We start from the raw sequence: 120,968 nt of genomic DNA on the forward strand, positions 1-120,968 counted from the left end.
CCGCCCGCTCCCACAAACATCATTCACAAACATTAATTCACTCATTCATATACTCATTTATTCCTTCATTCAGATACTCATTCATTCCCTCAATCATGCATACTCGTTCATACAAACTCCCCCACCCTCTTACCTGAACTGCAGATTTCCCGTGCACTACTGCAAAGCTGCCTTCTCGTTGCTCGCACACAGCGTCCCTTCTCTTGTCCCTCCCAGGGGAAGCAGGAACGGAGCAGAGTCATGTGATGTGACGTAAATTCACCTGACTCCGCTGGGCGGAACAAAAGAAGAGACGCTGTGCGCAAAGGTAGCCTTGCAGGAGTGCGCGGGATTACTGGGACCCACAGGTACATTGTCTGACCAAAATCATATCGCAGAACCCACATTTTAATTAGTCCTTACTGTCGCTTTAAAGTCATTCTGCAAAGCTAAATACAATTACTCTTACAAAACTATACCAAGTTATCTATTATTGGATAACCCATTTAGCTTTCAGTGTCTAAGCCCTGCCAAGGCTGGACAAAGAGCTGTTAGACTGCAAATCCCATGACCTTCAGCTGGCCCATAGTTCCAGGTCATCAACAGTTTGGTGAGAAGAGCAGGAGTGATTGCCCACCCTGGGGCAGCTGTGAACAGTAGGGATGGCCCCTGTTTTAGAGACGGGTGCACGTGAGCACAGCTGTAATACTGTAGTTCAGTTCAGGTTACTCAGCACATTCATCTTAAGGTCAAGTGAGGTCTATGCATGGAAAAACATATTTAAAGAATAAGACGTGTGTTTCACAATCACCATGGTTAGTGCAGCACTGCTAATACAATCTAAACTACATGATTCTCATATAGTATAACTCATAGATAGAAGTAGAAGGTTATATAGAGAAAGCAAACTAACATTTTATACATTAAAAAACATTAAAATATACAGCTGTCTGAAAACGTTATTATTCAAACATTAAGACCTTTTTTAAAAAAACAGCACAATATTTTTGAAAACATTTTTAATCTGATACTACTAATAAGAAAATAATAGAAGATACACTTGCCATTTTCTTCTATTCTTTGCTAACTGTAGCTTTCATTTTCAACCTGCTTTGTCAAAGTGTTACTTTGTTTTTTAAGACTATTATAATACTTTCTGGAAATTCTTATTTTTTTCGACCAGCGTACCACTTCCTTTAGTTTATTTCTCTGAAGGTATGACGTGTGCAAATGTAAGTTCCTGTTGGACTTCAGCCTTGCAATAGGATGATCTTGTGTTAGTTTTTATCAGGGGAAATCTAGCTTCTGCTTTCATACATTTTTTAAAAAGCTTACACTAGAACATTAGACCTGCTAGAATGGAAGTTCCCGGTCAAAGAATACTAAAACAGTCCCTGCAAGTTAATTTTAACAGTGATTTATACATCAAAAATTTCCATAAATACAATAATGTGTATCTAAACACACGGTTTGTTGAAATAAATTCTATCAGGGTCAACTCATATATATTTATACATATATCAAGATGTAGTTTAATGAAAAACTCTCATCGGCAATGTTCTTGCCTGGGGGTTACCAAAGCTACATGGATATAGGGGCTTCTCTGTATGACAATGTTTCTTCAAAGTTTTCAGTGACAATGTAGAAAACACAGTAGACTGCAGAATCATTTGTTTAGCTAAACGGTTGTCTAAATACCCTTCACTTTACTGTCATTAACCATTCTGGAACTAGAGATAATACACAAAAACTGTATTGGCCACACACAGAGAAACCATTATTGTTGCCCATCAGATGCCAATGTCTTGTATCACTTGCACTTATTATATCAGATTATCTCATATGGGTATTTCCAGGGAAGGGAACTGTATTCTCTATTAAGAGCACAAGGGTATTTCCACTGATGGTCATGATTTAATCTTACATTTATTCGTGTCTATTCATTTTCAAATTTGGGGTACAGAACAGGGCACGAACAGCTCTGCGGCTGTTTTGGAACTAAACATGATGTTCCTCCAGCATGCTGATGGGGAAGATCCAATATACTTTCAATGGTTGAAAAAAAAATGGTTAAAGGTGCTAGAAGTTTTAGTAAATTTTACAAATATATCCTCATCCACAAGCCACGTGGATTACCGAGAGAACTGAAGAAACAGGAACCATTCTCCACAGAATTGGATGATGCACATGGTCGTGGAGACTAAAACCCACTGCGCAAAACATCTAAGAATGAAACCACTGTGTCTCTCATTTTGATTACCCCAATCCTTCCTTTGGGTTACCTTGCCTTTCCTTGTGATTTTACAAAACTTGCCATTTTTGGACCTTTGGTGTGTCTTATCTTCACAAAATATGTTGCCACCTATACCTAGAATTTTAGGAACGTGGGAGATTATCAGCCCTCATGTTTTATTCACGCAAAGTGTACTAGAATACCTGGGAGACTCTGAGTGAAGCACCACTTTTCCGAGTCACTGAGGGGAAACTCCTGGTTGCGGCATTGCGGCTCGCCCTACTACCAGTCTCCATCCCCTCTAAATGGCGTGTACCCGCGACGTCAGCGCGACTGCCCACAAACATCCAATCTTCACTGAGTGTACCACTCAGCGGCAGACACCATGCTCATGATGGACATTTACTGGACATTTACTGTGCTTTGTGGTGGACAATTTAATGATGTTTTATGGACCTTAAAAAACCTTGCCACAAACCTTTTGCCTATCCCTGGTACCACTGTACCCTATATACTGTATATATATACCATAATGCACTAGGGTACGCATGTAATCCAAACCAAATCAAAATAGTGTTACTAGTAAGGCTAACATGATTCAGCCTTGCTTTTAAAGGTTACGAAGTAAAACATAGCCGTTATGTAAAAAATAATAGTACAGTTTGTTATAGTTTCTGCAAGTGCCAGATTTGAGAGATGATAAAAAAACCACCTGAGGGGAAACCATTTCATGTTGTATTTTAATATCTAATAATACATATATAGTAAATAAACCATTGCATTTTATTACCTAACTGACCACAATTCACAGTGTGAAGACACACTTCCTATTTTTACTTCTGCTATAGTGCTGTCCATTTAAGCAGAATATTATCAGACAAAGTATAGAAGTTCAATTCCTGTAACTAGTTGTATTATTAACACAGAGGGAGCCCACATCATGTTCCATATCACTAATGTTATGCAAGATTTTTTGACTAATCCCCCAGAAGACATACGGTTTTGTACAAAAGTTTTAGGCAGGTGTGAAAAAAATACTGTAAAGTAACAAAGCTTTTAAAAAATAGACATGTTAATAGTTTATTTTTATCATTTAACAAAATGCAAAGTGAGCGATCAGAAGAAAAATTTAAATCAAATCAATATTTGATGAAACCATCCTTGCCTTCGCGACCACATGAATTCTTCTAGGTAGACTTCTAGGCAGGGGTTTTGTAGGTATATACTTAGATGCATGGTTAAACCAAACAGGTGCTAATGATCATCAATGTAATATGCAGGTTGAAACACAATCATTAACTGAAACAGAAACTGCTGTATAGGAGGAATAAAACTGGGTGAGGAACAGCCACACTTACTAACAAGGTGAGGTTGCCGAAGACAGTTTAATGTCAAAAGTCATTCACCACGGCAAAGCTGAGCACAGCAACAACCCACAAGGTAGTTATACTGCATCAGCAACGTCTCTCACAAGTAGAAATTGCAAGGCAGACAGGGGATGTTCAGGCAGATATTCTATCCAAGCTCCTTTGAAGAAGCACAAAGAAATGGGCAATTTTGAGGGCGCAGTAGTCAGCCAAAGAAACTTAGTGCAGCAGATAAAAGACACATAATTCTTACATCCCTTTGCCATTGGAAGATGTCCAGCAGTGCTATCAGCTCAGCTTTAGCAGAAAACAGTGGGACCCTGGTACACCCATCTACTGTCCAGAGGCATCTGGTCAGAAGTGGTCTTCATGGAAAAAAAAATTGAAATATTTGACTGTAGAAGAAGGTAGTTTGTTCGCCGAAGAGCTGGAGAGCGATGCAACAATGAGTGTTTGCAGGCAGCAGTGAAGCATGGTGGAGGCTGCATTTCTGAAGATGATCTGGTCAGAATGAATGGTCTCCTCAATGCTGAGAAGTAAAGGCAGATACTTATCCATCATGCAGAACCACCAGGGAGCCATCTGGCACCATAACAGCGAACCCAAACATACAGCCAAAGTCATTATCTTCAGCTCAAAGAAGAACACGAAGTCTTGGAAGTGATGGTATGACCCCACAGAGCCCTGATATCAACATCATAAAGTCTGTCTGGGATGCAATGATGAGAGAGAAGCAACTGAGGCTGCCTTATTTCACAGAAGAACTGCGGTTGGTTCTCCACATTGTTTGGAACAACCTACCTGCCGAGTTCCTTAAACTGTGTTCAAGAAGAATTGATGCTGCTTTGAAGGCAGAGGGGGTGGTCAGACCAAATATTGATTTGATTTAGACTTTCTTCTGTTCACTCACTTTTCATTTTGTTAAATGATAAAAGTAAGCTATTTTTGAAAGTGTTTTTACTTTACAGCACTTTTTCTAACCTTTTGCACAGTACTATACATATTGCATTCTATAGAAAAGGCAGCAATTCATACAGTAAGTGTCAGCGATGCCGGGATATGCACACATTTTTATAAAACTGAGCACACTGAAAAAAGGTGATAAATGGGTACGATTTACAAGATGGGACAGTTCTGCCTAAATTATTTTTTGAAAGAGATGAAAAACTATTGAGAATTATAGAGAAACAGAGCAGACAATATGCTAATAACTGGGGGAAGAGGGTTAATGACAAAGTAACGTTGGCAACAGCAGATCAATCAGGCAACCTGAAGTACTAGACACATAACAAATATCATAATCGGGATACAAGCCAGTGTCAAGTAACAAATAATTAAAGCCAATTTGCAGTACCAAACGAGATGACATGATCTGGGCAATTGACTCGGAAGTGACCACATAAAAAACTAGGAGGATTCACGCGAGGATGTTATTGTTCAGAAGGAGAAGACCTGACCAGTGTGGGGTGTGATGTAGGTCAGGCCAGAGTAGCTGTGCCACAACCCCTATAGGAGGTAAGTGTGACGACGAAATGCACGACTGATTAATAAAATGCTGTCTCCTTCTTAGAAACATTTTTTTGGGAATTCATCAATAACTCTATATAGTTCTGGATTATTTCATATTAGACATAAATTATGGGTCCTTACAGTGTCAGAACCTCTCATTTACCATGTGTTGTTGGCAGACCTGCAGATAATGCCATGTGCCCTAAACAGTCACTCGAGACACAGCCCCTGAAAAACTATTATTTACACTACCTATTAGCCCTGTTTGAAACAAGAACGCCAATTTATGGGGCAAGAGTCTCAAAAGCAACAATAAGAAGCGATAGACGCTCTACAAAAAAAGAGGACAAACAGGGAAATGGTTGCAGATGTCATGCTAAACCTTGCAACATACTTAAGAGATATACATCATAGACAGGAGTCGGACAAGTAAGCCACAAAGCTAACAAGTATAGATACTGTTTCCAAAAATGTACAAAGATAGTACTAAAGTTATGTGTAAGAAGGTTTTGAGGTGAGGACTTTTTTTTATTGTAAATTCGAAACTTTTACATATTCATAGTTCCTTGCAATTTTAGTAGGCCAGTATTCTGCTACATGACATCATGCTACATGACATCTTGCTTCATGACATCATGGTACATGACATCATGACAATGCTGCTACATGACAGAATAATTATACTTTCATTTACAATTTAAAACTTTTCACAATTACTGTTTATTTTAAAAAGAAGACTTTAACTTTACAAGGATCAACAAAGAGCTGTGCAAATTTAAGGCGTATACTTTAACGTAATATGGCATTGGATGGGGTAAAATTGCCAGTATTTGCTGGACGTTTGGTTCATTTTTCTATGGCACATTAAAATTATTTAGATATAGGTAACCATTATACAATTAAGCTGTTTTTATGGTCTGGTATGTTAATGTAAAAATTTATTGTTTTCACATTGGAATTCTTTTTCTTTATATTTCAGATTTTTGTTGTTTTGGTTATATATGATATGTTATCTTGATCTGGTTTCTATTATACAATAAGTTGGCAAGTCAGAGTACACTCTGGTTAGGTATATGGAAGGATGTGGAGTGAATATTAGGCCATGTGGATCATGTCACTCTCTGAAACACCCCGCACCGCCGGTGTTTAATAACGCTGTAGTGGGGAAAATGTTAAGCATAGAAGAGCAGCGGGGTAAACCTGTAAGGGGTTGACGGGATGGAATCATTTATTGGAGTAACCAAGATGCACGCAGATTGTTTAGGAGTATACTGTACAATATACTTGGATACTTCCATGTGTAACAATCTATAATCTCCTTTAATTCGCTGGCTAGATGGTTTCTATTGCATTCAGTGTGGCAATTGTAAAGGGGTAAAATCCACAAATCAGTTGAATCATAAAGCATACATTTTCTACCAGTGTTACCGCCGCGGGCATGACTATTTATGTGGGATGTATTAGCAAATCAATGACATGAAAATCATGGCTGGCCATTTGTAGGAATTAGCATTTGATTTTTTTATAGCTCTAGGCACTAAAAACAATTACCGTATTTGCTCGATTATAAGACGAGGTTTTTTTCAGAGCAAATGCTCTGAAAAATACCCCTCGTCTTCTAATCGGGGTCGTCTTCTAATCAGACCTCAAATAGAGTCTGATTAGGAGACTAAGATCCAGATCCCCCGCACCGCTGCAGGGGACCTGGATCCTCCTGTCTCACCCCCCCCCCATCATACACACTTACCGGTGCTTCCTGCTGTATTGCCGGGGCAGCGGGTTGACGTCTACGCGATCCGCGTAGACAACGTCCGCTGCAGCCGGAAGGAGGTGTGGCTAGCAGCGGGGGTTGTCTGCGTCCGTCGCGCAAACCTTCCCCGACTGTCAGAGATCAGAGTTCCCCGCACCGGTGCGGGGAACTCTGATCTCTGACAGCCGGGGAAAGTATACGCGACGGACGGATACAAACCCCCGCTGCCAACTCCACCTCCTTCCGGCTGCAGCAGAAGGCGACGTCAACCCGCTGCCCCGGCTGGAAGCACCGGTAAGAGAGGGCTGAGAGGGGAGGGGAGGGGAGGGGAGAGTGTGTGTGTGTGTGTGTGTTAGTTAAATGGGGGTATAGGGTGTGTGTGTGTGTGTGTGTTAAATGGGGGCATAGGGCATTTCTGGAGTGGCGTTAAGGGGGCATTTAATAGAGCACTCTGCCTCCTGAAATGCCTTATACACCTATATGCCACTCTGCCCCATAATATGCATTTTAACCCCCTAAATGCCAGAGTGGCATATAGGGGTATAAGGCATTTCTGGAGGCAGAGTGCTCTATACAATGCCTTTTAACTCCCTTAATGCCACTCTGCCTCCTGAAATGCCTTATACCTCCCTATATGCCACTCTGCCCCATAATATGCATTTTAACCCCCTAAATGCCAGAATGGGATATAGGGGTATAAGGCATTTCTGGAGGCAGAGTGGCATATAGGGGTATAAGGCATTTCTGGAGGCAGAGTGGCACATAGGGGGTCAAAAGGCATACCATGGGGCACAGTGGCATATAGAGGGTTAAAAGGCATATCATGGGCCACAGTGCCATATTGGAGTGGCAAGCCTGGGGGCAGATGTGCGTAACTGGGGGACAGGTTGGAAAATACAAGAAATAAAAACAAAAAAAATATTTTTCTCAATCATAGCTTTTATTAAAAAAAATAGTTTACATGAATTAACATTTACTGGTAAAACTTTTTTCCTTTAGGGTCGTCTTATATTCAGGCTTTTTCTTTTTTTCCTAAGTTAATATTCAGATTTTGGGGGGTCGTCTTATAATCAGGGTCGTCTTATAATCAAATACGGTACTTTATTGTTATCCAAACCGCAAAAGCACGTTGATTGTTGTGTAGCTCCAACAAACATGCAGGGAATTCTTGTGCCAAGTTCACCTGACTCAAGCACATGGCGAGAGTCACTTAAACCACCTGATTAGTAGATTAAGCTCGGAGGCACCACTCAGGATGATCTAAAACTAGTTACGTTTTAACACTTTGGAATCTCGTTGTTGAAAACGATATTTACAAGAATCACTAACCTGTGCTGCTTGAGTAAGCCTCTTCACACGCTTTAAGTTCCTCTCAAATGATTCAAGACGCTCGTTTCCTGTAAAAGTTGCAAATTACAGCAAACTTCCTCTTCTTTGTGCATTTTTTTCTGCTGCTCTGATCATACTACAATATGGAGGGATGATTTAACCCTATTAATGACACCGACAGAGGACAACCCTATCGCACTCGGGAAACCAAAAGCAGCTAAAGAAATCCAATCAACAATGTTTTTTTTAAAGAAACAAAAGAAACTTAAAAAAAAACTTCACATGCCACAACAATATTAGGTAAAGTACGACTTATAGACAAATCCAGAAAAGGAACAACAGGACGCACCAGCAAAATATATTTTGTTCATAACCATGCCTCCCAGTGTTGAGCTGGACTTCGAGAATGTAAAGTTGCGAGCGGGCCCTCTTTACCTATTATATCAGTCTTATGCTGTCAATTCTACATTGTCAGACCTTTTGAATGTATGTAAGAAGCGCTGCATACATTGTTGGCACTATATAAATACAAGAGGGTGATGAGGGCTGGACTGGAGATAATGGAGTGGCGGTGGCCCTTTAAGGCACACTGCAGCAAGCGATCGAGTGTGTGGTGTTGAATGATTACGGGCATGTTGATAATAATAATAATAACAATGATACACACACAAACACCATATTCACTCAGCTTTTACCGCTAGGTGAATCATCAGATGTACCCTCAATAATAATAAGCACCCACTAACATTCTAGGTTAACCATCATCAATTAGCTCATTAATAAAATGATTATTGGCAACGGTGCCTTTTAAAATTGGGGTCATCTTTCCCGGGCTGCCTCTCTCTCGTATTCCACTTACATGAGACAACTGTCTAAATTAAATCAAGATCTCCATGAGAATCTCCACCAAATGGATTGCTTGCCCAGGGGTCGGCAGGAAAAAAATATGAGCATAAAATATGACCATATTGATAACAAATTCAAAAAGGGTGATTAAAAATAACCATTGAATCTATAAAAGAAGCAAATGTTGTTATAAGAGATTTGCGGTTCGTTAATGAGACATACTGTAAGCTTATATGAGCATTTCCCTCGCTCCAGCAGCCGGCGAGGCTTCCCACAGCTGCAGCGTGGTGCTACCCGGAGATTTATTTTAATCACATACTCCCCATTGACACTCTGTCCTCCAACAAGGCTGTGGCTTCTGAAAACTATATATAAACTTAAGAACGACCCGAAAAAGCTTATTGGGGGTACATAATGCATATAAGGTACAGTTAATGTAATATAAGGTACAGTTATTGTTATTTAAAGCAAGACATCAACAAATTCTACAGCCTGTGCATGTACCCCAGCATTATGGAGATTGTAAGATCATTTCAACAGAGCGCTCCTCACCTGTTGTTTCTGTAAGTTAAATTGTTATTTTATATATGTCTACCCATTGTACAGCGGTGCGGAATATGATAGCCCTATATAAAACAATAAATCATAATAATAATAATAATTACACAGAAAAGCTCTTTAGGGAGCCCGAGTATTATGCTTTCAATTTGATGAAAGTTTAGTCTTTGGAGAAGGCCTCTGTACCAATGTGCCAAACTGATGCCAGCAGGACACAATCATGAGCACTACAATGGATTGTAAGCTCTTGAACATGAACTTCCAATACCTTTGCATGTCTGCACACAAGTCCTAGTGCTGGTGTCCACCAGCAAATAAATAGGTGTTCAGCCAGTGGCGTGTATGCTCAAATGCACTCAAATGTACGGTTTCCGATGAAATAGATAAAGCGCATGGCCAAGCCATTAGCAGAATTAGACAGCCAGCTATCCAACATGAAATGTAACAGCACCGCTCAAAATACTGTAAGAAAAATGGTAATAAGTTATAGCTACCACGTAAGTACCTTTTCTAGCGTTCCCCACCCTATAAACCGATGCAGAAGGCTTTTCTCAGCTTTGGTACAGAGTTATCAACCCAAAGCAAGTTTCTGGAAGGTCATCAAGCAACTACTGGTGGCTCTTTCACCAGAAAAGACTGAGAACATCTACATTGTGAAGAAACCCAGCAACAACTTCCTAAAAGCATTAACCGGAAATGTGTACCATACACTGAGCAAGCACATCATATTTCATACCTCATTAGCCGAAGGTACTGATGGTGTAACATATACCTTCCTGTTTCGGATTCAAATAACCACAATGCACCATTTAGCAGCACCACAAAACAATGACACCCATCTACGTTTCAACAAATTCATTGCTATAGTTAGAATTGATTATACAGTAGAAACAAAGGAAAAGCTGTTGAGAGATGATGTATTTTTTGCAGTTTAGTTCTTCAAAGAAATACTTCACTTTTATGTGGCAAGTCTCTTAAAAATATCATCATATTCTAGTGTAACAAGAAAGTACACCCTCTTTGAAATCTATATGTTTACATACAGGACATCATAACAATCATCTGTTCCTTAGCAGGTCTAAAACTAAGGTAAATAGAATCACCGATGAACAATAACACATGACCTACTACACCGTGTCATGATTTATTCAACAAAAATAAAGCCAAAATGGAGAAGTCATGTGTGAAAAATTAAGTACACCCTTGCTGCTTCCATAGAAATTAAGATGATGAGAAGCAAACAGGTGCTGCTAATCAAATGCCCTTGATTAATTGATCATCAGCAGGTGTGACTACTTTTATAAAAGCCAAAGTTTTAGCAGTTTGCTTGTCTGAAGCATTCAGGTACACAATGCCAAGGAGGAAAGACATCAGCAATGGTCTTAGAGAAGCTATTGTTGCTCCCCATCAATCTGGGAAGGGTCATAAGGCGGTTTCCAAACATTTTAAAGTCCACCATTCTACAGTGAGAAAAATTCACCCCAAGTCAGACCGTGCAATGCTCCGAAAAATTGTATAAAAAAATAAGAATTACTTCTCAGGACTCAGTTAGCATGTGATATGTTGAAGTTCAAGACAGTACAAGCAGAATAAGACTAAATTAGCATGGTTTATTTGGAAGCGTTGCCAGAAGAAAGCCTCATGGCAGCTTGGCTTAGGTTTGCAAAGTTGCATCTGAACAAACCCCATGACTTCTGGAACAATGTCCTTTGGACAGACAAGACCAAAGTGGAGATGTCTGGCCATAATGCACAGCACCATGTTTAGAGAAAACCAAGCACAACAATTTCAGCACAAACACCTCATACCAGCTGTCAAGCATGGTGGTGGAGGGGTGATGTTTTGCAGGCACAAGACCTGGGAACTTTGCAGTTATTGAGTCTACCATGAACTTCTCTGTATACCAAAGTATTCTAGAGTCAAATGTGAGGCCATCTGTCCAACAGCTAAAGCTTGGCCGAAATTGGGTCATGCAACCGGACAGTGATCCCAAGCAGATTGAAATGCTGTGGTGGGACCTTAAGAGAGCTGTCCGTAAACAAATGCCTGCAAACCTAAATCAACTGCAGCAACGTTGTAAAGAAGAGTGGGCCAACATTCCTCCACAACGATGTGAGAGACTGACTGATAAAGTCATACAGAATACGATTACTTCAAGTTATTGCTGCTAAAGGTGGTTCTACAAGCTATTGAATCATAAGGTGTATTTAGTCTTTCACACATGGCTTCTCCATTTTGGCTTTGTTTTTGTTGAATAAATCATGACACAGTGTAATATCTCATTTGTTGTTGTTCATCTGAGGTTGTATTTACCTAATCTTCAAACCTGCTAAGAGATTATTGTTATTATGTCCTGATAAAGAGGATGTACTTTATTTTACACACAACTATATATATATATATATATATATATATATATATACCGTATTTTTCGCTCCATAAGACGCAGTTTTTTTCCTCCCAAAGTAGGATGAAAAATCAGCCGCGTCTTATGGAGCGAAGATGCAGGGAGGGAGGGGGGGGGGGGGCAACGATATACCGTATTTATCGGCGTATAACACGCACTTTTTTAACTAAAATCCGGAGCTTAAACCCTACCTGCGTGTTATACGCCGATAAATCCGGGGTCGCAACTGAGGCAGGCGGCGGCGGCGGCGGCCGCCAGCAGAGGAGTCCTGGATTTCTGCCAGTCAGGGGGGCCCAAGGGGTGCCGAGCGGTTGCTGAAGACAACCGCTCGGCAACTCTCGGGCCCCCCTGCCTGACAGATATACAGGAATCCTTTGCTGGCGGCGGCCGCCGCCACTGCCGCCTGCCTCAGCGCTTCAACTCCTGTGTTGGAAGCGTTTGTCTCGGGTGCCGGCGCTTTACGCTGGGCGCCGGCATATGACGTCAGACGCCGGCGCTCAGCAGTGAAGCGCCGGCACCCGAGACAAACGCCTCACGCTTCCAACACAGGAGTTTAAGGTAAGTGACCGGGGCGGGGGGGGGGAGATCCTGAGAAGGGGGGGTTAGGGAGTTAGAGGGGAGATCCTGAGAAGGGGGGGTTAGGGAGTTAGAGGGGAGATACTGAGAAGGGGGGTTAGGGAGGGAGGTCTTACTGTGTGTGTCTTACTGTGTGTGTGTGTGTGTCTTACTGTGTGTGTGTGTGTGTGTCTCACTGTGTCTGTGTGTGTCTTACTGTGTCTGTGTGTGTCTTACTGTGTGTGTCTTACTGTGTTCATAGCTTATTCAGTTATTGTAATAAATATTTTAGCCCATTTTTTAGCTCAAAATATTTTTTCCTTTTTTTTCTCCTCTAAAATCTAGGTGCGTCTTATCAGCAGGTGCGTCTTATAGAGCGAAAAATACGGTATATATATATATATATATATATATATATAATGCAAAAACACATCATGCACCAGGCAGTAATGCACCATGCCAACATTTTTCAAAATCTTTCTTATCTATATATGCTTACAAATCTGTATCAAATTTCTCTCTCTTTCACACAGTAAACATTGCTTTTCTAGCGCACCCCTTTAGAGAGCACTAGTGGGCAATAATTAAAAAATAAATAAAAAGGGCAACGGACAATGCTTATCTTGCCACTGGTTGTCTAAGCATAATGAGAGTCATCTGTAGTTGGGCTTTTTTCTGTAGACTAAATGCTTGCTACATTTGTTTCCCTTACATTTTAAAAATAGTAAATTACACGATAATCCAGACACCTCTGGCCTATTTTTCCTTTCGTATGGCGACATGCAGGCAGTTATTTGGAAATAATCTTGCAGGCCAATATTTGGACTTCATTTCACTTTGCACGGAACAATTTCTGTCTGGGGACAGGATAGTTAAAAAGAAGAGAAGAAACAGAAACAAAAAAGGACAATAGGTCAATCATTTATATTTTAAAGCAAACTACAAAGTTTAATTTGTAAGGTTCAGTTCTATTGCTTCTTTGTTTTTCAGCTCACTCATTTGTTCCAGAGATGACTCGCTACCAGAAAACAGTTTTTTTTATAATATGTGGTCATAAATACCAAACTGCATATCTAACAGATGTTTGGGACGTTAACATCTTAGCTTCCAAACGTCTGGCCGTTTCGATGAGAGTCTAATGCAATGGTCTTATTAACTTATAGAACTTTAGCAAAAGCGTAGAATGCCCAGGGGATATTACTAATTTACTCCTAAATTCATAACAAGAGCAAGAGGTCAGTTTCTGAAACTAGAGGGTCAGAGACTCCTACAGCATATTAATACTGTAAGGGAATGTAAACATGCATGGGGATACGTTTAAAACTGTCCTGAATCTAAGACCAGACCAAGGACTGATGAAGACAAGATGGGCCAGATGGATCTTATTTGCAGTCAAATTAGGAAATATTTAAGAGAGGGGTTAAAATGGCACTTAGGAAAAGAGGAGGGAGATGCCACATAGGAAGGTGAGGATCTGTGGTTTAAGATGTTTGAGGGAGATTGATGGTTAACCAGTTTGTGTAAGAAAGAAAAATAAAGGGGTTAAATAGTTAGATTAGAAAGCTATAGAAGGAAGGAAGAAAGAAATAAAGAAATAAATGGTGGAAAAAATTAAATAAAAAAATATGAGAATATGGTTTTTCTAACCATGACCACCACAAAAAGACAGGGCTGCCCAACCCAAGAGCACTCCCCATCTCTCCTGTGTTGTTGAGTTACCAGTTGCCGGATCAGACAGCTTTTCTTAGGATGGGCTAGAAGAAGGGAGAAAACTTCCGGACAGGTAATGAATCAGATAACACAGACCCTGCCACAGATTGACACCGAGACAGCTTCCATGAGGATATTTTCTTATCTACAGATAATTACGGTGATAAACACACACAGTACTTTTTCATTGTCACGGTATCCAGCCGGCGGTCACACGCTGCAGCACCTGATCTGCCACTGGAGCGGCAGGTCGGGGGTTAATGGAGCCATGGCGGCCAGCAGCATTTGCCTGGTGTGCCAGATGGCCAGTCCGGACCTGATACGTGATCTATGCTTTTGTGCTCTGAGCTCGTTCCAAACACGTTTTATGCAACAGACCACCTGGAAAGGTGCATCTTATTCTCCTATGATACTATGATACCGACACAACTATGACACTGACACAACTGTAATACAGACACAACTGTGACACTGACACTACTGTGACAACGACACAACTGTGACAACGACACAACTGTGACACCGACACAACTGTGATAACGACACAACTGTGATACCGACACAACCGTGATACTGACAACTATGTTCAATGATTATACGCATAGCTTTGAATGTCACCTATGAGTCCCGTACTGTATTTTCACACCGCTGACCTGTTGTCAGAAGGCACAGCTTATGCATGCGGCCCGTTAACCGCAGTAATTGGCCACTGGCTATAAAACAGAGTTCCCGGCTGTGACTTTATAAAACTCTTTGTCATTTGGAATTTAACAAAACAAGTCCTAAGTTAGAAGACTGTATTCTCCTCAACGAGAAACTTCAATCCAACAAGGAGTTAATATGAAAACAGCAGACTGGGCCTTATAATTACGGCAGAATTTATCTAAAAAAGACCTTTCGGTACACGTGCATTTTATTGCTCTATAAAAGCCGTCTAGCATCATCTTTAATTTACCCGCAAAGCTCTTTCCACATTCTGCTTTTTCCTGTTCTAATGATACTGAAAATAGAATAAATAAAAAAAACCCTTCGACATGCTCCAGGCGTTTTATGATATGAGACCGCACATTTCACCTGTTCTCATGCAGAGATATAGTTATTATAAAGTATGGCAAGTTAAAGGGAACCTGTCGCCTACAGAGGCTTTGCATATGAACGATAACCGTGCGTTGTGATGCCCTATCGTATATTGAAATATACTTTGGTTATACGCATGGAACACCTAATGCCAAAAGAGGAACCCTTTGGTTTTAGGAGGTGTTTCTATGTGACTTTGTGATCTGCTCAGAAATAAGGGGCTTAGAGGCGATATGTTACATTGTAATGGACATGAGTATTTATTTACTGCGTTACCAAGATGATGCCATCACCAAAACAAAGCATAGCTAATCCTACGCCTAGGTGTATAAAGACATTTACCTAAAATACTATCATTCAGGAGGGGCACTGTCCTTCATAAGCCGTTCCCTCTAGATTGTCAGCTTTTTGCCTTAGTCTAGTTTAGGCAGATGCTTTGAATGTATGGACTGTTACAATCTCTGTATACATTGTGGCCACCATATAAATAAAAGATAATAATAATAATAATAATAATAACCGGCCCTATGCTGTAAGACTGGTGCCTGTGGGTTCTTAATGATGCCGCTCTTGACGGTTATACAGAGGCCTTAGAGGGTCAAAAGACACAAACAGAATGAAATCATCTTGCGCAACTGCAGGGTACTCTAAGGGTTAACGCGGAATTAGTGCAGACCCTCTATAATTTACTAACATGATACATCAGCGCACCTAAACATCTTTAACGCACTGTGACCTGTATTATATATTATATACATTTATATACGGAATGGATCTGTCGCCGCATTGACACAGCTGGACCCAATATAGACATCCGAAGTGACCCGGTCTCGGAGCGCTGTGGAAGAATGTTACTTACTTCCTACTAAAATGCTGATGGCTACACTTCAGGATAACAAATACGAATTTATGCTGACACGTCACTTATTCCTACACTCATACAGGCAAGAAATACACAGCCAGCTATACAGAGAAAAAAAGTTATTCCTCCCCAATCAGTAACTGCTGCAGAACATCTTTACATGCAGATCTGGCATGCAGTGTATGGTATCACAGAAGAAAGAGTGAAAGCTCTTCTGCCAAAGAATGCCCCCTTCTACAGCATGCACACCACATTACTTCTAAGAACTTCTAAGGAGCCTCCAAGCCTTTCCCGGCAGATCAGCCAAGGGCTTCCAGCAAAGCGGCAGATCTTCTAAAAGTACAGAGAGCCGTCACCATCCCAACCGGATGAACAGTCAGAGTAAGTACTACAGCCATAAAGTTAGACGGATTAACCCATGCCATTCTCCTTATTAGCCACTAGATACCTGTACGGGTTAAGCGGTCCTTCCCGGTCCGTGTGCTTGATATGCACCGACTGCTGCTTTGCGTTAGATGATACGGCAGAGACATTCAACAGCGGGGATAACGCCGAGGAGATGACAACCTCTCCTGTCTATCATCAGCCCGGCCCCACCCATCCAGTGGTGCCGTCCCGGGAGCCGCAGCGAGTCCCTGCCCTGCCTGCTGTCACTTACTGGCCGCTCGCCGGCGGTGCTTTGTGCCCCTCGCTGTCCCGCCACCCGGCGGCTTTGCCTTGTTTTTCAGACTCTCCCAGAGAGTTGTGCAAAAAAATTCAGACTTCCCCTCAGCCCGGAAATCAGTGATGTAACAGTCCCCACATGCGGCCTTCCAGCTCCGGGAGAGCCTGCCGGCCGCTATATAACGGCACTATATACATATATATACATATATAACTATATATACACATGGTGTACACAGTGCGGTACATGAATAAATAACAGCGTCACAAAACGTGTCACAAGCGCCAAGTTCTCTCATCACCGTAAGCTTCACTTTCTTTCCATTCTTCACCCTTTTGAGGACAAGCTGGACCTTAGAAATCCCACGTCAATCACATGTCAAGCACATGTCAATCAAATGTCTATCCCCATTTTTGATATGCAGGAGTCTGAGCACACATTAGTTTAACATTTAGGGCCGCAGAATACACGATGGGATCCTAGAAAAGAGGGATTTTGATGGAGGAAAGAGGGGCAGCGGTATCCGGGTCCTGAGCGGGGCTGGACGTTGGGATATATGTGGCCCACGTCTTTGTAACTGCGTGCGCAGGACTCTCAGTTACGCAGCAATGTATCACAGTACAGCTTATCGTCTGATTTTTTGAATTTTTGTATGGAAAATTATCATGTTTTTGTATTAATAAAACTAATTTAAATGCAGACTCGCAGGCCTCACATTAGGCCTGTCGGCTGGTTCCTTCCTGTGTGCCAGGTGGCCTGTCTGAACCCGGTTCTGAATATATAATGTCCTTCCTAAACTACGCATAGCACCCAATTCCATGACAGGCCTAGCTTTTCATTTCCTGAAGAGAATAATTATTAAAACAAGCCGTATGTTTAATTATCCAGAGAAAACCAAAAGCAATACGCATCACGATGATTTGCGTTAGAAGCCACGCTTGGCCCGTAAGCTTGCCCTCGCTATATTTTCTACCTCATCAACATATCTCCTTGTGATAATCCTATTTTCATTCTTTTACTTTATATTTCTCTTCTGGTTTTGTTTGCTGTGAATAATTTGCTGCGAATAATCTCGCCCGATCTAAATTTTCTAAAGAGGGTTTATGTCTAGGTACAGACGAGAAGAACTGTTCTATTTAATTATTAAAATGCTTCTCGCACCTTCCCTACAACAATAATGAAGACATGTGGCGTAGAGGTAAATAATAAAGTGAAAAGAAATCTCACCTTAATATTTTATGATGTGTTTCAGTTACTTTTGATGCTTCGTGAGGGCAGATGTTCCTGGCTATGGACAAGCCCACTGCCCCAGAGGCTATGAAATTGGAGAATGTTTGTACATTGCTGAAGAAGCAGTCCCAGAAAGACAATGATTTGCTTGTAATTTGGTGTCATTTTCTGCAGGCTACGTCTGCTGTAGTATGGTGCAATTACGTGTACGAGTGGTAAACTTGGATCCCCATGCCCAGCCTTTCTGGACCTTCTGTGACACAAGAGGTGTTATGGTATTATGGGAATCTATACTTACATTGGCATATAGATTTGTCTTCTCAAATCATAGCAAGTGTGTACCAGCCGGAAGTAGAAGACAAATCTGTGCCAAATACCAGAGGCGTATCTAGGGTATGGCACCTATGGCTCCTGCCATATGCGTCATTTGAAGGGGGCGCCAGTGAGCGGCTTTCAAACGCCGTCTTTTTTTTGATGCGGAGGAGAGAGAGAGGGGCACCTAGCAACCGCTCGGCGCCCCTCATTCTCCTCCACGAGGCCTCTACCTCCGTCCATGCTGGCACCATGCTGAGCGCCGTAATATGACGTCATATTTCGGCGCTCAGCAGTGAAGCAGCGGGCACCAGCGAGTGGCTTTTAAACGCTGTCTTTTTTTTGATGCGGAGGAGAGAGAGAGGGGCGCCTAGCAACCGCTTGGCGCCCCTCGTTCTCCCCCGCATCAAAAAAAAAGACAGTGTTTAAAAGCCGCTCGCTGGTGCCTTACGGCGCTCAGCAGCAGTGAAGCAGCGGGCAGTGCAGGAAGACAAAAGCCTCGTGCTCCCGTCGCTGGACCTCAAGGTGAGAGAACTACAAAGGGGGAGAGGGGTTAGACAGTGATAAGGGATGGAGAGGGGTTAGACAGTGATAAGGGATGGAGAGGGGTTAAACAGTGATAAGGGAGGGAGAGGGGTTAGACAGTGATAAGGGAGGGAGAGGGGTTAGAAAGGGATAAGGGAGGGAGAGAGGTTAGAAAGTGATAAGGGAGGGAGAGGGGTTAGAAAGTGATAAGGGAAGGAGAGGGGTTAGAAAGTGATAAGAGAAGGAGAGGGGGTAGATATAAGTAAAGAGTGTGAAATAATGTGTGGATGCATTGAGTGAATGAAGGAGAGCATGAGTTAATATGTGAATGTATTGTCTGAATGAGGGAGAGCATTAGTTGTCTGAATGAGGGAGAGCATGAGTTAATATGTGGATGAATTGTCTGAATGAGGGAGAGCATGAGTTAATGTGTGGATGAGTGACTGTAAAAGTGTTTGTGTATTATAGATGTATAATAGTGGAAGGGCAAAGATGGCACTAGCAGGAGGTTTAAGCCTTGGGGACCAAGATGGCACAGGAAGGGTGTATATGGGACAAAGATGGCACAGGCCGGACTGTTTGGGGACAAAGTTGAATTGTGCTGGGCTATATAGGGACAAAGATTGCAAATCTTATGTGTGTTATCTGGGTGCTGGCCAGGTTCTATGTGGGCAGTGTGGACGCCAGGGCTGACTTTGGAGTGTGCAACCTGTGATCTATGCCTGTAATTTAGGGGGTTTTAAATATACCTTTAATGCCGTGTTTTTATGGGAATTCCAGTTGATCTTTACCTACAAAGCTGGGTTTTTGTGTTATTCTGTAGATCCATATGTGCTATGCTATGTTTCCATACATTATTTATGTGTACCTCCAAATACAGGGTTAATATGTCTTATTCAGTTGATTAATACCTGCAATGCAGTTTCCATGTATGTATTTGATCTATACCTGCGATGCTACGTTTCATATATTATTGTATACCTGCAAATACAGGATTTGTATGTCTGATTCTGTTTATTTGATATATACCTTCAGTGCTGAGATCACAAGTGAATTTCAACTTATCTGCGTTTGTGTGTTGATCTATACCTGGTATCGGCAGCAGGGACTAATATTTATATATATATATGGGCAGCAGGGGCTAGTAAATGGGTTTTAGATATTTGGACGGGGGGCGCAATTTCAGTGCTTGCCATAGGTGCTATTTTCAGTAGATATGCCTCTGCCAAATACCCAAAGAAGTGCAAAGACCCCCTATTTTCTTGTGTTCATATATTTAGCATATTGGGTTCCTCACCATACCATTAATCAGGAACCGGTTAAGTGCATCCAGGCCCACAATGTTTTAATGCACGTGTACAATATCTATTTTTCCACAAATGTTTTTTTACTGTATCACATAGTTATAGCCCTTAAAGATCAATCTTAATTTCATAATTTCAGTTTGTTATCGTGTGTGACTTTAACTCATCCCACTGATTGTAACAATGCTATGGAATCTGCTGATTATATAAATAAATGTAATGGAAATCTTAGATTTCAAATATATCTATAGAACTTCATCAATGAAAAATGATTCACCGGTACCAGGATACAATACATAATTTAGAGCATAATACCATTTAATATGTTGTAGGGAGCTCTGCACAATGGAGATTATTCAGGTGTTTTGTTGTATCATTTAATCTCACTGTCTTTTCTTTGCACTACGAATGGCCAACACTGGTAAGTATCTCCTAATGAGACGGTGAGTGAAAATGAGCCATTTGGTTTCTATTCACATCTTCATTTAAATTAGTAGATTTAATAGTTTGTTGTAAACTCTTCCACATTTAACCCTATTATGATGATCTGAGACTCCAAATTGGTGCAATTCATATGATGTCATAAGTGAGATATATACTTGACCCCACCGCAGGAGAGGTAAGGGGATACAGGCATTAGTGGGAGGAGGTGTGTATGTTTGCGAGCATGGATGTCTATGTAAAAGTGTATGTGAGCATGGATGTAAATGTGTATTTGAGCATTAATGAGTATATACACACACACACAGTATGGAAAATATGACAGTGAACTTAACGGTAAAAATGCATCTAAAAGATTTCCCTGATTTAATCTAAACGTTGTTGCTCTGCTTTTCTAATACAGAAATAAAGGAAGAAGCTGGGCCCAGACTCTGTTAAATATTTATTTATAAAACACAATTTAATCTGTGGGTTTGTGGAGGGAGCCCTAGAGCTTTACACAGCTATAAAGAGCTGAACCCACCATGTTGGTTATTAACTGGGCAACAATAGGTTAAAACAACAGCACATGCATATTATTTTTTTGCGTTGAAGCCACGCCCACTTTAACTCATAAAGCTCAGTGTATCATAATAGGCTGGAGTTATATAAGCAAGTTTTCCATAGCAGGCTTGTTAGAGCCACACCCACTTTACATCATTAAGCTTGGCCGTGTCATAATAGGCTGGAGCTGTAAAAGCAGGAGCCGGCAGCGTGTGAGCTCAGTTAGGGCAAAAGAGTCCTGAGTTATTTAGACAACCGACGACTGCAGTTAGGGTTTGGGGGATCCGTCCGTCTCGCTCTCGGGCAGCACAGCTCATTATCTGCTCTTGATGAATGTTTGTGAGGATCTGCGTTCCCTCTTCAATCCGGGGACATTTACTTTTTTGGTTAGCGGTTTTATTCTGTTCTTTAGTGTGAAACGTGCTGATCGCCTATTCAAGGGGTCAGGAAGGAATTTTTTACTTGGAACAGAGACAACAAGTTTTTCCGCCTTCCTCTGGATCACTAGTCTCTTTAGGACTGTTTGCCCTAAAGTTTTCTTTTTCCCTTCATTGTCAATATGCTGTCTTCTGTAAACTTAAATAATTTTTTTTTTTTGAAATGTAAACTCTTGTGCATTTTTATTTGAATCTGTTGTTAACACAATAAAAAATGAGTGTAAATGGAACACAGGTCTAGCCCCCTTATGATGTCATAGTACTTCAGCATCAAAAAAAAAGATTTTCCATATACGGTATTTTCACAGCTATGGGAAGGTAATACAAAAAAAGTGTGAAGAGCCATTCAACTGGTTGGATTTAAACAGCTCAGAAGAAAGAAGAAAAACAAAAATGCCAAGGAAGCTGGATGCGGGGGTTAATGGGGAAGGTACTCCTGGCAGATACTGAACCAGCAAAGTGAGATAACTGCTGTGATGCAATCGGTACTCTCATCAACGGAAGGGGTTAAGTCAACCCAGCTAAAATCTGATAGCTATCTATAGTATTTTGTGTAGATTGTAAACTCGTTTGAGCAGGGCCCTCCTCACCTGCGGTTTCTTTAAGTCAATTTGTTATGTTACATTCTACTTGTTATGTCCTGCCTACCCATTGTACAGCGCTACGGAATTTGAAGGCACTATATAAAACAATAAATAATAATAATCAAAAATGATGTTCATTTAATCCATTTAACCAAATTACATTACATTTAAATTCTTAAATGTATTTAAATTACCCAAAACCAAGAAAAAGTGTTGTAGGCGGGGCCTAAGCCACTATCCAATGAGATCAAAGCGGACACCTTTTATCAATATCCTTAAACTAATGGCTGGGCTTGATCCAGGAATGCAACATAGTGTCCCAGGTGAATCGTATGTTTATTTCCAGTCATCCAAATGGACGATGTGGCCTAAAATCAAGGGTAGCATGTTCAGTAAAGCAAAAAAGGGATAACATACCTCCCACGTGTCCCAGTTTCAACAGGATAGTCCTGGTTTTCAAGCACTGTCCTGTTGTACAGTGTAGGAGAAACGTCAGAACAAGAGATCATAATCTAACATTAGGGGGTCAGAGACTGACGTAATGATATGAAGGTTTCATTTACTAAGAGGGTGGTAGAGATGTGGAACAGCCTCCCAGCAGAAGTGGTAGATGTTAATACAGTAAGTAAATCTCAACATGCATTGGATAGGCATGTGGCTCCTGAATCTATCATAGTATACTCTTCATTATTAATGTTCAACGTGTAACATCTGATTGCTGATTTCTTTTTATAAACGTCTGCATGCCGTTTTTGGAATTATTATTTTAAAAGTATTTCACACTCCACAGCATCCGAGCAACACGAAGATAACAGGAAACCAAACAGCAAACAAGGAAGTGGTTTTACAAATTCTGTAAGGATCAAAATTAGAAAATCGCAGCTCGTAGGTCAATCCATTTTTTGAAAACACATCTCGTAAATGACTACTGTTGATGGTATGTTGCCAACAATAATTGACCGGTAGCATTTCCTGTTAATCTAGCTCGTATGTATTATATTATCATGTGGCCGTGGGATAAAGAAAAAACATTTTGCTCATTCAGCTTCTGATTGTAATTAATGTTGAGTACACACCATACCCACATTTAATACATCGTGTATTGTTATATACACTCGCTTATGCTCTATACTCCAAAATCGCCATCATCACTAGTTACCTCTATATCAGGGGCGTCCAACATGCGGCCCGCGGGCCAAATGCGGCACACGAGACCTCGAGGTGCGGCCCGCGTAAGATCGGCAGCCAGGGCAACCGATTTTACGCGAGCAGCACCTCAAGCCCTGCTACTTACTTGTGGGAGGGTCTTCTGGACAGCACAGAGGAAGTGGAGTTCCCGTGACATCCTACTTCCTCTGTGCTTTAGCAGAGAAGGCAGAGGGAGGCCGCGCCCCCTGCTGAAGTCTGTGAGCGGCATCGAGGAGCTGCAGTGCAGGTAAGGGGGTGGGGAGGGTGTTTGAATGAGTGTGTGTGATTGAGGGAATGAATCTGTGAATGAATGATTATATGAATAGATGAGTGTGTGTGTGTGTGTGATAGCATGGATGTGTAAGTGCTGGAACCTAGGCATGATGGGACTGTGATTGCTGTTAGCAATCACACTCCTATCATGTCAAGTCAGCCAGTACATGCTGAAACCTGGCTAGCTGCCCCCCTTGTGTATTGATGCTGCCAGCAGTATGGGGTCTGCACATCACTTACAGCCACCCTGTACCAGCGTGTATTGGCTGACTTGGCATGATAGGAGTGTGATTGCTAACAGCAATCACAGCGAGCACAGTCCCATCATGCCTTGGTACCAGCATTTACTCGTTGCCTGGGTATGATAGGAGTGTGATTGCTGTTAGCAATCACACTCCTATCATGCCAAGTCATATTGCTAATTTTGTCCAATTGTGTGTTACCTACTTTTATTAAACATGTGAGTTTTTATTATTATTTTTAAAGGTGGGGGTCATTTTCGGTTTTGGTTAAGTGAACCCTGAATGTTTTGGTCCAGAATTTTCATTTTAGTTCATCCCTAGAATAAATCTAGGGAATCCTGAATTTGTAGTCGCAAAACTTTCAAGGCCCAGAAATCAGTGAGAGGAAGAGTAAAGGTTTTGTGTTATTTTACTTTATTTTAATCTGCATATTTTATTAAAGGCCATATTTAATAAAGGTCACAGTGAAAAATGAGTGCGGCCCGCGCACGTATACAATTCTGATGAAGTGGCCCACTGCAGAAAAAACTTGGATGCCCCTGCTCTATATTAATCTTAAAAGCACTATGGTATCTATGGTCACAGTGATCATGTGTCACCCTCTCCTCATTGCATACCTCTAAGGCCATCCCCGACTTACATGAAGCAGATACATTTTGGATTATGATGTAGTAGGGGAGGGTTTGAACTTATTAAATCACTAACCAGAACCAAGTAACGGGCCAAAAGCACATCTCCGGAACCCACAGCTACCTTAAAAATACTTATAGCCCAAATGCCTATAAAACTCATCCATCAAGCCATTATGGTTTGAGCCAGTAGAGGGAGCTCTAATACAGGACCTTTTTCATGGGTTGCTGCTGTTAGATGACCGGGCTCCTCCGAATGAAGTTTCTTGTAGGAAGGAAGAGATCAGCTCTCCGGTGTCTCCATGTAGCACCCCATCTCCCTACTGAATGAAAGGAGAAAAAGCCAAGCCATAATAAAAGTGAATATTAACCCACAAGCGCATGAATTGTGCTTTGTGACTGCTTCCATGTTCAGGTCTATTACTTCTCATGTAGAATATAATTGATATGAAGATAAATGGGAACAATCTACCTAAACATTTTTATCAAAAACATACAAAAAAAAAAAAATCCTACCTTGGAAATATCTGAATTTCTGCTTATATTGGTCAATATATTTGACCCCGCATATTTGATATTTTGGGTCATTTCTCGTAAAATATACTTTTTTTGTGTCAATTTGTTAAAAGGCTTTTATGTGTGGTGGAATGCTTGTGCATGTAAGAAATGTAAAATAAAAGTGTTCAATTATTTGATATAGCAACATTACTTAGAATTTTCTTAATATAATACAGACCTTGAAAAAAAATATATAAAAAAATAAATAAAAAATAAAAATATATATATATATTTGATCTGATCTCAGTGACATAACAAAGAATGCCCCCCCTTCAAGCCCCCAAGCTCCTCCAGTACACACGCGTTAACAAACTAACATACCTATACACACACGGATACCAACACACAGTAACACACACATTCTAGCTCAAGCTAGGACTAAATAGTAAGTAGATGTGGCAACTCCAAAGAAGAAACAATATAACGGTATTATCAAATAAAGTTTAATACAATTCAAGCATACAATCATTGATCACATTAACCCCTTCATACCCTAATGAACATATTTTTTGTACTTTTTCCTGTCCATTTGTTCATTAAACCACGATTCCTTTTTTCATGTTTGTTGTAATTCATATTTTGTATAATATGCAATATTGATTCCATTAGGGTCTCAAAAACTACAGATTGTAAAAGCAAATTAAGCAAACAAATGAATAATCTTAACTTTTTGATAACAAAAAATTAAAATCTGGAATATTTTTAAACATGTATGTGGCATTATAGATGGATGGTTTCCTGGCTAAGAATAGTTATGAGCTGGATCTGATTACAACGTTGAGTATAGGTACAGGGGAGGGCTGACACCTTCTGGCCTAGGGGCCGGAAATGCCAAGTGGTCCCATTGGACCCTACAATATTCTTTTTGGAGCACACCCTTCATAAGTTATAACATAACAAATTGGAGCAAATAGACCATTAATAATCATTAAATGGCACAGTCTGGAATTATTCACATGTTCTATCCTTGTATACTTCAGCCCTCCATGTTAAGTAGATGGCCACCAAACACGGCAATTGTTCCAATGACGCAGACGGTCATGAAGACTGCAAGGAGGATGTGATCCAACACCATTGCCACAAACTTCCATTCTTCTGATGCCTACAAAACCAGACATAGGGAAAATTAGCCTAATGCACAAGGTTAACAAAAAGCCTGCAGATGAAAAAAAATTATGTAGCATTTATGATGTTGTCCCAGCCAGTATCAACCATAACTGGACTTTATTTTAAATCAAATTTCTTTTATATTCAACAAAAAACAAAAAAGAAAAAAATCCAGTAAAAAAGAAATATTGTAGGAAGTCAGAGTGAAAGCACCACATATTACTTACATATTGGGGCATATAACACAAGGAATAAACTTCTTACAGAAACTTAAACTGTTCATTCAAAGAATTCAAAAAGTACTATACTACAAAAAACTATAATAGGTCAGCAAGGCCATAAAGTTGGATCAAGTATTCACAACTTAACTCTTATTATTCCACACCACACATTGTTCGATGCATAGAAAAAATTAACAAATTATTAACTGTGCATTTTGGGAAAAAGATGTTCTAACCAGAAAAAACTGGTAACAACTATGCTTTGCCCCTTAAAGTCCTTTATCAAATGTAACCGCTATAATCAAAATTGTTTGAAAAGGAGTTGATGTTGCCTTGGACGTACCTTGTTGGATTCTTGGTCTGACTTCATGGTCTCTGCAATGTACTTGACTCCTTCTATAGCACTCTTCACATCTGGGTTCTTTAATATCGGAGACTGATAAATCACTGCCGCTGGTCCAAGTTTTCCAGAAATTTCCGATATGTCAATATCCTCGGAAAAAAGATGCTTCCCAGCCTTTTCTTGTGAAGGACGTTTCATTGTAGAGAAGAACATGATATTTGGGATGGTTTCTATAAAAACCTAAGGCAACAGAGGATTAACCGCTGTTATATTAGTAACGAATGGTTTTTATTGACCGTAGATAACAAAGAGAGAAAAAAATGTGGTTTTCTTAATACTGTTTTGCAGTAAGTTTGTTTATAACTGGTGGATAAATAAAGAGAGTTAATTTTGTAATAAATGTGTAAATATGAATTCCACAGCAGTGCTTTTATTAAATACTTACATTTTGCATGCAATTAGAACTAAAAATATGATTTATGGTTAATTCTCAATAGGTATTGCACATATGCTTTATGATGAATTCATATCGGTTGAAAAAGATGTTAGTATTCGTAACTCACCTTCCTCACCCACTGGGGCATTGTGTGAGTACTTGGAGATCTATGATGAGTATTTATGACTATTACGGTAATGATGATTGAAGCAATGACAAACACCATAGTAAATAACATGTATTTGCCAATTAAAGGCACTGCACTTGAGGTTGAAGGGATCAGTTCAACAATGACCAGAAGAAACACAGTCAAGGACAGCAATACAGAAATACTAAGTGTCATCTTCTCGCCTGTAAAAAGGAGATTAAATTATTACAAGGTGAAATACACGTTTTCCTACATCACATCGTGTTATCCTACATCATTGTGTGTGACATCTCCCATTATTAACACTCTGCTGAGCCTGATGACATATTAGAAAGTCTTGGTTTAATTCTGCACCCAGTTTTCTGGAGCATCTGAATCATGGAGGCACTGTGCTGTGGCTTATTCTTCTACGAGAGAGATAGTCTGAAATGGTGGCAGCCCTTGAACAGATTCACAAGGACATGGATGCCCTATTAGGCACAAAATCCCTCTGCCCCTCTTTTCTAAGAGATCAGAATGTTTTGTGCAAGCACAAAATCATTGTGTAAAAACGTAATTTGGGCTGAAATGAAAAATGTCGTCTTGGATTGTAGGGGAGAACACCAGTAGCACTCTTATAAGACAACCCCTTCTAAACATGGGATCTTAATGAAAGAAGAAAATACCTAAATATAATATGACCCTATTGATAAAAAAAATCAAAACCATTTATAACTCAATTATATGACAAGGTAATTTTCTCAGATGATTTTTAAAAAAAAAAACCTTTTCTTGTAATCGAGCAAATACGCTATTTCTGGAAAGGTTTTGGGCATTCATTGGTACTAAGAATGACCTTTCTAATGCTGAATTTGGTTATAACAGATACATTTAGATTATTATGTGGAATAGAACCTTAAATGTACAGCTCCAGAATTAGAAAATGTACCATAATATCCTGGGTATAATACATTTACAATACCAACCTATTATATGGAGGCTTAATTTAGAACATGGTAATTTGAACTTGTGTATAATGCACACCATCTAAGTGCTCCAAATCAGGAGATATTTTACAGCATTTTGTTATATTTACCTGAATCCGTTGGCAGATAAAATACTAATCCAGTAAGGAAAGAAAAAAGAACACAGGGAATGATAACATTGACAATGAAATAAAGAGGCAGACGCTGCAGCACAAAGTGGTAGGTGATGTCCAGGTATGGCTTATCGGGGCAACAGGTGTAATAAACCCAATGCTTCCAGCATCGATAATCCTTCATTGCCCATTCCCCACTCTCCATGAAGTTGCTCAAGTCTGGACGGTCACTTTCCTAAAAAAGTAGTTTCATTAATAATATTCATATATTAATATCATCGTTCTTGTCTCCGAAATATTTTTTAAAGAATTGTGATGGTAATCGTATTTTTTTTTGTGTGTGAATTCATTGATATTTATATGATAAATGTGAGGATTATGAATAATTGGAATTAATGCATTTTTCAAACAAATGTGTAATCTGGCAATACAAACTGGTCTGTTCTATTTTTAGTCCCTATTTCAGTTTATGGATGATTTTAATGTACTTAAAGTGTATTAATTCTTTACATGACAATAGGATAACAATCTGTTTGAAAAGATAAACAGGTTTGCACAAACAAAACTGACCTTGTTTCAGCTAACCCTTGTTTGCTTCATGAGGGTAACAGTATTGCCCCAGGACCCCACCTGACCTTGGCATACCCTTGTGTGTACCCCTTCTCATGGAGACTGCTCACTGGGTTGGGGAGAAGGGAGGTCTTGCCCACCCCTTTGGTTAATAGACGTTCCAGGAGATGCTCATTTTTAATTTATTTTACTTTATTTTTTTATTGAACATGGTGGGCATTTGTGAGCTGGAGTCAAGGTATGTGAGCTGGAACAAATATTCAAATTGCTTATAAGGTTATAGCAGTTGTGTGCATATTTGCTTTGTTGTGTTATTTATTTAACCTGACTGACAACACAACATTTAGTGTATCAATCCCTTTGTGAGTCCAAATGGTAGCCTTATATTTTGTCTGTTATAAAAAAGATCAGATGTCTCATAATATTCTACTAGTTGGTAAATTAAATTCCAATTTTGAGATATTAATATGACAATTAAACAACATACATGTAATTAACCTGTCCTGTGATCATATTATTTTGTAAGAAGTTGCCTGAAAATGTGAATTAAATGTGGAATGGCGGGCATGAAATGGAAAGGGAGAAAATAGGAAAATCGGTTAGTGGGCTATGAAATGGTGTTTTTTTAATTTGGAAATAAGGGTATATCCAAGGCACTGTACCTGACAAATGTTTGCAAAACCAATAAGTTAGACTTCTTTAATAACATTGGTCAAGAAATTGCTTACTGGATTTATAACTACTAAAGTGCCATCATAGGTCCAGGTGCCAAGTTTCATGCTGCAGTTCTGCTGGTCAAATGGGAAATAGGTGACTATAATCTCACAGTAGCTTTTGAAAATGGCTGGAGGGGTCCATACAATTTTTCCTGTGTAATCTAGAAGAATCTTAGTTTCCTTTGTAATGGCAAATTCCCCATTTCCACTATAATAAAAGAATAAAAATGCTACAAACATAGAAATAAAATAACATTACATAATAACATTTCAACCCAAGCCCCAGGTTTGCTATGTTCCCAGCACCACATTCTTTTTGTCTACAATGACATACCCCAACACAACAATGAAAGTATTTCTATACTAACACGAGTACTATGCAGTTTTAATCTTTTAAGCGCCCCAACGCACCACATCAGGTTCTCAGTACCTCCTCATGTCAGAGCAAGTTCTTCAGTGCGTCACTTGGTCCTTCTGACCTGCACCAGACCATGGGATCATAGTATTACAGTTATAACAATAGCAAACTAGTTTGGCTACCAGAATTGGTAGATAAATCTCCACATTCTTTCCCCAAATTCTGATGTTCAGTGATCAGTAGACTTTCAGCACTTCTATACTGTTTTAAGAACCTGAGGTCAAGGACACAGACTTTGATATATTTTTAGGAATGCATCATTATGATTCAGGCATACCAAGTTGTTTCTTTCCTTAGTGGATAAATCTAGTAGTTACTGTTACTAGTTAACTTCTTAGTGGGGATGGAAAGTTGGTCATGGTGTACTCCCATAACTCTCACTCAATACAAACAGGAATATGTCTGATGTTATGAAATCACTCTTCAAAAGAGCATTTTGAAATTGCTCTTTGCAACTTTTGATGATTTCAAGTTTATCTTTTTTAAAAGTGTTTTGAAATTGCTTTCACGTATTAATAATTACACACTTGAAAAAAATAAATAAATCCTTACTTGTTGTAAAGAACGAAATCTGGTTTCCAAATATACCCAGATGGAACACGGATTTTTTCTACCCCTCCATAATCTGCTGGGTTCCATTTCAGGTTAACATCCACCCATTGCTACAGGGTAAAATAATAGCAAATTAGCCATGAAAGAACTTGATGTTTCATTCTACATGTTATTAGCATGCTTAGTATCCAAAGGTTATTAGATTAAGGGGCTGAGATATTTCTCTAATTAGCATAACACATTCTGGAGCAAATCTTCTGTTTCTATAATAGTCCAATAAACGGTATCACTTTTGGCTGAAGGTTCCATCTTTTTTTTTACTTTACTGAGAGGGTAGATAAGTGGAACAGCCCTCCATGGCTTAGGCATATTCTGAATCTCAGATCAGTCCAAGGATCAATTAAATTTGAAGTTTTTAGATCAGGACAAATGGGCAGACTACCTGGACAAATGTTTCTTATCTGCTATTATTTTCTATGTTTCTATTTTCTCTTGGTCCAGTATGACCATATCTCTTTTCCTTCATGCTAGCTAACCAGTCACATGACAGGAATTTGATTTCTTTTTTTGCTACGACTGTGCCTGGTCTGATTTGATGACTTTGCTTCTGAATAGATTTTGTTCTGTTGAATGACAGGGGACCTTACGATATTCTAACAGTGCCAGTGATTAATTTAATTTTGGTGCTGACCCGAGGTAGCACCCTAAGCCACTGTCTCCAAAGACACCAACCTAACTGCTGACTGCCAGGATATGACCTCATATTTCAGTGCTCCTTGTCTCAAAGGCACGTAGCATGCTTATGGATGCTCTGCCCTGCTTAGCGCAGTCCTCCATAGAGTAAATGTGCTGGTTGCAACCAGACCCTCGTGCAGTGGTACGCCAAGGAATCAGATCTACCAAGGAGGCAATCTGCCCAACGGTCTTGTGACAGAGGGACTGACGCCCCCTGGACCTGTACCTTAGGCATAGATCTAGTTGGCTTAGAATGAATTGTTTTGAGTAAAATGTACAATATACCAAAGAAAAGAAACACATACCTGTTTCAGCCGGACATTGGTTGACACAATCTGATTTACTTCATCCTTAAAACAACCATCAAAACAAAGTTAGTATTATATGATGTACAGTACCAACGCAAAACTATTAAAATCGAGCACTACATGATATTTTATTGCTCATACCACATTAATCAGTTGTATCAGCTGAAGTCCAACCGTTACCACGACTTTATCACTAAATGTCTCAACTGGACGAACAACTTTGTTGTAATTTCTGAAGAGGTCTGCAATGAGCCGCGTTTCATCTTCGGAAGCGAGGACCGTTCCAGCTGCGGAGAGGGAGAGGTAATATCACAAAGTAACTTATGGTTCGGTTTATCTACTGTTTGGCAGTAAGCGTATAGAACTAACGATACAATGAAGTAGCAACAAGCATGAAATGAAAACACAAATTCATAGAAATACACTTGTAACCCCTTAAGTACAATGGGCGGTCCCTAAATCCATTGAAAACAATGCATTTTAAGCCCGTGCATGTACAGGCTTTGTCATTAAGGGGTTAATATTTCAAAATCCATGTTTCCAAAATTGTTACTCTCCTTTTGTTAAATTAAAAGTGATATATGCGCAGATTTTCATATAACTTTTTACTAAAATACAGAACTTGTCATTGGCCAACCTATCAACTTTATCTATTGCCACTACATGCTCTGCTTACGTTTCAGCCACATACCATCCATTGTCAACTATTTTAGATTTGGTTTTTTAATAAGCGCAGCCAATTTTTGACATGTACACTGCCTACAAACCCATTTAAAATAATTGTGTTTTTCCTCATGTGTAACCATTGTGAATTAGCTTGTGTCGGGTGAGAACGATGTAGTACACATTGCGATACAATACACTGTTCACTTCTTCAGAGCGCATACATAACAATGTCTATTAGAGGTTTTCTAAACATACTCTCTCGCTATACTGTAGCTGTCAATCAAACATCAATTTCTTCCTTTTAAGGCATAGAAATAACATTTTCAAGTATAGGGGTTGGTTAGATTAGATGGAAATCCGACTTTTAAGATAAAAATCTGGAAAGCATTGCTTTTTGGGTATAACAAAAATATGGGTTATTTTTTAATTAATAACATGTTGTACATAGACTATTTTTATATAAACATTACCAACTTACACCAGGTTCTGTAAAATGCAATTTTATTCCATGCAAAATGGCTTACAGTAATGAAATGACATGAGATAATGTAATTATGGCTAATCGGGATCATATGTGGCATTTTAATAACTTTTTTATCCCTTCGGATACTAGGTTCTCATGCAAAATGATTTTGTTATATTTAATTATAAACACATTTGACATACATATATGCTATACATTTAACTGATTGTCTAATTTGCATTGTAAAGACACTGAAAGAAAGTACGGTAGGTACATTTGGAAGAATTACCAAGTTGCTAGTGATAATTGTAAAGGACAACTATAGAAGAATAAGGTCAATTACTACCTGATATTAAGAGGAGAATAAGATGTTTAATCGTAAAATCCATTTCCTTTCGCCCCTCTCAGTTCTCTTCTTCTTTAGTTTCTTGTTTGGAATGATGACATTTCAGGCTGTTGAAGATCTCTCGGTTGAAGACTTTGCAGCTTCCGATTCCTCTTAGTGGAATGAAACTAGTGGGCTATTATTGTCCTCCACCTGTTCTGTATGACAGCTGAGTTTCTATGAGCTATGGCTAGAAAAGTGACTGGGATTTGTGGGATAGCTTTCACATCTGAGTTTGTAAAGTTTTAGCCAGTCTCAAACTAATAGTTTTAGTAATTGAAAGACATTGATGCCTCAAAATGTCTACTAGCCTGTATTCTGGGCTGAGCTGGCACTTTAAGGCCAGCAGCCACTTTATCACATGCACATAACTCTGAACTTCCCACGCCTTGCCACCTGGAGCGCTCCCTCTTTTGATGGAGTGGCTAAACGAGGGGGCAGAGCTAACTGCACACATGGACAGGTTTAGTCATGAGAGAGCAGGGCCAGATGCCAATAGATAGCATAGAATTTTATGGGAGCGTGAGGGGAACTGGATGGGAAGTGGACATGGCTAAAGAGCAGAATGACCCAGAGAGGGAGTGATGTATCCCGGCTTAGGCCAACTAGACCCAGGCCTAAGGCGGCAGGTCCAGGGGGTGTCACACAACAGGCCAGTTACAAGGGAGATCAGCGATCTACTGAAATGGCCTATTTACGCTGTGGGCGCTGCGCTGGCTCCATAGACTTCATTAAAAGGCCATGTGCACCTTTAACATACAGCGTGCCAGCATATGCATCATATCCTAGTGCTCTGTTTCTTTATTGTACCAAAGAAGCCAACCATGGAGGTGGAGGGTACTGGGGCACTTCCACAGGCTGGACCTAGAGAGACCCCAACAGTAAGTCCAGGTATGCTGGTCTAAATAAAATCAATATACTGCTCTTGCACAGTCCGAGACAATTGATAAATGAATATAAAAATGAATGATCTAAAATACCAGATCACTTAATCAACAGAGAATTTTTGCATACCTGGCATCCCGGTGACGTTGTGCCGGACATAAATCCTTTGATTTTAAAAACATTGTTTAGGGCCAAGGTTACAAACTGTAGGTGCTGAAAAATATTATATCCCTGAGCTCATTATAAATATTAACCAATTAAGGATCAGGGCTTTTTTACACTACAGGACCAGAGCAATTTTTGTGTTATTGCCTGATGTCATTCTTCAACCATTATTTCAATCTTACTCATTTACTGTAGTAACATTTTTTTAAACCATATTCATACGCTCGATAGATATATTTTTTTAATAATTAAATTTCATGAATAAAAAAAACATTTATTTGCTTAATTGTTTTACAGGTTTTTAAATTAAAAAGAGCTAGTGTAAATGGGGATTTTATTTATCATTTATTTGAGGTTTTCTTATTTTTTTTTAGGTTTTCGTTTATTTATTTTTAACTTCTACCTAATCCTAACCCTCTAGTTCCCCACAGTCTCCTACTGCTTACTCTCACGAGGTCAGAATCGCAGTGAGAAGGAGAGAGGCATAGAACGGAGCCAAAGGCAGAACTTAACAGGCATTGGATATGTCATCTGACTATATCTGTGTATGTAATTGGCTCCATGGAAATGCATGGGATCTGCTGTAGATCATGGAGCAGTCAGCAACAGCGGTACCCCATAACTGGAGCAAGGTGGGAGTGTTAATAACCAGTGACTTACCAGGTACATGATTGGTCCTGTAGGGATATCTTTTCAGTACGTACCTGGTACTTCATTGGACTCAAAGGGTAACATTGGGGAAATGAGACATGGGGGGATTTGTTGCAGCAGAGGCCAGTTTCTCAACTTTTTGTCCGACTAAACCACCGGGGAGAGTCTCTTTAATCTGCCATCCCAGGCATGTAATGGGTAAGTAGGAGAGCAATCAAGTGGTAGTAGGATCCTAAAAAATTTCAAGGATGGTATCATCCTAATCCCAGTACTGGGTTTATCTTGTTTTTCTCTTGTTTATCTCTACAAAAAGTTTGTTTATGAAAACTCATGATTTTTTTATTCTCATTTATTTTATTTATTCAAATTTTAAACACTGAATCACTGAATTTATTTTACCCTTTTGTATAAATGATGTCCTGCTTCTCTAAAATCACAACAGCCTATTCTTAAGAATGGTTGTGAGAGGATCCAAACATCAAACCTTAAAAAAGTAGATTTTACCTACACAAACTATTTGCCTAGAAAAATACTTGATCAGGGGCTTCATAGAAGGCTGTAGCCCATTCTCACCTACCAATGTATAACTTTGCCCTGTTTGTTTAATAACTATGTCTCTATAACTGTCCTTATATCTACCTCAGCAACAAAGAATGGCTTCTTGTGATCCTAAAGGATACTGACCAAGCAAGACACTTCTCTGCTTAACTTCTAGGGACAATATATTCTATTAGTACGTGAATAAAGAATACACCAATGAAAACATTATTTTTTTATTAAAAGTTACAACTAGAACATGTATTATAAACTGTACACCAAACAGTGAAAGTCATAATCAGCATAGATTGAAGTAGATGCCCATCCAACATGCGTGAGAGTCTTTACACGATACGAGTCTCTGCCACCACGCTATTCTAGGTTTTGACATTCTGAGCATTTTCTTATTGAAACAGTCTCCAGTCATTGATTTCACTAATTTTCCCAATCCACACACACTTTTTGTTTTCAGTTTAGATCAGATGGTATTGATTATTGGGGCCGATGTAAAAGCCTAATCGTTGTTTTCATGTAAAACAATGCTTTGCAGAGAAAAGAGACATTGCGCTTTAGCCTTGCATGTGTAACTCAATGAGTCGGCCAGCGAACACAGCAGCCGTTCCAATTATACAGACGATCATGAACACGGCGAGGAGAATGTGGTCTAACACCATTGCTGCAAACTTCCATTCTTCAGCACCCTGTAGAACAATCAAACATAAGATACAATGTAAAATCTGGTATATTTTAACATCAGAACTTGGAAAAATATCTTGTAGGTCGTTGTTGCCGCTGTCTTTCTGTTTAACTAACCACGTCACATCCATAAATACACAACTTATTTTTGGTTCAATCCAGTTTCTGTTTTATGAAAGTTTCCTTCCAGGATTCAGACCAGTCATAACAAACTAGATGAAGATCATTAACTTAATACATTTATACCTTGAATAATTCTAAAACATCTTAAGTTGTACATGTTTTGCGTCAGGTTAAAGGAAGCTGCCCTTAAACAGTGACAGAATTTAAACATGGGATAGGCGTTAAATTATCCTGAATGTTAAATGAGACAAAGGACGGATTAAGGTCTGAGTCTTAACATAAGGAACAATGGGCAGACTAGATGGTCATCATCATCAATATCATCAATTATCTGTATTAATACTATTTTATAGGAGTTAAACATAATGTTAATAGGAGGAATTCTATAAACGGAATACAACCGGCTAAGAGACTCTACTTTCAGAAACACAAAAAAAATATTTTGTATACACAATAGGGAGTTCCAGAATTTACTATTCTAACTAGTTAATGGACATGTACCTTATTTGATTCCTGGTCTGAATTCATAGTCTCCGCAATATATTTGACTCCATCTATTGCACTCTTCACATCTGGGCTCTTTAATATTGGAGACTGATAAGTCACTGCCGCCGGTCCTAGTTTTCCGGAAATATCAGATATATCAATATCTTCTCTGAAAATCTTCTTGCCTTGTTTTTGTTGGGAAGGACGTTTCATTGTAGAGAAAAACATCATATTTGGGATGGTGTCTATGAAAACCTAAAAAAGTGATTCAGATGTAAAATGCTATATATGTCTGTCATAAAAATATGGCGGTTTAAAATGATAAAGAAGATTCAAACATTTCCAAAAAAACTAATGTACAAAATACTGCACTATCCAGAGCAGTGCCACAAAGTTATAGTTCTGTGAACATAAGACTCCTGATTATTGAAAATATTATTGGAAATTTTTGCCTTAAAAAGGCAAGTCTTATGTCACAGAAAATATTTGTGACCCTTGCTTGGTTTACATTGTCTATTTCCTAACCGGATTACATAGGATTGGTTGGAAGAGGGTGAGCGTTATCCTCACTGTGACTTGGCTAGTCCTTCATCCACTACCATGTCCCAGTTACCGGACACAAACCTAAAAGAATCTATTCAGCATTTACATAAGAAGTTAATATCAATGACTAAACAATCTGGTTACACAGCCAGAGACACGAGACTTTTCATAGAAGAAAAAGAAGAAAAAGCATCTCCTTGTTGAAACTTACTTTTCTCACCCACTGAGGCATGATATGAGTGCTTGGAGAGCGATGATGAGTATTGATAACAATTACTGTAATCACAATTGATGCAATAACAAACATCATGGTAAATAACATGTATTTTCCAATTAAAGGAACAGCACTTGAGGTTGAAGGGATCAGCTCAACGATGACCAGAAGAAACACAGTCAGTGACAGCAATACAGAAACACTCAGAGTCATTTTCTCTCCTACAAATTAGAAGAAACAAAATAGGGGATAATAAAAAGAAATGCAAGATCGGGGAGTTAAATGAATCTCTGTGTATATTATAGGCTAAGGATGTTGGAGACATTCAAAGTTGGGTGGTAGTGTTGCAAACAGATAATTATGCCAGTGTTAACTACAATGTCAAGTATGATCAGCTACAACTAACCACACTTACACACACAAATATATTTCATACCTGAATCCGTGGGCAGATAAAACACTAATCCAGTTAGAAAAGAGAAGAGAAGACAAGGAATGATAACGTTAACTATGAAGTAAAGTGGAAGACGTTGCATGAGGAAGTGGTAGGTGATGTCCAGGTACGGTTTGTTTGGACAGCAGTCATAATAAACCCAATGCTTCCAGCACCGATAGTCCTTCATTAACCATTCCCCACTCTCCATAAAGCTGCTCAGGTCCGGACGGTCACTTTCCTGTGAAGAAAAGAAAGAGTTATTTAGTTGTAGGGAGGCCCGGACTGGCCATCTGGCACACTGGCAAATGCCCAGTAGGTCACTGCCCAATGGTGCCCCATACCCCGGTGGCAGATTGGGTGCAGCAGCACATGGATAGGTAGGCGCTGGATATGCCTGGTGACATGCTACATGAGCATAAAAATGTATATCCATCCATATCCATCCACTCGCCCCACCGCATCTTAAAAGTGATCACTGGTTGTAGTAATCAATTAATACAATGACAAAAGCACTTATTGAAGTCTGGATCTTCTAATGGACTCCGCGTCCAATCTCTGTGTGCATTGGACATCATTAACATCACATACAATTTGTCAAGAAATACAGAAATATGATGATTATTGAACCTACATAAATTCACCTGTGAGTGTTATTAGTTTTTCACAACTCAATGCTTAAATATTTTTTTTAATTTAAAGCTCAGTGCCTCCACAAGGCCATCAAAATAATAGACATTTCAAAGAATCGCAACTCAAATAAGACTTTAAAGTGAGTAATGTATGAAATCCATGCCAATATGAAAATAGGAGCTGTGGTCCAGAGCTGTTTCCCACGAATAATGACAAGGAAACAATACAACTATTTTAGAAGACCCTAAAAGTAATACATAGGTAATTATTGTGGCTCTCATTGTGGAGCTAATGTTTCTTAACGCCGAGGACCTGGAGTCCACATATAGTGGCCATATAGTTCTTAAATCCATTCTTACTGGGTTTATAACTACTAAAGTGCCATCGTAGCTCCAGGTGCCAAGTTTCATGCTGCAGTTCTGTTGATCGAACGGGAAATGGGTGACTATCATTTCACAGTAGCTTTTGAAAATGGCTGGAGGGGTCCATACAATTTTTCCATTATAATCCAAGAGGGCCTTTGTTTCTGGAGCGATCGCAAAATCACCATCGCCACTATAATAAAACAAAAGCGAGGTTACAGAAAGGTAGTGTTCAGAAAGACTTCAGTAAGAAAATGGGGCAAAGCTTCTCAGAACAACTGGAGCTCTTTAGATGGATATTCATACATGGATCCTCAAAAACAGGGATGGGTTCAGCTCACAAATTTCCCACCGCAACCCGAACATTATCTATTGAGTTAAGACATTTATTTTTTCCTCTGCTTAAATTAAAAAGGTGCGGGCAATATGATTTCCCTCACTAATAAAATGAATACATCGTACTTGTTGTAAAGAACTATATCTGGGCGCCAAATATCGCTAGAAGGTATACGAATCTTCTTTATTCCTCCATAATCTTCTGGGTCCCATTTTAAATTAACATCCACCCATTGCTAGAAAAATAATATAAAATTAATGAAAAAACAAGAAAGATGTAAAAATATAAACAATATCAGATAAAACTTTTTTTTAAAGCTAGACATATGCATTTAAAAAAAATGTATCAGAAACCCTTGAAATGTTCAATGGCTTCCATTAATTAGAGAAACAAGTAAAAAAATATATAATGTAATATTAGGTATATAATACCCATCTTTTTAACTAATTTATGGGAATACATGTTAGTTACAGAATAACTTTCCTGAAGGTTTCCCGGCTTAAGGCTGGTCAGTGATGGTTACATTTGTTATAATACCTGCTATGGGCATCAAATAATAGGTTGACAATATTTGATTAAACTATTGTTTCATCAGAAGTTGGTTTAATACTCCATAGCCACAAACCTGTTTCAGACGAACATTTGTGGTCATGATTTGCCTTACTTCATCCTAAAAGTATAATAAATACAAGTTAGTGCCATATAGTGTATGATACATGTAAGATGATGAGTTGGCCTTTATGGATCATACCACATTAATGAGCTGGATAAGCTGGAGTCCAACAGTCACCACCACTGGTTCTTTAAACTTCTGGACCGGACGAACCACTTTGTTGTACTTTTTGAATAAGTCTTTGATCAACTTGGATTCATCTTCAGAAGGCAAAACTATACCAGCTAGAAATAAAATCCAAAGGCAAAAATAGGAATGAGTATGTTTTAGTGTGTATGGGTAAGTGTGCGTGAATGTGTTATAGTGGCTGTATGTGTGTACGTGTGTGTTTGTTAGTGTGTATGTTTGTTACTGTGGTTGAACAAGGGGCATCAGCTGTAGGCCAGAAGGTGCTATGCTTCCCCTGGAGGCATAAAAGGAAGATTATCTCCAGGGCCACATTCCCCAAACAGAAGGATATACACTCGAGAAAGCGCCACATTCATACTTTGAAATGCTTAGGGTTAAAGCCTCATTCTTAGGGTTTTATTATCAGTCTCAGGGTCTCGGGGGAAATTAGGAAATTTTTTAAATGCTCTGTTTTAATGATACATGGGCATCCCCACTGATAATTTCCTCATTAGAATACCAACTGATGTGTTATAATAAAAAATATCGCTACCTCCTGGCAGGTAATGGTTAATGATGGCTGTAATTAGAACCATTTAGCCATTACTCACTACAAGAGAAACAATGTGATGTTCTATTTAAGGATTAATATTTGAAGAGTCTCAGGGTCATCTCACTTAGTAAGTTTTGACTTTTTTAGATAAATATTGGCTGTATAACTGTAGCTCAGCCCTCAGCTCAGCTCCCCGTACTCTCTCCACTTTGCCCATACCACAGTGACTTCCACCCATACTTCTTCCAGGACATGCGCCACATTTAAAAAGGAAGTTTTTTTGGGGGGTGGAGAGGCACTCATAGTTGTTAATCACATTTTGGCTTCCTGGGGTGCTAACCCTCATCTGACACTCCACAGACACAACTAGGTTACCTTAAATCATTTCACTGCATGTTATAATTATTCTTATTAGCTTTTATTTATTATCTGCCTACAAATTACATATCTATCTAGCTTTTTTGTATTTCGCACTTTACAGTTAGTATAAAAAAGGGGAACATACAATAAGTGTACTCATATAATAAGCACAACAGTCAAACAGACCTATATGAAAGGTTATACATTAGGAAAGGAGCTGGCTGTCCCAATGAGTCTAAGAAGTAGTAGGTCATTTCACTAGGATCTGATAAATTAAAGCTCTAGAACCTTTTCTCAGCGCTGCCCTGCAAAGTTGAGGGGACTGGTGGCAACTACAGTTTGTGTGACCCCTTTTGTTGGAAAGGACAAGCAAGGCTCCTGCTCTCCCCCATGCTTGTGGTCTCTGTATTCCTGAGGATAGGCTCGTCCTGGCTTCCCTACAGCTTTCAGAGCCTGATACAATGTCATGTTGGTGTTGAGAGGGTATAAGGTAACAACAAAAAAGGTGTAAAAGAAAAAAATGGTTAATATAAATATGTTAAATGGGATGATATAAAAGCAACTTTAAAATTCAAGGTTCATGATGAATATCCTTATTTTTAGCTGATCATAAGTGGGTAATGCTGGTGTTTTAGTAAAGGTGTAAACGGCCAAAACAGAATGTAGAACCAACAAAGTTGCAGAGTTGTTTGTGTCGTATATAGATAACCATAATTGAATTATTAATTATTATGGGAGTCATAGTTCCTATAGCTGTTGTATCAGACAAGCTTCCAGTCTCTGGCCTATAAATATATATACTAAATGATTTCCCATGAAGTTATGCGCACTTTCGCCAAAGCTTTATCAACAGGATGTATCAGCTTCTCTAATTTCAAATGCCTTCCTTATGACAGCACTTGTACTGATCCTCGGGGTAATTAATAGGGGTCAGCGTGACACTCGGTTCTATCCTGTGAAATGTGCCTGTAAACAATAACCGTATATACGGGTAATGCTGCAAGCCGGGGCAGGAAGGGTGTTACATACATACAATGAAGAATTAAATGACCTGTTTGGGGTGTCAAACATTACATCACATTTTATTTATAGAGCATCAGAATATTCCACAGCACTAATACTATGGGGAGAGTAAAAATTAAGATCAAACAGGAATATTGATATACAAAATTGACAATCACATTAACACATGTTAAGACACACTGGTGCAGACTGAAAAGGGGACCCTCTTAAGATTTTATAATCCTTTGGGCCAGATACTGATAAAAAAAAAAGCGGATTGTGAACAAAGCAGGATGATGCAAGGATTTAGCTAATTTTTATCCATGTTCATAAGTCTCTTGGGGTGTCTTTAGAAAAGTGATCCTGCGCTAACCCTGCTCAATAGAAAATTAACCTAAATGTCTGCAAGAAATAAACGGATATGGGAAAGGCTGAACTTGATGGACACATGTCTTTTTTCAGCCTATCTAACTATGTAACCATGTCTGAATTGTCCCAGTGGTGGCATGCCTTTAGTTGTATGACCTACAATAGAATTTTAGAAAAGAAAGAAATTTTTTTGCTTTTCCTATATAAATTGCTCTTTAAAGTACCATATATACACAAAATATTCAGATCTGGACCAAATGTTTCTCAAGCATAGCTTTGGACGACAGCTAAAATTATTCACTAAACGTATGTCACCTGCCAATGTCAATCAAACATTTCACCCTCATCAAGAAACATAGAGTACATTCCATACACAACAAACAAGCAGCCACAACATTAATTAACATTAATTAAGCTACAACATTCTTTTTTTGTGTCTGGGAACAGCATTGTATCCATTCTCAATTACAGTACTATTTGACTCTTGGGGATATTTAATGGTAATTTGATATTTTAATCTAACAGCATAGTACTATATAATATTATTCCATGTATGTACCATCTATTTTCTGCATTACATATAATATATTTTAATAATAATAATAATATTAATATATTAATTTCTAGAATAAAAATGCATAAACTACTGTGAAACAAATTGAAAATATGAACACCATTACATTTATTGCAGATATTAACTTGATTGTTAGAACGATTTTGTTATTTTTGAGGAATTTCAAAAAGGGTCCAATTTATTAATGAATTTGTTTGATAATGTTTTTGCGGACTGTTTTTAAAAGTACAATTAAATAAATTGCTTTTAATTAAATAAAAATTAATCATCTTGATGATAATGCTTAGAGGTTGGTTTAATATATAGATATTAAGCAATAAAATATATGAACCTACCTGAAATTAAGAGGAAAATGAGGCGCAGGATAGTAAAATCCATTTTCTTGAAGCTCTCTCAGCTCTCTCCCTGTTTGGCTTTCCTTTTTGGAATGATGACATTGCATACAGATGAAGATCCCTCTGCAGTCTCCGATTCCACTCGTAGGAATGATGTTAGTGGCTATTGTTACTGTCCACCTGTTCACTATGACAGCTGAGCTTTTGCCAAATGACAGAGAATTCTTATAGATTTTTTTTAGATTATTTTGTTTACCTCTGACACTTTCTCAAATACTTTATTTTACACTTCATATTCTACCAACTACTATGCCCCTATTTACAATTTTAACCCTATATTTTTACATAGGAAAAAGCAGGGCTTTTTATTTATATCACTTTTGTATGTTTAGTTAAAGTTTGAATAGTATACAAGAACATTAAATATTTTTTTTTTGTAACTATACTGATTAGATGGCACTGCTAAAAAAACCCCCCTGAATATATAGCTTTATATTTCTAATAGGAGGGTTATAGGATGTAAATTGTATGTTTGTACTTAAATTTTTCTCTTCTTCATACTCACATGTGATCATTTATTGTTCAAATGTAATATGGTAACATATATTATCGTTTGCATGCAGATTTTATTTATATATCATCAATAGAAGGGGCATGTCAATTTGAATTAACACAAAAAGTACAATGAATTAATGTGCACAAATATTATTACAGTTGGTCCCAGCTGCAATCCATATTTTTTTCTAATTAGCATGTAATTAATTTTTTCCACCAATTACATACTGTTATGTATCCCGGGTAAAGTATAGATCTTATATATAAAGCCTTTAGGGATATCAGCGATAAAAAAGCAACACAGCAGCCTCTATAAATTGTTTGTCAGCACTCCATCCGGTGTGTGTCCCATAACCCGACCAGTCCAGGGCTGTAAAGTCTCCGCACTGCCTGGGACTAGCTTCAGGGAAAAAGCCCCCTCCTCCTATGCAGTACTGCAAAATGAATGGGAATCCTATGTTTACACCACGTGTAAGAATTTAGTTTCTTTGACAAATTGTGAATTTAACATCTTTTATGCTGGAGCACAAAACTTCAACGTGTATGAATGTAACCTCCTTAATGTAATAGTGCAAAACTTTAATGTGTGTGAATGTAACATCCTTAATGTAATAGTGCAAAAAATGTATGTGTGTGAATGTAACTTCCTTAATGTAATAGTGCAAAACTTAATGTGTGTGAATGTAACCTCCTTAATGTAATAATGCAAAACTTAATGTGTGTGAATGTAACCTCCTTAATGTAATAGTGCAAACCTTAATGTGTGTGAATGTAACCTCCTTAATGTAATAATGCAAAACTGAATGTGTGTGAATGTAACCTCCTTAATGTAATTTGCAAAAGTTTGATGTGTGTGAAGTCAACCTGTGCGCAAACCTCTAACATGTGTGTATAATAATTTAACACGTTTTTTAGTGCAGATTAGAACTGTGTGTGATGTTACTTATGGGTACAGGAATATAGCACCCCCCAGACAGGCTTGAAGTGGGTCAGCACCTTTTGTGTTATGTTTCTATTATTAGGGTACCAATAGCAAAGTCGACAAGAAAAATAATTTGCATGATTACTCCCCATAAGACACAAAGATCATGTCACAGCAATTGGAGATATGTTATTGTTCATATAAACACCAGTCAGGAAAGGCTCCTGTTGAAACTGTTCCTAAAGCCTTTTCTGTATCTCATTCTTTGACACCCCCTGCGGCCATATGTGGAATAGCAAGTGATAGAAACAAAACTATATAATTTTAGAAGAAATGTTATGTAATATCTGCTCCTTTACATTAGATACCCTCCTCATTTTAGTTGTTATTGTTTAGTGTTTTCAATGTTTAAGATCACAATTGGGTTCTAATTACTTCACCAAGATGGGTATAGCAGAATGGATCTTCCCCTGCCCAGTGTCTGCTGCAAACTTACATGTTCTGAATTACATCCCGTCGCTTTAACTCCAGCACACAGAGCTATTGCTGCATTCTCTCTGTTAATCACACGAAATTGGACAAATCCAGGAGTAGATTCCGCTGTGAAAGAAGATAATACAGCATAAGACCTTAAAAAAACCATTAGGTTTGAGGCCAATGCTTCACTGTGACAAGCTGACCCTTTAAACTAGTCATTAGCATACCCAGTGGATTTGGACTCTAGTAGCTTCTTGTTGTCAAGAAAAAGTATAAGAGATAGTGAATTCCCCCTTAGTATAATTTGCAGTTAATTAGAACATATGGAAAATTGCTATATTTGCATGAAAATGTCAACAGAGAAGTTCAGAACCACAGATAAATGGACATTTTCTGGAATTATGTTTAGATCGGTCATCTTACTTTTTGAGTTGGGTGAGTAGTAGTTGGCTGTCTTTTCAGCATTTCCCACATCATAGACAACTGGCTCAGCAGGTCCGTTATCTGTTTGGCATTTTCCAGCATTATATTTTACTGGATATTTCTAAATGGGAGATTAATTACAAAGCAGATTAAAATCCATTACCACTGGTCACACTAGTCTGCGGTAACCATTTCCCTCTAATTCTGAAAAAAAGATATATAAATATATACCGGTATGTGTGTGTGTGTGTGTGTGTGTATGTATATATATATAGTCAACTTTATCTGTGTTATATGAATGAATCCTACTTTATCATTTCATGATATGACATTTTCTATATTTTGGCTGTATGTAATTAATTCCCCTTCACCCAGGACACACATTACATTAGGAATGTATTCCTCGCCATTACCATCATTGTTCGATAATTGAATCATTCCCCATTTGATAAACCAGCCCATTTCAAGTATTCAGAAAATAGCAGAAAAAATACCTCACCCTTAGCCCTACTCCTGCACTGAAATTCATGATTAAAGCCAAACTTCCCATAAGTCAGCCTTGGCATTTGCCTGGGTATGGTGCTCATAGGCATCTGGTCATGCGTATTTGACTTTGTTGCTGATAAACAGTATGTTCTTGACTTTTTGGCATGCCTTGACAAATCAACAAGTCAGGACAAGGCACCAAACTTTGTAAGTTGTTTTTATTATTATTTATTATTTTATATAGCACTGTCATATTCCACAGCACTGGTATATAAACTTGGATAAGTTTTGGATATGTTTTTGAACTGGTGTTTTAGATCCATCACACAGTGATTACTATTAGATATTTAGGTATTAATATTAGGCATCTGACCTACTTATTAGTGTTATTACCTTATACAAATGAAAGAGGTTCCCTCCTTTGGTTGACAGAAAGCCATTCTGTGTGCGATATCTCAAAAGAGAGCTTCTTTTCCATAATGGGATTGGAGTCTTATTTGGCACATGCCATAAGCCCAAGTCACTGGCCGATATATCATAATAGCCAGGATTCTGGAATCGACAATACATTAGACAGTTTACGTTAAACAGTTTACATACCTGTGGCAGGTTAAACAAAGTGAAAATCCTAGAAATAACATTTTAGCAGAGACATTAAGATCAATTTTTCCTCCTTCTGAAACCCACCCTTGTTCAGAGTGCATACAATCACTAGATGTTATGGATCATTCCTGTATAGAATGCTCGATCAAGTTGTTCAAATAAATACAATGGAAGAAAATAGATTTCAGAAGATGTGAAGAACCTAAATTAATTTCTTGAATTGTTAATAAGAATATTGGAACCTTGTAATCATCACTGGTAGCACCGTCTGGTAATCCGAAAGTTGCATAATTTGCCCAATTGCCATCTCCTTCTGGGTTATTTTCATTATTGCCTTCCTGGCTGGACCAGCGGTCTCCAGGGGTACACTTGCCAAACAAGTTATTTTCATGAATACTGGCCACCAAAGTCCAGCCTCCACCATTGGTTGTCATGTCACAAAAGGCCTGGTAGGAAATCCCATTACCAGTTGTCAGAGTGTAAATTCCATCTGTGGTAAAAGCAACATGTTAAACTTCATTCTCCATGAAATATTCCCTACCTTCTGTCTCAAAACCCCACAAAGAACCCCAATAGTTTAAAAGCCCACCAACGCGGGATCCTCTTCTTATTCTGTATGAGTACACCTTATATTTACTTTTATTTTTCCCTCATTGTAATACTGCTATGATATCTACCGGTGCTTTACACACCGACTTGAGACATCATACATGTGATTGGCTGCGGCTGCTCCGATCAAAAGGAACACAACTTCAACGACCTCAGTACTAGTATTGCTGTATATTTGTATCTTTTTACTGAGAGGTTGCTGGATAGATGGAACAGCATCACAAAAGACGTGGTAGAGTCTAGAGCAGGGGTGGGCAATTAATTTTCCCATGGGGCCACATGAGAAATTGGAATGGTTTTAGAGGGCCAGACCTCTACAAACTACAAACTCCGAAGCCTTGTCCATTTTGTTAACTTATGTGCTGTTTAATAAAGTTATTCAAGCCTACGTCATTGGTAGAGGTGCTTGAATAAGTAAGGCCTGAATAACTATTAGCACAGCACAGAAGTGAACAAAATGAACAAGGCTTCGGAGTGCATACCGTATTTTTCGCTCTATAAGACGCACCTGCTGATAAGACGCACCTAGATTTTAGAGGAGAAAAAAAAGGAAAAAATATTTTGAGCTAAAAAATGGGCTAAAATATTTATTACAATAACTGAATAAGCTATGAACACAGTAAGACACACGCAGTAAGACACACACAGACACAGTAAGACACACACAGACACAGTGAGACACACACAGACACAGTAAGACACACACAGACACAGTGAGACACACACAGACACAGTGAGACACACACAGACACAGTAAGATACACACAGACACAGTAAGACACACACAGACACAGTGAGACACACACAGACACAGTAAGACACACACAGACACAGTAAGACACACACAGACACAGTGAGACACACACAGACACAGTAAGACACACACAGACACAGTGAGACACACACAGACACAGTAAGACACACACAGACACAGTAAGACACACACAGACACAGTGAGACACACACAGACACAGTAAGACACACACAGACACAGTAAGACACACACAGACACAGTGAGACACACACAGACACAGTAAGATACACACACACACAGTAAGACACACACACAAACACAGTAAGACACACACACACAGTAAGACCTCCCTCCCTAACCCCCCTTCTCAGTATCTCCCCTCTAACTCCCTAACCCCCCCTTCTCAGTATCTCCCCTCTAACTCCCTAACCCCCCCTTCTCAGGATCTCCCCCCCCGCCCCGGTCACTTACCTTAAACTCCTGTGTTGGAAGCGTGAGGCGTTTGTCTCGGGTGCCGGCGCTTCACTGCTGATCGCCGGCGTCTGACGTCATATGCCGGCGCCCAGCGTAAAGCGCCGGCACCCGAGACAAACGCTTCCAACACAGGCGTTTAAGGTAAGTGACCGGGGCGGGGGGGGACACCGGACTCATTGGTGAGTCACCAGGACACTCTTTGCGGGCCGGTCCGAGCTATTCAGCGGGCCGGATGTGGCCCGCGGGCCGTGCTTTGCCCAGGTCTGGTCTAGAGGCTAAAATACTGCGGCCATTTTTAATCAATCTGATTAAGGTCTTTGCAGCTGGAAAAAAAAACAGTCTAGATGAGCCGAGAGGTTCTTATCTGCCATCAAATACTATGCTTCTATGACAAATAATCCCTATTTTCGGTGTAGAGATAGCTACAAAAACCGCAATAACTAGTGAATTCCTCCAAAGATTTGCATGTAGTAAAATACATTTAACATGAAAATGGGCCAGGAATGGACCTTTACTTTACAATCAGGGGGCAGTAATGTGGGACAGAGTGGTATCGCTCACCTGCAGAATTACTATCAGACTGAATGATTTCTTTGCAGCTCCGATACCTCCCTCTATTGCCCTCTGGTGGACAGATGTGCTGGTGTACGTTGTCAGCACTGTCATCATTCCAACAGGCCAACAAATTCAGAATGTTTTGCTTCTTCTGATTAAGGGAAATATTATCTAAGAACAAATGTAACATATACATTTAACCAAACTGAAGCAACATGATTTTTTCTCAGAACATCTCTTTCCTCAGTATCATGATTAACATTAGAATTTAGGTTGAAAAAGGCACAAATGCATCAAGTTCAAGCTTGACCTTGCTGCTGATCCAAAAGAAGGCAACAACCCTACTTTGAAGGGATTTACAATTGTGCCTCAAAAACGAGAAAATAACCTTCTTGACTGTAAAATAGCAATCTGATCTCTCACTGAATCAAGAAGCTATAACTAATTATGTCTTCATCGTTATATACATTTATATTTTTCTTTTCTATAAAATATCAATCGGCCCATAATGATAATCTATTGAATTTCAGAACATAGTGAATCCCATATGTTTTTTATACTTACTGTAAAGAACCCTTTTTGCTGCTTTCAAATTCCGCAGTTCTAATATATATTGTGTCGACTTTTTGTTTTGTTTTAACCCCTTGATGACAATTGACATGCTGGGCAAGCTTAGAAAGCAATCGACATTAAGGCATCCAGAAACACCAAAAAAATGCAAGGGCCTTGTACAATGGCTCCTAGGATCAGTCGTATTAACCATAATGAAAGGCTATATGCCTTTCAATTGTGACGGCGCCCGGAAGCTAAAAAAAAGTACTTAAGAGGCGATCAACTATCATAGGCAATCAGTGAAACACAAAAAAAGTCAGGGGCCCTGGTTTGATTGCTCCTAGGACATGCTGCTGCAAGATAGTTGCACCCTTTAAAAAGAAAGGAGTTCCCAGAGGGTTTTTCCAGACAGGTACTGTAGTCTTAAACAAGTATACATTTTTTTTTTTTAAATGTAACAATAGTTAAAAAAATAAGAATATAATAAAATTGAAAAATGAAAAGACCCCAGTGATGTCACCAAGAACACAAAAAATTACTACCACAAAGTTTGGCAGTCTAGTGAGAGAATTAGTGCATGAAAAGAGTTAAAACACTAGCATTTGGGGTGTTTCAAAAAATATATGGTTTTGAGTAAACTGAGGGTACAAAAAATAAAATCAGCCATTGTCATGAAGGGGTTAAATGCTGTTAGCCTAAATATGACAAGATCAGCATAATAGAACCAAGGGGTCCTTAATCAAAAGGATTACAGTATCCCATAACCCAATTTTCAAAAGCACAGTTAAGACGTATAGATTTATAGACGAGCGATAGTTGAGGAATACGTGGGGGTGGATACAATGGATTCATATGGGATAAAGTGGCTTAAAATAAATGCTAAGTGAAAGGGGCTACAATTAAGCTACACCCAACTCTCTCAATGAGGGGACTCTGAGAACAGGCACGCGTATACTCAATTGTACTGGCTCTGTGTATAAGAAAAACATATTTTCTATAGGATCTACATAGTGAGCGACATCACAAAGTTTTAACCGTGCTACCATTTAATGGCCTATTCTAACAAATATTTTTTTTCCTGATGAGCTTGAGCCCACATAGATTCTTCCGGCTCCAGTTTCCATTATGCATGAAAGGGAAGATTGTTAACATTATGGTGAAAATCGCTTTATTAACGTCCCTGTAAAGGGTGCAGGACTGTCCTTCTCTACCCACTAAGCGCTTTCATTCACTCACCACAGGCATCGGAGTGTCCTACTGCAATAGTGAGCAGTATCAAGCCGAATGCCAGCATCTTCAGTTTAGCAAAGATTGCAAAACTATTAGAAAACACAATCAAATATTATTATCACAATGAACATCATAGTAGTAATATACAGTAATATGCAGTCATTCACACAAATCTTCATTGCTTTTCAACCTATGAATGAATAGGATTTGCCAATTCCTTCACATTATCAGTGTATAGTATATATACAGTTAAATAGAGACTTCTACAAAAAGATGTTATTAACAGCAGACATTGGCTGACTAAATACAAACCGTCACTTACCACAAAGTAGAAAGTTGATTTTCTTTTTTTTACCATATAAGATGTATCTATAAAAAAGAATGCTGGGTTCCACCTACATTCTTACATGAACCCACTGATTGGATTGGCCACGAAAGCAGGAAATACATTCAATATTGGCATCAATACTGTCTGTATCAATCATGTTCAACAAAGAATGTTACAGAAACTTGGAAACATAAAAAGGGTTGAGTCTTGGTGACTTGGGAAGAATTTGTTTTTTATTCTCTTCCATTGTGAAATGCCAGCACCTGTTTCCTTGTGTGCTGAATTAGATCATCAACAGGATGAAAATCCTATTTGTACATGACAGATCACTGATAACCTACTCACACGTGTCTACCAGCCTATTCAACAGAGATGTTTGCACCTCGGCAGCCTTTACACGCCATGTAATAGTGAATAAAGGGAAGCATTGCAACAACTATTTCTTCAATTAAGGACTATTCATCCAATCAAGTCTGTCAGTTTTTCCTAATGTACAGATTTAGATCGTAAACAGTGTTTTGGCCTTTCCCATTTATGTTTAAAATCCCTTACTGTATTAGCCTCTACCATCTCTAATGATATGCTGTTCCCTCTATCTACCACCCTCTCGGTATAACTTCCTTGAATTACATCTAAACCTCTGACATTTTAGATCATTTTAGACCTAGATTATGGCCTCTTGTTCTACCATTTATCCTCCTGTGAACTAAACCTTCCTCCTGTATTTTGTTAAATCCCCTTAAATATTTAAATGTTTCTATCACATCTCCTATTTCTCTTCTTTCTTTCAATCTATACATATTGAGATCAATTAGTCTATTCTGATAATTTGTATGCTGAAAACCATTCACCAATTTTTGTAGCCTTCCCCTGAACTCTTTCCAAAACATGAATGGGGTCTCCAGAACAGAACACAATACTCTAGGTGAGGTCTGACCAGAGATCTGTAAAGTATCAGAACCGCCTTCCTCTTCCCACAACTACCAAGGAGGACAGCTGTGCACAGAAGCTGGATAGATAACTTGTATTATATATAACTACATATATATAGGCCACTTGTTTTGTGCATGCTTAATTACAGTTAAATAAATGGAAGCAAACAAAGACAAGATAGGTGGTGACCAAAAAATACAGACTGGCTATACACCAAGATAGAACTTTCAGTGAAGCTCATCAGCGAGATATCATTAGTGCTATTGGACATGTCTACGGCATGCGGGTATAAAATTATTGAGATGAGTTTAATTTCCTTGAATTGGAGCCTACCAATTGTCATTGTTTAACCACATCAGGAAAGTTGGTGACGGTGTCAGTGCCTTTGTAAAGCCACAGAGGAACACCAAGTCTTCAGTCTTTTTCCTCTGTGACCGCACTCCTCAAAGGGATATGCAACCCCTACCTTCCCTCCCTGGTAAAACCAAGAGAGGCCCGGACCTTTGTGGTGACCAGCTGATGTTTATTTCTAGTGATAATATTTTGGATGATGACGCAAGGTAAGGCCAGGATCCCAATTACAGTTGATGGCCCTTTATATCTCTTTTCTTACTATGTGCTACTCTACATCCTTGAGTCTACAACAAACCACACAACTTTTCTGATATCAATATTTATTCGTTATCATGACATGTCATTGTTACCCTCTAGCAGGGAGACAAATATTCACTGATTGGTTCATTCAAGAACACCTATTTTGAAGCAATACAATAATGTTAGCGGTAAAAGATCAGCACGGCAGCTTCCGTAATTGCTTTACTGGAACTCCATCCGGTGTGTGTCCCATAACCATCCCAGTCAATGGCTGCAAAGTCTCCACACTGCTTGGGGTCTCCCTGAGGAATGTAGCCTCCTCCTCCAAAGCAATGCTGGAAGCCAAACACATATAGAACCCAGAAAATTAGGTATCCAATTACACTACACTACAGAAGGATATAAATGCATAGAGAAGAAAGTAACTGTTACAAATATTATTTATTTACAGAAAAAAAGAAAAGAACTCAGCCACGTGTATTTCATGAAGTAGCACATTTTGCTGCACAGAACATAAGGCAGAGTTTTCTTCTAGGAAACTTATCTGTACAAACATCTTTCATATAATTTTCTTCCTTGCGATGCTGCTGACGAGTCATCATGTTGCGTCTGACCTCATTACAGAGCACGGGAATATGACGTCATATCCCAGCACTCTGCAATGAGGTTGGGTGTGCCATGATGAAGGTCTGCAAGAAGAAGGACTTCAGAAAGGGAAAAAAGTAAGTGATGGGGAGAGACAGAATAGACAGAAAAAAATGTAGAGATAAAGAGGAATATATAGGGGAGAGATAATGAGATAGAGAAAGGGGAGAGATAGAGAGAAGGATAGAAAGGAGAGAGATAGTGGGAATGGAGAGTAATGAGAAAAGGGATGGGGAAAAGGGGGAACAATATTGAAAAAAGGATTGATAATGAATAAGGAAAGAGATAAGGAGATAGATAATGAGAGGTGGGAGAAAGGAGATAGATTGTGAGAGGTGGGAGAAAGGAGATAGATTGTGAGAAAGATGAGAGGTAGACATAAAGCAGAGGAATAAGAGAGAGATTAAGTGAAAATAGGAGGAGTAATGAGATATAGAAAAAGAGGAGAGATAGAAAGGGGATATCAAAAAAAGAGGGAGAGATAAAAGAGAACGAGGAGAGGTAGGGAGAAAAGAGATAAAGAGAAGGAAGGCAAAATGAAAATGAAGAGAAATAAAAAGGAGACTGGAGATATTGGGAAAAGCAGTGGTGGTCAAAACAGTTGCTGGAGACCCATTATTGTTCCTCTGAAATGGTCTGCACTAAGATGTTGTCTGCATTATAATAGATCAATCCCTGGACCTGAAAGATGTGTAAGGTCCTGGACTGCGCTATCCACCCGCAAGGTCATTACAAATGTGCCGTAGGAAATGATTTACACGCAGGAGTCTCCCAACACGCCCAGCATGGAGAGAATTACAAAGATCTCCGTACCTGCTCTGTGTTGCAACCAGTCACCTTTATCCCAGGGCACAGAGCGAGCGCTGCCTTTTCATAATTAAATACCCGGAACTGAACAAAGCCAGCAACAAACTCACCTAAAGGAAACAGTTACACGGTTTTAGAGTTTCTGAAATACTTATCCTTAAATAACCAATTTTGTGTTACAAAATGTATACACCTATTATTTATCCCAAAGTCCTACATGTTACAGTTAAAGAATGAAATAATAAGTATATAAAACATCCCTTATGTGTATTCCACGGGAGCAGCTATATCATCTTCCCGTTCCCAGGATGATTGCTCTGCCACAGGCTGCCATCTTAGCTTCCATTAGAGGGATTTTTTTAAACTAAATATCTCCAAAACATTTACATTAATTAACAATCGAAAAGCAAACGCGATATTTCTACAAATGAATTTAGTTCTGGTAAAAGCTGTGCTTGCAAGAGTTTCCATTTAAAACTGCTAGTAATCGATTTAGAAAAGAGTCTGCGTTGGGCATTTACAGGGTTAATCAATGGAAGGTTAAGCTCTGGAATCTTGAATAACACCCAGCTTACTACTTACAGAAATGTTTGTTTCTGGATTTATTTATCAAGTGACAATGGAAAAAGTTTTGCATACTTATCTCTTTTTTGTCTACTTATCACAAAGTAATTATTGTAGGGAATGCATTTTCTGGGTTGCTACCAATTCCATACAAGCACAAGAAGTGACCCATCAATGCACAAAACGCTAGATGATTATCTTGTCATCATCATGATTATCAAACTGGAAGACTTTTTAAATGACTTTTGAACCTTAAACATGTTAACGCTTTAATGGACAGTTACAAAGCATCAAATGTTTCTGATTCTACTTGCTTAAAACATAACTTGACGTGAGTGATCATCAGATATACTCAGTTGAGTCTCCTGAATTTCAGTGGAAATCTCAGGTATCATACATGAGTAAGAAATGGACTAATTGGAAGGCTCATCCTCGTTAAATCATTGCAGAATATGAAGAGGCCCGCTCTAGACTCTTCTATGGTTTTAAATATAATTTATGCAATATTTGTCACAAAAAAGTCATACAAATAACAGCTTTATCATTTGTCTCTGTGTTTGACATGAATGTTCACTTAATTATGATCCTCTGCTCTTGGGGGGCTCTTGGAGATTGGAACATGGCATTGATTGAGTCACACGTGATGCACAGCATGACCTAATCATGTAAATGTACTGCAAATGGCTTTAACCCTCTTACGCAAAGAACATATTGTCACAAAAATAGAAAATGCATCTGTATTTGGGATAATACCCTGCCCTCCTGTCCTTCTGATGGCAGCTACTACCACCCCTCAGTGCCGAGTCTGCCGATGAGAAGCGACACTCAGCTGGAGGGGACACGGAATTTACAGCAGATAAATCGCACAGGGAAACATTGTAAACTTTGTGTAATTTATCCTGTTCTTTTGCTCCAATTACCAAAAACCTACTAACCACACATTGCTTGGCATCCAAGTTCCCCACAAATGAATGCAATTTTATATACAAATGTCTTACTTCTGCCACTTGGTGAGTAGTAATTGGCTGTCTTCTCCGCATTGCCAAAATCATACACAACTGGTATGGCCGGTCCATTGTTTGTAAGGCAGGTGCCAACATTATATTTCACAGGATATTTCTAGAAAAATCATGAGTTATTATTTTTATGATAATAAAAGTTATGCTAAGAGATTATGGTGCAGAGTCATGGCACATGCATTCAACCAAAAAAGTGTTTGTAGCTTCATTATTATCTGTTAAAAAGGCACTATAATCCCCAAACATGCAAGGTTTTGATTAGCTATATAAACTAGAAATAATTTAAGATCTTTACATATAAACGCCTTGATATAGAAGACTTTTAAATGGATCTTATAGGATACCAGTGAAATATTTTCTAAAAAGGTTTCTTGATTTATTAACTATTTACTCTTTATTAAATTGCAATGAGGTCTAGTACATTCCCAATAACTATTACTAGGGGTGAGTATGAACAATAATATTAAAACTGACAAGAACATTAACAGAGATCATGAAGGTTGGGCGGACAGATTGGTTCCAGGATGCAGGTATTGGGAGGATAGATTGTAGAATTGGTACAGCACAGGTGAAATACACTAGTGAAGGAAAGTGGTAATAGTAGAACAGGGATGGGAAGAGTGAGGAGAGTGGATAGGAGACGACTAGGAGACGAGAGCAGAGGTGTCTGGAGGTTCAGTGTGGGTAAGGGACATGAGTTTAAATTTAATTGTGGAGGGCATGAGGAGCCAGTAGAGGGTGGCAGAGGTGTTCCGAATGGATTGGAAAGCTTATCACAAGGGCATGTATTAGCATTTTAGGAGACTCGGTGAGGAAAGCATTCACAGAGCCCTACCAACTGTCCATCCTAAATACAATGAAGGTAAAATGCTGAAATAGAAATAAAGTAAAACCAGTGCTATTTCACTATTACCTTGTAGAGGTTGAAGAGGTTACCTCCCTCAGCCAAGAGGAAGCCTGTCTGTGTGCGATATCTTAGAAGAGAGGACTCCCTCCATTGAGACATTGGAGTCTTGTTTGGCACATGCCACAATTCCACATCTTTAGCTGAGATATCATAATAGCCTGGATTCTGGTAATGTGAAAAATGAAAATACTTGTATAACCCACATTTAGCCAGAAGCTTTTCTTTTTATGTAATATTGAAGTTTAGGAAATTACCATTTAAGCTTTATCTATACAATGTATGCAATGCCTGTGTTTTAATGTAAACATTTTAAAAAGGAAACTAACGTGTGCATGTGACATGTTTAGATTTTTTAGGTACTTTGAAAAACTAACATTGGGACTGGATTGTTGCCTCTACCTCATGAAGCTTCTCCCTTTTTAGTGTATCTGTCCTTGATGTATTGAACATTTGGTACCTTGTAGTCATCACTAGTTGCTCCATCAGGTAACCCAAAGGTGTTATAATTTGCCCAGTTACCATCTCCTTCTGGATTATTTGGGTTGTTCCCCTGTTGGCTTGACCAGCGATCTCCAATAGTACATTTTCCAAACATGTTGTTCTCATGAATACTGGCTACCAAAGTCCAGCCGCCTCCATCAGTTGTCATGTCACAGAACGCCTGGTAGGATATACCATCACCACTTGTCAAAGTGTAAATCCCATCTGTAAAACAAGGAGTATTATGATCAGATGTTTTTCTTAAAAAAAATAGACAGTCTGCTGGTGCTTATTTATGAAATGCCAACACTTGTTATGGTTATTTTAAGTTCTCAAAGCTTGTGACTGCCGAAAGATGATCATGTGCTAAAAGCTCAAACAAATATACAATGTTATCTAGCATGTGAAAGATTAACAATAAAATCGGATCGAATGAGATTATGGAAAACATCTCCATGTGTCACATCCCCAGGCTGCAGGAAAAGCATGTTTTCCTATATCCCAAGCTGCTGAATCATCAAATATTCCAAAACACAAATCTAACAATAAAGAGTTAAAAAACACACAATCTTTATAATGTTAAGAAGTCTCAGACAATGAACAATGTGCACTAATAAATAGAGGTTAATGAATGATGTAAAACTGCAGTAACCGTGCACACGTTACAAGGCAGGTGTGTTAGCTCTCTCCTGTACCGCACTTGGGGTTGTGTTACTCACCCCTGGCGTTTGTGTTGGATTGCTTGATTTCCGCGCAGCTTCTGTATCTGTAGTCATTAACTCCATTGTTAGAGCAATAGTCTGAGCTGACGCGATTACTGTTTTCATCCCAACATGCCAGTAAATTCAGGATGTTTAACTTCTTCTCCTGAGTTGAAGCAAGGTCTAGGAGAACATTTCATTGTATGAAAACCATTATAGCATATGGGGATTGCTGTAGGGTTATCAGCTCACTCTTTAGAATCCAAGTAATTAAAATACCATATATATTTAAGTTATTTACTCCTATACACAGTGTTGGTTGGAGTAGAGACCAGAACAACTCTTTAAGCAGGCATGCATTTAAAAATTGTACAGTGGGACCACATTAAAATAATTGGCGTCTGCACTTTATATATAATTGTTCTTTTATGTCTCACTAACATGACTGACAGCTCACTAGATGTTGGGAAAGGGGCCAAGACATTCTCCATCCTGGCTGTCCATGCATGAGCCAAGCTGGTCTTTCCATTTTAAAACAGATTACATTTAAGAGTGGGTTTCTTGGGTACTGGATCCATGTCTAGTTCATTGTACATTTCACTTACCGCATGAGGCTGTAAGTCCATCACTAAAGACTAAAGTTAACAGAACAAGATTGCGCAACATCTTTACCTAACCAAAAAAAAGAGAAAAGAATGACAAATGAAGACAATAATTTCAACACAGTGTAGAAATGATACCTGTGTAGGATCGTTAGATCATCATTTAATAACCTCGGAGGACATGCGCCTGCCACTGTATAAAACCAAAATAACACCCACTTGAATATTTCCATATTTGTGATTTAGAATGGAGAAGGCAAATGTTCAGTAATGTCAAGCTGGCTGGCTTACTGGACTTCTGGCAACTTTATATAAATACTGCTCATATGTTTTATTTGTCCCTAAATGCCTTCTGCTAGAATTGGATTATCCTTTATTTCCATACAGATACAATTCATCAAGCATGTAAAAAAGTTGGGAAGAACAAGAACCTCTGAGTACCAAACTATGATTTTGGCCAGGGTAGCGTGTACATTATACCCATAAGATAGAAATTGTGAAAAAAGAACATGAGCCAGTGCAAACTATCTACACAAACAGACAAAAGAGGCATACAAAAACAAAACTTTTTTACCCAAATGCTTAACGTACTGTGGTTAACAAGGAAGGAAAATTATTGCTGCACAAAATCAAACCTACAAAGAAATAGATTCTATAAACAAGCAATTTTAGCACCATCTAACTTACACAAAGCAGTCACCCCAAACACACGATCGTTTAACCTTGTATATAAAATACCCCACTGTTAATAAATACATAAATGAAAAAATATATCAGAAGGGTACTGAAATCTGAGTATTATCTGTTCCTAACCATAACTAGAAATTTCTATTTTCCCCCCATTACCCAATGTCTTTATTTCCCGGTAAATACCCAGAAGAGTATACAATATTTACCGTCTTGTTTGCCCACAGGAAAGCATTATATAGTCTTCTTGGATGTCAGAGATCTTCAATTCTGAATTTAGGGAGGGGAGTTGAAAGGGAGAACAGGGAGGGAGGAAGAAAAAAAGTGCGGTGTCACAAAGGACAGTATGGAGTCATTGTTTAAAGTGCGGTGTCACAAAGGACAGTATAGAGTCATTGTTTAAAGTGCAGTGTCACAAAGGACAGTATAGAGTCATTGTTTAAAGTGCGGTGTCACAAAGGACAGTATAGAGTCATTGTTTAAAGTGCAGTGTCACAAAGGACAGTATGGAGTCATTGTTTAAAGTGCGGTGTCACAAAGGACAGTATAGAGACATTGTTTAAAGTGCGGTGTCACAAAGGACAGTATAGAGTCATTGTTTAAAGTGCGGTGTCACAAAGGACAGTATAGAGACATTGTTTAAAGTGCGGTGTCACAAAGGACAGTATAGAGACATTGTTTAAAGTGCGGTGTCACAAAGGACAGTATAGAGTCATTGTTTAAAGTGCGGTGTCACAAAGGACAGTATAGAGACATTGTTTAAAGTGCGGTGTCACAAAGGACAGTATAGAGACATTGTTTAAAGTGCGGTGTCACAAAAGACGGTATAGAGACATTGTTTAAAGTGCGGTGTCACAAAGGACAGTATAGAGTCAGTGGGTCAGTTTATGAGTAAAATGTTTAAGGTTTAGGGGTTTTAATTGTTTTAATTAGTTTACATCTATAACCTGTTTACCCTCTGGAAGTTGGGGTCTCATACTGACATTAACACGGGGTCTTAATTATTTAATCTGCGCAAAACAGGCGCACAAATACAAAGAAATCCCCCTGTTTCATAAATAGAACAGTATGTATAGAATTTGTCACATATAAGTAACATAATATCTGCTTCAAAGAGAAAAGAATTTGTATGCGTAAATACAAATCACAAGATGCAGTTTTTACTAATTTTGTAAAGGGTAACTGTTTGGCTAACCTATTTATAAATTAATCACATGTTGTTATTGACAGTCTTCAGAATGATAAATGAACACATCAAAAAGAAGGGAGGCATACACACAGAAAGCCAGCATAGCCGGACACGAGACTCATTCTGACGTCAAGAACATGGAGCAACCAATTCATTTCAACCCAGATTAACGGGAAATTCGGTTAGTATCTCAACTCAACTGGACTTAAGCCTTAACTCATCTCATTAACCATGAAATATAATAAAACAGGAGCTCATCTTTATATTTCTCCGTATCCTGCCCTCTCCCTATACCCTTTTTAGGGAGTGAAATATTATTTAAACTGACTCTCTGAGAGGCATAGACCCCCCTGTTGGAATTGAGTTTGGACTTTAGACACATTTGCGCCTATGAGTGTGGGGGGTTAGAAAACCTCCAACATCTCTTTTGCAGTTCTTCTTAAGTTTATTATTATATTATTATGGGGGGATGGGGGCCATTTTTAGGACATCGATTGATAAAAGGCCTGGCAACTATTATTTTTAATAACAAAATATTTTGTTTAATTTATTTATTTTATTGTGTGTTGTGGGGATATTTTTGTTTCAGATGAAGACATGTGCGTTTATATGGAATGTGCATGCCCTCGTCTGTAAGTTACAAAATGTATGAGCATGTATGAGCCAACAGCTTGCAGAATAGTGAATCTGTGAGTTTTTCTGTGAGTGTTATAATGTGAGGGCATGCGTCTCAAGTCCAGCTTAGTCAATAGAAGCAACTGTTGTTTTCACAATTTCCTCTTTAATGAAAATAAATGAAATGAAAGGAAGAAATAAGAAAAAAGTTCAGTGTAAGGTTGTCCCTGTCACTACGGGTGCCATTGGAGAAGTCTGATGTTGGGTTTAGATTATATGATGATAGGAAACATGTCTTGTATGTTTCTGTTGCAGTCTTATGTGGTTTGTCAAAACATCATTTTTCAATTGAATTGACTTGAAAGAATTGTTCTGTGTTTTTTCTTTTGAAACAATGTGTCAAATACATTCACAAACTACGTTAATGGAGTACAAATACCTTTGTACAATAGGCCTATTTACATTTCACCTTTTAATATTTTAAATGGCACGGTTTGACACATCATGTCAAAAGGAAAAACACACAGAACAATTATTTGGTAATCCTTTGTTATATATTTGCCAGGAAAACCATGAACTACATTTTGTAGAGGTTTTGACTGACAGCTTTTGGCATCTCTGCCTAGTCCAGCATAATTTTATAAGTTTAGTGATATGTTGTTCAGGGACTTAGTATCCATTTGGAAGAACCCAATTGCCATTTTGGGGGAATAGGGTGGGTGCTGTTTGTATATATTTTTTAGCCCTAGCATCAGCATAGCTAGAACTGGCTTCAAGTCTTAGTTTTGGATAGTTTGTTATTTCTTTGTGAGCCCTTTGAACAGGCAAGAACCATGACCCATGGAACACATTTGTCCAAGAACCATGAACCATGGAACATATTTGTCAAATATTCATGTGTGTTTTGCCCATTATATATTTCCTGTGTGGTGAGACATATTGTGACAGAATGACCTGTCATACAAGACCCCAAGGTAGTCAGAGATGGCTCTAGCCTGGCTGCCAAACAAAGATAGCACAGGTAGGAACTCCATTGTGTAACTAATCCCATCAATAGGATTGCTGCCAGGGGGATATTCAGTAGCCAAAGGGGATTAAAGGTTGGGTTGTCTACATATACCTGTTTATCAGTGTTAACGCAATTATGTGGATATATAAGGCTATGTTTTACAACAATAAAATGTTCGATTTGTTCTTCACAATCATGATGGTCGTGACTACTTTTGTGATCTAAGACAAAGATCCATCTATTAGCCTCCTGAGGCGGGAGACATAGGGTATCTATAGCCCTAACTGTCAAATTGTATACTGCATTTCTGTATTAATGAAGTTAAATAAATAGTTTTCACATACAGTTGTGTGAAAGAGAAAATATGCCCGCTTTGAATTCTATGGTTTTACACATCAGGACATAAAAACAATCATCTGTTCCTTAGCAGGTCTTGAGTTAGGTAAATAGAACATCAGGTGAACACTGTGGCATGATGTATTCAACAAAAATAAAGCCAAAATTGAGAAGCCATGTGTGAACTCTTATTGCTTCCATGGGAATTAAGATGCCAAGTAGCAGAAAGGTGCTGCTAATAAAGTGCCCTTGATTAATTGATCTTAACCAAGTATGACCACCTCTATAAAAGCTGGAGTTTTAGCAGTTTGCTGGTCTGGAGCATTCAGGTGTGTGTCAACACAATGCCAAGGAGAAAAGACACCTTAGAGAGGCAATTGATGTTGCCTTCGATTTGGGAAGGGTTATAAGGCCAAACAATTTAAAGTCCATCATTCTACAGTGAGAAAGACTATTCAAAAGTGGTAAACATTGAAGACAGTTGCCAATCTTCCCAGTAGTGGATGTTCCAGCAAATTTACCTCAAGGTCAGACCGTGAAATGCTCAGAGAAATTGAAAAAAAACAAAAGTTACATCTCAAACTCTACAGGCCTCGGTTAGCATGTAAAATGTTAAAGTTTATGACAATAAAATTAGGAAAAAACAGAACAGGTATTTTTGGCCATAATGTATAGCTCCATGTTTGGGGAAAACCAAACACAGCATTTCAGCACAAACACCTCATACCAACTGTCAAGCATACTGGTGGAGGGGTGATGATTTTGGCTTGTTCTGCAGCCACAGGACCTTGGAATCTTGCAGTCATTTAGGCAAATTATGAACTCTTCTGTATACCAACATATTCTAGAGTCAAATGTCAGGCCATCTGTCTGACAGCAACAGCGGGCCATGCAACAGGGCAATGATCCCAAGCACACCAACAAATCTACAACAGAATGGCTAAAAAAAAAAAAGACTCAAGGTGTTGCTATTGCCCAAAGTCCAGACCTTAAATCGATTGAAATGCTGTGGCGGGACCTGAAGAGAGCTGTGCATAAACAAAGTGTATTGTTACATATTGAGCCCCAAATTCAGTGTCATACGCACATCTGGAAGTTCATATACCTGAAGAGATTCCATAAGTTAAACAAATTTGCATTCTGGTTGTTTTACTCCTTGGGGAAAATAATTATTTTGCACAAATTGGTCTCGCTGCACAGAGCGGCAACGGACAATAAATTTGTAATTATATTTGCAAGAGTAGATACAGCTGAAAATTCTATTTTACACAAAACGGAGCAATAAGTGATGTGAACTGAAAGCATACCCTGAAAACAGAGCGTTATCCATTTTAAGCAGAAAAGGTGCGACTATAATCATTTAGATGTTTATTAGTTAAAGGCTGTATTGGACTATGTGTACCCTATGGAGATTAGATTTTGTCATGGACCCTAAGAACTCCAGAGTCTGCAAAATTCCATGGAAACTTTAGCTAGAGCTTTGATCGTCGATAGAAAAAAATAAAACTTGTATCAATTATGTTTGCTTATAATCATTTTGTATGCTTGGTCATAGCACAGTATAATCTGAATTGCAACGCCAACATTCATAACAATGGTGTTTATTTAAACAAAGGTTGCTAGTAGGACGTTAGTCAAAAAGTATTTGACTCAGGTTAACCAGTTTCCTCCAAGATTCTGAATGATGCGTTTTGCATAGAAAACATATTGGGATTACAGGGAGATTTAAATATATTTGTGGAAAATGGTAAACAATAAGAATTGTTAATAAGGCAATTTAAATAATAAGGCATGGCTTAATACTAAAAACAAATCCTACCCTTTTTAACTGGAAATACCGCATAGGTTTAAAACATAATAAAACAGAAAAGAAAGGTGTATGGTTTTAATCTTTCTTTCTAAACGATCAGCCCACTTTTGAGAGATCATATATATATAAATAATATAATATAAATAAGAACACCACCTCTTAAATTCATCCTTGTGTGAATCCTAACTTGGCGGGAGTTCTTTACTAGATGCTGGGGGATGGAGAGCTTCTTCTTTGTTGAGTTTTGCTTTATTTCCTAAGTTAGGTATCTAGTCTATCCGCAGCCTCTGCAGGAGGCTCAGATAGATGTCCTGTGCAGCTGTGAAGGAGAAGCTAACACCAAAAAATCCTGGCTTGTATCAAGAGAGGTGGAATGACCTACAAAGGGGCCTGATATCTCAAAGGTATCATGACCTGTATTAGGGGTACATACCAATGGTGTGAAGGAGTGGGCATCACTTAGCTTTCTGTTTGAAAACTGTAACCCCTTTATTGTAATCCTAATAAATGGTCTGCTCCCATTGGACCTTCATGCAAGACTGCGTGTTTGGAAGGAATTCTAGAACCTTCCCTCTTTACAAAACTGTTTCAATATTCTTGAGATGTCTGGTGTGAATTGCACTATTGAGGTCATGCCGCAGCACCTCAATACGGTTGGTGTCAGGACTCTGACTGAGCCATTTCACGAGTGTATTTTCATCTGCAGGTGATTTATTCCTGCGTTTTAGGTCATTGCCCTGTTGCATTACCTGCCTTCTGTTGAGATTCAATTGGCGGACAGATGGCCTTACATTTTTCGGCAGGATATCGATAAACTTGTGAATTCGCTTTTTGTCAATGATAGTACGCTGCTCAGACAGCAAAGCAGCCCAAAACCACAATGCACCCTTCATAATACCTTACGGTTGGGATGATGTTTTCATGCTGGTGTGTTGTGCCTTTTTTACCCACACACATAGCATTGTGTGTTTCTAAATAACTCAAGTTTGGGTTCATCATGTCAGCAGCACTGTGGAACACCCAGAAGCTCTTTTGCAAACTTCAGACATGCTGCAGTGGCAGTGGATTCCTCCATGGTGGTCTTCTGCATATGGTAGACTTGTCAATAGAGATGTTAGAATGTTCCAAAGATTTCTGTAAGTCCTCTAGGATTCCTTTATTGAGAATGTTGTGCACTTTGCAAGACGACAACTTTTTTGGAGAGTAGAAACCGTTCTGAACCGACTGTGAATGTCTACATGGTATGTTCCACAAACACATGAAAACTTTTAATCGTTTGTTATTAGCTGACGCAGACTGTTTGTCTATTGTTGTTGAAGATCAGATCAAATTTAATGACCAACCTATGCAGAAATCCAGGTAATTTGAAAGGGTTCACATACATTTTAAATTTTTACCAGAATCTTTGCATACCTTTTGAACGTCAAACAGCGTACAGCAATCACTGACTTTTTTGTATCCTTTATTTATAACTATATCTGATATGCTTTTCCATTTATGTTTATCAAATTTTTTTTTAAAAAGGCTGTCATGGATGATAGCAGGTAAAAGAAAATCACAGAATGCAAATAAGCCCACATTTTCCTAAACTGTCTGGAAGCATCACTCAATAAGTAGCCGTAATTAATGAGTACTTCCCCCCCAATCCATCACATATATTCAGATCACACACGGTGCATGGAATAAGAACAGTAAGCAGAAAACACTTGTTAAAACCTAATTTTAATAAATTATGTGCATGCCAAATGAAAAATACAAAAATACAATATTAAAAAACCTTTGAGATGCAGATTTAGCTGCAACCACAGCAAATGCGTCAATAAAACTTCTTGAGAAATACATGAAATTTGTTTCAAACAAATTTACCAAATGATATGAAAACTGTGCAAAAAGAACCGAAACAAAGCAAATAACATTGACCAAGTAATACAGATGTTATTAAGCATAGCATGTGCTTCATAAGCTCAGCTCATGACCGAAATCCACTTAATGTTGAACATAAAATAAAAATCACAACATTCTTACACCAGGGAAACTCATGCTAAATTACAAACACAATCTGTTTAGAAAGTAAAAGACTTTGCTAGATTTTTTTTTTCTTTAAGGAAATCCCCGACAAAAACGGAGAGACTCATGCAACAACTGTAATATTTTCTTACACTGTAAACACAGAGCAGTAATTAAACTAGTTCATATTACCGCTTCCACTATAGAATCTGATTGCCACAATTGAAACTATATAAGCTTCCTTCATTTTTTGTTCTGTGCACACAGAAATCACCTAAGAAAGTAACGAGCCAGCTACAAAGGGTTACTTCCGCTCCTGTAAAACAATCCTTCATATGCAGAACACTGTTGTGTCCTTTAAACTTTCAGTCTCAAAATAAAATGTCCTCATTTTTTATAAGCATTTCCACCACCAGTCTCTGATAACGGATGTCATTTAGCGCAGCCATGGCATCTTGTTCTGGCGCACGCATGAGAGTCGGTCCGAACACAATGCCAAGGTTTTCTGCGTTCATTAAGTTGTCCTTCTCATGAAGAGTTACCCTACAAGGAAAACAAAGTTACAGCTCATTATCCATCTTGCTATACACTAAAAAGAATGGTTATCTGTAGGCATTCCAGCAGAACAGAAGATAACATGAAAGAAAGTCCTACATCTGCTTCAAAGCATGATACTCTCTTGTGATATTCGCCAACAGAAAGGTCTTATTGTGCTAAGACATGGCCACCGATTAGCTCACGCTAAAAGGAATCACGAACATCAAACAGCGTACTGTGCGGAAACCATGTTGGTTATAGAAGCTCTGACCTTGTGAGCCATTTTCACGGTAATGTACAGTCACGCTGTCTTTAGAATTTCTCATTCTAACACAAAATAATCTGGCTAAAAAAATAAAAACAACTAAATAAAATACAGCATTTCTGACATTTAGCCATGGAGTGGCAGTATTTAGCTTTTGGAGGTCTCCAATGGGTCTACATTAGCCTAATAAAAAGTATCAATTTAATTTAGAGACTTTTATTTTTATTTCTACGTAAACAACTTTACAGATCTGAAAATGGCAGCCTTAAAAATATAAAAACACTGAATATGGCTATCCAATGCTTGTATGACAATATACCTTTTTAGATGGCCCATGAGATATCGTAGCGTTTCACAGTGTGCAGGAGGTAGCTGCTTTAATGCTTCATGAAGAGTTTCTAACTGTGTGTCTGGATCTAATGCCTCTGCAATAAAAACACACACATTTAGGAAAATAGAAAAAAAACAAAAAACAAAAAGGGTGAATACTGAACAAGCTATTGTTGTTAGTTCTTTAATGTGTACTACAAATCTGGCCAAAATGCTTTCTGTCTTAAATAAATGACTATTATACTTAAAGGGTGCCTGTCAAGAAAAGAATACAAAACTGTTATAGTATTATTAGCATTCTTAAAACTGTTAAGCAATTGTTAAGTATCCCTAATGAGAAATTTCCATGTATTCACTACCTAACTTTTCTGCTCAGAACATACTACGTATAGAGAAATGCCCTTGATCGCTGCTGGCACCTATATTATGTTACTTTTTCTCTTTGTTGCAGGTATATAAATTGATGTACTATTTTAAAGACGTTAGCACAAGTTTTGAACGGCGTTAACTAAACTGCAGATTCAAAAATGCATAAAAAAGATCAAACAGTGGTATTTATACACTTCAGAGGGTATTCTGTAAATGCGCTCAGTTTCTGGGTCAACGCGTGATTCTAACCTATTGCAGAATATAATACCCAATAACGAATGATATGTAAATCACCCAAGTGGCAGACAGGCACACCTGCTTTTGTTCTTTAACTAACACCATCACTCACAAAAAGGTATTGTATCTCTATTATGCAAATACTGTATCGCTCAAACACGGGAACTTACTTGCAGAATCTAGGAACTTTGGATAAGCATCATATGTGATGAGTGGGATGGGTAATTCTCTGAAGTACAGTTTCAGGGCACCAGTTATAATGTTGATATCTTCGTATACATTCACTGAAATATCAGCTTTCTCCCCATCTGTAAAAGCAAGTTATTTCAGTAAATAATGTTTCAATAGAAGTCATATTATGGAAATTGAAACATGTTTAATGAGCCATAAACATTCAAATAAATGAATGGGAAAAATATTAAATTATAAAAATATTAAAATAACTAGAAGAAAATGGAGAAAAAAGCAAGAACAGACAACTAGTGGATAATTCAGAAATATACCTTACATTTAAGTAAGTGTTCAAAAGTGGCAAAAACAAATACTTTTAAAGCCCCATTGTCTATTAAAAGGCAAAATAAAAAAGGAGAAAATTACAAATCACCGTAATATAACATGGGATATCATCCTAAAAAACTCACATAGTAAGAAGTGATTTATTGTTATTCTTAATCTACAATCTAGACATATAGGAAAGGCATTAAATGATGATATTACCTCTATCAAAGGACATTTTAGCGTCTTCGATCAGGTCAGTAAATCCTGATATTCTGTACAAGCCTTCTGACTGTAGACCTGTTGAAAAAAGTAATTTTTTATTTACAAAATTACAAAATAGATACTTATCATACTATACTATAATTTTCTATATATTTTATATCGCATACAGAAAACCAATATTAAATGGCAGTTAATGGATTGTATCTCCCAAAATGATATGAATGCCTGTCTGGAGGAAGATTATGGGCGTTCTAGTTTCTTAATGTTGTCCAGAGCTATAGAATGGCTTACCTCTAGACTCGATTTCTCGTATGCACATGTCCACCACCATCGGCCGTTTGGAGTTGTGCGCCTTTACTAGCGTGGTGAGGTCACAGCTGTAAACTTTCTTGACGTGTTTCAAGTCCGGCTTACAGTCATTGGGAACCATTTTGGAACACTGCTTATGAACGTTCAAACCACAATCTGCAAAACAAATAGACATGGTATTTGTTTTTTTGTACTTTTTTTAAACATATTACAATATAACAAAATAACCTGACTTGTGCTAGGAGTTACAAACCATAATGAAAAAGTTACCCTGTATTCTAGAACTTGCAATGGCCCCTGGAACCCTTAAGTATTTTGGGGAGTTTTGACTTTGTTTTAATTTTTACCATCAAGGAGAAAAAGGATTTCTTTGTTGAATAATCCATATGTATAAAAAACATAACTTGTGAAATATTTTAAAGTCACATTCATCAGCCTTCTTAATATAGGTAAGGACTTAAAGCAGGAAAAAATGGTTTAGAATTATCTGTAACATATAAATAATAATAATTTGCACGCTTTTACAGGTTGTACAGAGGTTTGTACAGGGTTAAGATACGTCTTCCAGTATCCTGCTCCAGTAAATGGTTAATACCAAGAAGTGCGTGTAGATATAATACAAGCTGTCACACAGTGCAGGTGAAGACTGAAAGATTCAGGAGACAGAACATCGCTTTACACACTTATCAATTCAAGCAAAACAAAATGCTTCACATGGTTCTAACAAGCAGACAACTTTTTCCATGACTCAAGTGATGGAATAACATCACGTCTGTCCCTCGGTACACTTCCAGCTGTCAGAGAGATATGCCCAAAGGCACCGTACCAAGCAGTTCCAAGTGTTATGCCCTCAACTACCCAACATTGCAGAAGCGGCACGTGAATTCTCTTCAACCAAATCCGAATTTGTGTGCGTTAGACTCTATTACAAAATATCTCAATCTTATAGTCTGCCCAAAAAAATGTGGATCATCATATAAAGGCCATTTAGCATATATATAATCTAAGGAAGACCATGTAGAAATAAAAGGCCTTTGAACATGGTGTGTGTGTATAATATATATATATATATATATATATATATATATATATATATATATATATATATATATATATCCTGGCTAAATGGCTCCCCATACAAGTAATTCAGTGACGCTTGAAAGCAGTCATAAATGGAGCATGATAAAAGAAAATATCTGGCTAATATGGAACCTGAACAGATTTATATGAATGCAAATTGAGGAGTTGTAAAATTTCCACATCAACACACTGAACACCTGAGGTTAAACCAGGAATTGCAGATGGAGATTAAATAAAAGCAAGTACTATAAATTAAAATTAATCTAAATCTTAAAATAAAAACTCTGCGCTTTCTACATTTCATATTTAATCTTCTAGCATATATACACGGAGAACATTTTTCCAGTCCTATCCATAAATGATGCTCGCTCCGTCTAACCCATGCTAAATATCCCTTATTTAAGGCCGATAGCTATTTCAGCACATATTTAAAGCCAAAAAACTAGTTGCAAAATACAATGCAAATTATTTATCAGACCTCAAAATACTTAATCTCCAGACTTGACATCTATTAACATAAATAAAAAAAATAATAATAAAAATATTAAAAATGTCAAACTTTTTGGCCCATGCAAAATACGAAGTATCGGTGTTGTGAAGTTACGGAACTGCTAGCACTACTTCAATTAAATGGGCCGATAAAAGCCCATAAATTTCTCCTCTATGAGAAGAGAATAATGGCAGATGTCGTTATTAGTCACCGTTAGACTACCCCTTTACATCAGAAGACCACCCACACAGAATGAAACGGCCGCACTAGACAGCTGAACACACTTATGCATTATTCTTGCTTTGCCGCTAAATCAAGTGAGAAATTCTGTTTATTATTCCCAAATAAGGCTGAATTTGATAACTGGAGTCTCTGCAATATACTTACAGATACAGCGTGAAAGCAGCCATAGGGCCAGCCGGTTAAAGCACAAAAGCCCACATTTTAAGCCGTTAAATGATTATGTAATAGAAAATATGTCCAAGCCCGCCGGCCCTCTGATTTTCTATGTATTTAAACCCCCAGCATACACAATGTTATTGAAAAACAAATATTCTATTCTGCATCTCCAACAGACGCCCTTTCCCCAAAAACACAACGCTGAACTGAAACTAATATTCTCTTTGCAATGGACGTTTTTTAAAAAAACATTCACTTTATATCACTGTAGTTGCTTGGATTCTGGTATCAGGGAGTTCAAAAATGATTGATAAAGCTTCCACAATGGCCTTTTTCGATGATTTAGTCACAAACCATAACTGGTAACGATGTATCCGTTTATGTCTCACCCAAAGATACCGAACAAGGCGTAATCTTTATGCGAGTCTTTGATCAAAAGCGATACATTTAATTGGGCCAACACAGAGTTGTAGCCATGGAGGTTTAGGGGACAGCAGAGATCTCTTCCCCGATGGAATGACCTCAATCTGAAACTGGACTAAAGACTCCATCCTTCCCTTGAACCGATGCGGCTATGTCAATTGTTCTTATTGCGATGTTTTTGTGGTTCAAATATAAAATTTGATAGTAACGGTAAAACTGGCTTTTGTTTCGCACCATTACACTGAGCGAGATGATTAAAGGCTCAAGGCGTCTCGCCAGGTTCGTCTGATCTTTTATAAAGTCACTCATTTCCTTTCCATCCTGGAACCACTTAACGTAGGTGCTAAAGTATAACGTCACCTTTTATGTGAATGGTAACACGGAGATTACAACAAAATGAATGTGTTTCACGGTATCTGTTTTGTTCTGCATTGGAGGCTAATTCTGTTAGAAAGACATTACTAAAGGACTCATGTGTGTAACAGAGAGAAAACTACTAAGGAGCCAATATGTGACAGTATATTTTTTAATATATCATTTTAAATACAAAGAAATAACATTTATTCAGTTTCATTTTTTTTTTTTATTCCGGCTAAGAACAAATAACAAATCTCACTAGAAGCCGGCCACAGAGCTGGTGCTGAACAGGTTAAGTAAAAGACATCTCCTATGCAGAAAATAGCTGTCGGGCAGGTAAGGGGCAAATGCATATGAGCGGGATTCTGCAGAACCCCCCATGCATAAATTTAACCAGATCACTCTGCTATCATAGGCATTAAAGGCATATAAGGGTGAGAATTCAACTCGGTCAAAGGCTGCTTAGAATCATATTGCATGTAGTTGATAACTTGTATTATCGAAGTTAGACTCTTCCCATCGTCACAGAGTCCTTATGAGAATTGACAGTTCCGTAGCAAAGTAGAGGTTAGCTCTTAGAAATCTTTAAGAAAATTGAACTTTGTTTAATTTATAAAACACTTAAAATAGCCATCATACACCTAGTAACTACATTATAGAGATTACAGCATTGAAAATGTAATAAGGATTCATAGATACCTGCACATTTCACACCCTGTGCGATCAGTCCCCACATGAAGTTGGCGCAGTATTCACACCAATGAGGACCCCTGAAAGTATGTACCTGTGGAACGAGGGAGAAACAATTAATCACCGATTCACATTGTGAATATTATGTATTGGATGAGACCATTTGCACTTTGAAAAATCAATGCAGGTTGACCCTGAGATGAAACGCAAAATGTAGTCATCTCATCCCAACCTTCAGGGTAGGTCTTCCTGTGATGGACGTGATTGCAAAACTATGTGTTATTTATGTTCTTAGATTATATGTCTTTGGGCGAAAGTATTGTTCAGTATATGTAGTAAGGCGCTGCGGAAATCTATACATGACTATGCGTAGAAGCAAATATGATTACACGGCAGGCATTCATACTCGATGACCTTGTGCGTCAGCCATCAGCATATTTTTAATCTCTTCACTGCCAGAGGGATGAGAAACGCGTTGGTATTCATTGATTATTAAAGCCTGTGGCTGTCAGAATAGTAAAAGGTGACATGAGAACAATAAACCCACGTCAAGAGCTTGGCAGAAATTGTATATAAAAGGACACACAGCAAGGCCTAGCGGACAGAAGCTGACGCATTTCTGCAAATTTCTATAGCTCTCCATGACATAAAATGTAAATCGCAATATTATCAGAGTATAATCTGTTCAAGAGGCAGTGTTTTTATTGTATGCGATCCTTTTATCGGGGGATAGGAAATGAACAGACTGGATATCTGTAGAAACACAGAACTGCCATGGGAACCACCATCTTAGCAAGCCTTTTACGCAGATGTAGACATTAAAACTATTTTTACAAATAATTTAAATTACTGAGCTCTAAAATTATTTAAAAAAAATGTTTGAAAAAGTACTTGATTGCCTCAAACTAGTACAGGAATCTTTAAAATGAAGATATAAATATGTCCTGAATTTGCTCCTAAAACATGTAAAAGCAGTCTTGGTTGCAGCTAGAATTTAGGTTCCTGTGTCTGGAAAATAATAAAATGTGTTGGAAATCATGAAGTTATGATTAAAGAGCCCAAATGTAGGGTCCCACCACAGCTCAATGTTAACTGTTGACAGCTCTTGTCTTGTTTGGCATTAAACTTCCAAAGTCAAATACAAGACGCTGGCACGCAATACAGGGACAGTGGGGTGGCTACTAATTTAACGTGATGGGATTGACCCGTAAACTGTGACTATGCATAATCTAATCGTCCCTATGTAAATAAGTCATTTTCATTTCTTTTTAACTTGCCTAAACGGTGACTGGGTGTGCCACATCTCATCGCAAGATACAAGGGCACTTCATTAATCCCTCAGAATAGTCATGGGCGGCCACCACACCATCTGGCTTATCTGCATACAAAAGTACTTGTTTGTCCTGAATGGCCCGACTAGGAATGTATTGACCCAAAAATCATTATCCCAGATAATTACAAAGAGGGTTTGTATGGGGGAGACTGGTCTTGTGTCAAAGAAATAATTCATGCCTGAAAAAAAATGGTTTATGAGCATTTGTTGCCTACTGGCAACAAACGAAATTATATTTTATCTACTAAGTAGTGACATCGTATTAGCGGTAATAGGAAGCAGAAAATGCCAAGCATTATTATTTCGATCATAACAGATCGTACAGCGAGGGCACAAATAGAATTTATAATACGAACATTCGAATTTGCCTTTCAGGTCTGTCAAAGCCTACAACATCGTATGATTTGCAGATTTTCCAGTGTTTTGCCAGTTCTGTTTCTATGGTGATTTTCTTCTAATTAAATTTTTTTTTGTTACAGGTATTTTCTTTTTAAAGTTCATCAGCATTTAGCAAGAACACTTCTTTAAATGTGAAAACAATGGCAAAAGACAACAATGTGCCACATTCAAAAATCCTCCAGGACAGAGGTATCTGGAATACTGTAACAGAACATGTAGCCCAGGTATGCCTTTAAAATTAAGTTTAGATCAAAATAAGGGGTCAGTTCCCTTTAGGTTTGTTTTATCTCTAGTAACAGCTGTAGCAAAATTATATCAACTTGCTGACACTTTGTCTTTTGTGCCACTTTAATGTTTTGGTATATATTGTATTTAACATAGATACCTTAAGGCCACACTATGTGCTACATAAAAGCCATAATAAAATCATAGATATTGCGTTTTGCTATAAAACTAAAATTGCGGATAACATTTCTTACGCAGCATTTTTGAGCTAAAAAAAGCAGGTATTTTCATATTGGTGTTGTAAAAAAATATATATCAATGCAAACGCTTCTACAATTTTATTTTAAAAAAGCATTTTACTTGTAGGTGCAGTTCCCTTTACAACCACTCCATTTGGTGGGGGCGCTATTTGGTGGCTATTTTTTCCTAGAGTAATAGCACACAGCATCTCTTTAATAAATAGAAACAGGAAAGACTTTCCCAAGAAAATATCTTTAAAAACAGAAAAATTTCTAAATAGCAAATTTAATGTACAGAAAACAAGATAAAGCTTACCTTAAAATTATGGACTTTTTCATACTTGGGAATGTGCTCGTTCTCCTTTAACGTTGCTCTTCTTACCAGTGACGTTAGCTGTGAATAAGCAAAGAGTTTCAGAGGTTGCCAGATTGTTGTGGATGCCTTTTTAGCGTTCAGCTTCATTCCTAAAGAGGTTACCAACAGATCCTGCTGTTGGCTTCCCTGTTTTCTGGTGTGAATGGCGTGTCTGTAAGTCGTCAGACTGTAGTGGCAGTCATTGGATGGCATTGTAAATAAAACAAGGGTGGATTTTGCAAAGATAACGTTGATGCAATAAATATGCAAAAATAAAGTTATTTGTCAGTTTAGTTCTGTTGAACAATAATAGAAAAAAAAAAGAAAAAATAATAATAAAAATCCAATAAATAATTCAAACAAGATGACGTAGGTAAAGATAATGGTTTTCAATGATTTATGCGATCCAGAAAAAAAATCTTATGAAAACAGGTGTATCGTGAATGCAAAAAGTCCCAATTTGCCTTTTCTTCCATTTAAAAAATCCCAGTATATGTAGGTTAGATCAGAGAGGCTCATGAGGCATGTCCTTAGTGAGCGAGGAAGATGGGATGTAGGTTTTATAGACACTCTGCTTTAGCCAGTTCACAATAAGAGGAAATGTAACCAATGGAACAAGCAGACGCTCTTAAGCATTCATCAACCATCGCCCTCCCCCGGTTCCCCCCACGCAATGATCTTTTCAATGCTTAACCACTTTAGAGCTGGAACATTCATCAAATATAAAGGATTCATTGCAGGAACAGAGAACGCTTAAGTGGTTAAACAAGAAATAAAATACATGTAAGCAGCAATATAAAGCGCAGTGAATGAGTCATGTTCTGGAAAACTGCATTTTTCATCCTTTTTTACACATCCCCAGGTTTTTCAATCACTGCAGTAAGGTGTTTATGAAAGGTAAATTCCAGCACAGGGTTAATCTGGAGGGGGGGGGGTACGTGTGATCACAGATATTTACATCTAAATTCTGAAGTCTAAAGGCTTGAACAGGTTGATAAATAATCAACACAAAATTGAGCAAGCACCCTGCGAGAAAGTATTGTGTTTACTCGCTGCTGCTGCATAACAGACATTTATTTTGTTATGAGGAATGTAAGCATGTGTGTGTGTGTATACAAATGTGTGTGTGTGTATACAAATTGTTAGCTGTAATATCTACACACATAGTTGCATTAAATTGTAGTTTTGCAATATAGAATTAAGCAATAGCAATGAGTCTATCTAGTACAAAAAAGGTAAACAGAACAAATATTTTATAAGCAAAGAGAAGCACTGAAGACAGAGATTGTATCTGTATCGTTTGAGTCGCAGGCTACACTTTTTCATTTTAGGTTTTGTAAAAAGAAACAAAAAAAAAAGAAAGTAGCAAACGGAAGTCAGCGACATCATTTCTAATGCAAGGCAATAATAGCTGCTCAGGGAGCTGTGATTAGGGAATTGGATCCTGAGCAGGCTCCTTTTATGGATGTTACATATTTCTCGGATACGCATTGTTGGGGAGAAATGAATGCAGAATAGAAGGCTGTAGCGATAGAAACAGAACAAGTAAATTACTGTGTAGGCCATTACTGGCCAGTTCTCGGAAATAGGTGTGCAGGCCCAAGCAACTAAACGCAGAACACGACCCACAAAGTTTTAAGAATGCAAGGGATCTCCCAGATTCATTATAATACACCTTTGTGTTTCTATTAAAGTATTGCCTTCATATCAGGCATCAAAATGTTATCTCGATCCAATAACCTTTTCTCAGAGAAAAGACTCCGATGATGGTTCACAAACTACAAAGCAAACGTTCAACATTCACATACATAGGAGACAATTTCTATTAATTAAAAACAAAATGGACTAGTACACCATCTACCTGGCTAGTAAAAGGAGATATATCATTATACATCATAGTTGTAAATAACAGGGTCCCACATTTGGGTTTCTACAGAGGGAAAAGATTCAACATTTTTCTATCACCAAAAACTTCAGAAGTACTGATTGGTAAAGAATTCAGTTAAAGGGAAAACAAACAAACAAACAAAAAAAGGGGTGAAATAGAACTAAAAAGGCAAAAAAAGCAAATTAAAAATCTAGGGAAATAAATGACAACCAACCCATTGGAAGCCCAGATGAATTTAGATAAACAGTGGTGTTTGTGTATTGCATTCACAACACATACATTCATAAGATAATTGATAAAGAGATCATAAGCTGCATATTGGATTTACACTGTCCAACCGCAACAATAAACACATCTACTTTATCTATCATGATGGAAATGAGCCAGCTACACCCTACCGAACACATTCAAACACTAGAATGAACCGATTGTTTTCGAAATCTAAAGTGCCTTAAAAAAACACAAAGCTTCTTAATTAAATAATCTGCCCCTCTGACTTTATCAGTCACAACACCGTGAAAAGGTTGCACATAATGTTATTCTAATCAATACCCAAGACAAAACGGTGAATGGATGGATCATATTAAGTCACTTCGGACAGCAGATGCAATAAACTAGCCCATTAAGATGTTATTCAGAAGGTATACATCTTTACTGCCCACTTTATTTCCAGCACTGCATCTCTTCCAGACTTTATTTGATCATTTCACTGCATTACCCCAGAGACTTCTGCTTGATGACTCTTCATACTAGCACAGATTTAGGAGTGTATTTACTAAAGCGGGGGATTTGCAGGAGATTTCCAGATTCCACTCACTAAATTCACCTTGCATTATGATTACCCAACCATCACAACCTTCTCCTACAGGATGGCTGGACAAACACAATTCATAGTTATACCAGTAAGACACCTTACTGACTGCACTACGCACCATGCAAGGTCAGCCTGGACCACCGTTCAAAAGAAACGTGACAGGGTTGGCCCCGCATAATGAAATTAGTGAAAGAAACTTCTTTCTGGAAACAAGTTGTTTTTCTAAGGGTAGGTCTAAGCTACTCGCCTATTTCTCGGAATGTCCTATTGTTTTTCTCAGTCTCTTTCTACAGAAAACACCGATCTATTGTACTTTAAGTCTCCTGGTCTATGTGTAATTTTTTTTTGTCTAGAACTTCAAACAGCCAGTAGGTGGATAAGATCACTTGGCTTAGTTTACAGCAACAGGGTTTGTAATGCTTCCATGGACATGGTTAGTCACACTTCCTAACCTGGACTTCCTTTCCTAATCATCTTGGGGAAACATTCTTTAGATAAAACCGGCGCTTAAAAACAGGCAATTCTCACTTCAAAACAGAAGGCTTCTTAGTTTCCATTGGATTCTTATGTCTGGTTCATGTCTTGGAAAAATAAGACGTGTCAGGATCTTAAATTAGGAACAATAGCATACTCACATACTGTTGTTCTTGATAATCAGTCCTAGTGTTTCGGGCATTTGTTTACATATCTAGCTTTCCGAGAAAAAGTCTAGTCTGCCAAACCACGTGGTTGATTAGGTAGTAGGTTTATCCTATAAAATGTTAATCACACTATAAAAGCTAAAATCTTGTATCCAGTCTATGTTTAATATAATATGATCATAGGTAGTTATACTGCAAAAGACAGACACTCAGGTAGGGCTGCAACTAACGATTATTTTAATAATCGATTAGTTGGTCGATTATTTTTTCGATTAATCTTTTTTTCAATTTAAAATAATGTAATAAAAACCTACAATTTACACTTTCATCTCTTTATCACAATGGCCTCTCTATTCACCTTCTTATTTTACTGACATAATAATAAAAGCTACAAGAACCCAAACACAGTGTTTCTCAAACTAGGTCTTAATACAAAGTTATTAGTAAATATTAATTCATATGTTAACTATTTTTCATATTTAATAAAAACTATGAGAAAAAAGCCTTGTTTAAATTTTTTTTATTTACCAAACTGCCCCTGGTTATGCACATCTGACCCCCAGCTTGCCACTCTGCCCCCATATATGCCTTATACCTCTTATATGCCAGTGATATGCAACTGAGCCCCCTGATATACCTTTTACCCCAGATATGTTTTATGCCCCCCTGATATGCCTAATATCGATATGCCTTATACCCCCTATATGCCACTGAGCCCCCTGATATACCTTTTACCCCAGATATGTTTTATGCCCCCCTGATATGCCTAATATCGATATGCCTTATACCCCCTATATGCCCTGAAATTCATAATACCCCCCATATACCACTCTGGCTCCTCCTCCTCCCATACACCACTCTGGCCCCTCCCCCTCCCATACACCACTCTGGCTCCTCCCCCTCCCATACACCACTTTGGCTCCTCCCCTACACCACTTTGGCTCCTCCCCCTCCCCTACACCACTCTCCCTCCTCCCCCCTCCCATACTCCACTCTGCCTCCTCCCCTCCCATACATCACTTTGCCTCCTCCCCCTCCCATATACCACTTTGCCCCCTCCCATACTCCACTCTGCCTCCTCCCCCTCCCATACATCACTTTGGCTCCTCCCCTCCCATACATCACTTTGGCTCCTCCCCCCTCCCATACTCCACTCTGCCTCCTGTCAGCCACGGAGGTTCACAAGACACCAGGGAGCCGGGTAGAGAGGCAGAGTGCCGTATGGGAGGGGGAGGAGCCAGAGTGGTGTATGGGAGGGTGGCTCCCATACACCCCCGACTCCTCCCCCCTCCCATACACCGCTCTGCCTCTCTACCCGGCTCCGTTACTGACAGGAACTTTCACTGCAGCTTCATAGAAGCCTCAGCGTAAGTGAAGGTGAGTAACAGAGGCTGTCTGTGCGATGCAGACCCCCACCGGCTGACAGAGAGGATGATCCTCTGTCAGCCGGTGGGGGTCTAAACGATGCGCACAGACAGCCTCCGTTACTGCCCTTCACTTACGCTGAGGCTTCTATGAAGTCAGTAACGGAGCCGGGTAGAGAGGCAGAGTGATGTAAGGGAGGGGGGAGGAGTCAGAGGGGTATATGGGAGGGGGAGAGAGACGGAAGTGAGAGACCGGCCGACAGTGAGGGGAATCCAGGTCCCCTGGAGTTGCGGGGGATCTGGATTCTAGTGTTATAATCCGATCTCTGTTTGAGGTCGGATTATAATTTTTATAATCGATAAAAATTGATTCGAGTAATCGATAATGAAAATCGTTGACAAGGATTTTCATTATCGATTAGTTGTTTCAGCCCTACACTCAGGATAAAAACAAACCCTCCAATCAATATTCAGATAGAACCGTTCCAATACTTGTTCCTCTTGCAATACTCCATTATATGAAGGATTACTTTAGCTTCCAAAGTAGACCCATCCATACAGTCTTAAGAGTTTTGTCTGTGCCATAGCCTGTCCACAAAAAGACTTATTCATAGACTAAAAAGCAAAAAAACACCTTTCCTTCAAGGTATACAACTATAGAAGGAATTTCCCTACATTATGCAGGCTGACATGGTGTCATATGGTAATTTCCTAAAAACATATATAAATCCAGAGAATATCTAAAAATAAGTATTATCCCTAATCTCATGTAACACAGACTGTTTATTGATCTACTTTACAGAGAAAGAATGGGAAAACCAGAACGATGTTGCACATAAAAACATCTTCATTAACGAATCCGTAATCATTAATGGAATGTTGATCTCTCATCATTCTGCTAAGCAGCAAACCAGGTCAACCGTACACAAAACACTGGATCATCAGCATTAGGTCACAGGAAGAGTTAATTAACAGTGCTTAATTGACTTTAATTACATCAATGCTTGTGTAAGCACTTATAGTGCCGGAGCAGAGCTCCGTGAATCCAGGATAGGAAACATGAGAGCGGGAGCCATGATTCCCATCATTCCCTGGTACTTTACATTGAGCCTTATGGAAGCAAACATTCCTGCCTCCAAATAAATTTAATCAGGTTCCAGAAAGTATGCTATAGGTGACATGTCCAATGTACATATCTCAAGTTGCGATAGGTCAGGAGGTATTATGGTACACCTGCCTAATTTCTTAGGTCATTCATATCGCCTAGCTTGGCAAAAGAACATCTGGTGTGATATCCTAAAATAAAAAGGTATTGGGTCATCTGGATTTTGGGGTCTCATAGGACCCTTTGGTGGTAAAGTTTTATGGGTGCTTATGAGTAAAGCAAATCTTTATCCAATACGTGGGGGAGAAGTGATGTAATTTAACCCAGATAACACTTGGGAATCCATCCATTTAAAACAAATCAGGCTGTCAACTTGGACTTATCCTGCTGAAAATCACCACCGGAAAGGTTTCTTTTATGCATACATAAAACTCAAGACTCATCGCAAGTGGTGTATTGAGGAAAACCAGGTATGACGTTTCTTAGTATTAGGTGACCGGTGGGCAGCGCTCCTCTGCAAGAATGATTGCGTCAATAAGTGCATTAAAGTACAGAAATCTGTGGTTTCAGCATTAAAGAAAAAGAATGACAGAAGAAATACAAAAAGCAATATATGGCTGGGTACAGTGGATGAGTAAATGTTAACTGCTAGCTGCGATGAAAAGAAAAAACAAAAACAAAGAATAAGAAATCTTAAGTTCAATGACCTAACACATAAAATAACCGGCTGAGAACAAAAACAGAAGCACATATAAAATTAGATTTTTATATTTGTATAGTGCATCCTACCAAAACAGTCTGTAAACACATATAGTTGGGTACATGGTGTAACGTTCTATATATATATATATATATATATATATATATATATATATATATATATATATCTCAATACAATAATGAAATTTACAGTTTTCCCATCAGCAATGCCATTCATCTTTCTGATGGGGTTTCCTGTTCTCAAGTAATTTCCCAGCAGGCTTCCGCCTGGAAAAATGCAACGGTTTATTACTGGATCCTAACACACTCTAAGTAACTAAGGAGAGGACTGTCTGATCATGTAACTTTTGCTGCATGTCTTCTCTTGTATCGAGTACCATGCAGAAAGGTAAATACATTCATTAGGACTTTATTCACCAAGTGCTAATGTAAAGAAACTGGGGGACAATCAGGTCTGAATTCTTAAAAGTAGGGAGGACACAGAGATGGAGTACAGAGGATGAAAGAACGGTGGGGCGAGAACGGTACGGTGAATCGTGGCTGCTGGAGTTCAACAATTGATTTTGGGCCAGTCCCCGAGTTATGCTCTGTCTAATGGATTTTGTGGGCAACAACGATGCTTTGATTAGAGATTACGAAGTCACTAAATATTTTTGAGTAGATCATATAGAAGAGCAAATCCCAGCTGCTTAGTGTCAAGAAGCAAGCTGGAATTGAGAAAGGCACACTAGTCACTTGTTTAGGGATGCATCGTGCTAGAAAAAGCTGGTGGTTTATCGGTTTATTTAATAAAGGTTAGGTTAAAATTTCTAATTATAACATAATTAAGCACTGCTTTTAAAAAAGGATGGGGTTCAAGATGTAGCACACTACCCAAACTGGATTATTTCATCAATATATTGCATGATGCTGGTATCTAATTACTGGAAAAAGCAAGAATTATGAATGATCCGCCCCCTCCCAGCTATTTTTATTATTTTATTGGATGAATTTCATTATTTGCTTGGATGGCAACTCCATCATGTTAGAACATTTTTGTATCTAAAAATTATTCCCCAAACGGTTCCCACAAAGTTGGAAGCATTGTCCATAATGTCTTCATATGTTCCCTTCAGCGTACCAGGACTTTTTGGACAATGCGATGCTTCCAACGTTGTAGGAACAGTTTGGGGAATTTTCCATTCCAGCATGGCTGTGCCCCAGTGCACAAAGCAAGGTCCACAAAGACTTGGTTGGATGAGTTTGGTGTGGAAGAACTTGACCGGCCGCACAGAGCCCTGACCTCAACCCCATCAAACACCTTTGGGATGAGCTGGAATGGAGACTATGAGCCGGGCTTTCTGGGTGAATGGGCAAAAATTCCCACAGGAAAGCCTTCCCAGAAGAGTGGAAACTGTTATAGCTGCAAAGGGTAGACCGACTACATCATGTATTTGTATGTAGTATCCAATGTCAAATGGTCAAGTTTCCCTGGCTAGATCAATGGCAGGAATAGGTGGAGCATGTAGAAGAGCGGCTGCAGTAGGGCTGCATCTTCTGTGGCAAGTAGGTGCTATAATTTTTCTTTCAGTTTTTAAGGAATGCATATTAAACTATTCATAAAGTTCTGCTAAAAGCTATAATGGAGACAGTTCCCCCTAAAACAATTCCCAAGAGATGGTTTACAGATTAACACACAAAAGGAAACCACCCCAGTCATTAGAAAAATATACAGCAAACACAGAGGATATTACAACATGCTGAAAATTACAGTTTAAAAAATACTACGTCATCAGCGTCTGTAGCCAGTCAGATATTATGCAGACACCATTCAAGGGAAGAGAAAAATAAACGTGTGTTTATATATGAAAGATTAGTCAGAAAACTAAGCCAAATAATCTGTAGAACAGCTGACTAATGTTCCAGATACCTTCTTCACCTTTTACAGATCAGTGAGATTAGTCACTTTATACGACATTGTAACAGGATCTTTTACTTTGTATAAAACAGGTACAATAATATATATATATATATATATATATATATATATATATATATATATATATATATATATATTGCACATGGCGCATGGTCCCTTTAAATTGTCATGTGGTAGGTTTTGCAAATGCATGAGGACTGCAGAATCCTCCCAAATGCATTTGCCCCAACCCCCGGCAGAATTCCCTGCAGGAGATGCATTCGGCCAAATGCATCACCCTTCATCTGATGTAGTCATCTCCGGCTCTTCCCATTGATTTTAACAGAAGTAGATCCCTGACACTGATTGACAGCTTCAAGCAGCCAATCAGTGGCAGGAAACATTAGATCATAGAGAAAGGATAAATATTCTGCAGCATGATTGCAAATCCTGAGTCAGGTAAGAATTTTTTCCCCACCGTTTGGAATAATGCATTATAAAGTAATCAGAGGGTTAAGGTTATTCTCACAACACTTTAGTATGGAGTCTTTAATAATTTAGGGTGCCAGGGACATCAGACTGTCCCTTTAATATAAACACTTAATAGACTATTTAAGAAACAAAACAGAGTAAAAACATATCCACAAAGTTTAAACCCAGCGATTGTGTTCGCTAAATTTTGCTTCAGTGAATCCTGCCCACCAGCAAACATTTCAAGGACATAATGAGACTTTAATGAACTAAAGTAGATTACTGGGGCCAAATTTAATGACCCATTTAAAATCCATGACTAATGAGGAAAAAAAAAGAAAGGAGCTCTGTGGCTAAAGGAGCCATACTCGCTAGTAAGTGATTCAACTCACAGGGCACATCGTAAGTAACAAGTGCTTAATCACACATACACGTTTAGCACCAAGAGAGAGATCAAAGCAATTGATCAATTAGGATCAATTAAGCTAAATTAGCTCCCTTTGATATGAACGGAAAGCAATACAAAAAATATACAACAGCTACATACTCATTTAAAAAACCTTATAATATCAACATATTTATGTTACAACTGTTTTGCACTAAATGTGTGAATCATATATACACAATGTAATATACATTTGATACCTAGAAAAAGGGAACTCTGAATAAGTATAAAAAGGGCATTAAAGCAAAAAAAATAAATAAAGATCAAGTTGCTTAATCTTTCACATTATTGGTGAAGTAGTGTGTGTGTTTAAAATGGGAGAACAAGTTCCTTTTTCCAGTTTGAACTACGCATATGTATTGCTTGATGAGGGGGCTCCCTGAGACACTGGAGTGGCCCCTTAGGGCCTTAACGGTCTTTTAAAATAGACAGAAGATTCAATGGTTGACAAAGACTGAAGACTTCTGGCAAAAAGCATTTCTGGGAATTTTGGCTCCATGCTACTTATAATTGTGACTGGAATGAATAAAACATTCACACACATCACATGCTAGACCCTAATCAAAGGATCATTCATTGAAATATGCGCAGAACTCTGTATATTAATAACTTGATTTGGTCTGCTATTTTGTTAATCTTGGAGTCAGAACTTGAGAAACCAAGTCTGGCTCAAGGAAAACGACTTCCTGTTTAGACTTCGGTGACCCTTATATGTTTATGTCACTTGAGTGATTGTATGACGTTTTTTTACACAGTTCACTTCCAGTTATTATGCATTCGCTTTGTTAACTAGAATTACATAGACTTACTTGTAAGCAGTCAGTGCTACACAACATGACATTCCCAAAATGATCACACCGGTGTTTTACGATCAGTGCCAGCTCTACTACCAGAGCGGGTCATTCTTAAAAACCCCAAACGTCTGCATGTGATTTATGTTTTTTTATGTTATGAAATTAAATGTTAAAATATGGGCAATTATTATTTGAATATCTATTTTGTCTGATGAATAAGTCGGAACTGAATAAAAATAACACAAAACAAAGGCTTTTTAAAAAAAAAATCCAGATTATCGGAGAGCGTCAGAACAGCGAAGGAAACAAGAGAAAGCCCTTTCTAAAATTGCCTTACCAAACTCTCACAGTGGCTCCCACCAGAGAATGCCCGCCAAACATTGTCCTAGCCTATATCAGGCGTATCCACAAACCATGACCTGGAATGGAAAAAGAAGAGTGCTCCACCATTATCCATTGCCTCTGGGTCAGACAAACGTTCCCCTCCAATGCCCTCCGGATATGGAAGGCCTGATAGTGTTTGAGGGGGTCTGGGAGAGCTCACTTTTGAGCGACATACTGTAGGACATCCCATTTGAGTCTTACCTCTCCATACATAGCACATTTTTTCAGGAAGAAAGAATGGACAACAGTAACAGGAATAGTATGGAAATAATAGAAATGCTCGGGTATCAAATTCACTTTGGTAATGCTTATGCTCCCCTGCCAGGTGATATCAGGAATCATATCAGGTGGATCATATCCATAGAAAATATGACCTTTTCAAAACAAACTGCATATAGCAAGTCTGCTCCTATATAACATATAAGTACAATTAACTGTAAGCCTACAGCACTTGGGCAAAGGAGGTTCTTCATGCAACAACCTGGACATCCTTAGGCGAGAGGCAAGGCTGACACATTTTTTCCTCTTCTGGGTGCCAATGTATTTGGAATTTATAGGGACTGGACTGATCCCTTTCCCCCCACGATAATACCCTGATATAGGCAGTTACTTACTACTTCTGTGCAGATTACAAGAATACGACTTTCCTGATTGCCCCATTATGCATGGGGAAAAATGCTTGTCAATAGACATAGGCTGCCAACCTGGCATGTGTAGTTAAACACACCCAATACCCCCATTTATAGGAAACCTTTTTATCTAATTGAGATACATAAACCTGACCAATAACAGTGCTCCATTCCAGACTTTCTACTTACGGTATATTTTAAAAAGTAATTCTGGCTTGCATTGATTTAGTAGGGTATTCAATCTGATGCTTAAAAGCTTAAAAGTTGTAAGAAACGACTCGCATGGTAGACAGCTAAAATAAAGGGATTCCCGGAAAGCAAAATGTTTCAAGTCTCTATCGTGTACGACTGTCCCCGTTTCCTGGAATCTGCAGTGCAAATCCCAATCTTAACCTTTTCTCATAAACAAGGGAATATTTTAAGGCAGCTGCTCTTAAAAGCTGTTTTCCTTTCTTAGAAGACTCAGCATTGCTCAGTCATAGATCATGAGAAGAGTTGCTAATCCAAATTGAATCAGTTGTTTCTTTGGTTCTTCCCTAAATCTAACAGCAGAAAATGGGCCCAACCTCCCAGGGGGGAAAATGCGTCACCCCACACTCAAAGGGTTAAATGTGATTAATCTTACCTTCAACAGGAGAGGTTAATGTTGGTAACAGATCTTCAAGTGCTCGTAGATTTCGTATTTGCCCAGCCCAAATCCTATCCCCTATTTCACCTGTTTTGAGACCAATCTATCAAGACCCTAAATCTCACTCATCTGATCTTACCTCATTGTAAAAAGTTGTTATCTTCTTTTTAACCTGGTTAATACACTAAACCTGCACATAAGCTTGCTGTTACAGGTACAATAAATGAAAATGTTACTGCTGGCACCTACTCTTTTCTATCGATCGCCATTGACACTCCTGATAAGACAGATAAAACATAAGATTAGGGCCCTGAGAATCAAATTTTCCACCGAATCAAATATTGGATCTACAAATTAGATCAAATATAAGTACTTCCCGACCGGTTACCTCCTTTTTACATGCATCCAAAAGAAATATATTTACTTACAAAGTATTCCTATTCCCCCCATAAAACCCAGCTCACCAACCTCCACCCCCACCATCTCCACTTCTACTTACAAATCCGCTGCTGCTGGCCGGTGCTTCTGCTGGGCCTTCTATGGTAGAGCACCGGAAGGTCATTTTACACTGGTGCTCCATCATAGAAGCCTCAGCAGGAGTGCCGGCAGCAGCAGAGGATGTCTGCACGCATCGCACAGATGCCTACTGGCTCCTGCAGCGCTGCGGGGTCTGGATTTTAGTATTATTATCCGACCTCTGTTTGCTCTGGAAAAAACCCTCATCTAATATTCGATAAAATCGATTCAACTAATCGATAATGAAATTATTTGGCAATGATTAGTTGTTGCAGCCCTAAAACCAGCTGGGATGGTGGGGTGTGTTACATGCACATGTGGCGCTGCCTACACATAGCCACTTGGCACCATTCCCTGTACTCTGCCTACAGATTTTAAGCCTCCAAAATCGTCCAGCGTAAAGCAAATTATTCCAGGATCATTATCGAAGGTAGTATTCCATTCAGAAAACAAACTTTGCAGACGCCTACATACGACAAATACCATTAACTAGAAAATGTAAAACAATTGTTATATTCTGGCTGATCAGGTGTCAAACTTGAGTGGCAAATGTACTCTGGTAGCCACGTGATAAAATACTTTAATAAAGCCATCTTTTACCATCTGTAGTTTTGAACAAAAGCCGTAATAAACCATGATAACTGCCATATGCTTCAGAAAAATCAGCACTCAGACTTTCAGTATAAGTCAACAGAGAGCTCTACATTTGGAGAACAAACCGAAATATTCTGTCCCTTGAAGCATTAAAATCACGTTGTCAAACTACATATTCCTATTACTGCCATATTAGAACATATACAAAGCATTTGTGTTTGTTAAATTACATGATAGCAGATATGTAGCATGCAGTCACGCTACAAGAAGGTTTGTACAGGATGGACCCAGTCAAACCAGAACAAACAACTAGCAACCAATAATTATACGGTCAAGAGATACGTGCGATCCTGTGTGGGGGCAAATACACAGAGAAGTCCAAAACTTTGAAGAGCAGAAGACAACAGAAGAAAGAAGGGAACAGAAGCATGTAGCAGAGATGTGGGTAGCATGCAAAACATCTAAAACTAACACCAAAACAGCTGTGGGACCCATACCTAGAAAGGCCCGCAGACTATTTCGTTTAGCAGCAACCCAGCCCTTCAGAGAGAGGACTGACCACCGGCAAAGGTCTTTTACACGGATACACTATGTGAGCGCCAGAAGATGAGGTTTTATCACAGTACAGTTTCCCATAGTGCTATTACAATGAGCAGGACACGTGTTAAACAGTAATATTAATAGCTTAAAATAACTAAGCTGTTTCCGGACACGATGGCACCAAATACAAATTGGTGCAGGAGAAGCACAGATCTCATCTCCCTACACTGGACAACCTCAGAGTAGCCCCCCTATATGGTAGGCACGTGATGTGGGTTATTTGGTTTTGAGGGGGACTCACCCTTCGTAAGGCCTATGGGTACAACTCCATACACATGTGTTATACAGCGGAAAGGAACTTAATCACCGACCGGAAATAATCAGCACGGTTTGGCTACTAAACAAATCAATTAATTCAACTTTTACAAAAATGTTGTTAGATGTCAAAAGAATAAAAAAGATCCGAAGCAGCACTTTATCATTTTGGATGTTACGAGCTGCCAGGTCCTGACAGGCTGCAGTTAGTGAAGCACAAAGACCTCATGTCTTATCCTCTTAATGAACAGAATCATTTATAGACGTGTAAACTCTCCTGTCATTGCAAAAGATGTGCAGACAGAAGCGGAGTTTTGTAGAACTATTTTGGGAATGCCGAGACCCTTTTTTATATGCGGTACCTGTCTGCATCTGGATGCAGATGTCTGCTTGTCAAGGGTTCCGCTTGGAACATACATTAACCCAACATTGTGAAACGATCCAAACTTGTTGAGCGAGAACTTTAGAACAGTGCTATAATCAGTATTATCAGAAACGTATGCCGAACTTCGTGGCTTGTACTGCTGCTTTGTTTAGACATAAGCAACTTTCCTCTAAGAAAAATATATGCAGAACTATAAAAGGCCACATTGCATTATTTTTGGGGGGAAATTAGGTCTCTTTAAACAAACAGACTTTGTAATAAGCAAATAAATAAAAGTTTATTAGTACAACATTCTAGAACAACAATTTTCACATTGTACCTCATTTTAATAAAAATATGTAACAAATATTTCATGGAAAGACTCAGATTTGCATGATATTGTAGCAGCAGGGTAGCCACTCTTGTAACGAATACAATTACGAATACACGGCCACCCATTGCGAGTGGAGTAAAAACACTCACCCTTTTTTCTGCTGTGCTGTTCTCCCCTGGTATGTCCTTTTCATCGTGTGTCTCTTTCAAGGCTGGCATCTGTTTTTTGTGCGCAGGCTCTCTGTTTAAAGTTGTGTACCCTATGTGTTCATAAATTGGGTTTATTGTCATCTTGGCGATGTACTCGGCAGCCTTTGTCTCAATGTAGAGAGTAATCAAGCCATCCGTCACCAGGTCATGAATAGACTCAAACCTCTTCTCTCCGACAAAGTGTTTGCCATCATGGTAAAGCCTGAAATTTCTGGTTTGATTTCCAAATCTGTTTCAACATATGACGGGAAATAAAAAAAAAAAAGAATGATTTCATGTTCATTCGGAAGAGAGAACACAAGATATATTCTCTATATTCTAGCAGCCTAGAAACAAACAGAGAAAGTAAAATCCCAAGGATGATTTGTTCTTTCAGTTGTTAAAGTCGCTTTGTGGCAGCTCTGGAAAAATGAGAACGCAACCAAGAGCTCATTTGAGATTTCCCCCCCTTTATTGTATCTTCTTTCTCAGACATCACTGTTAGCGGCTATATTATCTCACACTATGCCTTCTATTGCAGTTAATCAATACAGAGAATTGATATCCAGGCCCCCGGGAGGACTATTCAGGGTACAGTTTTGCTCCAGAGCCAACAATTACAGTAAAATAAATCTGATTCAAGAACCTCAGAAAAATAAGACAGAATGGCACAAGGGCAAGTATTCTTTATTTCTGGCTAAAGGCCAAATAATAACACTTTGATGAAGTACAAAAAAAAATTCTCAACAGACTAACACAGAAAGAAGATTATAGATCTTCCAAAACCACTGGGGGATCAAAAACTTTTGTACGCAACATAATTTAGCAATCTGATACCTTACTGATATCTATCACATCCTGGAACCACGGCTCGTATTATGTATGTGTGCCGGAAAGACCGCATTATGTGCTTGCAGTTATATAACCAACAGTGTGGAACTATTTTGGGGCTAATATATGCAGGCTGGTGGAGGACGGCTGGATTCTATCGAAAGATGCCATATGCTCAAATATCTTGGAATATTAAGAGACATTATGGTAGTTTGTTAACACTACTGAACCATTTACCGCTGGTATCAAAGTAGACCAGGCTATTTAGCGTGACCCAGCCATGTACCTGCTTCTCCTAGGTGGTGAAAGAGGTCGCTTGCACAGCGTGGCCCTGCCGGCCCACAGACACACTGGCGGAAAGCCTTCACAGAAGAGTGCAGGCTACCATAGGCGCAAAAAACAAGGGGGATGCCCATGGGTTTGTAATGGGGTGTCCAACAAGCTCATATAGGTGTGATGGTCAGGTCTCCACATATTTCTGGTCACTTTTGGCGACATGCATAGTAAATCATTTTTGTATTTAGGGATAAAACCATATAGGCTTTCACTTATTACTTCACCTTTAAGTAAGTCAAGACAGAATCTTGGGCTTTGCTCACTAAACCATGAGTCTGAGGGTCAGTTGTAGAGAAATTAAATGTCTCATCTCACAGACACCCCAATGTACGCTGGGAGGGACAACCTTCTTAAGGAGGTTGTTTGACATTGTCCAAACTTTCACATTATAGATATACAGCATAAATCTCTAATTATCCAGCCTAGTAAGATTCAATATCCAAGAAAAAGGATATAAAGCATCAGTTAAAATCATTATCTTTCAATAATAATAATATTAATGATCTTGGTGTTAAAGATTACGAAACAAGTTGGGCAGTTCGTGTCGTATAAATTTGGATGTGGGATTCACTGTTCAAGTGTTCATTTGTCAGTATTATTAAAACAAGTTTATTTATTTCCCAGCAGGAAGGGTCAGACTGGCCCCACATAATGCAATATTACAGGGATGAAATGAGATTCAAGAAATCTCAGATGGGTTCTCTATGCATCCAGGAGGTCCGGTAGCCTTTCTCAGATATTGCAAAGTGAAGATGGTGTTGTGAATTGTATCGGCTCGTTGCAGCTCACCAACAAACTCAGTTTAGTGAATACTCCTCAAAGAGTTGTGAACCCTCATATTTGCCACAGCAGAAGCTGAACCTCAGAGACTGGATAACGAGCATCCATGCCAAACAGAAACGGAAAGGATTATAACCTGAAAGCCACATGAGGGCATTCCACAGTAATCTGTGGTCACGTCACCAGTACGAACACAGCTGCAAATGACATATATACACAATATTGTCAAAACAGGAAGAGGGAAACCAAAAACAAATGCATAAAATTGTTATTTTAACTGTCTTCATAGAAAAAAAATCTGTATACATTAAAGAAAGCTAATTATTAAATACAGAAGAAAACTAGGACACACGTACTAAATACAAAAAGAAATACAGATCAATAGCCTCAAAAACAGGCTTAGTAACCCCTTACACTAAAACATGTCAGAACACATAATTTAGACTACTAGCATTAAAACATGTATGCACACTGGTTATTCTAATTTATTTATAAATCTGATCATTGCTTTTTGTTATTCGCTCGTGAAATTAGCAAAGTGGAAGTTTAAGTGCTAAACTAGAAATCCTCAGATCTGGCGAATAAATAAAGTTCTTGCATCCCGACCTCTTTACAGCAATTAAAGCTCAAGATATAAGAAACCCAAACCACGCAATAAGCTAATAAGACGGACCTGCTTATAGATTTACCATGTAGTGGGAACACAAGAAACACTGGCTCAGAGGAAGCCTTGGACATGTGCCTACCATCCGATTTGGTTTCCATTACTTTTTATAAGATGTACATTCTGTATTGCCACACATTGTTTTTTAAAAAGAGAACAAAACATAAGAAGTGTGCCGTAAACACACAATGTAATTATACTGGGCTACAATAAATAGACAGCACCTACTCTTCTAATGTATTTTTACAATCCTGGCAGGTACAAGCAAGATACATGCCAGGATTAAATTAATTACATTCATTTTATATATCTTGCTGTTTTTATTTATTTTTTAATTTTGGGGAACGCCATGAAAATACTAGTAAATCAAAACCAAGCTTTTTTGACACATTTGATCATTTTGCTACAAGCATCTTAAATACGAAACATTTCACTTCAAGACGTTCCACAAACTGAACCCTGAATAATGCATATGTTATTAAATAATTTATCTTTGTAATGATCTCATTAGTTCTAGCTCTGTCTTTATAAATTGAGATCCTCCATTCAAAAAATATTTAATGTTAGAAGAAAAGTAAATTTACTTATGTATTGGGTCTGGATGTGAGCAACAGGACAGTACCACTTTAAAAGGAGCAGTCTGTTTCTTCCAAGATATCAGTGAAGCCAAACGTGTTTTGTTTTTAGCCCAAGTTAATAGACTGTTTGCATCCATCCATGGCTGTAGTACAGTAACCTAGACAAGCTACGGTATCATCATCCTGAAAGGTCGAGCACTTCTGCTTGGAGGGGGAAGTTACGTTAACAGATTTTCAGAGAAAAACAAAAAAACACATGACCAAAAGATTTGTGGGAAAACCGTACAGTATCGCTCGTCATTTGAATGTTTCTTTTTTCCCCCTCTTGTCACAAGATAACATATGACCAGGAAATTCATTTTCAATTTAGAAATTCCGAATACCAAATCCACCACGTCGCGCAACTGTGGGACTTTTCCAATTTAGTTCAAGTAGTGGGAGGAGAACACTTAGAAGCACGAGGACACCACCAAGTGACACCAATTGTGTGCCTTATTTAGTTCACACATCAGGATGACTATGAGGATTCTCTTAAACACGCGGCTGCTCTTCAGCCTGTAATATTGAAAGCATTAAATGAGACGGCGACAGTGGAAGCAATTTACAGGCGCTGACTGGAAAGGTTTGGAAGCCTTTGGAGGTATTGAGAACTGCCAATATCTTCGGTGAATTTGCTAATCTAGCGTCTGGCCAAAAGCAAGAACGATTTAGGCAGTCAAACCAAATCTACCTGTATCTCTCCCAGAAGCTACACAGCTTTCCATGTTTATTCCATTTAGTTCTACAAATGTTCCTTCCTCCTCTTAAAAAACACTTTCATATTGGTGTGCGTTTATGAATTATTTGTACTGCATTCTCATGGCTGAAAGTACGTGTTCGTGTACAGCAGAAATCTTACTGCATTTTTCACGCTTCTTAATGCTTAGTAATGCGGTTGCTAAAGACACTGTTGCTAGTGGCAATCATTTCACAAATCACTGAAATGCCACTTGCTCCAGATTTTTATGTCTTATGTTACAGCACCAGTTGAGAGCACCAGTAGACCAATGGAGCTCAGAATAACAGTACGCAAAATAAAAAAATAATAACAAAATAGCTTGCTGCAAATAGGCTATGAAGAAACACTCAAGAACTTTCAATACAATTTGGTACTTTCTCACATTTTTCCTTTTTTTTATTTTTTATAACAGCCTTTGTTAGAACTACATACTGCTGAAATTATCCAAAGGGAACCAAAACCAAATTCATTATTCTGCAACGAACTACAGATGTGAAGTTGCATCACAGTCATAGACTTCTCACCTTAGCGCCAACGTATATGTTCCAGGCTGCCGCTGACTTTCCCGAATTAGGTAACTCCCCTCTGCAACGCTTAATAGCTGGTCCGTTTCTTCTCTTGATATCATTCCATGAAACCTACAAAAAGAAAAAAAGAGATAACTAACTACGTAACGTAGCAGGAAACCCCGGTGTCAAGACATTGACGTAGATAAAACAGTTTAAAAAATGTCTGCCACAAAGCCTATTTCTGCCTAACTCTGTACCGGACTGAAAATAATTTTAAGGTCACATCTATGATGCAAGGTATTTTAAAACATTTTAACTGTATGGACAATGATTGCCCATTTATCTTACCAAGCAATAAGTCCTGCACCACAAAACACAAAGAGTGCAGCTGATGTAGAGATCATGCTACACCGTGGCACTTCTTGTACGCAGCTCAAGCATCTACATCTCCAATCTCACTAAACTGGATCAAAATGCATACAGCAGATACCGCTTGTGAAAGATGCGTTTGCTCTCTGAAGGTATAAAACTCGTGCAGACCACATTACAAACACACTGCCGAATGACTCATTATTTACTGAAGACCAGGTGCAGCTACATCCAAGAACGAGCAGTATCACCAAATCTGTTTATGTGGGTGGCATACGACAGCAGATGGTCATGTCGCTTTAAGAGATAGTGATGTATATTAGACAGCCCCGTGCCATCGTAAAGCCACAACAGCTTAGGTGTTCATCAAAGTGAGTGTTTTCTATTAGAGTAGACTGAATAACCAAGGTTATTTAATTCTATAAAGATACATACACTAAATTTGTTTTAGTTCAACTCAATTAGCCAACATGTACATTTGTGTGAATCAGATCACTATTAGCACTTACATACAAGCTGATGTAGTTGTAAAAGAAACCATGTAAATCTACTTTTTACATCATTGAAAAACACTTTATTTTATTCCTGAAGCCATTACTACTTACTCTCTTCCATAATACTTTGGTCTGTTTTCCACCTATTGAAAGGAAAGATGTAAAAGTCACTGGGAGAAGATGAAACAATTATTGCACATTAACAATAGGCGGAACAGCGAAAACAATTAAACTATATGAGAACCACAACATTTTTATGGTGAGGCTCAGAGGAAGACGAAAATGTATATTGTTTCATGTAGTGTGGATACATGTAACCCTAGGAACCAGGATGGACACCATGCAGATTAGCCATGTGCCTACAGCATGTCTGTCCATGTTGACCAAGGTCTGCCTTCTTCCTACTGTTGAACAGCCCACGGACTGAAGAACCTGGCTGTTAGAAGTACCTGTAACCCTCCGCTATTGATCGTATTCATGCCCAAAATACAAGTAAATACTAAAACTAATATTTACATTTGGAGAGTTTTGTCATCTAAGCCACAATTCAAAAAAGACAACATATAAAAGACAGTAAAGTTATATGGGTGCAAACATGACAGATCAACGGTCGTTAGGTTTTAATAACTGTGGGCAGACTAGATGGGCCGAATGGTCCTTAACTGCCGTCACTTCTACGTCTAGATTTATATACTTTTCACCACAAACATAGAAATAGATTCAAGTATAGATCTGGTTGTGACTGGAACAACATATATAGACTACGTGAATAATTACATGTTTTACTGAAGAAGAAAATGGCTTTCATTGAAAGAGAAGTCCCAGGAAAATCCCAATATTTTTCTGAGTAATACATTACTGTACACAGCAAAACAATGGAGAACTGAACTGAACAACATGTGGATTTATCCAATTTTATTCCAAAAAGCTTCCTTTATCTGCTGACCCGGAGGCTGCCATGGTATTTTTGTGCTCAAACACAACACTGAGCGGACTGTTTATGGCACTGCTAAAGAAGCCTCGACTGCTCAATGAAATCTTTTCCTCTCTAGACTTTCCTTAGTCAGAGTGTCCGGCTGGGTGATTAAGGCTGAGCCATTGTATTGTTTACCAAAAGCAGTATGATGAGGCGTCTAGGTGTTTGTCTAGTCGACTGGGTTAAGATAAGAGAGCTAGAACCCATACAAGCAGCTAATATGCAGCTGCCTAAAAATACATAACATATATCAACTAGAAATGTTAAAATAAAAGCAAAAAAGCCAATATTTTGGAAAACACATTTTTAATAGAATACCAGTGATATCTATTATCTTTTATTTATATAGCACCAACAAGGGGTATGACAAGACTAGAACTGACAAACCAAGACAAACCGAAAGGTGGAGAGAGCTTACAATCTTGTGGGAAAGGGGTGACAAACATAAGGCACAGAGAAAGGGTGAGAGGTAGTGTGGTGGTCGTATCAATGACAAGGAAGTTCTAGCAGTTAAGATGGTGCAACTTTTCTGAAGAAGTGGGTCTTGAGATGTTTCTTGAATGTTGGGAGGGAGGGTGAATGCTGATGGTTCGGTGGAAGTAAGTTCCAGAGGTATGAGGCAGCCCAGGTGAAATCTTGTAGACGGGAAAAGGAAGAGGTGATAAGTGGGGAGGAGAGCCTTAGCCCGTGGGAAGATCCTACAGCTCGAGTAGGGGAGTAAAGAGGTCAGAAACGTACGGAGGAGCAGTGTTATGGAGGGCCTTATATGTAAGTACCAGTATTTTAAATTTAATTGTTAAGGTAATAGGAAGCCAGCTGAGGATTTCACAGAGTGGGTAAGCAGAGGCATGCAATGAAGATAAGCTTAGCTGAAGCATTTAGGACAGACTGCCGAGGAGAGAGTTGAAATGCAAACCAGAAGATTGTTGCAAGTCAAGATTGGAATTCTTGAGTAAGAAATGGGCCGATGAGAGGGAGATATTTTTTTTTTTAGATATAAGTGGCAGGATCTGGTGAGGGACTGAATGTGATGATGGAGAGGTTTGAATCAAGGATGACTCCAAGGTATTGGGCCTGGTTAGTGGGAGAGATAGTAGAGTTATTAATTGTAACAGAAAATAGTGGGACTTCCCCTTGAAGGCCCGTTAAGAAGGAAATCATGCGCCTAAAGAATTTTGCATTTTGTTTTTTTATCAAGATGTCTGTGAGGCCCAAACTTTTTCATATACCTGCAAATGCACAAGGTCATCAAGGGGTTATTAGCCACAGGCTAAACCCTGTATTTTTCTTACATATAAAAAAAAAATAGATATTTACTGTATGTTTAAAGGTTTATTTCACATATTGCTTTAAAATGGATACATCATTATCTGATCACAACACCCTGTGATCACAACCCTGATGATTCTGACAGCGACTTTGGTTTATCTAGTTACCATTTAATCTCAACCTTCACAAATCTATTCCTTTTTTTTATTATGTAGCCTGGAGATTTCCGCTGGAATAAAACATATCTGTCATCCCCTTTAACAGAAGTAATCTGAATATAGTTGATGTGACAGAGTGTTTATTTCCCAGTTGCAAACATGGCTATAAATACTTTTTTCTACGGTCTTCATCTTTTAAGTGAAATTCCCATTTCTGTACCGTATTCCTGCAGCATCGTCCTTCCTTGGCAGCTTTATGCATCACTAAGCAACAAAAATGTCAGATCAGGCAAGTAAAAGGTTTGAGAAATTCGCCAGAGGGAAGATATTGTAAAAGCTTTGCAGAGCTGGGAATGGGATTTTTCAGAAGGGAAACATATCTACATATATAAGATTATTAACTTTAGTTTGACCGATATGGCTATTTACTCTTCCCTGCAGTAAACATTGAAATGCACATTGTTATGCACCATGAAGGCTGCTGAAATACTACAGAAAAGAAAACCTGTGTTTTTATGGGGGGGGTTCACCGATTGAGGTCATCTAAGGGTGAGAACAATATGGCTTTCCACAGGAATTCCATAATTTGATTAGGGTTCATAGTAAAACCATGCACTTCACAAACAGCTGCAGTGCATGGGTACCACAAGCTTAAACGCTTGGTGAGGACAACAGTCAATGGGTCTTCATTGGACAGCTTTGAGAGAAATATGCAGAACTTTCACAAAACTGGAGAAACTCAAAATAAAAGGAGTAGGAGCTTGGTGCTTGAAGCAGTTTAGCGCATAACCAAAGATGAACATTTTAAAATATTCAAGCTCAGGGCTAATCTTGAGTCAAAACCAAGCACATTGGAGAAATGGTAGACCACGGACACTCAGAGAGTAGAGCTGCTGTGTGTTAATGGACGTAAAAATAATCTGTTCTCTGTAATATCACTCACCACAAAGTTCCAAACCGCATCTGGAAGCAACATCAGCACAAGCTCTGTGCATCAGGAGCTTCATGAAATGGGTTTCCGTGGCCAAGCAGCCACCATGTGCAAGGACAAGCATGGGCTTCAGTGGTGTGAAGCCACCACCACCACTGGACGCTGGAGCAGTGGAAACGATTATCTTGCGTGATAAAGCACACTCCAATCTCTGAAGTCTAATGGATGAATCTGGGTTTAGTGAATGCCGGGAAAATGATACCTACTGGGATACATTGTGCCTACTGTAAAGTTTGGTGGAGGAGGTATAATGGTCTGGGCTGTTTTTCAGGGTTTGGGCCCCTTAGTTCTAGTGAAGGGTAATGTTAATTCTACAGCATACAGAACATTTTAGACTATTGTATGCTTTCAACTTTAGGGAAAGCACTTTTGTATTCAAGCATAATCATGCTACTGTGCATAAAGCAAGTTCCATAAAGACAACCCCATCAAACACCTTTGTGTAGAACTGGAACAGAGATTGTGAGCCTGGCCTTCTGGTCCAACATTAGTGCCTGACCTCACAAATGCTCTTTTGGCTGAAAGCTTCCCCAGAAGAGTGGAGGTTGTTATAGTTGTAAAATTGAGGGCATCTCCTCATTAATGCCCATGTTTTTATAATTGGATGTCCAGCAAACTCATATAGGTGTGATGGTCAGGTGTTCGAAACACTTTTGGTCATAAAGTCTACATAATTAAAAAAAAATATATATATATATATATAGCAGAAAATATGTGAAAATACAACACTGAATAATTATCTGTGTAGCAAAAGGACCAATGTATCTTCTATACAAATTATTAGTCTGCTCCATCAGTGAGTTATGGTCTTACCTCACGTGTGCAAGTAATTCTTCGTGGATGGGGAGCCTCTTGTTGCAACTGATAAACTAATAAAAAAGAAAATCGCATGTTACCATGGCAGTGTCCATTCTGTCATAACACTTGTTAGACAACATAAACATATTCACTTATGATCTGACAACATCAATGAAGGTGTTCACGGTTAATTGGGGCCGTAAAGTTACACATACGCACCCTGCAATATTGTAACCTGAAGAAGCTAATAAAAGTGTATTATTCTAGGAAAAATGCGTTAGTAGAATGACCCTAGTAAAGTGCTAGGAGGGGTTCAAGGCAAAATATCAGTTGTTACGGTATGAAAACTACACTAGCTATCCAGTACTGGGTTTCTCCAAACCTATTGCATAAAGATATATTAAAAAAATGTCTACTTACGGTAGGATTTCCATACTGGTGGCCTGTATTCATCATTATCTGAAATATAATTAGAAACAGTAAAAATAAACAAGATAACAAAAATGAAACATTAAAATAATGTACTCAACATTATATTATTTAATCGTTATTATAAAAGCAAAATAAAACCACACACACTATCGACTTAATTCTCCCACGGCTTTCAGCTGGTGTGCTCCTAGTGTGGGGTGTAGGCACGCCACCGGCATACAAAAAAACCCAAAAACGGTCTTGCATGGACCCTGTTAACATGGCCTACAAGCAATAAACCCTAAACGTATAATAATAATTATAATAATAATGCCAGCAAAATACTGGTCATTAAAACCATTACCCTGGTTTTAATGACCAAAGTCTTATTTTCACTCACCAGAATCAAATTGTAATCTCTTCAACAATTTGGCTACTTTGGAGCGAGAATATATTGATTCTTACCACAATGAATCACTCCGCTGCACATAAATATTCCCACTAATCGACTGGTTCAGGACAAGGTAATGTCGCTGTATGGTATTTTAAGCATACTGCGCTCAAAACGTCCATAAAAAATAAAATAAAATAATGACGACCGGAGCGTCCAGTTAAGGGAAAGCTGTGATACTATCTTTTGCCATAAAGTAAACGTTTAAATAACGCAATTATTTAACTACCCACACAGGTTGCGCTAGGAAATTCAATTAATGAGTTTAGATATGGACTGGCTGATGATTTTTTTCCCCCCACCAAAGAATAATATACAGGGATATAATTGCCTATAATGATATGATGAGTTATATGCTGGTCCAGGGAGAGCTCAGATTACCATTTTGGAGTCAAGAAGGAATTTTTGCCATTTTGCAGCACAATTGGAAATCCCTTCAATGCGAATGACTCTAAAATACACTATCGTTTTAAATAAACAATGGACAATCAGGTCGTGTCTGTAAGATTACAATGGGCGCTTAGGTTCGTGAAATGATATTTACAATTTTTCTGCAAAGACTAAACTAAGACAGAGCTACTAGAAATGCATGTAATGTCAATGCAGAAGTATAGCTAAGACCCAAAGTGTTTTAATTCACATCTTCTAAAAGGGACATTCGGCGGAGGTCACTCGCCATGCTTCTCAAAAAACAAAAAAACACCAGAAACGTTGATTTATAGCGCCATCTGGTGGCCACCAAGCTTATATGTAATGTCTCTTGGGGTTGCTTCACTGGGTATTATTAATAGCAGAATAAATCAATTAAAAACAACACTGGCTGTTTTCCCTGACCACGGGAGGCCTCGCTATTTCACTATATTATATCTCACGCAGAAATACAGAACTTGCAGCTGACAGATCTTCAAGTATGTGGTTTATAAGTAGAGCCGCCCAGACCTCCCCGGGTATTATTAAATCTGATGTCATGTAAAAAGCAAAGTCAATGCCGCGAGGAACAGAAGAACGAACAAAGAATAAAACACCCGCAAAGGATATCTGCATTAAGGTAACCCAAAGCCATCTCATTCATTAAGCTTATCCTGAAAGCGATCACTCAGAACCCGCACCGTAATCTGCAGTGTTTCTTGCTCTGTAAATGAAAGATTAAACTATATGCCAATTAGCTGCTAAAATCACCACAAGGCAGGGTTAATAAAAAAGAATGCCCTGTCATCACTGGACTTGGTATCGGAGGATGATGGCAGCTGTAATAATAAGGCAGGGCTGACACGCCTTGTGAAAGGCGTTTGCAGAATTCGGCTGAGCGATGTCACCTTTAACCCCACTCTGTGTGTGTACCTCTGTATATTTACAATATAATATTGCATGCAGTAAAATGCACCAGAGACCATGGAAAATAGACAATTTCACCTCTCTCATTGGCTGATAGTATACTCTGTGCCAGCCTGTATTTTGTTATCAGTCCTCGCAGTACAAGCAAACCCCCACCCAAGCTCAACACAAAACAGCAGTGCAAAGCAAAAATAAAATCAATAAATCAGTACGCCACAGAGCAAATAATTCAATAGCCGCGCTGATGTGTAAATGAAACACGGCTCAGTAGGTAAACCAGATTTATCAGACATGATTACATCACATTTTATGAAATCCAGACGCCGGAATAAACTGTTATTGGCATGAACTTTCTACACAACAGAATCACTTGGTGGGTAACTAGAAAGGAGTCATCGGTGAGTGGAACAGACATTAAATAATACAATACAGACCGTTCGACCACGCTGAATAAGGACATCCTATGACCCATGTGTTATGACAACTTAGGCCATTAAATGATGGGCAGATGGGCAGACAGACACACCCCTACTTCCTGTGGACGCACAGACACACCCCTACTTCCTACACACAGAAGCATCTACAAATGGGCAAAACCGGCAGACCTGGTAAGCAAAGCAATATAAACCAATAAAACCCTTTAGAAGTAACAAATACAGGAATTTAAACTAATTTGCAGTATCTCACAAAAGTGAGTACACCCCTCACGTTTGTTAACATTTTATTATATCTTTTCATGTGACAAATGGACCCAAAGTGTCAATATTTTGTATGGCCACCATTATTTCCCAGCACTGCCTTAACCCTCTTGGGCATGGAGTTCACCAGAGCTTCACAGGTTGCCACCGGAGTCCTCTTCTACTCCTCCATAACGACATCACGGAGGTGGTGAATGTTAAGAGACCTTGTTCTCCCCCACCTTCCGTTTGAGGATGCCCCACAGATGCTCAATAGGGTTTAGGTTTGGAGACATGCTTGGCCAGCCCATCACCTTTACCCTCAGCTTCTTTAGCAGGGCAGTGGTCGTCTTGGAGGTGTGTTTGGGGTCGTTATCATGTTGGAATAGTGCTCTGCGGCCCAGTCTCCGAAGGGAGGGGATCGTGCTCTGCTTCAGTAGGTCACAGTACATGTTGGCATTCATGGTTTCCTCAATGAACTGTAGCTCCCCAGTGCCGGCAGCACTCATGCAGGCCCAGACCATGACACTCCCACCACCATGCTTGACTGTAGGCAAGACACACTTCTCTTTATACTCCTCACCTGGTTGCCACCACACACGCTTGACACCATCTGAACCAAATAAGTTTATCTTGGTCTCATCGGACCACAGGACATGGTTCCAGTAATCCATGTCCTTAGTGTGCTTGTCTTCGGCAAGCTGTTTGGTGGCTTTCTTGTGTATCATCTTTAGAAGAGTCTGAGCTCTGACAGGCTGACCCCCCACCCCTTCAACCTCTGCAGCAATGCTGGCAGCACTCATACGTCTATTTCCCAAAGACAACCTCTGGATATGACGCTGAGCACGTGCACTCAACTTCTTTGGTCAACCATGGCGAGGCCTGTTCTGAGTGGAACCTGTCCTGTGAAACTGCTGTAAGGTCTTGTCCACCGTGCTACAGCTAAGTTTCAGGGTCTTGGCAGTCTTCTTATAGCCTAGGCCATCTTTATGTAGAACAATTCTTTTTTTCTGATCCTCAGAAATGCCATGAGGTGGAATGCTGACCTTCCAGTGACCAGTATGAGAGAGTGTGAGAGCGATAACACCAAATTTAACACACCTGCTCCCCATTCACACCTGAGACCTTGTAACACTAACGAGTCAGATGACACCGGGGAGGGGAAATGGCTAATTAGGCCCAATTTGGACATTTCCACTTAGGGGTGTACTCACTTCTGTTGCCAAGGTTTAGAGGGGACAGCAAATTTACACTGTTATACAGGCTGTACACTCACTACTTTACATTGTAGCAGAGAGTCATTTCTTCAGTGTTGTCACATGGAAAGATATAATAAAATATTTACAAAAATGTGAGGGGTGTATTTTTGTGAGATACTGTATCTTTGAACCAGCATTATTCTAAAAGTACAGCACTTGGGAATATGACGGCGTTATAGAATACGGTCAATAATAATAGACAGCTCCACACCAGCAGCCGTCAACCTAGGAGTGCTAACTGGAGACTACTTGAACCTTGACAATATACTCTGTATTTAAGGAAAAAAAAACACAGGAAAATGTTAATAAAAGAGGTGATGGGTTGGTGAATAATGCGATACCTAGACAAAAAAGTACGAAAATGATCCAACTGAATATAATATTGCATGTTATAGTGCAGTGATATCCGATCTTTGGCACTGCAGCTGTTGTGGGCTATGGCTCCCATGATGCACTGCAGTATAGATTAGTAACTTACATTACACCATCTGTGTCACATCTGAATGAAGCTGCTGTGACTTTAATGCAGGCACTCAAATTCTGCTTAAAACATCATATTTTAATAAGATAACATTTTTTATTGCCTGTGAGCAGATCTGTCACTGACTTCCACAATTCTGATGAACAGCTGCCAGTTAATTGCTTGTCAGTATTTTTGAGACGTCCTCTCTCTCTGTAATCGTCTTGTGGGTTTGACTTCTTCTCTCTTTGTGCCTCTCTAACCAATAAGCATCTCACTGCCATTCTCTAAAAACCAAGTTACAGCATGGTATCAGAATTCCAAGTAGCAGCTTCAAACATAAAATTTCTGACTGCACCGACAAACTGATAGATTTTCTTTTTTCCCCCAAAATAACAAAGAACGTTAAAAACAGACATTTAGAAAAAAAAATACTGACTCTAATAAAAGAAGCCCATCTCCCTTTGGGAGAAGTGAAACCTGGGAAGTTTTCCGATCTAAACAGGCAGATTATATTTCCTCCGGCTCTGGGTGTTTGCTGTATGTCAGCAGCCTCAGTATTTCCTTTCCTGTGATTTAAAGGCAGCCTCAAACTTTCACTCACCCTTCCCAAGCTGAATGGCCACAAGGCAGAAGAGGAAATATTAAGGAGCCTGGGTAAAGATAAGGAAAACAAAGGCTGCAGACTCTTAAAATAAATAAATGCATATGACAGCGAGGCTGAAATGGTTTAGAAAGTTCTACGCTGGAAATCTCTGATACACACAAAAGATAATCGCAATAAGAAGTGTGATCAAATGGAACTATGTGGATCACGCACAATGAGGAATATCTGTGCAAAGTAGTAAAAATGTAGCAATCAGCACGAACATTGGGTGGGCTCGACATTGGAGGGGCGCGATATTGGATACCCCATATAACGGAGCCTTCCAGCCTCAAAAGTCTTCCACAGCATGTAGGTTAACCCCTGGAGACACATCTACAGTGTTACTTTATTGGATTTCATTGTGATGCCTGAATAGGGAGATTCACCCAAAATATTGCATAAATGGCAGCTCCCAGGCCTCCAAAAAAAGAAAGTTTATGTTAACAAAATTAAATAAAATACACATTTTGTTCAATACCAAATTATATCTCTGTATGTGGCAACATATTTAATGTTCAATGATAAAGGTTTTTTCATGCAACTTCCCCTTTAAGTTAACGCTTCAGGATGAGGTAGCCAACATGCAGCTCTCCAGCTTTTAATGAACTACAAATCCCATGAATCCTGGTCGGCCTCAAACTAAAACCAGTGGAGGTGGTTGAGGTGTAATAGTTTTTTTATTTTAATGGTAATATGACTCTACAAACTTTGCACCAGAATCATCTTTTAACATTGCCTTCCCCGTCTCTTGAAGTGCTTCTTAAACCGCGGGGCTCAGGAGGACAAAGAAGATCATATTCTGGGGTAAGTATGCAGTTCAGGTCTTAGCTGTGGAGCAATCACCATGGAAACCACAGGAAGGTCTACTTTGTTCCATTTGATCACAGATGACTTGCTCCACTGCAGTCACCCACTTGGACAATTAAGGAAGATCCAGGAAACATATGAACTAGTTGACTGGGGCCAACTGATGTTTTTGGAAACTCAAATTTGGGTTAACTATTCCAAACTATACGAACTCATATTTCTAAGGTGCAAACACCAGGGAGCTGTCTGTACTGATTAATAATAAACGCCAGTGTGTACATGACGTGTTCTTCCAATGCAGGGTCAAGAACACGTCTCCATAAACCAAGCTACAGAATAAAATAGACTTTTTGTAATAAACATCTCTCATTTCACATCCATTCGTCATAAAACAGATTTTAATCAGCAGACTTGATTGGAAATCTGCATTATTATAATTCCAGCGCAAAGCATTTAGATATAGTAAATATGTAATATAGCTCATTGCATATTCTCAATGAATGCGATGAGCTATTTGTCATACAGAGAAGAAGCCGACCATCCCTGTACAGTTCCAGCATAATAAATACTACGTGGCTAAGAAAGGTTTACCCATGCGTGTTCTCACGGGGAGGAATAGGAACTCATCAAGCTCAGCAATATGCATTTCTCATCACAGTCCTGCATGGGGGGGGGGCATATTTACATATAAATTTATATGTTTTGGAAATGATATGTCTGTATATGTCTGTATATATATATACACACACACACCTATATACATCTCACATGTTAAAAGGTTGAGCGTCTTCTGCATTATTGGATTTATTTATTTACGCTCCTTTGATGTTTACAAAGAGAATAATCTATGGATACAAAAAATCCCACTGGTGGCTACACGATGCGTTGATTCTCATCACCGCTCCAGGGTCATTTCAACAACAATCAACAAAACCAAGAAAACAACAACAAGTAACTTTCTAATCGCAACAAAACACATGGATCACAACGCACTTAACCCTGACAACACCACAGCCAGGAGAGATCTGAGAAGAAATGTTTGTATTTTAGCATCCTTTATAACCACAGAGCGTGGCAGAGCATTACGATTATATTATGTGGCAGCACTTCTCTGGATTTATTTTTATTCATACGCTAAACACATTTCTGTGATGTAAAATCACAGCTGTGGTTCACATGATGTAAACAAATGTATATATATGATAATTAACATGCGTGTTAAAACAGAACAAAATATTGAAGGGGGGGGGAACCCCAAGATGTGGTTATGGCTGCAGATCCCACCGATACAGAAGAGATTGTGGGTCTGAGGAGCACACGCCCAGACACCAAACAATGGCTCAGGACCAGATGCCTGAGCAAGAAATAATAAGCAAGTATGTGAGGGAACCACATCACAAAATACCGTGCAAAACGGACACACAATACACTCACCGAATACGGTAAGAGCCATCGCGGTGTCCTCGGCTCACGGCCTCACTGCATCGACTCTCTTAAGTTTGGGTGAAAAGCACTGCAAAGATAAAAGTTAAAGCGGAAGATCAGCAGCTAATAAATCATCCCCAGGTGACAGGTCCGCTACTAGCGGTGAGATGTCAACGGGGAGCGGGGGGTCTGTCCTAGAGGTATCACAGAAAAAGAGGCGGGGGCAGGGCTACTGCATATAGCGGCGACAATCCGTATGAAGAGGAGAAAAGGGCAGGAGGAGAAGGGCTGAGGAACTGCCGGGGAGGACTCACTGGCTGATTGAATGGGACTGGATCGCAGTCACGCCGCATCCTTCTGGCTCCTGGCCGCCATCTTGCTTCTCCCACATGACCAGCTTCACCTCCTCAGACTGAGGCGACGGTCTGACTGGCGGCTGCCTACGTTGCCTTGGCAACAGGAAATCCTTGCAGCCTCCTGTTGTCCGCCTTCCTCGCCCTTTCGCACACACTGTTGTCCGCTCATCTTCAGACGAGGCTCCCCTGTCACGGCTCTTTCTATATGTTATATTTCTGCCATGTTTAGTGGGAAAAAAAACCCCGAAAGCCCGCTAGCACGTTATGTGTGCGGTTCACATGAGGACAGTAACCTGGAATCCCATAAAATGAGAAGTCCGCCAAATGTGATAGTCCTCTAATAAAGGATTTAATCCGTTATAATGTCTTTTATAAGTCATCAGGACTCTTGCTATTGCAGAATTCAACAAGAATATTATTGTCCAACTGGAGGTCCAACCCCCCCCCATCCATTAAATAAATAAATTATTATAAATTATGTTCTGTAACCATAAGGTAAATAAGTAAAATTAGTAAAAAGCCCGGTTATGGCGGGAGTCATTTGCTTTGTTACAAAGAGCCAGATCTACATTCTACATTACACAGGGCCAGATATACATTACAAGTACTTGAGTTTGTTCATATGTTCACCATTTTGGATTTTATTGCATAGTTATATTGGTGGTTTTATATGTTTTTATGTATTTATTTTGTTAATATTAAAGAGATATTTATGTATTCTTTGCGGAGGTGGAATTTGGTTATTATTGTCTTGTTTTGCTTTTAGTTATAGGAGTCACAAAGTACCTTGGCATGCGTTCTTCTTTACAGGGGGTGTCAGGGACCGTAAACTGTAACAAATTTAGTGTCAAACTCAATTTATTTCATTACTTCTTGGTGTCGTCTAAGCAAAATTTCTCATGAATACATTTTATAAAATATATATATTATCTCTTGAAGCATGAGAGTCTCAACTGCATCTTTCAAAACCGTTCCGAAATGTCCAGTCGCATTCAGATTGAGTGGAGTTCCAGGCCATTCCAATTTTGGGGGGAAAAGTAAATTTGCCTTGAAACTAGGAGCCTTGTTGTGAAGAAAACACTCGCCATCTGAACTGTGCTGTTAGGGTCACTCGGAAACAGAAAAATGTTAGGTTCCGGAAAAATCTTCCCAAAGCCACAGACCCCTAGCAAATGGTTATTTTCCACCCTGTACATTGCTTTTTCTGTACCCCAAGCATTATTATGTGTATATTAAGCCATCTGGGTGCCAGTACTGAGGTTACTCTTCGTGTGAAGCAGATGCAAAAAGTACATATATTTGCCAGGCCGTATTAGATCTTTCCACTGGAATCTCAATTATTGCCCTGCCTTGAACTCTTTTAGTGCCAGGGTTTTTTCCAACATATTGCAAAATGCCACCCTTCTTGCTCTCAAAGGGGAACTGGAACGCAGGATACTGCCCAAAAACCAGAACAAAACGTTCACTGAGCAAAATAAAAGACGTGCCCACCAAAAAACAGGGATATCCTGTACAGAACGGGACAGAGAGTTATATTAGTTCTATGAATTCCAGAATGAAAACAATGTTGCATACAGACATCTCTTCAAGTTAGTAATTAAAGGAAAATCCCAGTAGAGCGCATATTGGCAAAGCAGTCCCTCTAGTAGACTAGAACAGGACGGTCATCTGGGGCCCATTACCATGTTTGTTAGTCTTTTTAACATATATAGCTTGGATGAGCAAAGAGAGAGAGAGGAGATGTGATAAAAGCATTTAAATACATGAAGGTATTTAACAAAATAGGAGGAAAAATGTTAGAACAAGAAGTTATTTACTAAAACTTGAGAGTCAGAGGCTCACATGTAATTTAAGGAAGTTTTACTTCACTGAGGGGGTGGTATATAAGCACACCTGGGAACTTTCTGGCTCCGGCTACCCGAAGCCCCCTTTTTGGAGTTTCCCTGTAGCGACCCAGAGACCAGGAAAAGCGGCGCTTCACCCAAATTCTGTGGGCGAATTTAAAAAGTCTCCAATCAGAAGTGGTTGAGGCCAATAATGTGAGGGAATTTAAATCTGCATGAGATAGTTGCCCCAAGATTGACAGGTCGTGGGGAGGCTTGTCCAGGGCCCATTAAAGGAACATGTTTTTGTCCCTGGCACCCCCAATATAAATGCATATTAAAGTGAGTAAATGAATAATCATTCTTCAAAAAAGAAAAAAATGCACACCTGACTCAGTGCTGTGCTGCCCTCCCCCTCCAAAGCCTGACTATTCTTGGCACTGATCAATGGAAGCACTTTCCACGCATGCACACGGATGACCTATGTCTGCACCACTGTAAAAGGGAAAAGTCAAGCAGTAAGAGCCACAATTCTCTTTTTCTCTATTCTCAATTCTCTATTTTACTAAAGCAGACACATTTACTACCTAACATGTCTCATGTAAAGTGCACGGCTGTCATTGGAGCTGCAGTAATTTTTGTTTCTAGCTGATACATTACTGCCCTGGTAATCAATGAGACATTGTCTTGATCTTACTAAAAATTGGCAAGATTCCTTGGAGGAAGGGAGGTTACCATGTCTTGTGAAATTACTTTGGGAGCCATCTGGTAACCAATGCCAAAAATATGCTCGAGGTCAACAAAGATTATCAAAACATCTATTCATGCTGTTTTTTTAAAACATACTGCCTAAATATTCACGCAATGAATACAATGTTGGGTGCGGACATATAAGATTACAGACATGTTTGTTAATGCATGACAGTTGGGCTACTATCTATACTAGACCCAAGCTATTGAATAAGTAATATGAGAATTGTGTACACAAATGCAAATGGTTATCAGGGTTTCCTTATGACTCCATATGATAGAAGTAATGGATTGTGACACACTTGATGTTTTTGCATAAAATATTTAGTGCTTGAAGGGGGCATTTTATACCAGCTATGCTAAAAAGTGATGAAATAATTATAAAGTAATTTTATTGTCATATCACCATAGCAACCAATAGAATGTGCTGACTGAATAGACAATTCCACTAATAACTATCGGTTTAAGACCACCTTTAAAATATTGCACCATATTTTTAATATATATATATATATATATATATATATATAAAGAGCCATGTCCCCATGTTTTATCCGTTGATCATGCTTGGTTCATGTTAATTCTTTTATACATAACCCAAACAGCAAGCTTTTTAAAAAACACATGAGTAACAGAGAAATTCTGGTATTTATACATCTCCAACAATAAATTATTTTAACACTCCCCATTCCTCCACTTCCAAGTTGTCCTTTATTTCAAATAATTATTTTGTGAATTAAATGTTAGCCTTGTTAATTTCTTGTATTACAGACAGGGCCAGACTGGCGTTCACAAGGTAACCCTTGCACATTAAGGCATATGGCCACCTGATGATGTAAGTGGGACTGACGGCAGCACGCTAATGTTTTTATGCTCACATAGCATGCAGCTGGGCATATCCGCTGGCCACAGCACAAAATCTTCTGCTGGGGTGGCAGATCGGGTGAGTATGTGGCAGCCATGGCCAGCGGCCTACCAGGCGTTTGCCCAGTGTCCCAGATGGCCAGTCCAGGCCTGATTACAGACCACCACATTTCCAAAATTTACTTCATCATAGTGACAGCTAATTGTTTCTCCATGTCCCCTTTCTCTTGTCTCTTCACAGTATTTTCTCTTTTTTTCTTAAAAGGAAGACCCCAGCCATTATACGCACTTTAATGTCTTCGCTTTTGTCCCCTAGGAAATACATGGGGAGTCATCAGAATGCATGTGCAGTATTCCTCTGTCCCAGTCTCCTAGACCTACAAGAAGCATAGTACATTAAACACATCTCCTGCTTGGCATTGCACATGAACACTATACTTACCACCATCCATTCCCCCCTGGCCACCCTTTATACATACAAGCACACTAACACTCTCATACCCACATATATAAACTTACCGTCTTCAGCCCCACTCACACATGGTGCAACCACTGTGCTACTACTTAAAGTTCACATAATGTTGCATTACTTGACTCTACTGAGCTCCTCTCTCTCAGAGGTGGCTGGTCCAATTTGGACTGACCCTGTTTGAAGAATTTAGGCCCCCAGGCTAGCCAATCCCTTAATTTACTCTAGGTTTAATGTATATTTCACTATATTCTTATGGCTATCCCTATGAACGTGGAGAAAGCATGTTCACGGCTGTGACATGGGTCTTAGCTTGCATCAGAAAAATGTGAGGCAGTTGGCTTCACTTGAGTATTTTTAAAGCTGCATCTGTTCATGGCACAGTTAACTTTAAAGGGATTTTGTAGAATGAACTGTGTCTAATTGATTACGCCTTATTGTTAAATTGGAGCTTCGGGAGCTGTTTGTTATGTTAACTACGTGCTTCTATTCCACATAATGTACCAGTTACTGTCACCAACATCTGTGAAGACAAGTGGACAGAACAACTCTTTGCAGACCAGGCTGCAGGGCTTATTTCAATTTTATACATATATGCATTCCTATGCAGTGCTGAATTTTTAGTTTTATTTGTCATAAGCATATTTTTATTTTTAATTTACTGCAAATTAACATATAGTAAAGCACATTTTCATGAGTGTAAAAGAGCCACAATCATGATTTCTTCAAGAAGAAGACATGTCATCCTCTACTATTTTCCATCTACATCTCTTCCCTCGGAAGGCTGATATCTTCCTTTGGCTTCCAGTATTACCTATATGGAGACAACATCCTAATCTATATCTCCTCTTTCAACCTTTTACCCTCTCTTCCAACTAACCTTTACCGACTGTCTTTCTGGAATTGGACCATGGATGGTGTCGCACTGCCTGAAAATCAACATCTCCAAGACTGAGTTTATGGTAATCCTGCCATCCTTTCTCTCCTAAATGTTGACAACTCCACTATCCAACCGACAGACCAAGTTTGATGCCTTGGTGTCACACCTGACTATGCTCTCTCCTTCATCTCTCACATCAAGTCCCTCAGCAAATTCTCCAAAATCCACCCATTGCTCACTCAAGAAATGACTAAAATTCTAATACACTCCCTTGTGATATCCTGCCTGGATTATTGAAACTCCCTACTAACTGGTCTCCCCTCTCCCACATTTCACGTTTCCAATCCATCCTCCACGCTGCAGCTGGATTAATCTTTCTCTGTCACCGCTCCTCATCAGCTGCTCTTTTGTGCCAATCACTGCACCGGCTCCCCATACCCTTCAGTATCAAATTCAAACTCCTTACCCACAAAGTCCTTAACAACTCTGCACCCCCCTATATCTCTCCCCTTCTATTCATATACACCCCTAACCACCCTCTTCATTCCTCTCATGACTTGCGTCTCTCTGTCATTACCTCTTCTCACTCCCGTATTCAGGATTTCACCTGCGCTGCACCCCCTCTGTGGATTTTCCTTCCTGTTCCGTCAGACTTTCTCCCTTGACATGACTTTTAAAAGCTTTATGAAAACCTACCTTCCTAATCAAGCAATTGGAATAAGCTGAAACTCTGTTAGAAAAAAGTATTTTTTAAAGAAAACTCAATTATTAAATCCCCCACATTACTTATTAAGATAAATTCTATTTATTTCTCAGATAAGTTGGCTGCAAGTACATGCACATCCATCCACATTGGTCAAATACTATGAAATAGTGAACATTCTGGGTTCTGACATAGTGGGTTGTGGGTATATACAATGCAGCCCTCCAGTCTTACATTTATTTGAAATCCTGTTACTTACGTAAAGCTTACATTTTGTTTTTCTTCTAGCTAGGACACAAGCAAAAGTGTATACACAGCACTGAGGCACTGAGGCACTGGTAATGGTAGCAGAAATCAGCCACTCAGCCCCAGATCCATAGAGGCTGGCATCTACCGCACCAGGCAGGACCCAAGGTGCAGATTCTGAAAAGAGGCCTCCAACACATAGTGACGGGGTGTAGGATGCTCGCAGGAACTGCATGCACTGAACAACACAACCAAGTAGCTGGCTTTGTGTACAGGAACATCTGCAAAAAGCATGGATCCATCCTGCCTTGGTTCAGGCTGGTGGTGGTGGTGGTGTAATGGTGTGGGGGACATTTTCTTGGCGCACTTTGGGCCCCTTAGTACCAACTGAGCATCAGCTGTTTTGTCCAACCCCTTCCTTTCCATTCCTGCTTCAGGGTGCGACGTGTTGTGCGTTCAGAGATAGTATTCTGCATACCTTGGTTGCAACAAGAGTTAGTGCCCATTCTCTTATGAACTCTGACATCAACAAGGCATTTTTGTCCACACAACTGGATATTTTCTCTTTTTCAGGCCATTCTCTGTAAACCCTAGGGATGGTTGTGCGTGAAAATCCCAGTAGATCAGTAGCTTCTAAAACACTCAGACCAGCCCATCTGGCACCAACAACCATGCCACGTTCAAAGTCATTTAAATCCACTTCTGGCTTCCCCATTCTGGTGCTCGGTTTCAACTTCAGCAAGTTGTCTTGACCACGTCTACATGCCTAAATGCATTGAGTTGCTGCCATGTGATTGGCTGATTAGCTATTTGTGTTAACAAGCAATTGAACAGCTGTACCTAATAAAGTGGCCAGTGTGTGTATATATATATATATATATATATATATATATATATACACCACATCCAGTCTAATCAGGGACAGCTAAATATTTCCCGTTGTTGTTTTAGAGGAATATGCCAGTAGCTAACTTGTCTGGAATATCATCTTAATCACTATAATCCAGCAACTGGTTACATTGAAAGGCAATAATTATTGTACGTATGAGGTTAAAGATGTAATTGACAGACAATTGTTGCAAAAATGGTAGTTTAGATCATATGTTTGAAGTGTATGTACCTCTGGTGTTTTAGCACTAGATGGCACATGTGGACACTTTTTAACAAAAATGTGCATTAGGTTTATTCTGTATGCTACCTCAAGTCAGCTACTCATAGCAAGTATCTCTGGTCTTCACATGTATTTTCACCAGACCTTGAGGTAAGAGAAAGCATCCTAGAAAAATGGTGGAAAGAAGTGCAGCAAATAAGGCGTAAATCATAAGCTGAAGGCACTGACTCAGTATTTTGGATCAGTACATTATGAGGTCAGCTGGTGGTAAAGGCAAATTTGTATGATGTATTATCAAAGTGTCTTCAAGTAACCTGGTGAGTTACACAATTATTGTGCAAGACTTACAGGCGCTGTAGATCAACAACCATCCGAGAACAGTTATCTACACGTCCTCTACACACCTATGCATTTTAGGCAAAACTCACTTCTAGTCTCTCAAAGGAATTTATGTGACATCATCTAAATATCACTCGCAATGACATCTGATTTGAAATGATTTCATGCTGAAAATCAAAATAAAGAAATTACCTGATGTGATGACACCAATATTATACCTCAAGCTGTCAAAGAAAAATAAAAATTGTGTTTAAGAGGGGAAAAAAGAATAAACTAACTGTTGAACTGCAACTTTTTTCATGTATTTTGGGGACAATTGTTTGCATAATGTTTTCCTATCTCTTTGCATATTTTCCTGCCTTATTATAAAATGATGGATCATCATGGGCGGGAAGTGCTTTTATTAAGATTTCACTAAAATTTTCTCTAAATAAGATAAGCATTTACAGAACAAATAAAAACACACAAATCAAGAATGGGAGATCTGGCTAATGTATTGTCCCATATCTAATGACAGGAAAACATCTTGTTTTATTGAATCACTAACCCTTTCTGCTATTTCCTCTGGGATGTACCGATATTTCCTTATACCCTGTTGCTATAACCTAAGAAAATCTTGACAAACACAATTAGCATTCATATCGGGAGCATCAACGGTATGTAACATTATGCTTAGAATTCACTTACCCGGGAGCTCTGCCTTATTAGTGTTGTTTCTGTAAGATTCCATTGAATATTAAATGCATTCCTCTGAGATGCTGAATGCAATTTAGTGAATAAATTTGTTATTTTTTTTAAATCCAATTAACTGCAAAGACTGGATGAAGCTTTACATTTGTACGTCATGTGTAAATGGTCATTCTGGTGCACACCTTCAAATTAACCGCTGTTAAGATCCCACAGCATAATATATTTTTATTTATTTACAATATTTCACTTTTAAATTTAAATCCATCAATACATAAATAATAAAGAACAAATGCACGCTAAAAACCTTAAAAGGTTTATTGTTGGTAAATAGCCATTAATGGCCCCAGCTTCAATATCTGTCAATCTGCCAGTAAAGTAATAGATGGTGGCTAACACTGCTAATGCTTGAAAAAGGAAGCAATATAGTATGATGTTCTACTGGGTGGCATCCAATGCATAGTTCAGCTATACATACGATGAAATACAGCAGACTTAATATGCTTCTTGGGTACTCACTACTTCAATGTTATGCATATATTATCATGCATAAACAAATCTAACAATTATATAATACTCACAGGACATACTAAAATGCATATGCAATAGCACATTCATTAAAAGCTGTATATTGCATTTATACAGTGTATTTGGTACTTTCTCTATACAGTGTAACACTTTACAGCATAGGGAATGTAGAATAGGGTATGTAGAATAGTAAAAGTAAGAGTTCTCCAACATTAAAGTTTCTGTTCCACCTATTCTTTTGGAATTTAATGCTTTTAAAACTAGATCCATCATTAGTCTTACAAGCTGTACCTTTCTAAACAAATAATATCTTACGTTGAATTTATTCCCTACTCCAGCACAAGCTATAATAGCATCATGTTATATGTAGAATAGCCTTAAATTCCTTAAGTAAAATCACAATTAAGGAAGGGCTGAGAGTCAACATATATTTTTATTAATATGTTACTACTGAAATCTTATATTTAAACTTTTAACAGCATCCTGAGCTCCCCCTCCATAGCCTCTATCCTTACTGTTCTACACAGGCAAATGATCCCATCATATATCCCCTCTTAAGGACACATGTTAGAGCATGCTATCTGTCTGATCTTGACCGATTGGGGAGATCAGAAGCCTCTTCTCTAGCCGGCCCATTGGGAACTGCGCACCAGGGATCTACTTGCAGCTGAGTCAGCCTAGGCCACAATACATATCTGACATTATTCCTAGTAGTGTTGAATCTTTACTTTCATGAAAACATGCTTCATTTATTGTTGTCGGGGAATGCCTGTCATTTAAAAAAAAGATTCTGCATTGGTTTTATATACAAGATGGAGTTGGTGGGAGAAATGTGTGAGCTGCGTAGACAATATGAGACAGTGTGTGTATGCATGTGTGTATGTGTAAGTGTATGATGTTATAGTTAGTGTGTGTGTATATATGTATGTGGGGGGCCTGTTGGTGTATGGTGTTAGTCCATTGTAAAGATGTTAACCAATTGGCTACCTATCCTCATGGAAACATTGACTAAGTAACCAGCATTTAAGCAGAAATAAAAGTTTCACCTTTAAGTTATTATTATATTTATTATTATTATCAGTCTAATGAAACCACAACATATGTGCATGCAGAAAGTGTTCCTACCAACACTTTTTACCAAGGTAAGTATTTTATTTACTTATTTTTTTTTTACAAATAAAGAATGCATATTAAAGTGCTTACAAAGTAATGTCATATACATTCTTCATTGGTGGGGCTGCATGGGGGATTGCACTGCCCCTTTAATATCTTTTCTTAATGGGACAGCACCACTAAATCATCTTCTACATACAGTATATAACTCTTAGTATTGTAATATTTTTTCTTCAGCACTTACATGCAGAATAAAGAGTATTTAATTTAAGTACTTAGAAATGATTACGTGAAAATTTTAAATTTAATTGTTTAAATGTTTACAAAATATGGTAATAATATTAACTGAAAACAATTTAGTAAATTGTTAGATTACTCTTTTGCCACTAGATGGCACTTTATCCCAGCTTATTAACGCTCCAACATACAAACTATTTTGCAATTGACAAAACAGTAGGAAATATGAAGAAATATGTTTAAGCATTTCAAGAAATATATTTTAAGCAATTGTGTATAATACAATGGATGGTGAGCAAATACTTATCATTTGACTTCAGAAGAATATGCCTCATATGCCTCATATGCACTGAATAATACTTATATATATATACTTACATAATTATTATACAGCATAAAGTGTTCATTACTGGAAGAATAACACACATCAGTACTTTGAGTTTAATTAGAATGTTTAATTAAAATGCATGGTTTCTATTCTGTAAAAAAAATGTGATCAGTTACATAAAAAGCTGTAAACAAGTCTCAAAAACAATGTTGATATAACTGATTTATGGGTAGTGTAGCGGCTACCATAGCCGATGACGTAAAGAAAATGCGCTCTGTGTGGCGTCTTTATTGTATCTGTATATATATACAGGCCAGGTGAACAGCACCAGAGAAAGATCCTTGTTTTGTTAGCGTGGTAATCTTTTACCTTTGTTTTTTATTCATTTATTTTTTACATTCATAAAATTATTTTCAAATGATGTATTTTTATTTTCTTTGTTTATTTAAATTTACTGTAGAGTAGAGGTTGTAGCCATATTAGTCCAGTGGTGTCAATATCAAATAACAGATGGAATAAGTATCTTGTGATAATACCTTTTTGGACTAACACTTATTCCATCTGAGTGTATTTTAGGATATGTATAGTATTAGCATGTCAAGAGAGCCTTGAGTTAGTGGCATATGGGAGAGAAGGGCCTGGAGAGGGAGAGAGGGTGTGCGTATATGTGTAGAGTGAGTGAGTGTTAGAGTGAGTTTGCCTTTCAGTATGTCACCCAGGCTTCCCTAACCCCTGGGATATCTGTGCTGTGGGTTGAGTGTGCAGGCTGTGATCAAACCCCAGAATGCCTAGAGGATTCCCTGTCAACCCGCTGCCTGTTGGATTCGGGGTTTGTGAGCAAAACAATACATTATATGGCCAAAAGTATGTGGACACCTATCCTAATTATTGAGTTTAGATCCTCTGCTATTACAGTAAAGTGGAAGCATCTACGCAGGGCCGGCCCAAGGCAAAATGCCGCCTGGGGCGAATTTTAAAATGCCCCCCCCCTTATCTACCCTTCCTCTCCCTCCGTCCCTGCCGCCCCCCCCCATTATCTACCCTTCCTCTCCCTCGGTCCCCCCCCCCCTCCCTTGTACTTACCTTTCAGCAGTCCTGCGGCGAGTCTCCCTGTTCGGTCTCGGTGCCGGCTTGTAATGCTGAGCGCCGGAAATCTTCCGGCACTCAGCATTACAAGCCGGCACCGAGACCGAACAGGAAGACTCGCCGCGGAGGAGAGAGCGAGGGGCGCCGAGCGGGTACTGACAGCTTGGTAAGCGAAAACCACTCGGCGCCCCTTTCTCTTTCGCTTTAAAAAAAAGGGCTTGGGGCGGCCCCTTCAAAAGTGCCGCCTGGAGCGGTTGCCCCACTCGGCTCCATTGTCGGGCCGGCCCTGCATCTACGAGTAACCAGGCATTATAGGGCACCAGCCCTCTGCGAAAGTTTACATTCAATATTCCATATTCTGTAGCAAAAACTTTGGGACACTTTTGGGGTCGCTCAAGAACTCAGCTGCGACCACAAGGAAAATACCCCAAACCTATGGGCTGCTTATGGCTCTGCAGAATTAAATAAAACTACGTTGACTTCAAATGAAGTTTGATGGGACTCGCAGTGACAGTATCGGGAACATGTTTTTCTACATGAATCCGCTTGCACAGCTTTTAATGGGTTTTCTCACTTCCATGTCACTTTGCCGGTTTGGGCACAACCCTTCCACCGCTGTTTGTTAAATACACAACTGAAAAAATTACACAACAAAACAAATATGAATGAAGGATTTGCAAACATGGGATGATGTATTTAATATGTCTCACGGGTATTTGAAGTCACCATACCTCCAGATCCCTTTATCTACCCTCCTGGAAGTCCAATGCATTCAAAACAGGTTCACAAACTGGTAGCATGGGTATGCCTATGCCCAAGATGCTGCAAGGCCAAATGTTTGTTGGTACTCTCCAAGAAATGATATGGAAAACTCTACGCTTAAGTATAGCACCAAGTTCTATGTTTTGTGTTAGTAGATTGGGTATGACAAGCTGGGTAACACTGAGACACATGCCAAGAGAAACGTTACGGACCTAGAGAGGCCTGTCAATGTATCTACAAAACGGCAAATTTTCTCCTAGGGAAATTCTTCATCCTGAGAGGGCTCTCCTTTTCCATGACCTCTTTCTACTGCGTATGAGCAGGGCGAGACATTTAGGTCTTATGCAGAAGGTTTACGTCCCTGATAGGGAGGCTCTTTTGGTATGCTGGCCATAGTAAATGGGGTATTTCATCCAAGTGAAGTATACATTTTTTTCTGCTGCCTGCCCAGCCCACTATCCTCGCACCATACATAGCAACTCCAACCCAGGCATAATCACAACGTTTAGGATCTGTCATTGTCAGGATTTAGAGAAGTCAGGGGAGTCACAAGGGTCTTTGTCAGGGACCCCTGGGATATGGGGGCTATGGAACCAATCAGGGGAGGAGGGGCAGACCATTACTCAGTGTGTCAATACTTGCTTCTAGAACACGTTTCTAATGAAAATTCTTTCTTCCCTTCCTCGTGTACTTCTTTTATTTGCATTTACGTCAGTATTTTTATTCCTAATATGTATTTTTAAAACTATCAAAAATTTTGCTCTGGGAAAAAAAAACGAAAAACAAGTTTACATGATAAAATGTATTTATTTTTTTTACATAATTTACTCATGCAAACTGCACTCCGAATGAAACAGTACAGTTTGTGAAATGTCGAGATTCAAAATTGTACAGACGCAGTGACAAGTTGTGAAAAAGGAACTCTAGTAGCAGAACATGAATGCGCATTTTCTAACACCATAACTAAAACCATTCACCAAGCACATGTTCTCTTCAAACATACAATCTTTTTTTTTAATTTACAATTTTATAATACAAAATAAATTGAAATGCATAAATAAATGTGAAACATATCTGAATTAGATAAGAACAACAACTGTTTCAGTAAGACATTTAATTAGCAAAAATGCCATCAAAATGAAATAAGCTTTTTTTTTTGTAGAATTCACATTTTTTTATACTGCTGAGGCTACTTGCATTGGTTACATATATAATTTATCATCCCTAAACATTTAACAGATGTGTAATTTATTTCAAATACAAGAGGTCTACCTGCCAAATAGTTCGGGACTAAAGTATGATTTCACCCGGTAAAGACCTCTTTTACTCTCAAAGATTAAAAAAAGTTCTAAACACAAATATGTAGTGCATTGCCCTTGATTTAGGGTTACTGTAGTTTTATTCTGTGATAAAATGTTACTTTAATTTTCTTCATTTGTTTTTAATTTTGTATTCACACTAGAATACTCTTTAAATTATTTAAGATAAACTAATTTATACATACATAAAGCTTAGTTAAGATACATACAATTCTGGGCTACAGTAATTAAACAGAAGTATCATTGTTCCCTTTTTTCAGGTGCCCCAGCTCAGCACCGAAACTTGTTAAAAAACAAAACCAAAAAAAAAAAAAACACCCTGTCCTTTGCATATGAACTATAGATGTTCAGCGAAACCTTGCCCAACGCATTTTTCATAAGTCTTTCCATGCTGGACGATCCGTCTTTGAAAGACCTCTGGATGCAGGTAATGTTTCCAGTATGTACAGAACAGAATCCTGCAAACATGCAGTTGTAAAACCATGTAAACACGCTGATTTACTGGTGAAGGGATCTGAAATATTGCATTGTGAATCAGAAAAGATAATGGCACATTGAAAAGACTCAATATCTGAAAGACAACTGGATAGCGAGAATCTGTACTTTACAATCATCTCCTCCAGCACAAGAAACATCGTGGAATGTAGATTCTCAAACACACAAAGTTGTATTCTTACCTGCAATTTCATATAAGCCAGCTTTCACAACAAAGGCATCTTTAAACATTCAGGCATACTTTGCTGGCAAAAACCATTGATCCATTCACACCCCATGTCCCCACCATACCCCTGACACACACACACACGC

The 120,968-nt window shown here is 38.8% G+C and overlaps 5 protein-coding genes across 8 annotated transcripts; all 5 read right to left on the bottom strand.

The window, feature by feature from the left end:
* Positions 1-26,088: 26,088 nt before the first annotated feature.
* On the bottom strand, positions 26,089-33,262 carry LOC149285973 (acetylcholine receptor subunit alpha-1-B). Its single transcript, XM_089494599.1, has 9 exons — positions 33,220-33,262; positions 31,886-32,031; positions 31,742-31,786; positions 30,702-30,811; positions 29,744-29,939; positions 28,443-28,680; positions 27,347-27,570; positions 26,784-27,023; positions 26,089-26,214 (listed from the first exon to the last, which is right to left on the bottom strand). The coding sequence occupies exons 1-9, from the start codon at positions 33,260-33,262 to the stop codon at positions 26,089-26,091; spliced, it is 1,368 nt and encodes a 455-aa protein (XP_089350725.1).
* A 2,803-nt stretch (positions 33,263-36,065) lies between these two features.
* On the bottom strand, positions 36,066-43,340 carry LOC149285974 (acetylcholine receptor subunit alpha-1-A). Of its 3 annotated transcripts, XM_089494601.1 has the most exons (9): positions 43,298-43,340; positions 40,075-40,220; positions 39,949-39,993; positions 39,449-39,558; positions 38,984-39,179; positions 37,995-38,232; positions 37,556-37,779; positions 36,817-37,056; positions 36,066-36,197 (listed from the first exon to the last, which is right to left on the bottom strand). In XM_089494601.1, exons 1-9 carry the CDS (start codon positions 43,338-43,340, stop codon positions 36,066-36,068), a joined length of 1,374 nt encoding a protein of 457 aa, XP_089350727.1. The 3 variants fall into 3 exon arrangements, with proteins under 3 accessions (XP_089350727.1, XP_089350728.1, XP_089350729.1); XM_089494602.1 differs by lacking the exon at positions 43,298-43,340 and having other exon boundaries at positions 39,964-39,993; positions 40,075-40,212; XM_089494603.1 differs by lacking the exons at positions 36,817-37,056; positions 43,298-43,340 and having other exon boundaries at positions 40,075-40,212.
* A 793-nt stretch (positions 43,341-44,133) lies between these two features.
* On the bottom strand, positions 44,134-51,001 carry LOC149285975 (intelectin-1-like). Its single transcript, XM_089494729.1, has 7 exons — positions 50,944-51,001; positions 49,162-49,326; positions 47,006-47,253; positions 46,554-46,712; positions 45,675-45,795; positions 45,271-45,374; positions 44,134-44,286 (listed from the first exon to the last, which is right to left on the bottom strand). The coding sequence occupies exons 1-7, from the start codon at positions 50,999-51,001 to the stop codon at positions 44,134-44,136; spliced, it is 1,008 nt and encodes a 335-aa protein (XP_089350855.1).
* A 1,973-nt stretch (positions 51,002-52,974) lies between these two features.
* Positions 52,975-65,056, bottom strand: LOC149285976 (intelectin-1-like). Its single transcript, XM_089494676.1, has 8 exons — positions 64,808-65,056; positions 58,521-58,587; positions 57,934-58,098; positions 57,192-57,439; positions 56,741-56,899; positions 55,807-55,927; positions 54,251-54,354; positions 52,975-53,127 (listed from the first exon to the last, which is right to left on the bottom strand). Exons 1-8 carry the CDS (start codon positions 65,054-65,056, stop codon positions 52,975-52,977), a joined length of 1,266 nt encoding a protein of 421 aa, XP_089350802.1.
* Positions 65,057-66,541: 1,485 nt separating this feature from the next.
* LOC149285977 (N-chimaerin-like) lies at positions 66,542-106,588 on the bottom strand. Of its 2 annotated transcripts, XM_089494638.1 has the most exons (13): positions 106,570-106,588; positions 99,510-99,548; positions 99,105-99,160; positions 95,009-95,040; positions 94,050-94,163; positions 89,520-89,808; positions 74,889-74,966; positions 72,386-72,470; positions 68,920-69,093; positions 68,626-68,703; positions 68,079-68,216; positions 67,292-67,397; positions 66,542-66,713 (listed from the first exon to the last, which is right to left on the bottom strand). In XM_089494638.1, exons 1-13 carry the CDS (start codon positions 106,586-106,588, stop codon positions 66,542-66,544), a joined length of 1,380 nt encoding a protein of 459 aa, XP_089350764.1. The 2 variants fall into 2 exon arrangements, with proteins under 2 accessions (XP_089350764.1, XP_089350765.1); XM_089494639.1 differs by lacking the exon at positions 74,889-74,966.
* Positions 106,589-120,968: the final 14,380 nt, after the last annotated feature.

This window comes from Sceloporus occidentalis, unplaced genomic scaffold (genome assembly GCF_023333645.1).
Source record: "Sceloporus occidentalis isolate IW3139 unplaced genomic scaffold, rSceOcc1.0.p SCAF_74, whole genome shotgun sequence".
Classification (NCBI taxonomy): Eukaryota; Metazoa; Chordata; class Lepidosauria; order Squamata; family Phrynosomatidae; genus Sceloporus; species Sceloporus occidentalis.

Excerpts from the sequence above, each read along its gene's own strand:
- LOC149285973 (XM_089494599.1), bottom strand. The coding sequence starts at position 33,262 with ATGGATTTTACGATTAAACATCTTATTCTCCTCTTAATATCAG. Across the intron at positions 32,032-33,219 it reads TATTCTCCTCTTAATATCAG|CTGGAACGGTCCTCGCTTCC; the intron begins GTAGTAATTGAC and ends CCCTCTCCGCAG. Across the intron at positions 27,024-27,346 it reads TGCCCCAGTGGGTGAGGAAG|GTTTTTATAGAAACCATCCC; the intron begins GTGAGTTACGAA and ends CTGTTGCCTTAG.
- LOC149285974 (XM_089494601.1), bottom strand. The coding sequence starts at position 43,340 with ATGGATTTTACTATCCTGCGCCTCATTTTCCTCTTAATTTCAG. Across the intron at positions 40,221-43,297 it reads CATTTTCCTCTTAATTTCAG|CTGGTATAGTTTTGCCTTCT; the intron begins GTAGGTTCATAT and ends TTTTATTTCTAG. Across the intron at positions 36,198-36,816 it reads CAGACCAGGAATCAAATAAG|GGTGCTGAAGAATGGAAGTT; the intron begins GTACATGTCCAT and ends ATTGTTCTACAG.
- LOC149285975 (XM_089494729.1), bottom strand. The coding sequence starts at position 51,001 with ATGCTGGCATTCGGCTTGATACTGCTCACTATTGCAGTAGGACACTCC. Across the intron at positions 45,796-46,553 it reads ACCTCTTTCATTTGTATAAG|AAATATCCAGTAAAATATAA; the intron begins GTAATAACACTA and ends TCTCCCATTTAG. Across the intron at positions 44,287-45,270 it reads CGGGATGTAATTCAGAACAT|TACTGCATAGGAGGAGGGGG; the intron begins GTAAGTTTGCAG and ends TTCATTTTGCAG.
- LOC149285976 (XM_089494676.1), bottom strand. The coding sequence starts at position 65,056 with ATGAAGGGTGCATTGTGGTTTTGGGCTGCTTTGCTGTCTGAGCAGCGT. Across the intron at positions 58,099-58,520 it reads TGGACTTACAGCCTCATGCG|ACCTTGCTTCAACTCAGGAG; the intron begins GTAAGTGAAATG and ends ATGTTCTCCTAG. Across the intron at positions 56,900-57,191 it reads CAACTAGTGATGACTACAAG|AATCCAGGCTATTATGATAT; the intron begins GTACCAAATGTT and ends TCACATTACCAG.
- LOC149285977 (XM_089494638.1), bottom strand. Across the intron at positions 94,164-95,008 it reads CCAAAGTATTATGGAAGAGA|GTTTCATGGAATGATATCAA; the intron begins GTAAGTAGTAAT and ends TTCTTTTTGTAG. Across the intron at positions 66,714-67,291 it reads CTCATGGGCCATCTAAAAAG|GGTAACTCTTCATGAGAAGG; the intron begins GTATATTGTCAT and ends TTTTCCTTGTAG.